We start from the raw sequence: 144,179 nt of genomic DNA, 5'->3' as shown, positions 1-144,179 counted from the left end.
TAAAATTATTGTAGAGTCACTGTGGTGAGATAGATTTTGTAACGACGTTTTAAGTGCCTTTTATGGGTCTTGTGAGTGTAAATGTACTGAATGCCAATGGAGGCCTATATGAAGCCTTTCTCAGCATCAGCTTTACACTAAAATATCTTCATTTGTGTCTGAAGATGAACGGAGGTCTGACGGGTGTCGAACGACATGAGGGTGAGGAATTAATGACAGAATTTTCATTTTTGGGTGAACTAACCCTTTCATGTAACCTCACCTATACCATTTTTGGTGTCTACAAATTTGTATTTTGATGATCTAAATGATCGTGTATATTATATGTTGATACCTATTGTAACCCCTCCTGTTCGAAACCGCCCTCTTCAAGCGGGACTCGAACTCGGGTTCGCCTGCATGAGAGGCGGACGCTCTACCAAGGAGGATAAAGGCTGTACCCCTAGTGTCAGTCACTAGACCACTAGCTAGCCTCCGTTACACTATGCAATATACACTCACCTAAAGGATTATTAGGAACACACACTAATTCTGTGTTTGACCCCCTTTCGCCTTCAGAACTGCCTTAATTCTACGTGGCATTGATTCAACAAGTTGCTGAAAGCATTCTTTAGAAATGTTGGCCGATATTGATAGGAGAGCATCTTGCAGTTGATGGAGATTTGTGGGATGCACATCCAGGGCACGAAGCTCCCGTTCCACCACATCCCAAAGATGCTCTATTGGGTTGAGATCTGGTGACTGTGGGGCCATTTTAGTTCAGTGAACTCATTGTCATGTTCAAGAAACCAATTTGAAATGATTGGAGCTTTGTGACGGTGCATTATCCTGCTGGAAGTAGCCATCAGAGGATGGGGACATGGGGCTCATAAAGGGATGGACATGGTCAGAAACAATGCTCAGGTAGGCCGTGGCATTTAAACGATGCCCAATTGGCACTAAGGGGCCTAAAGTGTGCCAAGAAAACATCCCCCACACCATTACACCACCACCACCAGCCTGCACAGTGGTAACAAGGCATGATGGATCCATGTTCTCATTCTGCTTACGCCATATGCAAAATACCATGCTTGAAGACAGAGGGTCGTAAACTTGCCCTCCGGACGCTTAAGTTCCCATTGGCTCTCTGACCCTTGGAGGAGTGACTCTCGCCTTCTCTCTTCTGTGTGTCTTCGGGTTGTTGTTCATGAAGATGTTTTAACTTTCCACCCTGGAGAGAGGACTCTCCCAACAGTAACGGAGTCAGACTAACATTGCAAGTCTGTCATTTCTTCATTCACCCCGAAAGAAGAATTGCAACTTCACCATCACTGAATGGTTAAATGACTCTTTTTATCGGTTCGTTCCACTGTTCCGTTTCCGGTTTCATTCACTTTCTGTGTGATTTGTGTGTATGTGTTTGTTTAGATTAGTTATGTGTTTGTGATTACAAGAACACAAGCATTAAAGGGATAGTTCACCCAAAAATGAAAATTAGCCCATGATTTACTCACCCTCAAGTCATCCGAGGTGTATATGACATTCTTCTTTCAGACGAATAAAATTAAGTTACAAAAGTCCAGGCTAATCCAAGCATTAGAATTGGATTCATAGTATTTTGAAGTCCATTAAAAGTGCATCTGTCCGTCATATAACTGCTCCACGCGGCTCTGGGGTGTTAATAAAGGCCTTCTGAAGCGAATTGACGCGTTTGTGTAAGAAAAATATCCATATTTAAAACTTTATCAAGTAAACTTTTGGCCGACCGCCTTCCCTGTTCAATTTATGGAAAGTTCCCCTGCCGATCGAAAGATTAACGCGACCAAGTCATGACGTCACAAACGCATCTTGAGTTTCACTTTCAACATTCAACACTTTTCCACAGAAGGCGGTCGGCCGAAAGTTTACTTGATAAAGTTTTAAATATGGATATTTTTCTTACACAAACGCATCGATTCGCTTCAGAAGGCCTTTATTAACACCCCAGAGCCGCGTGGAGCAGTTATATGATGGATAGATGCACTTTTATGGACTTCAAAAACAGAGCAACTATGAATCCAATTCTAATGCTTGGATTAGCCTGGACTTTTGTAATATAACTCATATTTTATTAGTCTGAAAGAAGAATGTCATATTATGGGCTAATTTTCATTTTTGGGTGAACTATCTCTTTAATTCTGTTGATTCATTGCATGCAGACAAAGTCACTTGAACAATGCGATCACGACTACATGCTAAGAAAGAGTTATTTTTCTGTGGCCAGGAAAAAAATGCTTTCTGAGAGTTGATAGACGAGGTTGATAAACCTCCCCGGTCTTCCTCACACTCACCGTCCTGATTTCTCGCGCTGCCTCTTCTCCTTTCTGTTTACTGCGGCAGGCCAGGATCACTCGGCCTCCTCTCACGGCCATCGCCACCGCCGTCGCCTTCCCAATGCCAGTGTTTCCACCTGTCACACACAACAGATGCGTTATCTGTGTTTCAGACGGGCACAGAATCAGAGCTTTGCACTTGCTGAATCTCCTTTAGATCAATGCTCCTTAAAGGGTTAGTTCACCCAAAAATGAAAATTCTGTCATTAATTCCTCACCCTCATGTGGTTGGACACCCATCAGACCTCCGTTCATCTTCAGACACAAATGAAGATATTTTAGTGTAAATCTGATGCTCTGAAAGGCCTCCATTGGCTCAACTTTACACTCTCAAGACCCTTAAAAGACACTAAAGACGTCGTTACTACCATCTCACTACAGTGGCTCTACAATAACTTTATGAATCGGCGAGAATAGTTTTTGTGCGCAAAAAAACCCTAAATAACGACTTATATAGTGATGACGATTTCAAAACACGGCATCATGAAGCTTGGAAGCGTTATGAATCAGTGAGTCGATTCAGCGGTTTGGAGCATTATGAATCAGTGAATCGATTCAGCGGATTGGAGCATTATGAATCAGTGAGTCGATTCAGCGGTTTGGAGCGTTATGAATCAGTGAGTCGATTCAGCGGTTTGGAGCGTTATGAATCAGTGAGTCGATTCAGCGGTTTGGATCGCCAAAGTCACGTGATTTCAGCAGTTTGACACGCGATCCGAATCATGAATCGACTCACTGATTCATAACGCTTCGAAGCTTCATGAGGCCGTGTTTTGAAATCGTCATCACTATATAAGTCGTTATTTAGGTTTTTTTTGCGCACAAAAACTATTCTCGTCACTCCATAAAGTTATTGTAGAACCACTGTAGTGAGATGGACTTTGTAACGACGTCTTTAGTGTCTTTTAAGGGTCTTGAGAGTGTAAAGTGCATTGAGCCAATGGAGGCCTTTCAGAGCATCAGATTTACACTAAAATATCTTCATTTGTGTCTGAAGATGAACGGAGGTCTGACGGGTGTCCAACCACATGAGGGTGAGGAATTAATGACAGAATTTTCATTTTTGGGTGAACTAACCCTTTAACATTTTGATTTAAATTGACCGTTCGCAAAGACCCGCCCCCTTTAGTTACTGTTGCTATGTCCGACAAGCCATGGCGCTCTCACACCACACACAAGTCTAAACTTTGAAATTGTAATTTTTTTAAAGAAATAAATAGCGTTTTGTGTCTCTTTAATGTGTGGTGATCGCTGGAGCGCCTCAGTTAAAGCTGCTCGTGAACCGATTATCTCTGAATCTAGTTCATTGATAAGCATGACATAAACATGAATGAACACTAAAAGAAATGTCATTTCAACCGCGGAAAGACGTCAGTACACACTGTTTTCCAAGTTCAAGTCCACCGACGTTAATCTACTAACTCTCCTGACCAGTGTTGGGGAAAGTTACTTTGAAAAGTAATGCATTACAATATTGCGTTACTCCCTTAAAAAGTAACTAATTGAGTTACTTAGTTACATTTTAGAATAGTAATGCGTTAAGTTACTTTTGCGTTACTTTTTCTCACCTTGGCTGGGCTTGTTTTTGTTCTAGTTTTTTTTATAACAAAAAAGTTATATTTTTGTGCAACGGTAAATACCTCTTCATACCAAAATTGGAATAATAAGCCCCAGGCTGAGGTAAAAATGCAGATTCCCTCATGAACACTAGAGGGCGCAGCTCTGGATAATGGAAGAATCGGACGCAGGAGAAAAAAGTTACCAATAAAAACAAAAAATCTAGTTATTTTCATCATCAAAGGTCAGCAGCAAGACATTGGTAAATTAAATATAAAGGTAGATTATGCATAAAAATAGTTGTTTTATTTAACATTTAATTATTGGAGGTTTGCATAGTTCTCTGATTTTGCATTTGACTGATTTTATTCATTTTGAGGAGTTCAGAATCTTTATTGTGCAAGTGAGATTAATAAATGCTCACATTTAGTCTAGAACTACAATAACCCTCATGTTCACACACACACACACACACACACACACACACACACACCTCTGCACTTATTATTCTCCACATGGGGGCAGGAGAGCTGTCAGTCAAATTAATGTGAAAAAGTAACTCCGATATTTTGTTGTAAATTTGAAAAGTAATGTGTTACTTTACTAGTTATTTGGAAAAAGTAATATTACGTAACTCGAGTTACTTGTTATGCGTTACCCCAACACTGCTCCTGACTGCTTTGTCGGACAAAATTTGGCGATGTGATTGGTCAGATCGCTTGTCAATCAAACTTGCGGCAAAGGGTGAATTGTCCACAGAAATATTTGAAGCAGAAAAATGTATATTCATTATTAAAATGCCCACACTCAAACATTTTTACTGTTGTTAGTTGCACTCAAATCATCCTTGTTACTTAAAAATCTCATTAAATTGACATAAATTTACTGAGTTGTTTCAACTAAAAATGAGTATTGTCAGCTTTACTTAATAAGTGTTTGTTCGGTAGACTTAACATTACCGAGTGAAACGCACAAACTGGGCAGTGGATCTGTAGTTCCCAGCATGCTTTGCAAGAGACTGCATTAGGAGAGTAAATTTAGAGAGTGTTATTTTATGTGTCAGTAAAGGGAAAGATGTTGTTAGTTTATGTTAGTGTTTAATGTTCAGCTCATATACACACATTTATTGGATGCAATTCCTGCCCTCAATTAAATTAAGTTTGTCCAATTAGTTATTTTTTGCATTTTGTTTCTAAACATAAGCTTGTTGTTATTTAATAGTGTTCCACTTGCACTCGTAGAGCAAATTGTTAATTAAATAAGGTAAATTAAATCGATAAATGTGTTCACCTAACATAATAAACATTTATAAATTTAACATGACATTATTAAGTAAACTGCACATATAAATATTGTTTTGTATTGTTTTTATAATATAAGCAGTGTTTTATTTTTAGTTTTTTTTTGGCGCACCAAAAATATTCTCGTCGCTTTATAATATTAATATTGAACCACTGTACTCACATGGACCGATTTAAATATGTTTTTAGCACATTAATAGATCTTGAGAGTGTAAATTGCTTTGCTTTGCCTCACTGAGCCTTCAGATTTCAACACAAATATCTTCAATTGTGTTCTGAAGATGAACAGAGGTCATGAGGGTGAGTAATACATTACATTATTTTCATCTTTAATGTTTAATGTTCAGTTATGTTTGACATTTGAAAGAGTTTCTTTATGTTGAAGTTTTGACCGTTACCATTGTGCAGAAGAGCAGATCTGGTTAGGTTGTGGATAACTGCGTGTATACTAATATTATAAAGCATGTTGCTTTGTTCAAAGAGCATTACCTATGCTAATGCCAGTGCAGTAACACAATTGTTTATTAGTCAGTATATTACAGTATATTAGTTGTACAACACAACTCATAGTCAAATATAAACAGGACATTCACTCTAATTTATACCATTTTGTAAGTCAACTTAAAATAAATAAGCACATCTCACTAAAAATATTAATTGTTTCATGGACTAAATAATTAGGGCGATTTTACATGATTTATTTAGGTTCAAGCCTTAAAAACTACTCACAAATATTGTGTAATATAAGTAAATAGCACATAACATTTTTAGTTACTCAAATAGTTGTAAAACGCGGGCTATAATGGTTGCTACACACTTGATTATAGATAAAATAAGCTCTCTCTTTATACATGTTGTTGTGTCCCTTATGAAAATTAACCATGGTTTTATTATAGCCTAGTAAAAGTGTAGTAACCATGTTTTTTTTTGGCTAGTTTTACCACAAAAACCATGGTAAAACTATGGTTAGAGTAGTAAAGCCATGGTTTATTTGTGGTTTAACTAATAACCAGTTTTTTGGTTTTATTTGTATACTCACAAATATCATGTGTAATGTAAGTAAATAGCACATAACATTTTTAGTTACTCAAATAGTTGTAAAACGCGGGCTATAATGGTTGCTACACACTTGATTATAGATAAAATAAGCTCTCTCTTTATACATGTTGTTGTGTCCCTTATGAAAATTAACCATGGTTTTATTATAGCCTAGTAAAAGTGTAGTAACCATGTTTTTTTTTGGCTAGTTTTACCACAAAAACCATGGTAAAACTATGGTTAGAGTAGTAAAGCCATGGTTTATTTGTGGTTTAACTAATAACCAGTTTTTTGGTTTTATTTGTATACTCACAAATATCATGTGTAATGTAAGTAAATAGCACATAACATTTTTAGTTACTCAAATAGTTGTAAAACGTGGGCTATAATGGTTGTACACACTTGATTATAGATAAAATAAGCTCTCTCTTTATACATGTTGGGTTGTGTCCCTTATGAAAATTAACCATGGTTTTATTATAGCCTAGTAAAAGTGTAGTAACCATGTTTTTTTGGCTAGTTTTACCACAAATACCATGGTAAAACTGGTTAGAGTAGTAAAGCCATGGTTTATTTGTGGTTTAACTAATAACCATAGTTTTATTTGTAGTAAAACCATGGTTTATTTTCGTAAGGGGTGTAACATCACTCATACGCAGCATTGATACTGTAGATTAATTTGAGGCAATTGATTAATATAACAATCTCTTTAATATCACAGTAGTTAAATTAAAAGATTGAATGGAGAACAAATGGAGATTTTCTCCTAGAAAAATAGACTCAGTGTCAAACGTCTGCAACTCCCATCAAACTCTTCTGATGCCACATGATCTATATATCTCTGCACTTTTCCTGAACATCCACAGCTGGTGTCTGCTTTCATTTCGTCCAAGAGATAAACATCTACGAACTTGAAGAAACTCTTGCAGTCTTAAAGCATTTCACCTACCCGTCACAATGACTGTTTTCCCATAGAGTTTGGCAGTGCCAGTGAAGGTCTTCCTCTGAACAAATATCCTATGACAAATAAAATATGCAACTAATAAAGCCACAATAAACAGAAAGAAAATCATTTTTTCCGTGGTGAGCAGCCGTCAGAAGCAGAATGAGCAGATCTGGAGTCACACCTCTTTTAAACGCAGGAATGTGGGTGTTGCGGATGATGAACAACGTTTACTCGGGTCCCTTACAGCACAATGAAGGTAAAGAATGAGTGCAAAGTCATTGTTTGGAGTGATCTGAATGATAAATGATCCCGTGCTTCAGGACAGACCGCACAGTTCCTCACCTTTCCTCCAGTCCGTATCTCACATGGCTTACAATGCATTTAATACAAGAACTTTCTGAACTGAATGAGGTAAGGCAAACCTACAAGTTATGTTTTTCAAAATGAACGCAAAACTGTATAGTACGTGACATATTATTGATAAAGCCTCAAATTTGTTAACATGAAAATGCACTATCCAAACTTAAAGGGCTGTAATTCAAGAATGCTTTGGAATATAGGTCTTGTTTTAAAGAAGACACTGAGCGTTTCAAAATATGAAGGTATGAAAAAGTTATGGAAGTTTAAATTTACTGTAATAAATATTTTTATTTTTAAAATGTTTTACTCTTACATTACTATAAAATCAAAGTCATATGTCTACCCAAGTTGTGTTCCAAATTTGAAGTTGATATCTCAAAAATTAAAGTCCCCATGAGATTGTGTTTAGGCGCTGTACCAAAAACAGCCACCGGGTGTCACACATTCCATTGATTGTTTTTTTGATGCATTTTCCTGTAAATTTCTGTCCAAATATCACAAAACAGTCACCAAATATGGAACCTTGAGACTCAGACCTTTCCGACGATATGCGTTTTGTCAAGATTAGAAACGATTTTGATTATAAAGTAGTTCAAATACATTTAGTAATACGAAACATGACGCAGCCCACTACACTCTAAAAAATGCTGGGTTAAAAATAACCCAAGTTGGGTTGAAAATGGACTAACCCAGCAATTGGGTTGTTTTAACCCAGCATTTGGGTTAAATGTTTGCTAAAAACCCAATCACTGGGTTAAAACAACCCAATTGCTGGGTTAGTCCATTTTCAACCCAATTTGGGTTGTTTTTAACCCAGCATTCTTTAGAGGAGAGGAGGAGCCCGCTAGAAGAATTTAGAGTACCGTTTCCATGGTAACACAACGTCTGATTTCAAAACAGTTTTCACAGGATGAATTTTGAGTTTGTAAGCTTTCGAATGATACCTAATTTTTGAAAAGAAAAAAAAGAGCGCCAGGCGTCAAACAGCATCATTTCTTACGTGACATTTGTCAGTGAACGCGTCAGCATGTGTAAATGTGTGTGCGTTTGTTTGAAATAAAGCTCTCCAACAAGATTTTCCCCCATTCTAATGATGACATTGCATGTTTCGGTGTCAGAGGTTTCCTCCAGTTGTGTTCATAATGATTAACCATTATCTCCATTAATCAGTGTCTCTAATGTTTGGCCACTCCTGTGGAACGACTGCACAGTACGACATTTGACCTTTTAATGTGCCATCACTGGGGTAGTACTAGCTCCAACCCTACTAAGCCACCCCAGTTTAAAACTCCTGGCTCCCAGCATGCATTGCAGCATTAAGTATGTCACCATTGTTGAGATTCATTTGCTGATTCTTGATATGTGTGTGTCTAAACTTTCCCCACCCCCAAAAAGTATTTAAAAATCAGAATTCGGAATGTCTGATCTGTGGCAAGAAAGTATTGTAAGTGAATATTATTTATTCATATTTTTAGTCAGTGATGACTTTAGTCAAACATTATTCTGTTTATGACTTCTTTTGATTTGAACAGATTATGTGTTTTGTTAACACTGTAACAAAAACCACAAACTCACATAAAAAGCCAAGAGTCAAACTGCCCGACTAAATGAAACACTGATCCCCATAATGGTAACCTCACATTTTCAACATCAACATCTAAACCTCTGTTAATTCCCAATAAGAGCTTCTATAGACGTCTTTCAGGGTTGGAGCCAAACTCTCTAGGGCTGAACGTCTGCTCTAAGTGTGGAAAACAATGGTATAATTGTACCCTATAAGGACCAATTGTGTACCTTTAACCCCTTAACTGTCACCGTCCCGCTCTTTTTTTGATCGCCTTTTTTCGTATCATATATTTTAGTAATTATCATATATTAGGTATCATTTGAAAGCTTACGAACTCAAAATTCATCCTGTGAAAACCGTTTTGAAATCAGACGTTGCGTTACCATGGAAGCGGTACTCTAAATTCTCCTCGGCTCCTCCCCCTAGTGGGCGGCGTCATGTTTCGTATTAGAAAATTTATTTGAACTACTATATAATTAAAATATTTTCTAATCTTGACAAAATGCATATCGTCGGAAAGGTCTGAGTCTCAAGGTTCCATATTTGGTGACTGTTTTGTGATGGAAGTGATATTTGGACAGAAATTTACAGGAAACTGCATCAAAAAAACTTTCAATGGAATGTGTGACACCCGGTGGCTGTTTTTGGTACAGCGCCTAAACACAATCTCATGGGGACTTTAATTTTTGTGATATCAACTTCAAATTTGGAACACAGCTCGGTTAGACACATGGCTTTGATTATATAGTAATTTTAGAGTAAAAATATTTTTGCAAAATATATATTTTACATAAAATAAAAATATTTATTACAGTATTTTTAAATTACAGTAAATATAAACTTCCATAACTTTTTCATACTTTCATATTTTGAAATGCTTTCAGCAATAACCTGCCGAGTGATTTCTATAAAACAAGACTAAACTTAGGTCTATATTCCAAAGCATTCTTGAATTACAGCCCTTTAAGTTTGGATAGTGCATTTTCATGACTATTCTCAAAAAGGGGGGTGACAGTTAAGTGGTTAAAGGTGCAGTTATATTTTTTCAAGTAGCAAAATTCTACCTCCACTGTACCTTTTTTTCAGAGAGTGTGGAGAGTCCAAACATATAAATAACCTAAATTTAGGTTGCAAAAGAACCCCAGAACACTACCTAGTTTAGGTTATTTTTAGGTTTTATTTTTATAACCATATGTTGCTATGCTGAAATGTGTCATTTTTCATAAACAAAGTATATTTTGCAGATACAGTTTATTAAAACCTGGATTAGATCAGTCATATTCAAGCGGCAACCTCCCCCAGTTTCTCTTGAAGCCGATACGGAAGGGACTTACACTGCAGTTCATGGACTGGCCACTAGAGGAGGAGCAGAATCTAATTGAGCTCATGTTAAAATGCCCAACTTTACAGCTGAAGAACACATGTTTACAGTCTGGGACAAACTGTGCTTTTGGTCTATACGGCTAATTTTGCCCTTCATGACGACTGTGAGGGGGGGGATTTGTTTATAACTCATTCGTTTACATTATATAAAGTTCTGCATTATTAAGGGCGTGGCCACTTTGAGTGACAGGTGGAAGCCATTTATCTGCTGTCTGTTAGTCATCACGTCACCTCAGCTCCGCCCACGTCCCGTTTCTAGCTCAACTGTCACAGAATGGAATGCATAGGATTGTGGGATATCAAAAGCAGTGAAGGATACAAATATGCTGCCTTCAAAAATCGATCAGATGAAGGTCTCTCAGGAGACAGGAAGTGAAGCAAACATTAGATTCGGACGTGCCTTGATGCCTTCCTACCCTTAAATGTGTCCTCCGAAGGCAACATTTTCCAGTTTTCCAGGATTCGGGCTGGATATGTCAATTTTCCAAGGCCGAACATCACTTTTTACCACTATTGTATATAAATACATACGCTAAAAATAGTTTACTGTTTTTAATGTAATGCCTCAAGTAGTCATCCTAAATGTGTAATGTTACTGCACAACAATCAATCAATGGCTCTGTATTGATCAAATTATCATTGTGTTGAGCTAGACAGTCAAACCACACCCTAATCCTACCTATGGTTAAACACAACTCCACCCATCAGGTCCAGAGAGGCGGAGCTGGACGTCATTTGCTCTGCAGTACTTGGTACTTTAAATTGCTACATAAAAATGATTTAAAATGTGTTTTTATCCCATTGCAACTTAATCAGTCAAATAATCCTGAATTATTTAGGGAAATAGAGTTCTTTGGTCAGCATAGACACAATACACGGGATCTGTTTCTTGCCATCAAAGCCTGGCAGATTGCTGGAGGATTCGAAGTCCAGCGCCACCTTGTGGTTGACACGCGTCATGACCTGCATGATCTCCAGTTGTTTGCCGAATCTTGACAGCATCTCACAGAGCGAGGAGATGAACCAGGAACCATTATCGACATTCCTCCAGGCGTAATACCCTGAGGACAGACAGAAAACAAACTGGTTAGGGCAAGTGCATTTTGTTATATATGTAAATACGACTCTTACTTGAACTAGCTTTAATACTTTATTGTGCTCGCCAACTCGTCTCACATCCTCGAACAGTGTTAGAAAAACATTCAACGTTTACGTCGCTTCCTGTTCCCCAACCCTTAAAGTAACCTGCATTCATTCTATCGTATTAATGTAACAAACACATTACTTTAACTAAACACCTGGGGCCTCATTTATAAAACTTTGCGTAGGATTTGCGTCAGAAGTGGCGTACGGATGAAACATAGGATGTGCGTACGCACAGAAATATTCGGATTTATAAAACCGTGCGCACGCACATCCTACGCAGTTTTCCCTTAATAAATCACAATCAATTCTAAATGTAGCGCAGCTTTTGCGGCTTCATGTCACGCCCATAGTTGCCCATAAATAGTCCGTGAAACGCCCACAAGTAAATATTCATCGATTGCGAAATCATGGCACATACAGAGAGGAAATCAAAAAAACGTATCTTCACTCAATGTGAAGTAGAAGTTATCGTTGGCGAGGTGGAAAAGAGGAGAAAAATATTTTTTGGAGGGCACAGTGTAGGCATTACTAATGCCAAAAAGGCACTTGAGTGGCAAACGGTTGCAGACGCCGTAAATAGCCTCAGTAGCCTCACAACCTCGGACCATAGCCGAAACCATAGCCGAAATAAAAAAGAAATGGTCGGACATCAAAGTCGAGGCAAAAAAGCGTCAAGCGCTCCATCTCCAGAGTGCCACGGGTGGGAAAGGGGCAGAGATGTATAAAGTACTAGAGACACATACTTGAGTAAAAGTACAAGTTCCTTATCAAAAAAGTGACTTGAGTAGAAGTTGAAGTGCTCTTTAAGCACCACACTTAAGTAGAAGTACTAAAGTATTCAACATATTTTGTACTTAAGTATTGCAAGTAGTTTATTTTAAAATGTACTACTCAAGTACTGAAAGTAAAAGTACAAGTATTGTGTTATGTAGTTATTAAAGAAAGTAGTCAAAAGTTTGAACATCATATTGTTTTTATTATTTCAAATGATTAAGCTGTTTGTAACACTTTACAATATGGTTTGATTTGTTAACATTACATTAGTTAATGTATTAGACTAATAACTAACATGAAGTAACCATGATCAATACATTTGTTACTGTATTTATTAATCTTTTTTTAATCTTAGTTAATAAAAATACAGCTGTTCATTGTTTGTATATGTTACTTCACAGTGCACATTAACTATGTAAATAAATAGAGAGCAATTTGAGCGCAAGACGCTCGTGTTGTTTTAAAGACAGTGAATGCGCGCTCGCGGGGCTCTCTCGCGCGCTCTCTCTCTCTCTCTCATGCGCGGGAATGTGGGTTTGGAATGGAATGATTCGTAACATTTTTATAATTGTAACGAGTAACGATGCAGCACATAAAAAAAATATCGGAGTAAAAGTATTAAACTCATCGAAAATATGTACTGAAGTAAAAGTGGAAAAAAATAATACTCTAGTAAAGTACAGATACTGCCTTTTAGTACTTAAGTACAGTAGTGAAGTAGTTCTACTTCGTTACTATACATCTCTGGAAAGGGGACACCGGAGCTGAGCCCTCTTGATGAGAGACTGCCGGCAATTATTGGGGGATCCCTATTAATCCCTATCCCTATTATCTACGTGGAAATGGGAAATAGTTCAGTGCAAATGTAATTTCTTGCAGCTTTCTGAATGGTTGAGACATACGTCATATGTTATTTTATCGAAAATAAAAAAAAACTAAAGGCATCTGCATTAATACCATGATTCCGTAGCTGATGAAGAAATTTTTACTATGAAAACAACTTTCCCCAATGGACAATTAATACATCTATCTATCTGTCTAATTGCATCTATATCTGCTCCGCCAGACGGACACATTGACGAGAATATCAGTTTTGTACATTATTTCGTTCTGTTTACCATATTATTTAGGAGGATGAATTGCATAACATGCCAATATTATTGGAGAACATATTTCACGTTTTTTTTTTTTTTTGCATTTCTGTTGTAATTTTCGTTTGATTTTGTTTGTTTTACACTGCAGATCGATCAAACGGGTGTTCGTGTAGGCTGTTAATTGTAATACTTGCTTTGTGAAGTCTTCATGTTATTTATGAGAGGCAGTATTGCCATTTCTTTTACACAACGGTCTACAGTTTCACACACTTTCACGTGTTTCTTCCATCTGCCGACGGTGTCGCCATTTCTCATTTCACCCGTTTTTGTGCGTACGCCTGGGTCAGAGCTTGCGTGAAGGACTGCACATTTTCCCGTCAAGTTTGCTTTTTATAAATACCAATTATTGCGTAGAGAGTGGCGTACGCCTTCTTTTGTACGTACGCAACGTTTATAAATGAGCCCCCAGGTTATTAGACTAATTAAGCATGCAACACATTTGGTCCTTTGAGGAAATGCCCATGAGCAAGACATTAGATACCTGGTGCAGCGGAGTATGCATACAGGAAATCTGCCTCCACAGGGATTCTGTTCGGTTCACCATCATCGGACTCAACACCAGAGTCCAAATTTGTGCCTCGGCAAGCCTGGAGAAACACACAGAGAACAGGTTTTCCTGTTTGAATGTTGATTATTTTCCTCATATTCTCCATTGTTGCAGCTCGTCTCTTCCCAGTCTGTCAGTAACGCTATTTCTAGTTTATAATTTCATAATATCTCACCAAGCGGAATTATTATAAAACATATTTTCATTGCTTGAAACAAAATAAACATTAACTGAAATAAAATATTTTGAAAAAAAAACATATTTTCAGCTACATTTCTCATTTTCGATTGGTTTAACTTGAAGAACTATAATAACTACTACAACAACAACTAATAAATAAAATACGGCTATGTTTTAAAAAAAACATATAAAAATAAAAATATAGCTGCGAGCAGCAAGGACATGCGTAGAATATATTATGTTTTATATAGCAAGCTTGTAACCCCTTAGACCAGGGGTCTCCAAACTCGGTCCTGGAGAGTTTAGCTCCAACCCCAATTAAACACCTGAACCAGCTAATCAGTGTCTTACTAGGGCCTGGTTCAGGTGTGTTTATTTGGGGTTGGAGCTAAACTCTGCAGGACAGCAGCCCTCCAGGACAGAGTTTGGAGACCCCTGACTTAGATCATAGATGGAAAAAAACATTTACAGCCAATAAAGGCATTTTACTAGCCTGGATGCCAGCCGAACTTAGTCCCGCCCACAACATTTTAACTCGGGCAGTTCGGTCTGGACTTGATCCGTAGAGGAGTAATTATGCCTGAACAGAAACTGTTCGGACCAATGAAATTGTCAGGGCGGGCTTTAGACGATGATGGAGAGGCGCTTGGGTTGAATTTGTTCTAATCCTAAACGGAGAACTTCTTCGTATATGCATTCACCTTTACTATTTCTCTCAGAAATGATGATGGTGTTGGTAAGTACTACGTGTATCCTAATTGCTAACGTTCCTCAAAACTAGCCAAAAACAAGCCCAATAGCTTTCCGGGGGGGGGGTTCTCCGGGAAAAAATGGCATTTGGGGAGTAAAATATGTGTTATTTTGGCAGGGCTGGCAGCTAAAATTCGCATTCCTGGGTCTGTATATCACATAATTGGGGTCGCTTCAACCCGAGGACTTGGCAACACAGTGCAGTTGAGTTCTGTTGACATTTGACAACTAACGTTATGCGTCGCTCCGTTGCTCTGATTGGTTGTAGGTCTATCCAATTGAGGTCTTTCCTGGTTGGGTTGAAACACGCCCCATAATCACAGCCCAACGGAGCAGAATCAGACTCATATTCTGACAAGAAGAGTATGACGACGTCAGGCTAGCATTTTACTAAAGAAAAAAAAAAATTTAATTATAAAAATATATTAATTAATTATAAAAATAAGGTTTTTTTGACAGTTATAGCACCACGTCTTGCCCAATCTCCAGCACTTTTTAGCTGTCCTAAGAGTGTGCCCATCCATATGTGTCAAATTAGGTGTAAATATCTCATTTTGTTTGGAAGTTATAGACATACACTCACCTAAAGGATTATTAGGAACACATACTAATACTGTGTTTGACCCCCTTTCACCTTCAGAACTGCCTTAATTCTACGTGGCATTGATTCAACAAGGTGCTGAAAGCATTCTTTAGAAATGTTGGCCCATATTGATAGGAGAGCATCTTGCAGTTGATGGAGATTTGTGGGATGCACATCCAGGGCACGAAGCTCCCGTTCCACCACATCCCAAAGATGCTCTATTGGGTTGAGATCTGGTGACTGTGGGGGCCATTTTAGTTCAGTGAACTCACTGTCATGTTCAAGAAACCAATTTGAAATGATTCGCTATTTTTCGACATTATCCTGCTGGAAGTAGCCATCAGAGGATGGGGACATGGTGGTCATAAAGGGATGGACATGGTCAGAAACAATGCTCAGGTAGGCCGTGGCATTTAAATGATGCCCAATTGGCACTAAGGGGCCTAAAGTGTGCCAAGAAAACATCCCCCACACCATTACACCACCACCACCAGCCTGCACAGTGGTAACAAGGCATGATGGATCCATGTTCTCATTCTGTTTACGCCAAATTCTGACTCTGAATGTCTCAACAGAAATCGAAGACCAGGCAACATTTTTCCAGTCTTCAACTGTCCAATTTTGGGGAGCTTGTGCAAATTGTCGCCTCTTTTTCCTATTTGTAGTGGAGATGAGTGGTACCCGGTGGGGTCTTCTGCTGTTGTAGCCCATCCGCCTCAAGGTTGTGTGTGTTGTGACTTCACAAATGCTTTGCTGCAGACCTCGGTTGTAACGAGTGGTTATTTCAGTCAAAGTTGCTCTTCTATCAGCTTGAATCATTCGGCCCATTCTCCTCTGACCTCTAGCATCAACAAGGCATTTTCGCCCACAGGACTGCCGCATACTGGATGTTTTTCCCTTTTCACACCATTCTTTGTAAACCCTAGAAATGGTTGTGCGTGAAAATCCCAGTAACTGAGCAGATTGTGAAATACTCAGACCGGCCCGTCTGGCACCAACAACCATGCCACGTTCAAAATTGCTTAAATCCCCTTTCTTTCCCATTCTGACATTCAGTGTGGAGTTCAGGAGATTGTCTTGACCAGGACCACACCCCTAAATGCATTGAAGCAACTGCCATGTGATTGGTTGATTAGATAATTGCATTAATGAGAAATTGAACAGGTGTTCCTAATAATCCTTTAGGTGAGTGTATAATTTATGAGAGCATAAAAATTACCCATGGGTGACATTGATTGGATTTTTTTGCCACTTCCTATCAACATTTTGACATTTGGGCATTATTGTTTAGCTATCGACAAATGTTTTTGAATTTCCTGTGGTGGTTTTGTCTCAATTGGATTAACGGTTTCGAAGATATTCACAAAAAAAATTTTAAACGCTAAATAACACCGTTGCACAAACCATGAGGCGAAACATGGCATGTTTGGTATCGTTGGACTCGGCAAGGATTCAGGAGTCTAAAGGTCCGTTCACACTTGACACGAATTTGACGCGCAAATAAATTTGCACAATGGTTTTATTTTTTGATCAGCTGTTTGTGTAATGAGTGCTTCCACACCGAACGTGAATGTGCTGCGGCGAAAAAACGCTGTTTATTTTTTTTGTTTCGATGTTGATTTTTTTAAACTCTTGCAGCGACAGAAAAGGCTTAAACCAATCACATACAAGGAAACAAAGGTCACGAAATATCAAGTTGATGTCATTAGCTATTCGATCAACATTAACCTTTGCCAGGTATGGCATTTCTCATGAGATTACAGCTGTAGTTGTGTTCACAGCTGTACAGATGCAGATGTGTTTGCCCACTTTAGGCTACAGACAACCATAACATCACCTTTTGAGTTAAATCTCGTTGATTTTTTTTCTAAACCTAATTGTGTCCGCGCCTATGGAAAGTGAATGTGTTTCCGTCAGTACGACTGTGGCACTGAAATGTTTACATCGTGACTCAACTGGAAACAGCTACTCTGGATCGATTGGTTTCTGAAGTGTGTGTTTGTCTCTGGAGGAACTCCTTAAATTGTCCCACGGACATTTGAAAGTAAGTGCGGAACCGGCCATGATAAAGTTTTAGCTCCTGTACAAGATGAGCATACTCCCCTTCAGACTCTCTGTTCTTAGACTGCGTCCACCCAAAACCTTCTTTTCGGTCTTTTAAAGAAAATGAGAAGCTCGTCTTCACTGGATGACGTCACAGATGTCGCAAACTCGCGTCGCGGCTGATGTGAATGGTTTTGACGCAAACTATTCGCACACAAAATATTCGTTTTTCCGCTTCGCTTTTTCGTTACGCATCCAATGTGAAAGGGCCTTAAGGCGGTGACTCCTGTGAAAAGTGCTGGCTCAAAACTTCCCAGGCTACTTCAGTGCATCGTGCCCATGACGCATACCGAGTTTAGCTCCGATCGGCCTCAAATTTCATTGGCCAATGGCCATGTTTTTTGAGATACGCCAATGTCCTCATAGACAGACACGGCTCCCTGGACAAATACACTTCATGCCAATTCTCAAGTCAATCGGACTAACAGTTGGGTGGTTATACTCATTTTCATTCTGTTATAGCGACACCAAGTGGCCAATCATCATGATTTCTTTCGACCTCAGATCATGTGATCATGTGGCTCATTCACATGAAATATCTCGGTCTGTTCACGGGTTATAGCCATTTTAGTAAATTTTTGTATTCTCACTCTCCAAAGAATATTTCTGCACTGGTTGTTCCAATCGGGCCAAAAACCGAGGACTAGTTCACACAAGTAGGCTTTTCAAAAAAATCAAAAATACCCGAAAATTTCATCAGAACGACGAGCAAATCCATGGCGTGCATTTAGTCCGTCTTGAACCAAGGATCCCAACGATACACTTGAGCCGACGCCATTTGGTACTTTTGAGCGCTGTAGCGCCCCCGTCAGGCCGATCGGGCCGAGCTTTGGTGTCGTTGTAGGCGGTGTGAGCACTACCAGCCCTCAAAGTTTCAAATCTCTACGACTTACGGTTTGGTCTGCCTGATCAGTTTTAGAGGAGAATGCTGCATCTTGGGAAATGTAACAATTACAATCAGCACTACGTGCTTGAACCCCAATGACAAAAACAACTAAATGACTAAAACTTTAAATAAAGTTAATGTGAAAAACAGAAAGTCTAGTTCGAAATATGAACAAAAACTGTAACAGTATATCAATTATACCAAAAACAACACTTCCTCCATTATCGTGGCTCTCACCTGAATGAAGAAAAGCTTGGGTTTTCCCACCAGTGAAGAGCAGCGATCTCCTCTGAAGAGCTCAAACAGCTTCTTCAGCTCCACACAGCCATCAGTGCCATAAATCACTCCATCGTCCCCATGACTCAACAACACACACACAAACATGGCCGACTGACGGTGATCCTCCCGAGACACTGAGGATGGAAGACTTCACGAGTTTATGACTGAGCCATTGCACTATTATAATCAATCACTGGTGCAGGACGTACCTTTAGTTAACACATCGGTCATCTGTGCCACAGTTTGGTCATTGCTAATCCTGACTTTGAAGCCCAGGTTTGAGAAAGTCTCCATCACATTTTTGCCATCCATGTCTGTCCCATTACGAACTCCCATTCCTGTTCAAAAGAGATTAACATGAGAACAAACATCTAAACTAAACCATTACACCTGCTTGTGTTCTTCCCAGCTTTACCTGTTTTTGGGTGGAAATTCTTATTGTTGATGACGACACATTGTCCCAGACTTCCATAGTTCATGTTGTACTGAAAACCATCTAGACGTGGATTGGCATCTACTTCATCGACTCCGGCATCAATCCGGCATGAAGTCCTGTGAGAACAAAGACTTTTATGATTCATTCTTAATTAAAGTGGAAATTATTGACAGACACTTCAGGAATTAAATTTTAAAGTCAGCATGAAACTCGTCTTCTGAAAACGAGAACCGCATGAAACGCTTCTCAAACAAGAACAAATGTAGGGCGGGGCTTGATTTTGTCTGTGGGGAATTGATTGGATGGTTGTGGTTTGCTATTGGCTGATCTCATGTGAGTGACAGGTGGCCCCGCCCTCGTCATCAGAGAAGAGATGAAGAGGGAGAGGAAGATATTCTGGTTCAAGATTACCAGGAACGTGAAAATTATTTGCACAGATAAATAATTTTTAATAATAGCTTAGTGGCGCAAGGGCTGCGCAACCTGTCACTCACATGAGATCCACCAGTAGCAAACCACAACCATCCAATCAAGCCCCGCCCTACATTTGTTCTTGTTTGAGAAGCGTTTCACGCTAATAAAAATTGGGTTCCCTTTCGTTCAGTCACTACGACGTACGTTAGTGGCTAACGAATGGGGGTTTCGCCTAGAAGCCAATCACCTTCGAGGTATTTAACAACGCCCAATGGCAGTGCCAATGCCATGGGCATGCGGAATTTGCATGCGTAACTCCGCCCCACCTCGTGGGTATATAAGGAAGTACGCTGGCAACATCGCATTATGTTTTTGCTTTGGAGCCAAGAGTATCTCTTCACTCCTTCAAGCCTGCTAACTGAGTCTTTGTCAGCCTTCGAGACGAACAGCTTTCCAGAGGCGTTGGTGTCTACGGCGCGTTCCAGTGATCGCATACTGCCTGCCTGCTGATCTGCGCAGTGGTCCGTCTGACAGCTGGTGTGTGGTCCCTGGGCGCTTCGGCGTCTCTGCGAAGCTTCCTCTCATAAAAGAGCTTACACGTGGCACATCCTTTTCAGGATGTCTCGCCCCTGTACTTCTGGGTGTGGCCGGTCGTTGAGTCCTTCCGATGGGCACAATCTCTGCTTGGTATGCTTGGGCGTTCAGCATGCTCAAGCAGCGTTTGTGGATGAGTCATGTTCCCACTGCGGGAACATGACCATCGCGGTGCTGCGATCAAGACTCAAGGATCTTCGTAATGAAGTGAGAGTCCCCTCTACCACACTCCGATCTACCATTCCCCCCGAGGGGCGGTACTTTGGCTGGTGGTCAGGGTGATCTGATGGTGACGGTGTGGAACAAAGCCCCGACGCTCATGCCTCGGGCCACACCCCCTCTAGTGCTCCGCAACCCGTGAGTGTTCAGGCGGAGATCGTGGGGCCTGCTCCGGCACCCTCTCACATCTCGTTTGGCGCTCCGGAGGATGATGCGATGTCGGTCACCGCATCACAAGGTGGGCTCGAGTCCTCTGAGGATGATGACTCGGCTGTGCTGCCCCCTTCGGGCGCGCCAGCATTGCCCGAGTCGGACCCAGAGCTGACAGCCGTGTTGTCTCGGGCAGCCGCGAGTCTAGGGATAGAGTGGAACCCTCTGCCCTGTCCCGAACGCTCGCGGCTCAATGATTGGTTTTTGGGGACCCGCGCTGACACACGTCAGTCCCCGCCCCCAATACCTTTCTTTCCCGAGCTGCATGAGGAGGTTGCGCAGTCCTGGAAGTCCCCGCTGTCTTCCCGTGACCGTTCGGCAACCACCTCCGCCTTCTCCACCCTTGATGGGGCCGCGGCCAATGGGTACACTGGGGTCTCCCCAGTTGAACGTTCTATTTGGATGCAACTGTGTCCGCAGAGCGCTTCGACATGGCGTGGCGACCCTAAGCACCCCTCCAAAGCCTGTCGATTCACATCAACCTTGGTGGCGAAATCGCACAGAGCTGCAGGGCAGGCTGCTGCCTCTTTGCATGCCATGGCGATCCTCCAGGTCTACCAGGCCAGGATACTCAAGGACATGCAGGGTGGAGTTGATCCGGGGCTCGTGGGCGAGCTGCGTGCCGCCACCGACCTCGACCTCCGGGCGACGATGGTGACCGCACGCTCCCTGGGTCAAGTGATGTCCACAAATGTGGTCCAGGAGCGTCATCTGTGGCTAAACCTGACCGATATGCGGGACAGCGAGCGGACACGTTTCCTCGATGCCCCCATATCCCAGGCTGGCCTCTTCGGCGGAGCGGTTAAAAACTTCGCCCAAGAGTTTTCAACCGCCCAGAAACAGACTGAGGCTATTAAACATATACTGCCCCGGGCAGTATATGTTTAATATACTCCCGCCCCTCTCCACCCAGCCGCCGGCACAGTCGCCTCAGCCTGCTCGCCGCCGAGGACGCCCTCCTAAGGCTCCCGCCCCTCCCGCCCGGTCCCAGCAGCTGCCTACACCCGGGCCGGGTTGCGGAGGAAGCCGTAGGAAGGCGTCCCAGTCCCCTCAGGTCGCCCAGCGCCCCGCTAAACGCCAGGCCAAGCGGCGCTCCTGAGACGAACAGCTCAGGGATGGGAAATTCTTTCCAGGAGATGGTAGCAGGACCACTCCTTCCCCTGGTGGAGGGCCGGGGGAGAATCCTTTGTTCAGCTGCTGGCCCCCGGGTCAGCAGCACCCTAATTTGGTCAAAGAAAGAATTAACTCTCCCATCCCTGAGCCAGCAGAGACCGGTGATGACGGTGCGCGCCACCCACGGGTCCCGCCACTCGCATCCCTCTCTGTCGCCAGCCCCCTGGCAGAGCAGACCCCAGTGTAACGTGCGTCCTTCCCTGGTCTCCTCTGTCAGGACGCAGCCGTTAACCGCACCCCCACACCGGGATGCCCAACAGCCTCCCTTGTCCGGGCCGGTAACACTGCATCGCTGCCCCACACCGGGTACGTCTGTAGTCCGAATGACCCCGCTGGTGCAGTTTCTGGGAGCCTGGCTTCAGATTCCGGGACTGTCCCGCTGGGTCGCGAATACAGTCAGGCGCGGCTACGCGATTCAGTTCACGCAGGTTCCTCCCTGCTTCCGGGGAGTCCGCTTTACTATGGTCGGGGCCAATGCCCCTGTCATGCGAGCGGAGGTTGCCACCCTACTGGCGAAGGGTGCAATCGAGCCTGTCCCTCCAGCCGAGATGAAGTCCGGCTTCTACAGCCCCTACTTCATTGTACCCAAAAAGACCGGTGGGTTAAGACCAATCCTGGACCTGTGCATCTTGAAATGTTACCTACACAGGCTTCCGTTCAAGATGTTGACAGCGAAACGCCTTTTCGAATGCGTTCGTCCGGACGATTGGTTTGCAGTGATCGACCGGAAGGACGCCTACTTCCATGTCTCCATCCTACCTCGACAAAGACCGTTCCTACGGTTTGCCTTCGAGGGGCGGGCTAATCAGTACGCGGTCCTCCCATTCAGGCTATCTCTGTCCCCTCGCGTCTTTACGAAGATTGTCGAGGCAGCCCTTGTGCCTCTCTGGCAGCACGGGGTTCGCATCCTGAACTACCTCGATGACTGGCTCATAATGAGTCACTCTCGAGAGCAGGTTTGCTGACACAGAGATTTAGTGCACCATCACTTAGCCTTCCGGGTCAACTGGGAGAAGAGCAAACTTTGCCCCTTGCAGAGGATCTCTTTTCTCGGTATGGAGATCGACTCGGTCGCCATGTGTGAGCAGCTTACGAGCGAGCGCGCGCAGTCTCTGCTGACTTGCCTCCGTCAAATCGAGAGCAAGAGTGCGGTTCCACTGAAACAGTTTCAGAGGCTCCTGGGGCATATGGCATCTGCAGCCGCGGTAACGCCGCTCGGATTGCTACATATGAGACCGCTTCAGCACTGGCTACGCGATCGAGTCCCGAGATGGGCATGGCGGTCTGGCACGCTCCGGGTACAAGTGACTCAGGCCTGCTTACAGACGCTAACCCTGTGGTCGAACCTCAGTTTTCTACGGTCCGGTGTGTCCTTAGAACGAGTTTCCAGGCATGTTGTTGTATCAACGGATGCCTCCTCCACGGGCTGGGGTGCCATGTGCAATGGACAAGCAGACGCGGGCTCCTGGACAGGACCCCAGCGCCTTCTGCATGTCAATTGCCTCGAGTTGCTGGCAGTACGGTTCGCCCTGCACCGCTTCCGAGCGTTGCTGAAGGGTCAACACGTGTAGTCCGGACAGACAACACGGCCACAGTAGCTTACATCAACCACCAGGGCGGTCTACGCTCCCCTCGCCTACGTTTCAACTCGCCCGCCATCTCGTTTTATGGAGTCAGAAGCACCTGAGGTCCCTTCGTGCTGTCCACATCCCGGGAGACCTGAACCGTGCAGCCGACGAGTTCTCACGGATTCAGCCACTTCCTGGAGAATGGAGACTCCATCCCCAGACGGTCCAGCTGATTTGGGAACAGTTCGGCGACGCACACAGGTAGATCTGAAGGTGATTGGCTTCTAGGCGAAACCCCCATTCGTTAGTCACTAACGTATGTCTCCGTTCCCTCCTCAGGAAACGAGGGTTACATACGTAACCGAGAAGTTATTTTCACTAACCAAATCCTAGGTTGAGCCTTTTGCGTTATTTTTCAGTGTTTGGGTAGTTTTTGTGTTACACAGATCCTGGGTCAGACTTAACAACCCAGTGTTTGGGTAGTTTTTGTGTTACACAAATCCTGGGTCAGACTTAACAACCCAGTGTTTGGGTAGTTTTTGTGTTACACAGATCCTGGGTCAGACTTAACAACCCAGTGTTTGGGTAGTTTTTGTGTTACACAGATCCTGAGTCAGACGTAACAACCCAGTGTTTGGGTAGTTTTTGTGTTACCCAGATCCTGGGTCAGACGTAACAACCCAGTGTTTGGGTAGTTTTTGTGTTACCCAGATCCTGGGTCAGACTTAACAACCCAGTGTTTGGGTAGTTTTTGTGTTACACAAATCCTGGGTCAGACTTAACAACCCAGTGTTTGGGTAGTTTTTGTGTTACACAAATCCTGGGTCAGACTTAACAACCCAGTGTTTGGGTAGTTTTTGTGTTACACAGATCCTGGGTCAGACTTAACAACCCAGTGTTTGGGTAGTTTTTGTGTTACACAGATCCTGAGTCAGACGTAACAACCCAGTGTTTGGGTAGTTTTTGTGTTACCCAGATCCTGGGTCAAGAGAGTATTTCAGCTCTGTTAAATTGATGTATTCGGTAAAATACAGGTTTGTGTACATTTTATTTGATCTATAAATTCGTTATTGTTCTATAAATTCGTTATTGTTCTATATATCATTTAATTGTATGCAACAAACACAGGCGTGATGTGAGACTGCTCGATTACACTTGAATTACTTCTAAATGTTTAATTTTTAACGTATAATATTTGTTAAATGAGCTTAAATGCAGGCAATATGTTTTAAAAACGGTATACAATATGCTTTACTGAAATATGATCAACAAATAAAGGAATTATCATGCAAACCAGTGGTTGTGTGGAGTATTTAACATTTTTAGAGGATTTAAGTTAATCTGTAAACATCAATTTATGTATAAGGTGTTAAAAAAAAACTAGTATTGTGGTAAAAACGAATCAACCCATTATGCTGGGTTAAATAAACAACCCAGTTTGCTGGGTAAAATTAACCCAGCATGTGTTCTGTCCTATATTTACCCTATATTTATTTTTCACATGACGTCGCGCTCCTATAGGAACGCCCACCTGGAGGACAAAACAAGGCTCTCCTCCATTGACCACCAGTCATTTTGACCAGGTTTGTATTAAGTATTAATGTAGCAAGACTTAAATAAGCACCTTATTAAAGGGTTAGTTCATCCAAAAATGAAAATTCTGTCATTAATTACTTACCCTCATGTCGTTGGACACCCGTCAGACCTCCGTTCATCTTCGGAACACAAATGAAGATATTTTTGTTGAAAGCTGATGCTGAGAAAGGCTTCAGATAGGCCTTTATTGGCATTCAGTACATTTACACTCACAAGACCCATAAAAGGCACTTGAAACGTCGTTACAAAGTCCATCTCACCACAGTGACTCTACAATAATTTTACGATGCGACGACAATAGTTTTTGTGCGCAAAAAAAAATCAAAGTAACACCTTTATCCAGCTTGTTCTGGTCTTCCGTGAGCCTCCACGACGCATGCGCGACAATATGACGCAGATCCGGCGTTCGGACACATGACCCAGAAGCGATTTGTTTACAAGCAGAGGAAGACGCGCGTATCTAAGCTGTTGAATTCTACATTGATCGTGCTTTAGGTCTCGGCGTAGTTCTCAAAATGGGGCTTAAGTGTGCATTTCATGGATTCCAGAACCCCGGCGCTACTTCATATTCTCGCGCATGTGTCGTAGAGGCTCACGGAAGACAAGAACAAGTTGGATAAAGGTGTTATTTTGATTTTTTTTTGCGCAAAAAAACTATTGTCGTCGCATCGTAAAATTATTGTAGAGTCACTGTGGTGAGATGGACTTTGTAACAACGTTTTTAGTGCCTTTTATGGGTCTTGGGAGTGTAAATGTACTGAATGCCAATGGAGGCCTATCTGAAGCCTTTCTCAGCATCAGATTTACACTAAAATATCTTCATTTGTGTTCTGAGGTCTGACGGGTGTCGAACGACATGAGGGTGAGTAATTAATGACAGAATTTTCATTTTTGGGTGAACTAACCCTTTAATGATGCATTCTGTAAAGAGGCAGATGAACCCAGAATATGAACCATAGAAAACACACAAAACCATTACATTTGAATACTCATTTTGTTCTTTTCCGTTTCCTTGTTGTTTATGCACTATTCAAATCCTAACATTAACATTTTGAATGATTGTCAGTGATTGCTTAGTCAAGTATAGTTCGTTCTACTTTTGACCTACATATCCTATGACAGTTTCTTTTTATGATATGTTTGTAATGAATGAACGTCACACATACTTTTGTGCAGGCACTTGTCTGGCGTCCACAGTGTCTTCTCCCCTGGGTTTTTGGTCCGACATGGTCACTAAAGGAACACAAACAAAATTGATCTACTGAGAAATGTCCAGCAATCTTTATAAATGTTATACGGGTATCATTCAGTACGTCTTGAAAAACTTGCCTAATACCAAAATGTCTGGTGGAGGAAAATTACTCGCTGAAAGGACAAAGGTCACTGTTTGAACTTATACAGTTAGTTAGCCCATCCCAGACGACGTCACACTGAGGGAATCATTTGAAAATGGCTTTAATCTTCATGCATTTCCTTTCACCTGAATCTTCCCCTAAACTCCTACTACCTCTCATGCTGAGAATTCATCCCAAATTTATTAGATATAATGTCAATTCTCACTATACAGTATTATAAGTGTTTGATATCGTTTGAAATGTCTCAGTGCGACTGCTACAAAGATCTCATCACCACAGAAGAAGACAAGAAGATAATAATATTTTACTTATGATGGTGGGTGTGACTTTTGGAGCCATTTGGTCTCGTAATTACAGGTCATATGGGACAGTGATTAAATGTAAATTACCATCACGAACCACCAAAGGTTCGGGGCTCAATACTGTAATCAGTTCAGCCCATAACGTAAAATGAATATTAGATGCTATGCGTTATGTAATATTCAGAAGTCAGGTATGGATCTTCCACTACTACTTCAGAGCATTTGAGGTTATGTATGGATTATCTTTGAATTGATTGTGTAATTGCCATGGCGTTATACATTTACCTGACTGGTAATAAATTGTAACATTTTGATCTATTCCGACGTACTCTTTCTGTAATTATTAACTATCTCTTGTAGATTATGAAACGGGTATAATTTCAACAAAGGGTTAAATAGAATGATTAAATGTGTGACTAACTATTAAATATAAATTACCAAACAACCAATTGGCATTTTAACCTAAATTCGAGATTATGATAAAATGGATTCAGATAAATTTCTGTTCTGTGACAAACAGAATGGACAATAAAGTTTAATTCATAAAAGATGAGTGAGTTTAGTGCTTGAAAACTGCACAGTAACCCAGAGGTCAGTGAGTTTCTCTTTATTGTCCATGACTGCACATCATGAAGGACGTTTAATGTTACTCTTCTACTTCTATATTATAATATAAAGTAAATGACACTTCCTCGATTCTCTTTAATGGTGTTAACATTCGTTCTGATCAGTAAAGAAAGTAAAGGTAAAGATGTGATGATGATCGGTAAAGGGAATAAAGAGCAGAACTTACAGCTGTGTTGTTGTTGTCCCTCTGAAAGAGAAAGTGAAGTACAGTTTTGATAAAGAGGAGGTCGTTTAAATAGTCATGATGCAAACTCAAAGCATTAAGGGAGCGAGCGCCGTTTCCAATCATTGACACGGAGTGTATTTAGGCCACGCCCACAGAGGGGGGGATCCAACGCTCTCCATTGACTTTGTATTGCGTGAAGCGCCTCCTTGTCATTTCTGACTTATAACAAAAAACAGAACAATGTCTAAAAGCTGATATGCGATAGGGTGTACCAGTGGTACACATTCTTTTCCCTGTCGGAAACCACGTCCATGAAACACGTGATCTACGACAGCCACCGCGGTCTCCTTGGCAGATGTAATTTAGGCAAGGGAATAAAATGAACCATTTTCGAGAACCGGTCCATGACCGTCAAAGCGACTGTTTTATGGGGCGTCGTTTGTAAAGCGACTCACGCTGAAAATAACAGCAACATTTTGACACATTTAGCTTCAAACAATGTTTAAAAAACTGGTATGAATTTTTGGGGGTCACTTTTTTAGCACATTTACAACAATATTTATCAACTTAGAGATATTTTAAATAGTTAAATCTAAATGTTAAATCTAAATCTAAATGTTAAATCTAAATCTAAATGCTAAATCTAAATCTAAATGTTAAATCTAAATCTAAATGTTAAATCTAAATCTAAATCTAAATGTTGAATCTAAATCTAAATGCTAAATCTAAATGTTAAATCTAAACGTTAAATCTAAATGTTACATCTAAATCTAAATGTAAAATCTAAATGTAAAATCTAAATGTTAAATCTAAATACAAAATCTAAATCTAAATCTAAATGTTAAATCTAAATGTTAAATATAAATATAAATGTTGAATCTAAATGTTTCGGGTGAAACTAAATATTTAACTAATATGCAAATTCAGAATGCAGATAACCGGTTTTAAAATTTAGATTTAACATTTAGATTTTACATTTAGATTTAGATGTAACATTTAGATTTAACGTTTAGATTTAACATTTAGATTTAGCATTTAGATTTAGATTCAACATTTAGATTTAGATTTAGATTTAACATTTAGATTTAGATTTAACATTTAGATTTAGATTTAGCATTTAGATTTAGATTTAACATTTAGATTTAGATTTAACATTTAGATATAACATTTAGATTTAGATTTAACATTTAGATTTAACAATTAACATTTAGATTTAACATTTAACATTTAGATTTAACTATTTAAAATATCTCTAAGTTGATAAGTATTGTTGTAAATGTGCTAAAAAAGTGACCGCCAAAAATTCATACCAACATTGTTTGAAGCTAAATGTGTCAAAATGTTGCTGTTATTTTCAGCGTGAGCCGCTTTACAAACGGCGCCCTGGGAGGGTGGAGATAAAATCTAGCGCGATGTCGGACCAGGGTCTCGAAGGAACCAGTTGGAGTAACCCATCGGGAGGGCGATTCGACGTCTTATGGCACAAACCAAACACGCCAAGACGAATTCCCGGATGTCGCGAGCCATACCAGGCCACCAGAACCGGTGCTTCACAAAAAACTTGGTACTATTAACTCCGGTTACACTTTAAACTTTAAACATTCTACTAACTATAAGTAACTTTGCAACTACATGTCAACTAACTGTCATTAGAATATTAGTTGACTGTCAGTAGACTGGTAGGTTATTGTTAGGTGTTAGAGTTTTTGGGTTAGTAGAATAAATTGAATTGTAGTTGCCAAGTTACTTAGAATGTCTGTTGGGGGACCAACAAAATAAAGTTTTAGTAAATATTAATCAGACAGTCTACAAATACTCTAATGACAGTTAGTTGACATGTAGTTGCAAAGTTACTTATAGTTAATAGAATGTCTAAAGTGGACTATCAAAATAAAGTGTTACCTTAACTCCTGGTTCACTCAAAAAAATAATTTGTTGAATTTACTTAAAAAAGCTGCGTCAAGTTAGCCTGACGTCGTCATACTCAATTCTAGTCAGAATATGAGTCTGATTCTGCTCCGTTGGGCTGTGATTATGGGGCGTGTTTCAACCCAACCAGGAAAGACCTCAATTGGATAGACCTACAACCAATCAGAGCAAAGGAGCGACGCATAACATTAGTTGTCAAATGACAACAGAACTCAACTGCACTGTGTTGCTAAGTCCGCGGGTTGAAGCGACGCCAGTTATGTGATATACAGACCCAGGAATGCGAATTTTAGCTGGCAGCCCTGCCAAAATAACACATATTTTACCCCCCAAATGCCTTTTTTTCCCGGAGAACCCCCCCCCAGAAAGCTATTGGGCTTGTTTTTGGCTAGTTTTGAGTAGCAGTTGGGCGGGTTTTGTTGTAAAAACTTGGCAACCCTGTCACTGCACGCACACTGGAATAAGTAACGTTAGAAGAAAAAGATGAGTGAAAACGATCTTTGCCGGTGTTGTAAAAAAAAATTAAGGATACACAGAGTACTGACCAACACCATCATCATTTCTGAGAGAAATAGTAAAGGTGAACAAACAAGTTCTCCATTTAGGATTAGAACAAATTCAGCAAGCGCCTTTGATGACGTGGATGATTACGTTACTGTTGATCATCTGTCCATCATCGTCTAAAGCCCGCCCTGATGATTTCATTGGTCCGAACAGTTTCTGTTCAGGCATAATTACTCCTCTACGGATCAAGTCCAGACCAAACTGCCCGAGTTAAAATGTTGAGGCTAAGTTCGGCTGGCATCCAGGCTAGCGTCAAGTGGTTCCACACAACTATATATAGTCATTTTTACAAATAACAGTTTAGTTATATGAACAAAAGAAAGTCAAGTAAAGCTGACAGTAAAGCTTTCTTTAGGTAAACACAAACCATTTGAATTTGTCACTGTTACATAATATGTATATGTGCAGTTTACTTAATAATGTTATGTTAAATTTATAAAAGTTTATTATGTTAGGTGAACACATTTATTGATTTAATTTAGCTTATTAATTTAACTACTTGCACTACAAGTGTAAGTGGACAACTATTAAATATAACAAAAGAGCAATTTTTTAGAAACAAAATTCAAAAATAACTTAATTGAGAACAGAAAGTCCATCCATTAAATGTGTGTATATGAGTGCCCACAGCCTAAACACATGCTGCGTCCCAATTCGCCTACTTATACTACGTCCTAAAAGTATGTACTCTTTTTGTGAAGAAAAAGTACATACTTTTGAGTGTGTAGCAGAAAAGTATGCAAGCTTTGGGACGTCCTACTTCGTCATCTTTAACCGACTCTGTTGCTTAGTTATGAGTTTAAACTGCCCTGTCAATCATCGTCACAGTTCAAATCCTCCACATTCAGTTTAATTTCCTACCGTATCGGAGAGAAATGTAGTCGCTCGTTGATCTGCCTTTCGTGGGTCTTTAATGTAGAGACTCCTCTCATGTGTTTGCAAAGTTAATGGCCAAACGTATCATTACAAAAGTTCTCAAAGCTGCTGAAGGAGAAATATAATGTGGCTAACATTGAATAAATATCTTTTCGTCAGGTTAAATACTGATAATTGCTCACTCAAGCCCCTTTATCTAATCCTCTCTACTTAGCCGTCAGACTCACGTAACCGTCATGTTTGTAGTTTTTTAACACTTTTTATCCGCGTTTGTAGTTTTCGCAATGGGTTGTGGGCAATATCAGCCGTTAGAGTGCGCATCGATCTGCACTTCGAATTCTGACCGGAAATAGTAAACCATCCGGGAATCTTTGGAATACTCTTTTCATCATACTACGATTTGGGACATACTAATTCTTTTTTGAATACTATTTAGTACGGATAGTATGCGAAATGGGACGCAGCCACAGGCATAATGGTAACTTCAAAATTACAGAAACTCCTCTAATTGTCCAACATAAATGCACATAACATCCACTAACATAAACTAACAACATCTTTCCCTTTACTGAAAAAGATAAAATAACACTTTAATCCCTAAATTTACTCTCCTAATGCAGTCTCTTGCAAAGCATGCTGGGAACTACAGATCCACTGCCCAGTTTGTTCGTTTCACTCAGCGATGTTAAGTTGACCGAACAAACACTTATTAAGTAAAGCTGACAATACTCATTTTTAGTTGAAACAACTCAGTAAATCTAAGTAAATTTTGTTACATGAGTTTCTTAAGTAATGTGAACAAGGATGATTTGAGTGCAACTAACAACAGTGAAAGTTCTTTTTTTTTGAGTGTTGACAAGCTACATTGGAACTATGACCCCATCGTATTACGTCGGACCGAACTCCCTTAGGCACAAATAATCGACTCGGTTTAATGTTTTTAGAACCCGGGCGATACGAAAGCGAAAAGTCAAAACGTCCGGAAAAAAAAGAGCCCACTGAGCCTGCCTAGAGTAAAGTCTTTTAGTCAAGTCAAGTCAACTTTATTTATATAGCGCTTTAAGCAGATTGTTTCAAAGCAGCTTCACAGTGTTAAACAGGAAAATAATGCAACATAATTTTATCCAGCCGTAATTTTATTCTGGAGAAAACGGTGATGTCATCAGTTCATTTCAATTATCATACAGTGACTTAGATCAGTAATTTAGTTTATATGGTTAATTTAGTTTAATAATTAGATTTATTTGGATATTTAGTTGACAAATGTAGTGTCCCCAACTGAGCAAGCCAAGCCAGAGGCAACAGTGGCAAGGAAACACAAACCCCATCAGGACCTAATGGAGAAAAATAAACCTTGGAGAAACCAGGCTCAGTCGGGGGGGCAGTTCTCCTCTGGCCAATTAACAAACAGCGTATGATTATTATTCTGGCAACTTTACAGGTCAGAGGTCATAATACATTGGAATATTCGAAAGATCGGAGTCATCACACCGGAGACGGGTTTATTGAGGATGCCGTATTGATGAGGCAATTATTAAAGTGCAATATTCAAGAGATCGGAGGCAACACACCGGAGACGGGTTCTATTGAGGATGACATATCGATTTAACAATTAATAAATAGGAATATTCGAACAATCAAAGTCATAACGCCGGAGACGGGTTTATTGAGGAGCCGTTGTAAGAGTGGACTCCTGTAGATGGTTCAATCTGCAGGGTTGCCAGAAGACTAAAGAAATGTTATCAGAAAGATGGAAGAAAACTGTACGTTTCTCATCTATTTCCACCCACTGCAACTCATACCAACGACGGAGATAAGCGCAGTTACAATAGCAAAATATGTGGGAGAGCGTTGCTATAATGTGACTATATTGTATTGCAATAGGGAGCACTTCAAAGTCAATACCAAATCAAAACTAGTTAGCACAGTATTCGTAATAGAAAGGATTTAATGAAAAATGCGCATTATCTGCTGAAAGAGCCACAGCCACCAGGGAATACCGTTTCCATGAAAGGCTGGACATGCTCTCAACAATGCTTAGGTAGGTGGGACGTGTCAAAGTAACATCCACATGGATGGCAGGACCATAGTGTCATAATCATAGAGTCATAATGTTATGCCTGGATCGGTGTATATTCACTCACCACATCATGACTGAAATATCACACACAACTCACCGTATTCTCCGTCATGCTTCTGTTGTCAAATGTCTCATTGGTTTAAATGCATGTTTCACTTGTTCAATGATTTGCAGTGAGGCCTGTATTTGACATTAAATGCCCATAGCTCCATGTCATTATATAGGCTACTATTTGTTTTAGTTTTTTTAAATGCTTTTTTTTTTTCTTCAACAAAAATCAAAGCCATATCTCACTGTGTAACAAACATATTTCACATGCCTCAACATAAGGAACAAGGAAACAAGAAAAAAGAAAGAAAAAATAGGAGAGAGGGTCATAAACATCAGTTTACATAAAAAATATATATTAAACATATATTTACATTTGTATTACAATGTTAAAACAGAAAATAACTGCTTTACTATTTTTAGATTTTTTCAAAGACTATAAAAACAGGTTTGTCTTTTTTAAACGTGCATTTATGAATGTGAAATTATTAATAATAACCCAAAATCGTATGTTTTATAAGATAAAGAAAATGTTTTTAAAAGATTATCAGCAATGAAAACCTTCACATTATTCCAAAAATGCTGGGTATTGGACCGAAACAAATGAGAAATTGTTTCAGTGTAGCCTTCACTAAAACAGCATTTTAAAGCAGCCGGTGTGGAAAGAATCGGGACAGGACTTGGGCAGAAATCATGTTGATGGATGTGATTATTAACATTACTGTAGTCTGAAGCAGAGCAGGAGTGAGTGTTGTGGAGCTGAGGAACCGCTGGAGCGATTGTTAATAAGATGAACGCAACACACGCCTCGCGAGCAGCGGGACTTTTATTATGGCACAGTCGCCAGCGGGACTTTTATTATGGCACAGTCGCCAGCGGGACTTTTATTATGGCACAGTCGCCGACGGGGCATTTTTTTTGGCACAGTCGCCTGCGGGACTTTTATTATGGCACAGTCGCCTGCGGGACATTTATTATGGCATAGTCGCCGGCGGGACTTTTATTATGCCACAGTTTATCATATTAGACACGTGAGTGTGTTGAAGATGTTATGACGTTACTCTGTGTGTTCTCTCAGCCGCTGCTATGACACTTGTTCACACTGCAGTGAGAGTAAAGCGTTTCTGCAAAATTAAACCGCAAACTGAGGGGAACAGATATGATGTCATCGACAGGCCACGCCCTCACACGTCCCGGTTACTCGGTTAAAACAGCATCTCACGATTTACAAATAGTTGGAAACATTTGGGATATTGTAAGTACTCAACTGAACAAAATATATAACACTGGCCTAGTGGTTTTTGGATATTTTACTGAAAATATTTTACATAGTGCACCTTTAAATGATCTAATCTTTATAATGTATTTATGTATATATATATATATATATTGTTGATGGCGTGTGGGTGGAGCGACAGACTGAACTCTTCACAGTGTTTTGCCCATCATGAATCGCAACGTACGCGGAATTTATTTAAAGCTACACTGTGTGATATTTTCCCCCATCTAGAGGTGAAAAGGTATATGACCATCCAGTGAATATTAGTTTCTGTTCCTCTCAATTCCGATACGTTTAAACTCCTAAGGTGGCCGATTTAGTCCAAGATTAACATGGCTTCCAGTTCCACCTCGTCCACATTCGACACGGTGCCATCGAGTGTTAAAACGCCAAAGGCGAAGCTTGAATTTACGGGTATGTCCCTCTTTGGCTAATGTACTTTCAAGATGGAGGGGCAACATGGCGACCGACATTCGAACCCCTCACCCGTATGTGTTTACAATGGCATATTATAAACTTACGAGAATACTTTATTACTTGAAAGAAGTAAATATACATTAATGAGGACATATATTTTTGAAAGAACTAAGTGTTTTTAGCTAAGAATAAACTAAAAATGTTACACAGTGTAGCTTTAAGTTTTTTACGTAAGGTTAATTCAATGCCATTTAGTTAAATCAGGTTAACATTCTTAATTTTGTCCAAAACTATTCAGTTTAATTATTTTAAAATGAATACTTGTGTTCCACTATGGTACAATGTTGCCTGAGAGCAACAGCTGAATTAAAAATGTTACTTTTTGTTAAATATGAAATTTGTAATACATTATAAACCGGATAAATGTGTTTGAAGAAATTGATGTTTTCAATAAATATATTTCTTTTTTTCTACATGAAAATGTCAAATGTTTCAATTTGTCGGTTGTGATGCAATGTTGCCTTGAGACAACAAACTTTAAATAAATAAATAAATAAAAATAGTGTCCTATTTTGAGCAGGAAAAACACCACAGATAATTGTTTCCTCATTGAAATCATATCCTCATGGGACCCAGAAAATAAAGTGTTTTATTTTTATTTATTTTTTACTTCTGTTGTTGTTGATGGCGTGTGGGTGGAGCGACAGACTGAACTCTTCACGGTGTTTTGCCCCATCATAAATCGCATCGTACGCGGAATTTATTTAATATTCATGAGTAGTCTTTCGTTATTAGAATGACTAAAATCAGTGCCTTATTAATATTCACGACCTAAAACTTGGAAACGGCGCTCCCTCCATTAATGCTTTGAGTTTGCAAACGACCTCCTCTTTATCAAAACTGTACTTCACTTTCTCTTTCAGAGGGACAACAACAACACAGCTGTAAGTTCTGCTCTTTATTCCCTTTACCGATCATCATCACATCTTTACCTTTACTTTCTTTACTGATCAGAACGAATGTTTTTAATGACAAATTGATTTAAATAACGAGATGTGACTGTGTGTGAACGCCATTAAAGAAGCAAGGAAGTGTCATTTACTTTATATTATAATATAGAAGTAGAAGAGTAACATTAAAAGTCCTTCATAATGTGCAGTCATGGACAATACAGAGAAACTCACTGACCTCTGGGTTACTGTGTTAACAAGCTGTTAAAAGTTTGTAAAAATCCAGATATTTGTGATTTATTATGACTCACAATCATCTAAAGCTAGAAAGAAGCAAACAAGTTGTCTATTGGCATTATAAGGGTTGTTTTAAAGGAAGTGTCTTTGTAATAGGGATGTGACAGTGAGGAAATTTCCCCACCGGTTGACTGATGTGTGACAACACCGGTAATACCGGTATCACCGAATGCTTTTAAATCACTAATTCTATCTAAACGAAAGTAACGTTCGCGCTCTGTGAGGCCATGGGCGCGTCTCAATCAGTTCCCTAGTTCAGTAGTCAGGGCACTGATCAGGCATTGATCAGTCTATGATTGAGATGCACGCCATGAATGAATAACAGTTCGTCCGTAAAGCCTTGTTTATACCAGAGGTGGACAAAGTACACAACTCCATTACACGAGTAAAAGTAAAAGTACCACTTGTCAAATATTACTCTGTTACAAGTGAAAGTTGTTAAAAACTATTTTTACTTAAGTAAAAGTACAGAAGTACTTGCTTTTAAAGGCACTTAAGTATCAAAAGTAAATTTCCTTTTTTATGTCAATGCATTATTTCATTATTGTTGCATTGTTGTATAAATGCACGCTATGCCATCATGGTCCAACATGCTAGCATACGACCACCTTGAACTAATTTAAATACTTAAAAGTTACAAAGCTTTTTACAAAGCTGCTGTCACTTTAAGGCTGAATGCACAAATCCTACACACTGATACACATCTGATATTCCCCCAACTGTTTACGTTCACTTGAGACATAATCAACTTTGTTTACGTGAATACTTTCCAAAATGAAAATTGTGACATTTTGTGTGAATTGGTCTGTTTAAGTGCGAAAAAAACAGCTCTATTCATTTCGCTACTCAAACTCTGGCATCTGAGAGGCACAACAAAACAGACTGAACTGAGCTCTTTCATCATGCTTTTTCAGATTTATCCATATGTCTATGCTTCTCTTTCTCCCAGACATTTACATTTTGCAAAAAAAAAAAAAAAAACACCTTTACAGAAGAAAAAAAAATCATCCACTGACTTGCAAAGCTGCCACAGAAACGACTTTTGACTTCGAGGATCTTGATAGAAATGTAGTGGAGTAAAAAGTACGATATTTGTCTTTCAAATGTAGTGAAGTTAAAGTAAAAGTTTCCCTAAAAAATAATACTTCAGTAAAGTACAGATACTCAAAAAGTGTACTTAAGTACAGTACTCAAGTAAATGTACTTCGTTACTGTCCACCTCTGGTTTATACTCGGTGCGCGCGGCAAAAATAAATGCGCGCAGTCAGCGTAGCGCGGAGGCTCGCACTGCGGAGCCAGGCGAAAGTAAACAATGCGCGCTCTGCGCGGCCGTGCACATTTTACTTTCGGTTTTGAATTAGCGCCAATTCGTTGGCGGGATGCTTGAATTGTGGGTTCATTAGCCTATTATTCTATATGAAAAACACAACAACAAAACAAATGACAAACTCCCTTAAATAGGCGCTTTTACGTTTCGCTTTGAAACCAAATCTTCCGCGATCATCTCAGTCAGCTCCTCACTCTCTGATGAATGACTCCTGCCGCTGCCGAGACTCACGGTCGGATCCTGCTTTATTAAGCAGATACGTTCAGTTTTTATTTGTATTGTCTGTTCTCTAACTGAACTAAATTATTTTATTACTATAAAAAAATCAAAAAGACGGTAGGCGGTGCCACGGTGGGCAAGTGATGTAACCGGTGTTGAGTCTGGACACTGGTAACACCGGCAACACCGACTATCGTAGCGTATTTTTATGAATAGTCATAGTAACTTCAGCGTGTAAAAATTATTATTATAAGACTAAAAATGTGCTTGTGATTATAATATGACAATTAGAGGAAAAGGAAATGAACTACTATGACACAACACTTACAGTAACTTACGCCACTTAAGTTACTCAGTGTTATATTTCTTGGAATCGCATGAGAATGTGACTGAATGCTAAATGAATGATACCTGTATAACATTTATAAAGATTGCTGGACATTTCTCAGTAGATCAATTTTGTTTGTGGACCTTTAGTGACCATGTCGGACCAAAAACCCAGGGGAGAAGACACTGTGGACGCCAGACAAGTGCCTGATCAAAAGTATGTGTGACGTTCATTCATTACAAACATATCATAAAAAGAAACTGTCATAGGATATGTAGGTCAAAAGTAGAACAAACTATAATTGACTAAGCAATCACTGACAATCATTCAAAATGTTAATGTTAGGATTTGAATAGTGCATAAGACACAAGGAAACGGAAAGGAACAAAATGAGTATTCAAATAAAAAAATGTGGTAACTCATTCCAGAGAAATACACACACACACACACACACACACACACACACACACACACACACACACACACACACACACACACACACACACACACACATGCTGTTCATAGTATTCAGTCACATGACTGGCATGGAGACTTCATAACACAACATGTTCCTTCATGTACTAAAACTGTATGTAGGTGCTCGCTAGGGCACAATGCTCTAATGGTTATGTGTGTTTTCTATGGTTCATATTCTGGGTTCATCTGCCTCTTTACAGTATGCATCATTAATAAGGTGCTTATTTAAGTCTTGCTACATTAGTACTTAATACAAACCTGGTCAAAATGACTGGCGGTCAATGGAGGAGAGCCTTGTTTTGTCCTCCAGGTGGGCGTTCCTATAGTAGCTTCTGTTTACGCTAAAGTCGGCATGACTTGAACTTTTCTTCCCTATTGTGACGTATATCCGAGTGAAACGCTTCTGGAACAAGAACAACACTGGGCTGGGTAAATATAGGACAGAACACACGCTGGGTTAATTTTACCCTGCAAACTGGGTTGTTTATTTAACCCAGCATTGGGTTGATTCGTTTTTACTACAATACTAGTTTTTGAAATACCTTATACATAAATTAATGTTTACAGATGAACTTAAATCCTCTAAAAAATTAAAAATACTCCACATAACCACTGGTTTGCATGATAATTCCTTTATTTGTTGATAAAGCATATTGTATATCGTTTCAAATAAAATGTACACAAACCTGTTTTTTAAAAACTACCCAAACACTGGGTTGTTACGTCTGACCCGGGATCTGTGTAACACAAAAACTACCCAAACACTGGGTTTTTACATCTGACCCAGGATCTGTGTAACACAAAAACTACCCAAACACTGGGTTGTTACATCTGACCCAGGATCTGAGTAACACAAAAACTACCCAAACACTGGGTTTTTACATCTGACCCAGGATCTGTGTAACACAAAAACTACCCAAACACTGGGTTGTTAAGTCTGACCCAGGATCTGTGTAACACAAAAACTACCCAAACACTGGGTTGTTAAGTCTGACCCAGGATCTGTGTAACACAAAAACTACCCAAACACTGGGTTGTTAAGTCTGACCCAGGATCTGTGTAACACAAAAACTACCCAAAAACTGGGTTGTTACGTGTGACCCAGGATCTGTGTAAAACAAAAACTACCCAAACACTGGGTTGTTACATCTGACCCAGGATCTGAGTAACACAAAAACTACCCAAACACTGGGTTTTTACATCTGACCCAGGATCTGTGTAACACAAAAACTACCCAAACAATGGGTTGTTAAGTCTGACCCAGGATCTGTGTAACACAAAAACTACCCAAAAACTGGGTTGTTACATCTGACCCAGGATCTGAGAAAAACAAAAACTACCCAAACGCTGGGTTGTTACGTCTGACCCAGGATCTGAGTAACACAAAAACTACCCAAACACTGGGTTGTTAAGTCTGAGCCAGGATCTGTGTAACACAAAAACTACCCAAAAACTGGGTTGTTACGTGTGACCCAGGATCTGTGTAAAACAAAAACTACCCAAACACTGGGTTGTTACGTCTGACCCAGGATCTGTGTAACACAAAAACTACCCAAACACTGGGTTGTTAAGTCTGAGCCAGGATCTGTGTAACACAAAAACTACCCAAAAACTGGGTTGTTACGTGTGACCCAGGATCTGTGTAAAACAAAAACTACCCAAACACTGGGTTGTTACGTCTGACCAAGGATCTGAGAAAAACAAAAACTACCCAAACACTGGGTTGTTACGTCTGACCCAGGATCTGTGTAACACAAAAACTACCCAAACACTGGGTTGTTACGTCTGACCCAGGATCTGTGTAACACAAAAACTACCCAAACACTGGGTTGTTAAGTCTGAGCCAGGATCTGTGTAACACAAAAACTACCCAAAAACTGGGTTGTTACGTGTGACCCAGGATCTGTGTAAAACAAAAACTACCCAAACACTGGGTTTTTAAGTCTGACCCAGGATCTGTGTAACACAAAAACTACCCAAACACTGGGTTGTTACGTCTGACCCAGGATCTGGGTAACACAAAAACTACCCAAACACTGGGTTGTTACGTCTGACCAAGGATCTGAGTAACACAAAAACTACCCAAACACTGGGTTGATACGTCTGACCCAGGATCTGTGTAACACAAAAACTACCCAAACACTGGGTTGATACGTCTGACCCAGGATCTGTGTAACACAAAAACTACCCAAACACTGGGTTGATACGTCTGACCCAGGATCTGTGTTACACAAAAACTACCCAAACACTGGGTTGTTACGTCTGACCCAGGATCTGTGTAACAAAAAAACTACTCAAATTCTGGGTTGTTATGTCTGACCCGGGATCTGTGTAACACAAAAACTACCCAAACACTGGGTTGTTACGTCTGACCCAGGATATGTATAACACAAACAATAGCCAAACACTGGGTTGTGAAGTCTGACCCAGGATCTGTGTAACACAAAAACTACCCAAACACTGGGTTGTGAAGTCTGACCCAGGATCTGTGTAACACAAACACTAGCCAAACACTGGGTTGTTACATCTGACCCGGGATCTGGGTAACACAAAAACTACCCAAACACTGGGTTTTTAAGTCTGACCCAGGATCTGAGTAACACAAAAACTACCCAAACACTGGGTTTTTAAGTCTGACCCAGGATCTGTGTAACACAAAAACTACCCAAACACTGAGTTGTGAAGTCTGACCCAGGATCTGTGTAACACAAAAACTACCCAAACACTGGGTTTTTAAGTCTGACCCAGGATCTGTGTAACACAAAAACTACCCAAACACTGGGTTTTTAAGTCTGACCCAGGATCTGTGTAACACAAAAACTACCCAAACACTGAGTTGTGAAGTCTGACCCAGGATCTGTGTAACACAAAAACTACCCAAAAACTGGGTTGTTACGTCTGACCCAGGATCTGAGTAACACAAAAACTACCCAAACACTGGGTTGTTACGTCTGACCAAGGATCTGAGTAACACAAAAACTACCCAAACACTGGGTTGTTACGTCTGACCAAGGATCTGAGTAACACAAAAACTACCCAAACACTGGGTTGTTACGTCTGATCCACCACAACCATCCAATCAATTCCCCGCAGACAAAATCAAGCCCCGCCCTACATTTGTTCTTGTTTGAGAAGCGTTTCATGCGGTTCTCGTTTTCAGAAGACGAGTTTCATGCTGACCTTAAAATTAAATTCCTGAAGTGTCTGTCAATAATTTCCACTTTAATTAAGAATGAATCATAAAAGTCTTTGTTCTCGCAGGACTGATGCCGGAGTCGATGAAGTAGATGCCAATCCACGTTCAGACGGTTTTAAGTACAGCATGAAATATGGAAGTCTGGGACAATGTGTCGTCATCAACAATAAGAATTTCCACCCAAAAACCGGTAAAGCTGGGAAGAACACAAGCAGGTGTAATGGTTTAGTTTAGATGTTTGTTCTCATGTTAATCTCTTTTGAACAGGAATGGGAGTTCGTAATGGGACAGACAGGGATGCAAAAAATGTGATGGAGACCTTCTCAAACCTGGGCTTCAAAGTCAGGATTAGCAATGACCAAACTGTGGCACAGATGACCGATGTGTTAACTAAAGGTACGTCCTGCACCAGTGATTGATTATAATAGTGCAATGGCTCAGTCATAATCTCGTGAAGTCTTCCATCCTCAGCGTCTCAGGAGGATCACCGTCAGTCGTCCATGTTTGTGTGTGTGTTGTTGAGTCATGGGGACGATGGAGTGATTTATGGCACTGATGGCTGTGTGGAGCTGAAGAAGCTGTTTGAGCTCTTCAGAGGAGATCGCTGCTCTTCACTGGTGGGAAAACCCAAGCTTTTCTTCATTCAGGTGAGAGCCACGATAATGGAGGAAGTGTTGTTTTTGGTATAATTGATATACTGTTACAGTTTTTGTTCATATTTTGAACTAGACTTTCTGTTTTTAACTTTAACTTTAGTTAAAGTTTTAGTCATTTTGTTGTTTTTGTTATTAGGGGTTCAAGTGCGTAGTGCTGAAACTCTATTGTAATTGTTAAATTACCCACGATGCAGCATTCTCCTCTAAAACTGATCAGGCAGACCAAATCGTAAGTCGTAGAGATTTGAAACTTTGAGGGCTGGTAGTGCTCACACCGCCTACAACGTCACCAAAGCTTGGCCCGATCGGCCTGACGGGGGCGCTACAGCGCTCAAAAGTACCAAATGGCGTCGGCTCAAGTGTCTTATATCGTTGGGATCCTTGGCTCAAGACGGACTAAATGCACGCCACGGATTCACTCGTCGTTCTGATGAAATTTTCGGGTGTTTTGGATTTTTTATAAAGCCTACTTGTGTGCTTAGTTCTCGGTTTTTGGCCGGATTGGAACAAAACCAGTGCAGAAATATTACTAAATTCTATACTAAAATTTACTATAATTTACTAAAATGGCTATAACTCGTGAACAGAACGAGATATTTCATGGGAATGAGCCACATGATCACATGATCTGAGGTCACATGAAAGAAATCATGATGACTGGCCACTTGGTGGCGCTATAATAGCATGAAAATGGGTATAACCACCCAACTGTTAATCAGATTGACTTGAAAATTGGCATGAAGAATATAATTAGAATATCATCAAAAAGTTTATTTATTTCACAAATTCCATTCAAAAAGTGAAACTTGTATATTATATTCATTCATTACACACAGACTGATATACTTCAAATGTTTATTTCTTTTAATTTTGATGATTATAACTGACAACTAAGGAAAATCCCAAATTCAGTATCTCAGAAAATTAGAATATTGTGAAAAGGTTCAATATTGAAGACAGCTGGTGCCACACTCCAATCAGCTAATCAACTCAAAACACCTGCAAAAACGGTCTCTCAGTCTAGTTCTGTAGGCTACACAATCATGGGGAAGACTGCTGACTTGACAGTTCCAAAAGACGACCATTGACACCTTGCACAAGGAGGGCAAGACACAAAAGGTCATTGCAAAAGAGGCTGGCTGTTCACAGAGCTGTGTCCAAGCACATTAATAGAGAGGCAAAGGGAAGGAAAAGATGTGGTAGAAAAAAGTGTACAAGCAATAGGGATAACCGCACCCTGGAGAGGATCGTGAAACAAAACCCATTCAAAAATGTGGGGGAGATTCACAAAGAGTGGACTGCAGCTGGAGTCAGTGCTTCAAGAACCACTACGCACAGACGTATGCAAGACATGGGTTTCAGCTGCTTGTGTCAAGCCACTCTTGAACAACAGACAGCATCAGAAGCGTCTCGTCTGGCTAAAGACAAAAAGGACTGGACTGCTGCTGAGTGGTCCAAAGTTATGTTCTCTGATGAAAGTAAATTTTGCATTTCCTTTGGAAATCAGGGTCCCAGAGTCTGGAGGAAGAGAGGAGAGGCACACAATCCACGTTGCTTGAGGTCCAGTGTAAAGTTTCCACAGTCAGTGATGGTTTGGGATGCCATGTCATCTGCTGGTGTTGGTCCACTGTGTTTTCTGAGGTCCAAGGTCAACGCAGCCGTATACCAGGAAGTATTAGAGCACTTCATGCTTCCTGCTGCTGACCAACTTTATGGAGATGCAGATTTCCTTTTGCAACAGGACCTGCACACAGTGCCAAAGCAACCAGTACCTGGTTTAAGGACCTTGGTATCCCTGTTCTCAATTGGCCAGCAAACTCGCCTGACCTTAACCCCATAGAAAATCTATGGGGTATTGTGAAGAGGAAGATGCGATATGCCAGACCCAACAATGCAGAAGAGCTGAATGTCATGACTGAATACATGAAGCAATAGCAAGTTAACTCGTTTATTTGCAAACAGTAAATAGGAATGTCACAGATCCAGATATGACGGGTGGCGCAGGGACTAAGATGGTCAGCACGGAACACATGAGAAGGTGAGTTGAAGTGAGCTGGTGAAAAGTGAAGTCGGAATCCAGACACAGAACGTAATCCACAGAGACACCGAACAGGAACAAGAGGCACGAGACTGGAACGCCGAACAGGACCGGGATAAGACTCACAGCACAGAAGACATCAAACAATGATCTGACAAAGCAGATGAGAAACTGGTGAGTATATAAAGATGAGAGTGGATAGCTGGTGCTGTGATAGAGATCAGCTGGACCGCTGATCAAACAATGAGGCTCGGTCACGCCCACTCACACACACACACACACCCACACACACATAACACAGACACAAGACAAGCAGGAAACAATGCATTCATAAACCGTGACAGTACCCGTCCTCCTAGGAACGCCTCCTGGCGTTCCCAGACTCCCTTACCTGTCGATTGTAATCATCGATAAGGGAGTGATCCAGGATGTCTCTAGCAGGTACCCAACTTCTCTCCTCCGGACCGTAACCTTCCCAGTCCACCAAGTACTGGAACCCGCGTCCCCTCCGCCTAGAGTCCAGAATGCGATTGACCGAGTAATTGGGTTCCCCATCTACAAGTCGTGGCGGGGGAGGAACCGGGACTGGCAGATTAATACGAGAATGAAACACGGGTTTTACTTTGGATACGTGAAAGACGGGATGAATCATCCTGTACGCTAGAGGGAGGTTGGGGCGGACTGCCACCGGACTAATGATCTTGGTGACAGTAAACGGACCAATAAATTTGGGAGCAAGTTTATTAGAAACAGAGCAGAGAGGAATGTTCTTGGTAGAAAGCCACACCTTTTGACCAGCAACGTATATGGGAGGCCTAGACCGGTGGCGTTCGGCCTTGGCCTTGGTGTGCTCCCTCACCTGGAGTAGAGTCTCACAGCCCGAAGTGCAGTGACACCTCTGGACAAAGGCGTGAGCGGAGGGAACCTCAACCTCGGATTCCAGACTAGGAAAAATAGGTGGCTGGTATCCTACACTACACTCAAACGGAGATAGGCCCGTGGATGACACTGGTAACGTATTGTGGGCATACTCCACCATAGACAGTTGCTGGCTCCACGAGGAAGGATTCTTAGAGACCAAACATCGCAACGCTCTCTCCAAATCTTGGTTGGCTCTCTCAGTTTGGCTATTGCTCTGGGGGTGAAACCCTGAGGACATACTGGCAGTCGCTTCCAGTAACTTACAAAAGTAACTTACAGTAACTTCTTGCCAAAATTTGGACAGAAATTGGGGTCCTCTGTCGGAAACCACGTCTGTCGGGAGGCCATGTAAGCGAAAGACGTGATTTACGACTATCAACGCTGTCTCCTTGGCTGAAGGTAATTTGGGCAAGGAAATGAAATGAGCCGCCTTCAAGAACTGGTCCACCACGGTTAAAACTACCATGTTACCTTGAGAGAGCGGAAGGGTGGTGATAAAATCTAGCGCTATATGGGACCAGGGTGTCGAAGGGACAGGCAGCGGTTGAAGTAACCCATCAGGGGGTCGATTGGAAGTCTTACCAGGGGCACAAACTGAACAAGCCAAAACAAAACTGTGAATGTCTCGAGCCATAAGTGGCCACCAGAATTGTTGCTTGACCAAAAACTTAGTGCGTTTAACTCCTGGATGACAAGCAACATTGGAACAATGCCCCCACTGAATGACGTCGGACCGTAATTCCTCCGGCACAAATAACCGATTTGGTGGGCAACCGGACGGAGGCGTTACCCCTTCTAAGGCCGTCTTGACCTTCGATTCGACCTCCCATGTGAGTGTGGAGACAACTAGGGTCTCAGGTGAAATGCACTCGGGAGTAGAAGGGAGTTCGGAACGGTCAAAAATGCAAGATAAAGAGTTGGGTTTGATGTTCTTGAACCAATGAGGTTCGTTCTTGTGTTACGCAGCACGTTTTAGCTTCAGCAAGAACCAATGAGGTTCGTTCTCGTGTTACGCAGCACGTTTGAGCTCCATCAAGAGCCAATGAGGTTCATTCTGGTGTTACGCAGCACGTTTGAGCTTCATCAAGAACCAATGAGGTTCATTCTGGTGTTACGCAGCACGTTTGAGCTTCATCAAGAACCAATGAGGTTCATTCTTGTGTTACGCAGCACGTTTGAGCTTCATCAAGAACCAATGAGGTCCGTTCTCTTGTTACGCCGCACGTTTAAGCTTCAGCCGAACCATTGAGGTTCATTCTCGTGTAAAATCAAAATGACCGAAAAAAGTGCCCACCGAGCCTGCCTGGAGTTCAATCTTTTAGCAGTTCTAATTTATTCCAGGTTCTTGTGATCATTCCAGATGATAAAAGGTACCCCTGAGCCTTCTAACCGCCATTCCTCCAATGCTAACTTGACTGCCAACAACTCTCTGTTACCAATGTCATAATTACGTTCGGCAGGGGATAAACGATGGGAAAAAAACGTGCAAGGGTGCATCTTGTCGTCTGTGGGAGAACGTTGGGATAACACTGCACCTACCCCCACCTCTGACGCATCGACCTCCACCACGAACTGACTTGACGGATCAGGGGCGATTAAGATGGGGGCTGAAACAAAGCAACCTTTCAGTTTGACAAACACAGCCTCGGCTGTGTCTGACCACCTGAACATAGTTCTGGGGGAGGTCAAGGCGATCAGAGGCACGGCTAGTTTGCTGAAGTTGCGAATAAAACGGCAGTAGAAATTGGCGAATCCCAGAAACCTCTGTAGGGCCTTACAAGAATCTTGACTTAGCCAATCTACCACAGCCTTGACCTTCTCAGGATCCATACGCATTCCCTCAGTCGAAACGATGTACCCCATGAAAGGAACAGACCGTGCATGAAAAGGGCATTTCTCCGCCTTGACAAAAAGCCCATTCACTAGCAACCTCTGAAGCACTCGTCGGATGTGCTGCATGTGTTCCTGGAGAGAAGAGGAAAAAATCAATATGTCATCCAGGTAGACATATATGAACGGATCGACCATATCTCGCAGCACGTCGTTGACGAGTGCCTGGAAGACCGCTGGGGAGTTGGACAACCTGAACGGCATGACCAAATATTCAAAGTGCCCCCTGGGGGTGTTAAAAGCGGTCTTCCATTCATCCCCCTCCCTAAAGCGGACCAAATGATAAGCATTACGTAAATCCAATTTTGTGAAGATCGACGCTCCCTGCAACCTCTCGAAAGCTGAAGACATCAACGGCAAAGGATAAGTATTCTTTACCGTGATGTTGTTCAGCCCCCGGTAGTCAATACAAGTTCACAGAGATCCGTCGTTCTTCCCCACAAAAAAGAACCCCACCCCCGGTGGAGAAGAGGAATGGTGGATGAACCCCATTGCCAGTGAATCAGAAATATATTTCTCCATAGCCTCCCTTTCTGGAGCAGAAAGTGAATATAACTTGCCTTTTAGGCGGAGACTTACCTGGCAGTAAATCTATGGCACAGTCATAGGGACGATGCAGAAGGAGAGAAGCAGCACAAGACTTACTGAACACCTCCTATAGGTCGCGGTACTCCGCGGGCACGTTAGACAAATCCACTGCTTCCTCCTGAAAAACAGAGACAGAAACAGACAGACAGCAGACACAAGACAAGACTCATGACATTTATTGCTCCAAGCCAAGATAGATCTCTGAAGCCAGAGGTTGTGATGGATGAACCACTCTAAGGTTGTGATGGATGAACCAGGGGTGACCAAGAATGATGGGTGCAAGGGGAGAGTCCAGAATATAAAAGGAGATAATCTCAGAGTGGTTTCCTGAAGTGATAAGGGTGATATCTCCAGTAGTGAACGAAGTTCTTTCCCGTTAAGGGCATGTACAGCGATCTTGTTTGTGAGGGGTTTGAGGGGAATCTGAAGCTTTTGCGCAAATGTGTGGTCCATGAAATTACCTTCAGCCCCGGAGTCCAGAAGTGCCTGACAGTCGTGGGTGTTGATTGACCATCTCAGTCTTACCGGAAGGAGCGTAGATGTGGATGAGGTCTTCTCGGCGAAGATCCCACCCGATAGTAGCCTCATACTTACTATCGGGCTTGGCCTTTTACCGGACAGTTGTAAGCGTAATGGCCAGCGCCCCCGCAGTAGAGCCCCTGAGATCTCCGCCTCTCCTTCTCCTCCCGGGAAAGCCGAGCTCGCCCCACCTGCATGGTTTCGTGATCGTAGACAGTGGGAGCTCGCAGAAGTTGGAATTGCTGGATGACCTCGGACACCTGCACCACCAGGGACTGCGGAACCCGTGTCATTAAGATTCTTTTCCTGGGAATCGATTTGACGAAGACTGCTGTTGACAAAGTCCTCCAGCGCTGCAGATGGATTACTCGCTGCTGCCATAGGTTGGTCAGATCGTTCTGTCATGACTGAATACAGGAAGCAATAGCAAGTTAACTTGTTTATTTGCAAACAGTAAATAAGAATGTCACAGATCCAGATATGACGGGTGGCGCAGGGACTAAGATGGTCAGCACGGAACAGATGAGAAGGTGAGTCGAAGTGTGCTGGTGAAGAGTGAAGTCGGAATCCAGACATAGAACATAATCCACAGAGAAACCGAACAGGAACAAGAGGCACGAGATTGGAACACCAAACACGACCTGTAAAATTTTCTCGGGGGAGCATATCCCCGAATCCCCCTAACTACCTCACATTTGGGATCTCAGTCATTATAAAAACCCTACCTAAATTCCTGGGTACCATTAAGGGATGTACAATATGGTCGGGCATTCATATTTGCCTGTATAAGAACTAATAAACAGCCAATATCCTAGTAGTATGCATGCTAACAGCCTACTAGTTAATAGTGAGAATTGGACCCTAAACTAAAGTGTTACCATTTGTTTCATACCCTCACTGAGGGCTGAGCCCCCCTAAAAGGAAAATCCTAGAATCGCCCCTGATGGGCACACTCTTAGGACACCTAAAAAAAGTGCTGGAGATCGGGCAAGATGTGGTGCTATAACGTGGTGCTATAAAAAACATTTTCCCTTAGTAAAATGCCTGTATTGGCTGTAAATGTTTTTTTCCCATCTATTATCTAAGTGGTTACAAGCCTGCTAAATAAAACATATATTTTACGCGTGTCCTTGCTGCTCGCAGCTATATTTTTATTGGGTTTTTTTTAAACATAGCCATATTTTATTTATTAGTTGGAGTTGTAGTTATTATAGTACTTCAAGTTAAACAAATCGAAAATGAGAAATGTAGCTGAAAATATGTTTGTTTTTCAAAATATTTTATTTCATTTCAGTTAATGTTTATTTTGTTTCAAGCAATGAAAATGTGTTTTATAATAATACCGCTTGGTGAGATATTATGAAATTATAAACTAGAAATAGCTTTACTGACAGACTGGGAAGAGACGAGCTGCAACAATGGAGAATATGAGCAAAATAATCAACATTCAAACAGGAAAACCTGCTCTAGTAGAGCACAAAAACACATCATCACCTGGATAAAAGGGCATAAAAGGGTAGCTTTAGCTGCTCTTCCACAGATGTGTTGTCCTGTGTGTGTTTCTCCAGGCTTGCCGAGGCGCAGATCTGGACTCTGGTGTTGAGTCCGATGATGGTGAACCGAACAGAATCCCTGTGGAGGCAGATTTCCTGTATGCATACTCCGCTGCACCAGGTATCTAATGTCTTGCTCATGGGCATTTCATTGCCCTAACTTGAACTTGCCCTAACCAGTTTGTTTTCTGTCTGTCCTCAGGGTATTACTCCTGGAGGAATGTCAATAATGGTTCCTGGTTCATCTCCTCGCTCTGTGAGATGCTGTCAAGATTCGGCAAACAACTGGAGATCATGCAGGTCATGACGCGTGTCAACCACAAGGTGGCGCTGGACTTCGAATCCTCCTGCAATCTGCCAGGCTTTGGTGGCAAGAAACAGATCCCGTGTATTGTGTCTATGCTGACCAAGGAACTCTATTTCCCTAAATAATTCAGGATTATTTGACAGATTAAGTTGCAATGGGATAAAAACACATTTTAAATCATTTTTATGTCGCAATTTAAAGTACTTGGTGATAGACTACAGTCTTAACGGGATGAAGGGACATAAGAGGGAATTTATATTTAAGGGAAACGCAGGATTTTAATGGACTATTATCTGATCAGGAGTATTTGAAATTAATATCTAATCTTTTTTGTGATGGTGTGTGAAATGTTTACCGTGCTGGTTTTGACAGACAGCTCTTTTGTCATCATTTGAGCCTCATCTGAGTCCAGTTATCATCATTAGCACAATTTTTCTTATAATTAATAAACATTTTTACTTTGGTATTTAATTTGTGTGCATTGTGTAATTAGCTTTGAGTGGAGCAAAAAGTGAAGAAGTATATATACACTGATCAGACATAACAAGTGAATAACACCGATGATCTCATCACCTGTTAGTGGGTGGGATATATTAGGCAGCAAGTGAACATTTTGTCCTCAGAGTTGAAGTGTTAGAAGCAGGAAAAATGGGCAAGCGTAAGGATTTGAGCGAGTTTGACAAGGGCCAGATTGTGATTGGGTCAGAGCATCTCCAAAACTGCAGCTCTTGTGGGGTGTTCCCGGTCTGCAGTGGTCAGTCTCTATCAAAAGTGAAGGACCAGTGGAGAACCAGCCACAGGGTCATGGAGGACCAGTGGAGAACCGGCCACAGGGTCATGGAGGACCAGTGGAGAACCGGCCACAGGGTCATGAAGGACCAGTGGAGAACCGGCCACAGGGTCATGAAGGACCAGTGGAGAACCGGCCACAGGGTCATGAAGGACCAGTGGAGAACCGGCCACAGGGTCATGAAGGAACAGTGGAGAACCGGCCACAGGGTCATGGGCGGCCGAGGCTCATTGATGCCCGTGTGGTCCGATCAAACAGACGAGCTACTGGAGCTCAAACTGCTCAAGAAGTTCATGCTGGTTCTGATAGAAAGGGCTCAGAATACACAGAGCATCTCAGTTTGTTGTGTATGGGGCGGCACAGCCGCTGACCAGTGCCCATGCTGACCCCTGACCCCTGTCCACCGTGATGGGTTACTTTGACACGTCCCACCCAGAGCCATAGAGAGAGAGAGTTGCGACAATTATTTTTAGTCTATGGAGTTGTCGCAACTCTCTCTCTCTATGGCTCTGGTCCCACCTACCTAAGCATTGTTGAGCCCATGTCCAGCCTTTCATGGAAACGGTTTTCCCTGTGGCTGTGGCTCTTTCAGCAGATAATGCGCCGCCACAAAGCACAAATGCTTCAGGAATGGTTTGAGGAGCACAACAACGAGTTTGAGTCCAAATTCCCCAGATCTCAGTCCAATCGAGCATCTGTGGGAGTCCGATCCACCTCACAACTTACAGGACTTAAAGGATCTGCTGCTATCATCTTGGTGCCAGATACCACAGCACACCTTCAGGGGTCTAGAGGAGTCCATGCCTCGACGGGTCAGGGCACAATATTAGTCATTATGTTATGTCGGATCGGTTTGTGTGTGTGTGTGTGTGTGTGTGTGTGTGTGTGTGTGTGTTTCTTGATCATCAAATCCTCATATGAGAATGATTAGTGAAGGGTCATGTGACACTGAAGACTGGAGTAATGATGATAAATTCAGCTTTACTATATATTCACATAGAGAACAGATGATTTACATTATAATACTATTTCACAATATTACTGTTTTGATCAAATGCAGTCTTGGTGAGCAGAAGAGACTTCTTTCAAAAATATAAAAAAATAATAAACAAAAACATCTATTTAATCGTAGTTAATACAGCCAAAATTGATCAACTAAACATGCGTGTTTTGGTTACACTTTAATAAGTAATATTAATTAAATACATGTACTTACTATAGGATTATGGTTTGGTTGAGGGTTAGTTGCATGTAATTATGCATAATTACTATATTAATAATGACACTGAAATAGTGTTTCCATGTTTCTTTCAAAAAATTACTTGTGAAAGTAGTGTATGAATATGTATAAAAATACATGTTCTGTTAATATGTTGATTATATTCCACCCTCTATGGTACAGTGTTGCCTCCAGGCAACATAGTCTATTTTATTTTATTTTTAATACAATGAAACACCAATTTACTGTTCAAACTTATCTCAGGGAAGAAGAACTCAAATACTAATCAACGAAAGTGCCAAAAAATTGGTCACATGACCCACAGGGGTCCATTTTGTTTCAGCACATGTGCACAGGTCACATGGCTCCAAATGTCTCCAGTGAAAAGTGCATTTTTCATTAATTTCCGTCCAGTCGCCTTCACTGGTAAGTAAAGAAGTATTTTCAAGAACTTTTCATTATATATCATCAAATGTTTTATAGTAAATAACAAAAAACTGTGTGTTGCCTCAAGGCAACTGAAGGAATCGCATAAGGCCATGCCAGACACACTGGGTTGGATACAAATATAGTATATTTGTAAGGAAAAGAGCTAGAATTCTCTAAATATATTTGCATTTTTGCATGATTTTGTAATGATAGTAATAGACATACACTCAAAAAAAGTATTTTATGATGCTGTTCACTTTGATTTAACACAATTATATCAGGTTTCTGGTTCAAATGTAGCCTATTTGCTTCATGTTAAACTGACTTAAAACCGTTACTCTTTGACATAACTTGATGTTTTCATTTTGAAATAACATGTTTCAATCGAGTAACCCAATCAAACAAGACTTTCACTTCCCATCATGCTTTGCAAAGGGGCTGAATTCGGAGAGTAAATGTTTAAATAAAGTGCAATTTGATGCATTTTTAACAAGATGAGAAAATGGAGAGACATTTTAATGCTTAATGTTTTGTTATGTTTGCATTAAAAGTTTATGTTAGTGTTTTTGTAGGTTATTGTGGTGAAGTAGAGCATGTGCTTGGGGTGAGGACCTGCTAATAACCATTAAAGCTGTTTTAATAATAATAAAAAACATCTACTTTAGGCACGCCATGGATGTGACACAACCATCTTCTGGATAGCCAATAAGATCTTGAAAAAGGTTTTGTAAATGTAGTAAAAATAGTATTTCACTAAATAAAAATAATCAATTAAACTGGATTACTTGTTTTGGTTTGTTATTTATATTCATTTTAGAATAATTAAACTGAATAGTTTTGGACAAAATTAAGAATGTTAACCTGATTTAACTAAATGGCATTGAATTAACCTTACGTAAAAAACTTAAGTTTACTGAAATAAACAATGTTAACCCCTTAACTGTCACCCCCCTTTTTGCACTATCCAAACTTAAAGGGCTGTAATTCAAGAATGCTTTGGGATATAGACCTAAGTTTGGTCTTGTTTTAAAGAAGACACTCAGCAGATTATTGCTGAAAGCGTTTCAAAATATGAAAGTATGAAAAAGTTATGGAAGTTTAAATTTACGGTAAATGAAAAATACTGTAATAAATATTTTTATTTTATATAAAATATATATTTTACACAAAAAAATATTCTAAAATTACTATAAAATCAAAGCCATATGTCTAACCAAGTTGTGTTCCAAATTTGAAGTTGATATCACAAAAATTAAAGTCCCCATGAGATTGTGTTTAGGCGCTGTACCAAAAACAGCCACCGGGTGTCACACATTCCATTGATTGTTTTTTTGATGCAGTTTCCTGTAAATTTCTGTCCAATATGGAAATATGGAACCTTGAGACTCAGACCTTTCCGACGATATGCGTTTTGTCAAGATTAGAAAAGATTTTGATTAGAAAGTAGATAAAATACATTTTCTAATACGAAACATGACGCCGCCCACTAGGGGGAGGAGCCCGCTAGAAGAATTTAGAGTACCGTTTCCATGGTAACGCAACGTCTGATTTCAAAACGGTTTTCACAGGATGAATTTTGAGTTTGTAAGCTTTCAAATGATACCTAATTTATGATAATTACTAAAATATATGATACAAAAAAGGCGATCAAAAAAAGAGTGCCAGCGGGACGGTGACAGTTAAGGGGTTAATTAAATTCAACATAACCCAATTATGTGGAACCTGTTGACATAATAAAATTAAGTAAATCCAACGTATCATTTTATGATCTGCACATTTTCTGTGGCACTTAAAAAAGGTATAAAACACAACTGATGAGGGTGAGGATGAGGTGTCATGATGAGGAAGATGAAGGACAATCCGGCAAGGAGAGATCGAAGATGGAGATGAGGATGAAGATGGAGATGAGGATGAAGATGAGGATGAGGATGAAGATGAGGATGAGGATGAGGATGAAGATGGAGATGAGGATGAAGATGAGGATGAAGATGGAGATGAGGATGAAGATAGATGAGGATGAAGATGGAGATGAGGATGAAGATGAGGATGAAGATGAGGATGAAGATGGAGATGAGGATGAAGATTGAGATGAGGATGAAGATGAAGATGAGGATGAAGATAGATGAGGATGAAGAGAGATGAGGATGAAGATGGAGATGAAGATGAAGATGAGGATGAAGATGGAGATGAAGATGAGGATGAAGATTGAGATGAGGATGAAGATTGAGATGAAGATGGAGATGAAGATGAGGATGTAGATGCGGATGAAGATGAAGATGGAGATGAGGATGTAGATGGAGATGAGGATGAAGATGAGGATGAAGATTGAGATGAGGATGAAGATTGAGATGAGGATGAAGATGGAGATGAGGATGAAGATGGAGATGAGGATGAAGATGAGGATGAAGATTGAGATGAGGATGCGGATGGAGATGAGGATGAAGATGAGGATGAAGATTGAGATGAGGATGAAGATGAGGATGAAGATTGAGATGAGGATGAAGATTGAGATGAAGATTGAGATGAGGATGAAGATGAGGATGAAGATTGAGATGAGGATGAAGATTGAGATGAGGATGAAGATGGAGATGAGGATGAAGATGGAGATGAGGATGAAGATGAGGATGAAGATTGAGATGAGGATGAAGATGAGGATGAAGATTGAGATGAGGATGAAGATTGAGATGAGGATGAAGAGGGAGATGAGGATGAAGATGGAGATGAGGATGAAGATGAAGATGAGGATGAAGATTGAGATGAGGATGCGGATGGAGATGAGGATGAAGATGAGGATGAAGATTGAGATGAGGATGAAGATGAGGATGAAGATTGAGATGAGGATGAAGATGGAGATGAGGATGAAGATGGAGATGAAGATGAGGATGAAGATTGAGATGAGGATGCGGATGGAGATGAGGATGAAGATGAGGATGAAGATTGAGATGAGGATGAAGATGAGGATGAAGATTGAGATGAGGATGCGGATGGAGATGAGGATGAAGATGAGGATGAAGATTGAGATGAGGATGAAGATGAGGATGAAGATTGAGATGAGGATGCGGATGGAGATGAGGATGAAGATGAGGATGAAGATTGAGATGAGGATGAAGATGAGGATGAAGATTGAGATGAGGATGAAGATGATACCTAATTTATGATAATTACTAAAATATATGATACGAAAAAGGCGATCAAAAAAAGAGTGCCAGCGGGACGGTGACAGTTAAGGGGTTAATTAAATTCAACATAACCCAATTATGTGGAACCTGTTGACATAATAAAATTAAGTAAATCCAACGTATCATTTTATGATCTGCACATTTTCTGTGGCACTTAAAAAAGGTATAAAACACAACTGATGAGGGTGAGGATGAGGTGTCATGTGATGAGGAAGATGAAGGACAATCCGGCAAGGAGAGATCGAAGATGGAGATGAGGATGAAGATGGAGATGAGGATGAAGATGAGGATGAGGATGAAGATGAGGATGAGGATGAAGATGGAGATGAGGATGAAGATGAGGATGAAGATGGAGATGAGGATGAAGATTGAGATGAGGATGAAGATGAGGATGAGGATGAAGATGAGGATGAGGATGAAGATGGAGATGAGGATGAAGATGAGGATGAGGATGAAGATGAGGATGAGGATGAAGATGGAGATGAGGGTGAAGATGAGGATGAAGATGGAGATGAGGATGAAGATAGATGAGGATGAAGATGGAGATGAGGATGAAGATGAGGATGAAGATGAGGATGAAGATGAGGATGAAGATGGAGATGAGGATGAAGATTGAGATGAGGATGAAGATGAAGATGAGGATGAAGATAGATGAGGATGAAGATAGATGAGGATGAAGATGGAGATGAAGATGAAGATGAAGATGAGGATGAGGATGAAGATGGAGATGAGGATGAAGATTGAGATGAGGATGAAGATGAAGATGAGGATGAAGATAGATGAGGATGAAGATGAAGATGGAGATGAAGATGAGGATGAAGATGGAGATGAAGATGAGGATGAAGATTGAGATGAGGATGAAGATTGAGATGAAGATGGAGATGGAGATGAAGATGAGGATGTAGATGCGGATGAAGATGGAGATGAGGATGTAGATGGAGATGAGGATGAAGATGAGGATGAAGATGGAGATGAGGATGAAGATTGAGATGAGGATGAAGATGGAGATGAGGATGAAGATTGAGATGAGGATGAGGATGAAGATGAGGATGTAGATGCGGATGAAGATGAAGATGGAGATGAGGATGTAGATGGAGATGAGGATGAAGATGAGGATGAAGATGGAGATGAGGATGAAGATGGAGATGAGGATGTAGATGGAGATGAGGATGAAGATTGAGATGAGGATGAGGATGAAGATGAGGATGTAGATGCGGATGAAGATGAAGATGGAGATGAGGATGTAGATGGAGATGAGGATGAAGATGAGGATGAAGATTGAGATGAGGATGAAGATTGAGATGAGGATGAAGATGGAGATGAGGATGAAGATGGAGATGAGGATGAAGATGAGGATGAAGATTGAGATGAGGATGCGGATGGAGATGAGGATGAAGATGAGGATGAAGATTGAGATGAGGATGAAGATGAGGATGAAGATTGAGATGAGGATGAAGATTGAGATGAGGATGAAGATGAGGATGAAGATTGAGATGAGGATGAAGATTGAGATGAGGATGAAGATGGAGATGAGGATGAAGATGGAGATGAGGATGAAGATGAGGATGAAGATTGAGATGAGGATGAAGATGAGGATGAAGATTGAGATGAGGATGAAGATTGAGATGAGGATGAAGATGGAGATGAGGATGAAGATGGAGATGAGGATGAAGATGAGGATGAAGATTGAGATGAGGATGCGGATGGAGATGAGGATGAAGATTGAGATGAGGATGAAGATGAGGATGAAGATTGAGATGAGGATGAAAATGGAGATGAGGATGAAGATGGAGATGAGGATGAAGATGAGGATGAAGATTGAGATGAGGATGCGGATGGAGATGAGGATGAAGATGAGGATGAAGATTGAGATGAGGATGAAGATGAGGATGAAGATTGAGATGAGGATGCGGATGGAGATGAGGATGAAGATGAGGATGAAGATTGAGATGAGGATGAAGATGAGGATGAAGATTGAGATGAGGATGCGGATGGAGATGAGGATGAAGATGAGGATGAAGATTGAGATGAGGATGAAGATGAGGATGAAGATTGAGATGAGGATGAAGATGAGGATGAAGATTGAGATGAGGATGAAGATGAGGATGAAGATTGAGATGAGGATGAAGATGAGGATGAAGATTGAGATGAGGATGAAGATGGAGATGAAGATGGAGATGCGGATGAAGATGGAGATGAGGATGAAGATGGAGATGAGGATGAAGATGAAGATGAAGATGGAGATGAGGATGTAGATGCGGATGAAGATGGAGATGAGGATGCGGATGGAGATGAGGATGAAGATGAGGATGAAGATGAGGATGAAGATTGAGATGAGGATGCGGATGGAGATGAGGATGAAGATGAGGATGAAGATTGAGATGAGGATGAAGATTGAGATGAGGATGCGGATGGAGATGAGGATGAAGATGAGGATGAAGATGGAGATGAGGATGAAGATTGAGATGAGGATGCGGATGGAGATGAGGATGAAGATGAGGATGAAGATTGAGATGAGGATGAAGATGGAGATGAAGATGGAGATGAGGATGTAGATGCGGATGAAGATGGAGATGAGGATGAAGATGGAGATGAGGATGAAGATGAAGATGAAGATGAAGATGGAGATGAGGATGTAGATGCGGATGAAGATGGAGATGAGGATGAAGATGGAGATGAGGATGAAGATGAAGATGGAGATGAGGATGGAGATGAGGATGAAGATGGAGATGAGGATGAAGATAGATGAGGATGAAGATAGATGAGGATGAAGATTGAGATGAGGATGAAGATGGAGATGAGGATGTAGATGCGGATGAAGATGGAGATGAGGATGAAGATGGAGATGAGGATGTAGATGCGGATGAAGATGGAGATGAGGATGAAGATGGAGATGAGGATGAAGATGGAGATGAGGATGAAGATGGAGATGAGGATGAAGATGGAGATGAGGATGAAGATGGAGATGAGGATGAAGATGAAGATGGAGATGAGGATGGAGATGAGGATGAAGATGGAGATGAGGATGAAGATAGATGAGGATGAAGATAGATGAGGATGAAGATTGAGATGAGGATGAAGATGGAGATGAAGATGGAGATGAGGATGTAGATGCGGATGAAGATGGAGATGAGGATGAAGATGGAGATGAGGATGAAGATGGAGATGAGGATGAAGATGGAGATGAGGATGTAGATGGAGATGAGGATGAAGATGGAGATGAGGATGAAGATGGAGATGAGGATGTAGATGGAGATGAGGATGAAGATGGAGATGAGGATGAAGATGGAGATGAGGATGAAGATGGAGATGAGGATGTAGATGCGGATGAAGATGGAGATGAGGATGAAGATTGAGATGAGGATGAAGATGGAGATGAGGATGAAGATGGAGATGAGGATGTAGATGGAGATGAGGATGAAGATGGAGATGAGGATGAAGATGGAGATGAGGATGTAGATGGAGATGAGGATGAAGATTGAGATGAGGATGAAGATGGAGATGAGGATCAGGATGAAGATGGAGATGAGGATGAGGATGAAGATGGAGATGAGGATGAAGATGGAGATGAGGATGAAGATGGAGATGAGGATGAAGATGGAGATGAGGATGTAGATGGAGATGGAGATGAGGATGAAGATGGAGATGAGGATGGAGATGGAGATGAGGATGGAGATGGAGATGAGGATGAAGATGGAGATGAGGATGAAGATGGAGATGAGGATGAAGATGAGGATGAAGATGGAGATGAGGATGTAGATGCGGATGAAGATGGAGATGAGGATGTAGATGCGGATGGAGATGAGGATGTAGATGGAGATGAGGATGAAGATTGAGATGAGGATGAAGATGGAGATGAGGATGAAGATGGAGATGAGGATGGAGATGGAGATGAGGATGAAGATGGAGATGAGGATGAAGATGGAGATGAGGATGAAGATGGAGATGAGGATGAAGATGGAGATGAGGATGAAGATGGAGATGAGGATGAAGATGGAGATGAGGATGTAGATGGAGATGAGGATGTAGATGAGGATGAAGATGGAGATGAGGATGAAGATGGAGATGAGGATGAAGATGGAGATGAGGATGAAGATGGAGATGAGGATGAAGATGGAGATGATAACTTGATAGTTTGGTAATACTTGTGTTCCACTATATGGTACAATGTTGCCTGAGAGTAACATCTGAATTTGAAATGTTACTTTTTATTAAATATGAAATTTGTAATACATTATGCAGCATTATTATCACCGCCTGATGAGGGGAGATATAATTATGAATAAAACACGGACACGGAGCTGCTGCTGCTTCTGTATAAACATTCAAAAGAGTTCAAGTATGTTTTTATGTCTCTGAATGACAGAGCATCAAGTCACAATGTACAAAAAATAATCACTTATACACGTTTACCTTGACTATTGTCCACAAATTAACATATAGAATATAATATACATATATAACATATTAATATATAACACATATCATAAACGTTTTCCCATGTTTTACACTTGAATGAGAATTGCATTTCCTTTTGAAGCACAGTAAACTGCGACTCATAACTGCTCGATTGATCTTTGACCGGACAAGTATCTTAAAAGTTAATAAAATAACCAGAAACATGAGAATGATTCTGATTGTATTACATTTCAATGTAAACAGCGATTGATAAAGGATAGTGTATTTCTGGTAACAAAGTCTGCCTGAGAGAGACATTCGTGGAGAAATCAAAACAAATGAACATTACAGCACTATAAACTTACTGGGGTAAAAAAGTAGTTTTATTTATAACTTATGATATTGTTAATAACACGAGTCGACTAAGGGAGAGGTTTTGCTGAATATTATCACGATTGCAAATGTTACATTGAATTTTGTGGTTCAATAAACAAGTAGCCTAGTTAATATTAAGTTACTTACATTTTAGACACAAACAACATTGACTTTTTTGTTATATTTCACTGACGAAAATGGCTCCAAAGGAAAGCAACACTCAGAGCTGTGTTTTGTTCCTGAATGATTCAGTGTTTGAATGAATCGTTTGAATGAACGACTCAATGACTCACTCATTTGCTGCCACCTACTGGCGGTTTAGTTTCATGTTTAAAATATCATTGCATTTTACTTATTTGTAAAATCCAACAGTTGTTCCTACTAAGACATTTTTAGTAAACTTTACTTAATGTCCAATAATCTGTTGAAATTTTCTTAAAACAATGAAGTAATCTGAACTATTTGCATGCTATGCCTTCGTTACTTAGAAAACTCAAGTAAACATTACTTGACTGGTTTGAGCACCATTTTGCCAAAGCAAAAAAACAAGCAGGCGGACGGGCAAAGTGTTTTTGAGATGGGGCAATTTTTTATAGACTTATCACTCATTTCCTCCACTTCCAGTCACCATGATGGAGATCAGTGTTCCCTTTGGTTGGACACTTGGAACTTCATTCATTTTATAGTAATTAACTTCATATTAATGCAGCAATGCAACAAGAAAACATTGTTGTATGATTTCAAAAGAAGGGAAGTAATATATATATATATAACATATTTGTCCATTAATGATATACAACATAACTATATTTAATGTCAACAAATGATCTTTTAACATTGTTTTTGCTAATATTTTTGAGTTGATATAATTCCTCTATATTTGTCACAATATCATTTGACCATGCTTGAGTGTGTCACACACACACTTCAACATTCAGCATGCAAAACACAACATTGGTAACAAGGATTTTTTTATTTTATTTTATTTTTTATTTTTATTATTAATACAACCTTTACTATTTTACTTGCTGTCATTATTCGGGTTATACTGACAAAAGACAAATAGTAAAATAAAGCTAAAAATAGTAAAACAAAGCAATTAATTTATTCATGCCACATTAAGTTCAGCTTACTTGAGAATTTTAAGGCAATTGGTTTCCTAATATTTTCCTAGTAATGTGAGCACTAATAACAAGTTAACATAACTAATAATTTTGAGTTAAGTATACTTCATTAACAAGTTTTCTGTTCAAATTTTGTTAAGTTTTGCCGACAAAAAAATTATACGCTGCTTTACTTGAAAATTTTAAGGCAATCGGTTTCCTCACTTTTTCTAAGTAAAGTCAACTTATTACGTTTTACAGTGGTTTGAAACATCAATCTCATAACATTATTTATTGTAGTTGTAATTTTGCAGTGTAAATTATTTCATTTGATTGGTAACAGCCTTATAGTGTCTTATTATTATAAATAAATGTATTGATCAAATGTGAGAATTTTACATGAAAGATGATTCATTTAATAAGGTAAAAAATTGTTTTTGTAAAGCAAATATGCAGATTTAAGTATGTAAAAGCTGATATAACACTGATAATTTTGCTTCAGAATAAATATGTTTACACTGTACAGTACATACAATTTGCTATGTACTGTACCTGATGTTAATCAATATCAAATCAAATTGTGAAATTTGTGTGAATGCCCAGCGCTATAGGTTAAATGTTTTTTTGTTTTTGTTTTGAAAGCAAATGTTGTCTTTTACCTTTATTTTATTGTCAGAGTGCACCATAATGCTTCATTTACATGTTAAAACCACAAAACATTTCTACTGGCCCCAAGTATTTAATTCGGAAACATGTTTTCACCACTTGTGAGTTTGCAGGTCTGGTTCATGTTCAGTGAAATAAAATAAAATGCAGCCGCCCACCAATAAAAGATTGTATATTGATTAGCTGCATCTTCACATGCGACAAACTGATTTTGGAATATTTTTAACCAAAAAAAGTTACGGACTGCATGCGGCTTTAAAGTCATATTGTTACATGAACCAGAAACATAAACAACATAAACCTTGAGGCAACAAACTTTAAAATAAATAAATTAAAAAGTTATGAAAATGTGTATTGCTGTTGTTATAGTGTCCTATTTTAAGCAGGAAAACACCACAAATAATTGTTTCCTCATTGAAATCATTTCCTCCTGGGACCCCCAAAAAAAGTGTTTTGAATTTAGTATTTTTTTCATGTCATTACATTGTCTTAGAGCATAAACAAATGGGGGGAAAAAAATCATTTTTGAAAAATTATATTTTATTCATATGTTATGATATGGACTCAGTTGTTTAAAAAATAAAATTACTATTATTATTATTATCATTACTATTACAACTTCTGTTATCATTACTATTAATGGCTGTATCAAATCAATATTACCATTATTATTATTATTACTACTACTATTATTTTTTAATTTTCCTGATCCTTTAACCTCCCCCTCATTCTGGATGAAATTAGTATATTTGTCCATATGTTTATCATTACTACTACTGCTAATACTATTATTACTATTTATAATTTCTTATTAATTTGATTTATCATTATTATTATTATTATTATTATTATTATTATTATTATTATTATTATTATTACTACTACTACTATTATTATTAATATTGCTATTACTTTTGCTGTTGTCACCTTCCTCATACCCCATACCCCATTTTCCTTTTTTTTTTTTTTTGGATACTATTACTATCTTCATCATTATTATTGTCATTTAAAATTATTATTTATTTATTTATTTTTTACTCTGGTTATGTCTGTTGTACTTCCCTACATGCTCCTTTATTCAAATATTTTTCCATTCCCACACCCAGTTACACTTACAGTTATATACACACACACACACACACACACACACACACACACACACACACACACACACACACACACACACACACACACACACACACACACACACACACACACACATATACCCGAATCGTACTGACCATAATGTATGTTTTGTTGGTCTATGTAATTTGCATCTAATTTCTCATTTGTAAATATTGTACTTGTCTGTTTGCATAATAAAAAAATAAACAAAAATACTTTTTTTTAAGTAAAATGACATGAAATTGCATGTATAGGCAAAAACAATGGGATTTATTTTCAATTCAACAATCAATTTTTAGGTTTCAGGATCTTTTTTAAACAAACTTTGTTTAAAGATGATTCTGAACTATGTTATGAAAGATATAACGAAATGCATTGATATACGCAAAATGGCCATACTTGGATTTTCCCATTCAATACAATGCATCTAATTTGCATATTCATGTTTTCTTGGTGCAACATGTAATGAAAAAAGAAGTGTAATAATGGGAGTAATAGTTGGCAACATTTTCATAACAATATCTAATATTTCATAGGAATATTGATGTGTAATTTCTTTCCCATTCACTTGTTGTGTCTTCAAAATGGTGGATAAACATGATTTAAATCCTGCATTTATGAAATCAATGCCCTGCTCTGTAACAGAAAGTCATATTTTGATTAGAAACCCCATAACATTTTTCTGAGATGTTGATTTATAACAAACAAATTGAAAATGTATCTGATTTAAAGTATAATTAAAAAATATTAAACATAAAAAATGTGCTAAACATTAATGTCAGCCGTATTTAAAGACCAAAAAGTTGTTGTTGTCCTGGTGAAACCTCCAAACATTTGGGATCTCAAAGCCCAGAATGTGCTCTTTACAGGACAACCATGTGACATTCAACAGGGGTTTTCAAACATTCAACAGAAAATGGACTAACCCAGCAATTGGGTTGTTTTAACCCAGCGAATGGGTCATTTTAACCCAGCAATTGGGTTGTTTTAACCCAGCGAATGGGTCGTTTTAACCCAGCAATTGGGTTGTTTTAACCCAGTGAATGGGTCACTTTAACCCAGCGGTTGGGTTAAATGTTTGCTTAAAACAAGTGGATTCCATGCCTTAACGGGTCAGGGCTGTTTTGACCAACACAATATTAGGTCATAATGTTATGCCTGATCTGTGTATAGGCCTATATGTAATAATTTTAGATTGCAAAACAAATCTTGATAAATATAATGGTCCATGTTAAACTATACTCAACTAAAGATGGGTTAACCCAAGGTGGTTTGAAAATGGACTAACCCAGCGATTGGGTCGTTTTAACCCAGCAGTTGGGTTAAACAGGGGCAAAGGAGTGACAGTCCGTGGAAAAGTCTAGAGAAAAACCATGAAAAAATGTACATAAAAAAATAAGATTAAAATGAATAAATAAGTGATTGCATGTTAAATTAACATATAAAACATGCACAAAAATAAATAGGTAAATACATACGTTTGCTTAATTTCTTATTTATAAATGTTATTCATTTCTTATTTATAAATTTGCTTAAAAGTGTAGAGAAAAGTAAGTATAAAATAAATTAGATTTCATGTGGAAAATAAATTTGATTAAAATATGTAAATAAGTGATTAAATGTTAAATTAACATATAATATGTAAAACAAATTATGATTAATATAAATGAATAAAAATTGGATTTAAATTAACAGTACATTCTTACAGTGAGTAGAGAAGATAATGATGTAACAATAGAAACTAATGCTAGATATATAATATATATATATATATATTAGTATATTAATTGGGTGTTTATAAAAGAGCGATGTCTTTCTAATTTCAGGATGGGGGTCCCTCACACGAGGATGTTCATATTTGGGGATCTGTGGCATCTAAGAGTTTGAAAAGCCCTGCACTAGAATATAATGTCCACTACAGTGGACAAAAGTCTATTCGTGGGTCCCAGGAGGATATATCATATACACTCTAAAAAATGCTGGGTTAAAAACAACCCAAGTTGGGTTGAAAATGGACTAACCCAGCAATTGGGTTGTTTTAACCCAGCGATTGGGTTGTTTTAACCCAGCGATTTGGTTGTTTTAACCCAGCAATTGGGTTGTTTTAACCCAGCTAATGGGTTGTTTTAACCCAGCAATTGGGTTGTTTTAACCCAGTGAATGGGTCACTTTAACCCAGCGGTTGGGTTAAATGTTTGCTTAAAACAAGTGGAGTCCATGCCTCAACGGGTCAGGGCTGTTTTGCCCAACACAATATTAGGTCATAATGTTATGCCTGATCTGTGTATAGGCCTATATGTAATAATTTTAGATTGCAAAACAAATCTTGATAAATATAATGGTCCATGTTAAACTATACTCAACTAAAGATGGATTAACCCAAGGTGGGTTGAAAATGGACTAACCCAGCGATTGGGTCGTTTTAACCCAGTAGTTGGGTTAAATGTTTGCTTAAAACAACCCAATCGCTGGGTTAAAACAACCCAATTTCTGGGTTAGTCCATTTTCAGTGTAGTTTAGGGAACACATATTCACTATTAACTATGACTTTTGTCTCAATAAACTCCTAATTACTGCTTATTAATAGTTAGTAAGGTACACGTTGAGTTTAGGTATTGGGTGATTAAGGAATGTAGAATATGATCATGCAGAATAAAGCATTAATACGCACTCTTAGAAAATGCTGGGTTAAAACAACCCAATTGCTTAGTTAAAACAACCCAATTGCTGGGTTAAAACAACCCAATCGCTTGGTTAAAACAACCCAATCGCTTGGTTAAAACGACCAAATTGCTTTGTTAAAACAACCCAATTGCTTGGTTAAAACAACCCAATCGCTTGGTTAAAACAACCCAATCGCTTGGTTAAAACGACCCAATTGCTTGGTTAAAACAACCCAATTGCTTGGTTAAAACAACCCAATCGCTTGGTTAAAACAACCCAATTGCTTTGTTAAAACAACCCAATTGCTTGGTTAAAACAACCCAATCGCTTGCTTAAAACAACCCAATTGCTTGGTTAAAACAACCCAATTGCTTTGTTAAATCAACCCAATTGCTGGGTTAAATCAACCCAATTGCTTGGTTAAAACAGCCCAATTGCTTGGTTAAAACAACCCAATTGCTTGGTTAAAACAACCCAATTGCTTGCTTAAAACAACCCAATTGCTTGGTTAAAACAACCCAATTGCTTGGTTAAAACAACCCAATTGCTTGCTTAAAACAACCCAATCGCTGGGTTAAACAACCCAATCGCTGGGTTAAACAACCCAATTGCTTGCTTAAAACAACCCAATCACTGGGTTAAAACAACCCAATTGCTTGGTTAAAACAACCCAATTGCTTGGTTAAAACAACCCAATTGCTTGGTTAAAACAACCCAATTGCTTGCTTAAAACAACCCAATCGCTGGGTTAAACAACCCAATTGCTTGCTTAAAACAACCCAATCGCTGGGTTAAAACAACCCAATTGCTTGGTTAAAACAACCCAATTGCTTGCTTAAAACAACCCAATCGCTGGGTTAAACAACCCAATTGCTTGCTTAAAACAACCCAATTGCTTGGTTAAAACAACCCAATTGCTTGGTTAAAACAACCCAATTGCTGGGTTAAAACAACCCAATTGCTTGGTTAAAACAACCCAATTGCTTGGTTAAAACAACCCAATTGCTGGGTTAAAACAACCCAATTGCTTGGTTAAAACAACCCAATTGCTGGGTTAAAACAACCCAATTGCTGGGTTAAAACAACCCAATTGCTTGGTTAAAACAACCCAATTGCTTGGTTAAAACAGCCCAATTGCTTGGTTAAAACAGCCCAATTGCTGGGTTAAAACAACCCAATTGCTGGGTTAAAACAACCCAATTGCTGGGTTAAAACAACCCAATTGCTTGGTTAAAACAACCCAATTGCTTGGTTAAAACAACCCAATTGCTTGGTTAAAACAGCCCAATTGCTGGGTTAAAACAACCCAATTGCTGGGTTAAAACAACCCAATTGCTTGGTTAAAACAACCCAATTGCTGGGTTAAAACAGCCCAATTGCTGGGTTAAAACAACCCAATTGCTTGGTTAAAACAACCCAATTGCTGGGTTAAAACAATCCAATTGCTTGCTTAAAACAACCCAATTGCTGGGTTAAAACAATCCAATCGCTGGGTTAAAACAACCCAATCGCTGGGTTAGTCCATTTTCAACCCAACGTGGGTTATTTTGAACTCAGCATTTTTTGAGTGTAGAGAGTTAAAGAGCAGAAAGCAGCAGTGTGTGTCCAGCAGGTGGCGCTGTGCTCTGAGATCAGTGTGTCTCCAGCAGGTGGCGCCGTGCTCTGAGATCAGTGTGTGTCCAGCAGGTGGCGCTGTGCTCTGAGATCAGTGTGTGTCCAGCAGGTGGCGCTGTGCTCTGAGATCAGTGTGTGTCCAGCAGGTGGCGCTGTGCTCTGAGATCAGTGTGTCTCCAGCAGGTGGCGCTGTGCTCTGAGATCAGTGTGTGTCCAGCAGGTGGCGCTGTGCTCTGAGATCAGTGTGTGTCCAGCAGGTGGCGCTGTGCTCTGAGATCAGTGTGTGTCCAGCAGGTGGCGCTGTGCTCTGAGATCAGTGTGTGTCCAGCAGGTGGCGCTGTGCTCTGAGATCAGTGTGTGTCCAGCAGGTGGCGCTGTGCTCTGAGATCAGTGTGTGTCATGCAGGTGGCGCTGTGCTCTGAGATCAGTGTGTGTCCAGCAGGTGGCGCTGTGCTCTGAGATCAGTGTGTGTCCAGCAGGTGGCGCTGTGCTCTGAGATCAGTGTGTGTCCAGCAGGTGGCGCTGTGCTCTGAGATCAGTGTGTGTCCAGCAGGTGGCGCTGTGCTCTGAGATCAGTGTGTCTCCAGCAGGTGGCGCTGTGCTCTGAGATCAGTGTGTCTCCAGCAGGTGGCGCTGTGCTCTGAGATCAGTGTGTGTCCAGCAGGTGGCGCTGTGCTCTGAGATCAGTGTGTGTCCAGCAGGTGGCGCTGTGCTCTGAGATCAGTGTGTGTCCAGCAGCAGGTGGCGCTGTGCTCTGAGATCAGTGTGTGTCCAGCAGGTGGCGCTGTGCTCTGAGATCAGTGTGTGTCCAGCAGGTGGCGCTGTGCTCTGAGATCAGTGTGTGTCCAGCAGGTGGCGCTGTGCTCTGAGATCAGTGTGTCTCCAGCAGGTGGCGCTGTGCTCTGAGATCAGTGTGTCTCCAGCAGGTGGCGCTGTGCTCTGAGATCAGTGTGTGTCCAGCAGGTGGCGCTGTGCTCTGAGATCAGTGTGTGTCCAGCAGGTGGCGCTGTGCTCTGAGATCAGTGTGTGTCCAGCAGGTGGCGCTGTGCTCTGAGATCAGTGTGTGTCCAGCAGGTGGCGCTGTGCTCTGAGATCAGTGTGTGTCCAGCAGGTGGCGCTGTGCTCTGAGATCAGTGTGTGTCCAGCAGGTGGCGCTGTGCTCTGAGATCAGTGTGTGTCCAGCAGGTGGCGCTGTGCTCTGAGATCAGTGTGTGTCCAGCAGGTGGCGCTGTGCTCTGAGATCAGTGTGTGTCCAGCAGGTGGCGCTGTGCTCTGAGATCAGTGTGTGTCCAGCAGGTGGCGCTGTGCTCTGAGATCAGTGTGTGTCCAGCAGGTGGCGCTGTGCTCTGAGATCAGTGTGTGTCCAGCAGGTGGCGCTGTGCTCTGAGATCAGTGTGTGTCCAGCAGGTGGCGCTGTGGTCTGAGATCAGTGTGTGTCCAGCAGGTGGCGCTGTGCTCTGAGATCAGTGTGTGTCCAGCAGGTGGCGCTGTGCTCTGAGATCAGTGTGTGTCCAGCAGGTGGCGCTGTGCTCTGAGATCAGTGTGTGTCCAGCAGGTGGCGCTGTGCTCTGAGATCAGTGTGTGTCTCCAGCAGGTGGCGCTGTGCTCTGAGATCAGTGTGTCTCCAGCAGGTGGCGCTGTGCTCTGAGATCAGTGTGTGTCTCCAGCAGGTGGCGCTGTGCTCTGAGATCAGTGTGTGTCTCCAGCAGGTGGCGCTGTGCTCTGAGATCAGTGTGTGTCCAGCAGGTGGCGCTGTGCTCTGAGATCAGTGTGTGTCCAGCAGGTGGCGCTGTGCTCTGAGATCAGTGTGTGTCCAGCAGGTGGCGCTGTGCTCTGAGATCAGTGTGTGTCCAGCAGGTGGCGCTGTGCTCTGAGATCAGTGTGTCTCCAGCAGGTGGCGATGTGCTCTGAGATCAGTGTGTGTCCAGCAGGTGGTGCTGTGCTCTGAGATCAGTGTGTGTCCAGCAGGTGGCGCTGTGCTCTGAGATCAGTGTGTCTCCAGCAGGTGGCGCTGTGCTCTGAGATCAGTGTGTGTCCAGCAGGTGGCGCTGTGCTCTGAGATCAGTGTGTGTCTCCAGCAGGTGGCGCTGTGCTCTGAGATCAGTGTGTGTCTCCAGCAGGTGGCGCTGTGCTCTGAGATCAGTGTGTGTCCAGCAGGTGGCGCTGTGCTCTGAGATCAGTGTGTGTCCAGCAGGTGGCGCTGTGCTCTGAGATCAGTGTGTCTCCAGCAGGTGGCGCTGTGCTCTGAGATCAGTGTGTGTCCAGCAGGTGGCGCTGTGCTCTGAGATCAGTGTGTCTCCAGCAGGTGGCGATGTGCTCTGAGATCAGTGTGTGTCCAGCAGGTGGTGCTGTGCTCTGAGATCAGTGTGTGTCCAGCAGGTGGCGCTGTGCTCTGAGATCAGTGTGTCTCCAGCAGGTGGCGCTGTGCTCTGAGATCAGTGTGTGTCCAGCAGGTGGCGCTGTGCTCTGAGATCAGTGTGTGTCCAGCAGGTGGCGCTGTGCTCTGAGATCAGTGTGTGTCCAGCAGGTGGCGCTGTGCTCTGAGATCAGTGTGTCTCCAGCAGGTGGCGCTGTGCTCTGAGATCAGTGTGTGTCCAGCAGGTGGCGCTGTGCTCTGAGATCAGTGTGTGTCCAGCAGGTGGCGCTGTGCTCTGAGATCAGTGTGTGTCCAGCAGGTGGCGCTGTGCTCTGAGATCAGTGTGTGTCCAGCAGGTGGCGCTGTGCTCTGAGATCAGTGTGTGTCCAGCAGGTGGCGCTGTGGTCTGAGATCAGTGTGTGTCCAGCAGGTGGCGCTGTGCTCTGAGATCAGTGTGTGTCCAGCAGGTGGCGCTGTGCTCTGAGATCAGTGTGTGTCCAGCAGGTGGCGCTGTGGTCTGAGATCAGTGTGTGTCCAGCAGGTGGCGCTGTGCTCTGAGATCAGTGTGTGTCCAGCAGGTGGCGCTGTGCTCTGAGATCAGTGTGTGTCCAGCAGGTGGCGCTGTGCTCTGAGATCAGTGTGTGTCCAGCAGGTGGCGCTGTGCTCTGAGATCAGTGTGTGTCCAGCAGGTGGCGCTGTGCTCTGAGATCAGTGTGTGTCCAGCAGGTGGCGCTGTGCTCTGAGATCAGTGTGTCTCCAGCAGGTGGCGCTGTGCTCTGAGATCAGTGTGTGTCCAGCAGGTGGCGCTGTGCTCTGAGATCAGTGTGTGTCCAGCAGGTGGCGCTGTGCTCTGAGATCAGTGTGTGTCCAGCAGGTGGCGCTGTGCTCTGAGATCAGTGTGTGTCCAGCAGGTGGCGCTGTGCTCTGAGATCAGTGTGTGTCCAGCAGGTGGCGCTGTGCTCTGAGATCAGTGTGTGTCCAGCAGGTGGCGCTGTGCTCTGAGATCAGTGTGTGTCCAGCAGGTGGCGCTGTGCTCTGAGATCAGTGTGTGTCCAGCAGGTGGCGCTGTGCTCTGAGATCAGTGTGTGTCCAGCAGGTGGCGCTGTGCTCTGAGATCAGTGTGTGTCCAGCAGGTGGCGCTGTGCTCTGAGATCAGTGTGTGTCCAGCAGGTGGCGCTGTGCTCTGAGATCAGTGTGTGTCTCCAGCAGGTGGCGATGTGCTCTGAGATCAGTGTGTGTCTCCAGCAGGTGGCGCTGTGCTCTGAGATCAGTGTGTGTCCAGCAGGTGGCGCTGTGCTCTGAGATCAGTGTGTGTCCAGCAGGTGGCGATGTGCTCTGAGATCAGTGTGTGTCCAGCAGGTGGCGCTGTGCTCTGAGATCAGTGTGTGTCTCCAGCAGGTGGCGCTGTGCTCTGAGATCAGTGTGTGTCCAGCAGGTGGTGCTGTGCTCTGAGATCAGTGTGTGTCCAGCAGGTGGCGCTGTGCTCTGAGATCAGTGTGTCTCCAGCAGGTGGCGCTGTGCTCTGAGATCAGTGTGTGTCCAGCAGGTGGCGCTGTGCTCTGAGATCAGTGTGTCTCCAGCAGGTGGCGCTGTGCTCTGAGATCAGTGTGTGTCCAGCAGGTGGCGCTGTGCTCTGAGATCAGTGTGTGTCCAGCAGGTGGCGCTGTGCTCTGAGATCAGTGTGTGTCTCCAGCAGGTGGCGCTGTGCCCTGAGATCAGTGTGTGTGTCCAGCAGGTGGCGCTGTGCTCTGAGATCAGTGTGTGTCCAGCAGGTGGCGCTGTGCTCTGAGATCAGTGTGTGTCCAGCAGGTGGCGCTGTGCTCTGAGATCAATGTGTGTCCAGCAGGTGGCGCTGTGCTCTGAGATCAGTGTGTGTCCAGCAGGTGGCGCTGTGCTCTGAGATCAGTGTGTGTCCAGCAGGTGGCGCTGTGCTCTGAGATCAGTGTGTGTCCAGCAGGTGGCGCTGTGCTCTGAGATCAGTGTGTGTCCAGCAGCTGGCGCTGTGCCCTGAGATCAGTGTGTGTCCAGCAGGTGGCGCTGTGCTCTGAGATCAGTGTGTGTCCAGCAGGTGGCGCTGTGCTCTGAGATCAGTGTGTGTCCAGCAGGTGGCGCTGTGCTCTGAGATCAGTGTGTGTCCAGCAGCAGGTGGCGCTGTGCTCTGAGATCAGTGTGTCTCCAGCAGGTGGCGCTGTGCTCTGAGATCAGTGTGTGTCCAGCAGCAGGTGGCGCTGTGCTCTGAGATCAGTGTGTCTCCAGCAGGTGGCGCTGTGCTCTGAGATCAGTGTGTGTCCAGCAGGTGGCGCTGTGCTCTGAGATCAGTGTGTGTCCAGCAGGTGGCGCTGTGCTCTGAGATCAGTGTGTGTCCAGCAGGTGGCGCTGTGCTCTGAGATCAGTGTGTGTCCAGCAGCAGGTGGCGCTGTGCTCTGAGATCAGTGTGTCTCCAGCAGGTGGCGCTGTGCTCTGAGATCAGTGTGTCTCCAGCAGGTGGCGCTGTGCTCTGAGATCAGTGTGTCTCCAGCAGGTGGCGCTGTGCTCTGAGATCAGTGTGTGTCCAGCAGGTGGCGCTGTGCTCTGAGATCAGTGTGTGTCCAGCAGGTGGCGCTGTGCTCTGAGATCAGTGTGTGTCCAGCAGCAGGTGGCGCTGTGCTCTGAGATCAGTGTGTGTCCAGCAGGTGGCGCTGTGCTCTGAGATCAGTGTGTGTCCAGCAGGTGGCGCTGTGCTCTGAGATCAGTGTGTGTCCAGCAGGTGGCGCTGTGCTCTGAGATCAGTGTGTGTCCAGCAGGTGGCGCTGTGCTCTGAGATCAGTGTGTGTCCAGCAGGTGGCGCTGTGCTCTGAGATCAGTGTGTGTCCAGCAGGTGGCGCTGTGCTCTGAGATCAGTGTGTGTGTCCAGCAGGTGGCGCTGTGCTCTGAGATCAGTGTGTGTCCAGCAGGTGGCGCTGTGCTCTGAGATCAGTGTGTGTCCAGCAGGTGGCGCTGTGCTCTGAGATCAGTGTGTGTCCAGCAGGTGGCGCTGTGCTCTGAGATCAGTGTGTGTCCAGCAGGTGGCGCTGTGCTCTGAGATCAGTGTGTGTCCAGCAGGTGGCGCTGTGCTCTGAGATCAGTGTGTGTCCAGCAGGTGGCGCTGTGCTCTGAGATCAGTGTGTGTCCAGCAGGTGGCGCTGTGCTCTGAGATCAGTGTGTCTCCAGCAGGTGGCGCTGTGCTCTGAGATCAGTGTGTGTCCAGCAGGTGGCGCTGTGCTCTGAGATCAGTGTGTGTCCAGCAGGTGGCGCTGTGCTCTGAGATCAGTGTGTGTCCAGCAGGTGGCGCTGTGCTCTGAGATCAGTGTGTGTCCAGCAGGTGGCGCTGTGCTCTGAGATCAGTGTGTCTCCAGCAGGTGGCGCTGTGCTCTGAGATCAGTGTGTCTCCAGCAGGTGGCGCTGTGCTCTGAGATCAGTGTGTGTGTCCAGCAGGTGGCGCTGTGCTCTGAGATCAGTGTGTGTCCAGCAGGTGGCGCTGTGCTCTGAGATCAGCTGAGGTGTGTTTCTGAGAAATGCAACAGAAAGCAGAACAACTCCCTGAAACCTTACCTTATTTCTGTTTCAGTCTTGTTTCTCAACTCTCCGTCAAGCTGTTTCCTTTTTGAGTGTGTGTGTTGTTTGATTCAGAAACGCATGCAGGGGAAAACCTGGGGGATTTAAGAAGGAGAATAAGCTTTAGAAATGCTTTATTGCAATTATAGTGCTGGACTATGAGTCCAATGTATTATTTAAATGGGGTTTGTGTTGCTGGAGTCTGTGTGTTGCATCATACACTGGGAGTTGCAGGGCTTGGCAGAATAGATAAGATATGAGACTGTGTGCGTGTGTGTGTGTGTGTGTGTGTGTGTGTGTGTGTGTGTGTGTGTGTACAGACACAATGAGGATAGGATTGCACAGCTATAATGTCTTTAACTAACAGCTTGCATTGCCTCTCTCGTCTCCAGAGCTCAAGATTTTCTGCAAATGTCATTCCAGCTACAGTGATGGAGCACTTCATAAACACACACACACACACACACACACACACACACACACACACACACACACACACACACACACACACACACACACACACACACACACACACACACACACACACACACACACACACACACACACACACACACACACACACAAGATGAATGCAATCTTGCATGCATGCATCAATACAAAACATCTGCATTTAAATACATGCACTGAGCTCTCAGAAACACGAAACTTTTGGCCATTTTTCCATTCACACACACAAAAAACTGTCTCATATCTGCAGGTCGCAGCTCGAGTTTCTGTTCTGCCTGCTTCGCCTTTAAGAGGCAATAACGAAACAACGAGGAAGTGAAAATGAAATCGACTTTCGCATTTCACCCTGCAGCCAATGAGCAGACCAGCTCAAAGCTACTATGGCGAAGGCTTGGCTCATGAATATTAAGTAGGTCCGGAGACGTCGCTGGGGTGAAACGTCCAGTAAATGATTTATAATTGTAGTATTGCGATTTAAACAATAAAATAAGGTGTCAGTGATTACATTTAAGTTTCTTTTAATTATACATTTAAGGAATATTTAATGTTTAGGGTTAGTTGTATGTAATTATGCATAAATTATAATTAAGTAACTTCATGTAATAAGGACGCTGAAATAAAGTGTGACTGTGTAAAAACACATTCGGTTAATATGTTAAACTATATATTTTTTGAAGTGTGTGACGGAATATATAATAAAATAAGGTGTCCGTGACATTAATAACATTTAAGTACTTTTAATTATACATTTCAGTAATTTAATTAACTTACTATAGGTTTAGGATTATGGGTTACACTTTATTTCACTGTGCCATTGTTTGCAGTGTAATTATATATTTAAGTACTGAGTAATATTAATTAACTATTGTACTTTCTATACAGTTATAGGATTAGGGTTTGGTTTAGAGTTAGTTGCATGTAATTATAATTATAATTTATAGTTATTATTATAGTAACTACATGTAACATGTAATAATGACACTGAAATAAAGTGTATAAAGGTAGTGTATAAATCCTATGTTAAAAAAAACATTAGGTTAATGCTGGGTTAAAAATAACCCAAGTTGGGTTGAAAATGGACTAACCCAGCAATTAGGTTGTTTTAACCCATCGATTGGGTTGTTTTAAGCAAACATTTAACCCAACCGCTGGGTTAAAACAACCCAAATGCTGGGTTAAAACAACCTAATTGCTGGGTCAGTCCATTTTCAACCCAACTTGGGTTATTTTTAACCCAGCATATGTTAAATTGTCAAGTGTCAGTGATGTTAATAATCATAATAATTAAAAAAAACTCAATATATGTAATATTCACGAGCAATCTAATATATATTTTCCTTGTGTGGTCATTTTTTCGGTTTATTTTGGAAAAGAAACCCGCTCACAAACAAGTCTGCTTTTCAGCCAATCAGTGCGCGAACGTCTCGCTACGTATTTAATATTCATGAGTCATGACAGCGTTCCCTCGCACTTAAACGCGCCCTCGATCTATGCCATCCAATCAGCTCGCGAATGGCTCGCTACGTCGTTAATATTAATGAGAACCCGCCTGAGCTATAGTAGGATTTGTAAACACGAAGTAAGCGCACAACACACACTCACACACACGCACACTGGGGATTTCCACCCAAGCGCTTGTTTCCTTCAGTTGTTTTGCTTTCGATCTGAAGAGCGAAATCAAACCCATTTGACTTTTCGTTTTGTTATCGAGAACTACAAATTGTCAAGACTCTTCGCAGACTATTTTGCTTTTATTCCTGGAGTGATTCCCACGCGTCGCAGGTAATAAATCGCGTTTCCGCATGTATTTATGGGGCTCATATGAATATAAGTGGATGTTTATGCCGTAGGCCACGTAGAGTTGCTGGGGTGAGTGTAAAATCGAAAGTCAAGGGGTGTTTGGATCCAATGGGAATCAAGGAATGTTTATTTTCACTTTTGAGTTCACTTGTCAACACTAACACACTTATTAGGGGAGGTTGAAGTCAACCGATTCAGTGTTACTGTAACTGTAAGCATGATTGGGCCACACTGGACGCCGCAATGTCATTTGACAGTAAGTACAGTGTGGACCTAACGAATAACATGTGTTTTATGATCAAATTATGCTCTTGAGAAGTTTGCATGGATATTGTTATTGCATGTTATTGACTTACATGGACAAGTGCACCAATATATAGTTTGATATTCTCATAACGTAACCATTTATTGATTGCACACACCAAAAATGTGTTTAAGAAACAGAGCTCATGCTACACTGCTAAAAATGCTTTTGTTACTTAGTATTTTTGTCTTGTTTTCAGCCCAAAAATCTTACATTAAGAAGCATTTACTAGACAAGCAAAAGTTTTTGTCTTGTTTTGGGGGATTTTTGCTTTAAAATAAGCAAAATAATCTGCCAGTGGGGTGAGCAAAATAACATTGTTTTCAGTTTGAATTAAGATTATTTTGCTCCATTGCAGATTATTTGGTTTATTTGAAGCAAAAACTCACTTAATTTTGTTATTTTCCCCCAAAACAAGACAAAAACGTTTGCTTGTCTAGTAAATGCTTCTTAATGTAAGATTTTTTTAGATATTTGGACTGAAAACGACAAAAATACTAAGTAAGAAAAGCATTTTTTGCAGTGTATCCGTCTGTAATAGATTAGATGAGCTAAAAATCATGAGACCTATCATCGTGCATCCCCTAGTTATTGGGTTTTGTGCTTCTCATGTTGTTGGTTCACTCTCATGTCAATGGACCATAAAAGCTCAAAGGTCTGAGCGACAAACGGATGATTTTAAAGCTCGAGTTTTCATTGTGATTAACTATAAACCTTTTTATGAGCTTGAATTGGTTAATCGGTAACTGGTGATTTTGCACATCAAGCAGTTGTGATGTCAGTCATCATACATGATCGAAATTACAGGTTTAGCCACATGCACTCGCTCTTAGATAAACTCTGCACACATTGCTGTCATTCAGGGCCTGACTCATGGACCAAACTCATGTTTGTTTGCTGTAACTTTCAGTAAATTGTGATTCAGAGGGTCTCCCCTGCTGGTTTGTTTTTTAGAAATAGGGTTAAAGTGTGTCATCTTGCCTCCTGGAGAGTCATGGAGGAATGCACAACCTGTTAAAGGAGGAAAAGCTGCTGTCAAACTTTGACACATTCCAGATCTCTCTCTCTCTCTCTCTCTCTCTTTCTCCAGGCCAGCATGCCGGTAGAGAGAATGCGTATGAGGCCGTGGTTGGAAGAGCAGATAAACTCGTGTAAAATACCAGGGCTCAAATGGGTCAACAAGGTACTGTGTCTTTTACTGTTAAAACTACAAGTTCTCTGTGAAGCGTTTAGTCTTTTTTTAAAGCGGCTGCGTGCACATACACAGGGTGTGTCTTGGCCTGTGACATGTTTTGCATGTTCTTTGCCTGCAGGAGAAGAGAATATTCCAGATTCCATGGATGCACGCTGCGCGACACGGCTGGGACGTGGAGAAAGATGCTCCTCTCTTCCGAAACTGGGCCATTCATACAGGTGCAGTCAGCACGACCGTCATATAGTGCATGTAAACACACACACATAGGCTACATTCATGTGAATATTCAGATTTTATATAACTAAATATTGTGCTTTACCCGTTTAAAACTCAATGGCACAGTGTGAGGATGCTGTTTTGCATTTGCCAAGACAATCTGAGTTTTTGTTTGCATTGTGGTTGCTTGGGAGTTCAGTGTTCTGAAGGGTGTTCTGGGAGGATGCTAGGGGTTTACTAGTTGGTTGATAGGGTGTTCTGGGAGGATGCTAGGGGTTTACTAGTTGGTTGATAGGGTGTTCTGGGAGGATGCTAGGGGTTTACTAGTTGGTTGATAGGGTGTTCTGCGAGGATGCTAGGGGTTTACTAGTTGGTTGATAAGGTGTTCTGGGAGGATGCTAGGGGTTTACTAGTTGGTTGATAGGGTGTTCTGGGAGGATGCTATGTGTTTACTAGTTGGTTGATAGGGTGTTCTGGGAGGATGCTAGGGGGTTACTAGTTGGTTGATAGGGTGTTCTGGGAGGATGCTAGGGGTTTACTAGTTGGTTGACAGGGTGTTGTGGGAGGATGCTAGGGGGTTACTAGTTGGTTTATAGGGTGTTCTGGGAGGATGCTAGGGGTTTACTAGTTGGTTGACAGGGTGTTCTGGGAGGATGCTAGGGGGTTACTAGTTGGTTGATAGGGTGCTCTGGGAGGATGCTAGGGGGTTACTAGTTGGTTTATAGGGTGTTCTGGGAGAATGCTAGGGGTTACTAGTTGGTTTATAGGGTGTTCTGGGAGAATGCTAGGGGTTACTAGTTGGTTGACAGGGTGTTCTGGGAGGATGCTAGGGGGTTACTAGTTGGTTGATAGGGTGTTCTGGGAGGATGCTAGGGGTTTACTAGTTGGTTGATAGGGTGTTCTGGGAGGATGCTAGGGGTTTACTAGTTGGTTGACAGGGTGTTCTGGGAGGATGCTAGGGGGTTACTAGTTGGTTGATAGGGTGTTCTGGGAGGATGCTAGGGGTTTACTAGTTGGTTGACAGGGTGTTCTGGGAGGATGCTAGGGGGTTACTAGTTGGTTGATAGGGTGTTCTGGGAGGATGCTAGGGGTTTACTAGTTGGTTGATAGGGTGTTCTGGGAGGATGCTAGGTGTTTACTAGTTGGTTGATAGGGTGTTCTGGGAGGATGCTAGGGGTTTACTAGTTGGTTGATAGGGTGTTCGGGGAGGATGCTAGGGGTTTACTAGTTGGTTGATAGGGTGTTCTGGGAGGATGCTAGGGGTTTACTAGTTGGTTGATTGGGTGTTCTGGGAGGATGCTAGGGGTTTACTAGTTGGTTGATAGGGTGTTCTGGGAGGATGCTAGGGGTTTACTAGTTGGTTGATTGGGTGTTCTGGGAGGATGCTAGGGGTTTACTAGTTGGTTGATAGGGTGTTCTGGGAGGATGCTATGTGTTTACTAGTTGGTTGATAGGGTGTTCTGGGAGGATGCTAGGGGTTACTAGTTGGTTGATAGGGTGTTCTGGGAGGATGCTATGTGTTTACTAGTTGGTTGATAGGGTGTTCTGGGAGGATGCTAGGGGTTTACTAGTTGGTTGATAGGGTGGTCTGGGAGGATGCTAGGGGTTTACTAGTTGGTTGATAGGGTGGTCTGGGAGGATGCTAGGGGTTTACTAGTTGGTTGATAGGGTGTTCTGGGAGGATGCTATGTGTTTACTAGTTGGTTGATAGGGTGGTCTGGGAGGATGCTAGGGGTTTACTAGTTGGTTGATAGGGTGGTCTGGGAGGATGCTAGGGGTTTACTAGTTGGTTGATAGGGTGGTCTGGGAGGATGCTAGGGGTTTACTAGTTGGTTGATAGGGTGGTCTGGGAGGATGCTAGGGGGTTACTAGTTGGTTGATAGGGTGGTCTGGGAGGATGCTATGGGTTTACTAGTTGGTTGATAGGGTGGTCTGGGAGGATGCTAGGGGTTTACTAGTTGGTTGATAGGGTGTTCTGGGAGGATGCTATGTGTTTACTAGTTGGTTGATAGGGTGGTCTGGGAGGATGCTAGGGGTTTACTAGTTGGTTGATAGGGTGGTCTGGGAGGATGCTAGGGGTTTACTAGTTGGTTGATAGGGTGTTCTGCGAGGATGCTATGTGTTTACTAGTTGGTTGATAGGGTGTTCTGGGAGGATGCTAGGGGTTACTAGTTGGTTGATAGGGTGTTCTGGGAGGATGCTAGGGGTTTACTAGTTGGTTGATAGGGTGTTCTGCGAGGATGCTATGTGTTTACTAGTTGGTTGATAGGGTGCTCTGGGAGGATGCTAGGGGTTTACTAGTTGGTTGATAGGGTGCTCTGGGAGGATGCTAGGGGTTTACTAGTTGGTTTATAGGGTGTTCTGGGAGGATGCTAGGGGTTACTAGTTGGTTGATAGGGTGTTTTGGGAGGATGCTAGGGGTTTAATAGTTGGTTTATAAGGTGTTCTGGGAGGATGCTAGGGGTTACTAGTTGGTTGATAGGGTTTTCTGGGAGGATGCTAGGGGTTACTAGTTGGTTGATAGGGTGTTCTGGGAGGATGCTAGGGGTTTACTAGTTGGTTGATAGGGTGTTCTGCGAGGATGCTATGTGTTTACTAGTTGGTTGATAGGGTGTTCTGGGAGGATGCTAGGGGTTTACTAGTTGGTTGATAGGGTGTTCTGGGAGGATGCTAGGGGTTTACTAGTTGGTTGATAGGGTGTTCTGCGAGGATGCTATGTGTTTACTAGTTGGTTGATAGGGTGTTCTGGGAGGATGCTAGGGGTTTACTAGTTGGTTGATAGGGTGTTCTGCGAGGATGCTTTGTGTTTACTAGTTGGTTTATAGGGTGTTCTGCGAGGATGCTATGTGTTTACTAGTTGGTTGATAGGGTGTTCTGGGAGGATGCTAGGGGTTTACTAGTTGGTTTATAGGGTGTTCTGCGAGGATGCTTTGTGTTTACTAGTTGGTTTATAGGGTGTTCTGCGAGGATGCTATGTGTTTACTAGTTGGTTGATAGGGTGTTCTGGGAGGATGCTAGGGGTTTACTAGTTGGTTGATAGGGTGTTCTGCGAGGATGCTATGTGTTTACTAGTTGGTTGATAGGGTGTTCTGCAAGGATGCTAGGGGTTTACTAGTTGGTTGATAGGGTGTTCTGGGAGGATGCTAGGGGTTTACTAGTTGGTTGATAGGGTGTTCTGCGAGGATGCTATGTGTTTACTAGTTGGTTGATAGGGTGTTCTGGGAGGATGCTATGTGTTTACTAGTTGGTTGATAGGGTGTTCTGGGAGGATGCTAGGGGTTTACTAGTTGGTTGATAGGGTGTTCTGCGAGGATGCTATGTGTTTACTAGTTGGTTGATAGGGTGTTCTGGGAGGATGCTAGGGGTTTACTAGTTGGTTGATAGGGTGTTCTGCGAGGATGCTAGGGGTTTACTAGTTGGTTGATAGGGTGTTCTGGGAGGATGCTAGGGGTTTACTAGTTGGTTGATTGGGTGTTCTGCGAGGATGCTAGGGGTTTACTAGTTGGTTGATAGGGTGTTCTGGGAGGATGCTAGGGGTTTACTAGTTGGTTGATAGTGTGTTCTGGGAGGATGCTAGGGGTTTACTAGTTGGTTGATAGGGTGTTCTGCGAGGATGCTAGGGGTTTACTAGTTGGTTGATAGGGTGTTCTGGGAGGATGCTAGGGGTTTACTAGTTGGTTGATTGGGTGTTCTGCGAGGATGCTAGGGGTTTACTAGTTGGTTGATAGGGTGTTCTGGGAGGATGCTAGGGGTTTACTAGTTGGTTGATAGGGTGTTCTGGGAGGATGCTAGGGGTTTACTAGTTGGTTGATAGGATGTTCTGCGAGGATGCTAGGGGTTTACTAGTTGGTTGATAGGGTGTTCTGCGAGGATGCTAGGGGTTTACTAGTTGGTTGATAAGGTGTTCTGGGAGGATGCTATGGGTTTACTAGTTGGTTGATAGGGTGTTCTGGGAGGATGCTAGGGGTTTACTAGTTGGTTGATAAGGTGTTCTGGGAGGATGCTAGGGGTGTACTAGTTGGTTAATAGGGTGTTCTGGGAGGATGCTATGGGTTTACTAGTTGGTTGATAGGGTGTTCTGGGAGGATGCTGGGGGTTTACTAGTTGGTTGATAGTGTGTTCTGGGTGGATGTTATGAGTTTACTAGTTGGTTGATAGGGTGTTCTGGGAGGATGCTAGCGGTTTACTAGTTGGTTGATAGGGTGTTCTGGGAGGATGCTATGGGTTTACTAGTTGGTTGATTGGGTGTTCTGGGAGGATGCTATGGGTTTACTAGTTGGTTGATAGGGTGCTCTGGGAGGATGCTAGGGGTTTACTAGTTGGTTTATAGGGTGTTCTGGGAGGATGCTATGTGTTTACTAGTTGGTTGATAGGGTGTTCTGGGAGGATGCTAGCGGTTTACTAGTTGGTTGATAGGGTGTTCTGGGAGGATGCTATGGGTTTACTAGTTGGTTGATAGGGTGTTCTGGGAGGATGCTATGGGTTTACTAGTTGGTTGATTGGGTGTTCTGGGAGGATGCTATGGGTTTACTAGTTGGTTGATAGGGTGTTCTGTGAGGATGCTATGGGTTTACTAGTTGGTTGATAGGGTGCTCTGGGAGGATGCTAGGGGTTTACTAGTTGGTTTATAGGGTGTTCTGGGAGGATGCTATGTGTTTACTAGTTGGTTGATAGGGTGCTCTGGGAGGATGCTAGGGGTTTACTAGTTGGTTTATAGGGTGTTCTGGGAGGATGCTAGCGGTTTACTAGTTGGTTGATAGGGTGTTCTGGGAGGATGCTATGGGTTTACTAGTTGGTTGATTGGGTGTTCTGGGAGGATGCTATGGGTTTACTAGTTGGTTGATAGGGTGCTCTGGGAGGATGCTAGGGGTTTACTAGTTGGTTTATAGGGTGTTCTGGGAGGATGCTATGTGTTTACTAGTTGGTCGATAGGGTTTTCTGGGAGGATGCTATGTGTTTACTAGTTGGTTGATAGGGTGTTCTGGGAGAATGCTAGGGGTTTACTAGTTGGTTGATAGGGTGCTCTGGGAGGATGCTAGGGGGTTACTAGTTGGTTGATAGGGTGTTCTGGGAGGATGCTATGGGGTTACTAGTTGGTTGATAGGGTGTTCTGGGAGGATGCTAGGGGTTTACTAGTTGGTTGATAGGGTGCTCTGGGAGGATGCTAGGGGGTTACTAGTTGGTTGATAGGGTGTTCTGGGAGGATGCTATGGGGTTACTAGTTGGTTGATAGGGTGTTCTGGGAGGATGCTAGGGGTTTACTAGTTGGTTGATAGGGTGTTCTGGGAGGATGCTAGGGGCTTCCTAGTTGGTTGATAGGGTGTTCTGGGAGGATGCTAGGGGTTTAATAGATGGTTTATAGGGTGTTCTGGGAGGATGCTAGGGGTTACTAGTTGGTTGATAGGGTGCTCTGGGAGGATGCTAGGGGGTTACTAGTTGGTTGATAGGGTGTTCTGGGAGGATGCTAGGGGCTTACTAGTTGGTTGATAGGGTGTTCTGGGAGGATGCTAGGGGTTTACTAGTTGGTTGATAGGGTGTTCTGGGAGGATGCTAGGGGTTACTAGTTGGTTGATAGGGTGTTCTGGGAGGATGCTAGGGGTTTACTAGTTGGTTGATAGGGTGTTCTGGGAGGATGCTATGTGTTTACTAGTTGGTTGATAGGGTGTTCTGGGAGGATGCTAGGGGCTTACTAGTTGGTTGATAGGGTGTTCTGGGAGGATGCTAGGGGTTTACTAGTTGGTTGATAGGGTGTTCTGGGAGGATGCTATGGGTTTACTAGTTGGTTGATTGGGTATTCTGGGAGGATGCTAGGGGTTTACTAGTTGGTTGATTGGGTATTCTGGGAGGATGCTAGGGGTTTACTAGTTGGTTGATAGGGTGTTCTGGGAGGATGCTATGGGTCTACTAGTTGGTTGATAGGGTGTTCTGGGAGGATGCTAGGGGTTTACTAGTTCGTTGATAGGGTGTTCTGGGAGGATGCTGGGGGTTTACTAGTTGGTTGATAGAGTGTTCTGGGTGGATGCTAGGGGTTTACTAGTTCGTTGATAGGGTGTTCTGGGAGGATGCTGGGGGTTTACTAGTTGGTTGATAGAGTGTTCTGGGTGGATGCTAGGGGTTTACTAGTTCGTTGATAGGGTGTTCTGGGAGGATGCTGGGGGTTTACTAGTTGGTTGATAGGGTGTTCTGGGAGGATGCTAGGGGTCTACTAGTTGGTTGATAGGGCGTTCTGGGAGGATGCTAGGGGTTTACTAGTTGGTTGATAGAGGCTTCTGGGAGGATGCTATGGGTTTACTAATTGGTTGATAGAGTGGTCTGGGAGGATGCTAGGGGTTTACTAGTTGGTTGATAGAGGGTTCTGGGAGGATGCCATGGGTTTACTAGTTGGTTGATAGGGTGGTCTGGGAGGATGCTAGGGGTTTACTAGTTGGTTGATAGAGGGTTCTGGGAGGATGCTATGGGTTTACTAGTTGGTTGATAGGGTGTTCTGGGAGGATGCTAGGGGTTTACTAGTTGGTTGATTGGGTGTTCTGGGAGGATGCTATGGGTTTACTAGTTGGTTGATAGGGTGTTCTGGGAGGATGCTAGGGGTTTACTAGTTGGTTGATTGGGTGTTCTGGGAGGATGCTATGGGTTTACTAGTTGGTTGATTGGGTATTCTGGGAGGATGCTAGGGGTTTACTAGTTGGTTGATAGGGTGTTCTGGGAGGATGCTATGGGTTTACTAGTTGGTTGATAGGGTGTTCTGGGAGGATGCTAGGGGTTTACTAGTTGGTTGATTGGGTGTTCTGGGAGGATGCTATGGGTTTACTAGTTGGTTGATAGGGTGTTCTGGGAGGATGCTAGGGGTTTACTAGTTGGTTGATAGGGTGTTCTGGGAGGATGCTATGGGTTTACTAGTTGGTTGATAGGGTGTTCTGGGAGGATGCTAGGGGTTTACTAGTTGGTTGATAGGGTGTTCTGGGAGGATGCTAGGGGTTTACTAGTTGGTTGATTGGGTGTTCTGGGAGGATGCTATGGGTTTACTAGTTGGTTGATTGGGTATTCTGGGAGGATGCTAGGGGTTTACTAGTTGGTTGATTGGGTATTCTGGGAGGATGCTAGGGGTTTACTAGTTGGTTGATAGGGTGTTCTGGGAGGATGCTAGTGGTTTACTAGTTGGTTGATAGGGTGTTCTGGGAGGATGCTATGGGTTTACTAGTTGGTTGATAGGGTGTTCTGGGAGGATGCTAGGGGTTTACTAGTTGGTTGATAGGGTGCTCTGGGAGGATGCTAGGGGTTTACTAGTTGGTTTATAGGGTGTTCTGGGAGGATGCTAGGGGTTACTAGTTGGTTGATAGGGTGTTCTGGGAGGATGCTAGGGGTTTACTAGTTGGTTTATAGGGTGTTCTGGGAGGATGCTAGGGGCTTACTAGTTGGTTGATTGGGTGTTCTGGGAGGATGCTATGGGTTTACTAATTGGTTGATAGAGTGGTCTGGGAGGATGCTAGGGGTTTACTAGTTGGTTGATAGAGGGTTCTGGGAGGATGCTAGGGGTTTACTAGTTGGTTGATAGGGTGGTCTGGGAGGATGCAAGGGGTTTACTAGTTGGTTGATAGAGGGTTCTGGGAGGATGCTATGGGTTTACTAGTTGGTTGATAGGGTGTTCTGGGAGGATGCTAGGGGTTTACTAGTTGGTTGATTGGGTGTTCTGGGAGGATGCTAGGGGTTTACTAGTTGGTTGATAGGGTGTTCTGGGAGGATGCTATGGGTTTACTAGTTGGTTGATAGGGTGTTCTGGGAGGATGCTATGGGTTTACTAGTTGGTTGATTGGGTATTCTGGGAGGATGCTAGGGGTTTACTAGTTGGTTGATAGGGTGTTCTGGGAGGATGCTATGGGTTTACTAGTTGGTTGATTGGGTATTCTGGGAGGATGCTAGGGGTTTACTAGTTGGTTGATTGGGTATTCTGGGAGGATGCTAGGGGTTTACTAGTTGGTTGATAGGGTGTTCTGGGAGGATGCTAGTGGTTTACTAGTTGGTTGATAGGGTGTTCTGGGAGGATGCTATGGGTTTACTAGTTGGTTGATAGGGTGTTCTGGGAGGATGCTAGGGGTTTACTAGTTGATTGATAGGGTGCTCTGGGAGGATGCTAGGGGTTTACTAGTTGGTTTATAGGGTGTTCTGGGAGGATGCTAGGGGTTACTAGTTGGTTGATAGGGTGTTCTGGGAGGATGCTAGGGGTTTACTAGTTGGTTTATAGGGTGTTCTGGGAGGATGCTAGGGGCTTACTAGTTGGTTGATTGGGTGTTCTGGGAGGATGCTATGGGTTTACTAATTGGTTGATAGAGTGGTCTGGGAGGATGCTAGGGGTTTACTAGTTGGTTGATAGAGGGTTCTGGGAGGATGCTAGGGGTTTACTAGTTGGTTGATAGGGTGGTCTGGGAGGATGCAAGGGGTTTACTAGTTGGTTGATAGAGGGTTCTGGGAGGATGCTATGGGTTTACTAGTTGGTTGATAGGGTGTTCTGGGAGGATGCTAGGGGTTTACTAGTTGGTTGATTGGGTGTTCTGGGAGGATGCTATGGGTTTACTAGTTGGTTGATTGGGTGTTCTGGGAGGATGCTAGGGGTTTACTAGTTGGTTGATTGGGTGTTCTGGGAGGATGCTAGGGGTTTACTAGTTGGTTGATTGGGTGTTCTGGGAGGATGCTATGGGTTTACTAGTTGGTTGACAGGGTGTTCTGGGAGGATGCTAGGGGTTTACTAGTTGGTTGATAGGGTGTTCTGGGAGGATGCTAGGGGTTTACTAGTTGGTTGCTAGGGTGTTCTGGGAGGATGCTAAGGGTTTACTAGTTGGTTGATAGGTATCTATTATGATATTCTTATTCTTGTGTATAGTTTACATTTTTTCTGCATCATTATTTTCATAACTAATAGTGGCAATACAAATATTAAAAGCTGAAGTGATCATGAAATGTCAGTCTGTATTATAAGTATGCCATTTTTTTAGGTAAATATCAACCAGGTGACAAACCGGACCCCAAAACATGGAAGGCGAACTTCCGCTGTGCCATGAACTCCCTTCCTGACATTGAAGAGGTGAAAGACAAAAGCATCAAAAAGGGAACAAACGCCTTCAGAGTGTACAAGATGCTGTCAGCGTCCGAGAGGCACTCAAAGAGAGGTCAGTCAATAACACATCCTGGCTCCAGCAACGTTTACATGGACACCTTTTGTTTCAGTTCCACTGATGAATCCAGACATAGTGTTTACATGAAGTGAGTGATCGGGTTGATGTTTTTTTTGACATGCGCAAACTGCACGAAAATACACTCACCTAAAGGATTATTAGGAACACCTGTTCCATTTCTCATTAATGCAATTATCTAATCAACCAATCACATGGCAGTTGCTTCAATGCATTTAGGGGTGTGGTCCTGGTCAAGACAATCTCCTGAACTCCAAACTGAATGTCAGAATGGGAAAGAAAGGTGATTTAAGCAGTTTTGAGCGTGGCATGGTTGTTGGTGCCAGACGGGCCGGTCTGAGTATTTCACAATCTGCTCAGTTACTGGGATTTTCACGCACAACCATTTCTAGGGTTTACAAAGAATGGTGTGAAAAGGGAAAAACATCCAGTATGCGGCAGTCCTGTGGGCGAAAATGCCTTGTTGATGCTAGAGGTCAGAGGAGAATGGGCCGACTGATTCAAGCTGATAGAAGAGCAACTTTGACTGAAATAACCACTCGTTACAACCGAGTTATGCAGCAAAGCATTTGTGAAGCCACAACACACACAACCTTGAGGCGGATGGGCTACAACAGCAGAAGACCCCACCGGGTACCACTCATCTCCACTACAAATAGGAAAAAGAGGCTACAATTTGCACAAGCTCACCAAAATTGGACAGTTGAAGACTGGAAAAATGTTGCCTGGTCTGATGAGTCTGGATTTCTGTTGAGACATTCAGATGGTAGAGTCAGAATTTGGCTTAAACAGAATGAGAACATGGATCCGTCATGCCTTGTTTCCACTGTGCAGGCTGGTGGTGGTGGTGTAATGGTGTGGGGGATGTTTTCTTGGCACACTTTAGGCCCCTTGGTGCCAATTGGGCATCGTTTAAATGCCACGGCCTACCTGAGCATTGTTTCTGACCATGTCCATCCCTTTATGACCACCATGTCCCCATCCTCTTCCAGCAGGATAATGCACCGTCACAAAGCTCCAATCATTTGAAATTGGTTTCTTGAACATGACAATGAGTTCACTGAACTAAAATGGCCCCCACAGTCACCAGATCTCAACCCAATAGAGCATCTTTGGGATGTGGTGGAACGGGAGCTTCGTGCCCTGGATGTGCATCCCACAAATCTCCATCAACTGCAAGATGCTCTCCTATCAATATGGGCCAACATTTCTAAAGAATGCTTTCAGCAGCTTGTTGAATCAATGCCACGTAGAATTAAGGCAGTTCTGAAGGCGAAAGGGGGTCAAACACAGTATTAGTATGGTGTTCCTAATAATCCTTAAGGTGAGTGTAGTTTCCCGCTTTTTTTCCTGATTAGGAGATGACGAGCACAAGAACTGTTGTGCATTGCTGCTTATATTAATCAAGACGTTAAAACGGCCATTCCCGCACACAAAACAAGGGCTGGTAATTTGACCAATTCATTCCAATTGACGTGGTGACTTTTATCATTCTGACTGTGCTACTAGTCTGATTACAATGGGATTATTAGGGTCCATGTAAACGCAGCCACTGACTGTAACACAGAGACGCGCCTTCATTTCATTCTGACATGCCTGAACATGATAATGGGGAGTTTAAAGACATTGCTGTGATCAAGGCATGACCTGCTTGTTTAATCTAAACCAAGAGTGGTGTATCACTGAGATACAATTGTATATAGGGTATGTATATAGGGTATGTATATAGGGTATTGTAGGGTATGCATTGACGTCACTATCCCACCAGAACACGCCCCCTCAGCCGGATCGAGTGGCAGAAGAGCTGTTGCATGACTGGAGTTAATCGTGGAAACTGCGAAAACGCTAGTGAAACAAACGATTATCAGTTTAAACTAAAGCCTGGACTCGATATAGTGTTCCTACTTCATTACCTTACTTAAAGGAACACTCCACTTTTCTTGAAAATAGGCAAATTTTTCGTCTCCCCTAGAGTTAAACAGTTGAGTTTTACCGTTTTCGAACCCATTTAGCCAATCTCTGGGTCTGGCGGTAGCACTTTTAGCATAGCTTAGCATAGATCATTGAATCTGATTAGGCCGTTTGCAACTAGATCAAAAAATGACCAAAGAGTTTTGATCAGGCAGTTTCAGCAGGCGCAATGATCTGAAAATAGTCCCCAGCCAATCCCTGTGTAAGAAGGTTGTCACGTTGGTTATGTTTACGGAAGTTAGCCTAAATTCAGGCGCTAAGTAATATCACTCCCGGATAATGGAAAATGGGGAAAGAGGCGGGACGTGGGCGGAGCTGAGGTGACGCGATGACTAACAGACAGCAGATAAATGGCTATCCACCTGTCACTCAAAGTGGCCACGCCCTTAATTATGCAGAACTTTAAGGCTTTATATAATATAAACGAATGAGTTATAAAATAATTCACCCCCCTCACAGTCGTCATGAAGGGCAAAATTACAACTCTGCTGCATGGATTGGAAAAAAAAAACTGTGTATTGGAATGAATGGCTTGCCAAAGGCATACACAGGATAAGTGATCTTTATTCAGAGGGAGTGTTTATGTCCTTTGTTGAAATAACCCCAAAATTTGCTCTGACTAGGAAAGCTAATTTTTGGAAATATTTACAAATAAGGGATTGTATTACCAAAGGAAGATGTACTCAAAGCACAAATGCAGTGGTGGAGTTTTTAGAATTGTCTGGTTCAGCACATAGAGCAGATGCTTTCTACAAATTATTTAACAATTTTAAAAAAGTGATATGTGAAAATTTTTGCGGACCAAATGGCAGTGAGATCTGAGTTGTGCCATTGGGAAAGAAGATTGGTGCAAAGTTCTGTCACACACCAATAAATATATAAGAGAGGCCCGGGGTAAATTTACCCAGTACAAATTGATACATAGATGGTACTTCACTCCTTCTAAACTTCACAGAATGGGAATTATACCCAATAATATATGCTGGAAATGCAGCTCAGTTCCAGGGACATTTCTGCATGCTATTTGGGAATGTGGGACAGTTTACCCCTTTAGGTGGATTGGCTTGACAATACCCATGTCACCAAGATTGTGCTTATTAGGGGATCAGTCTGTGTTACCAGGAGTTTTGAAATATGATTTTGTGGTTATAAAGGTGGGGGTGATTACATCTGCACGAGTGATCCTCAGTGTGTGGAAGGATCCATCTCCTCCAGAGTTTAACAGGTGGAAAGAAAATATGCTGAAAATTGTGTCGTATGAGAAACTCCAGGCCAGGATTAATGATGATATATGTAGGGTTTTGACAAATCTTCGGGACGGGTTTTTGACTAAGATTGATGGAATTTTTTTAGGGCTGTCAAAAGATTAATCGCGATTAATCGCATCCAAAATAAAAGTTTGTGTTTACATAACATAAGTGTGTGTACTCTGTTAATTATTATTTATATATAAATACACACACATTCATGTATATATTTAAGAAATATTTGCATGTATATACATTTATATAATCTATAATATTTATAAATATAAATGTTTTATATATAAAAATAATTTTTTTTCTTAAATATATACATGAATGTGTGTGTATTTATATATAAATAATAATTAACAGAGTACACACACATATATTATGTAAACACAAACTTTTATTTTGGATGCGATTAATCGCGATTAATCTTTTGACAGCCCTAAATTTTTTGCTTTTTAAGTGCGCTTCTCTTTTGTTAAGTCTGTTTTTTCCTTGGTGTTACATGTTTAGGCACTTTATAATTTGATTTTACTGTATCTTTTTTGTGTGCGTCTGTCTGTAGTGGTAATTGATACAACTTTTAATTTTCCTAGTACACGATGTAACTACAGAAGAGTGACGTTTTAAATAGGAAAAATATCGAAACTCTTTGGTCATTTTTGAGCGATATGCTAACGGTCTAATCAGATTCAATGATCTATGCTAAGCTATGCTAAAAGTGCTAGCGCCAGACCCGGAGATCGGCGGAATGGATTCGAAAACGGTCAAACTCAACTGTTTAACTCTAGGGGAGACGGAAAATGAGCCTATTTTCAAAAAAAGTGTTCCTTTAAGTTGAAATTTAGGGTACTTTACTGGAGTAATTATTCTTCAGCCGACTTTTTACTTCTACCCCTTAAATTTTCACGCAATGATCTGTACTTTCTTCTCCTTACATTTTAAAAATAGCCTCGTTGCTCCTATTTCATCTCGGCTTGTTTTCATTCCGGCTTGTCATCGTTCAAAAACATAAATTGACACTTATATTTTATGAACGCATTGGCGTATCATTACGAAACTCGGTATGTGTCTTCGGCACCAAGCCCTGACAGTATTCAAAAAGTTTCGGGGCATCGCCACCTTGTGGACAAAGGTTATAATGACTCTTCCAAAAATGCTAATAACTTTTGATTCAATTTGACTATTGTCATAAAACTGGTTTTAATTGATTCCTTGGGTCATGCCAAGAACATAGATCCAAATTTTACCATATTTGGCCAAACTTCCTCTTCAATATTTCGATTTCCTTTACAAACCTACTTTTTCTAACTCCTTCTAGACCGTTTGTCTGATTTTCACCAAATTTGAATCGTAGCATCTTCAGACCATGGCAGTACAATTATATTAATTTCGTTTCAACAGATGAAACCGTTTTCATATACCGCAGCTATGAAGTTGAGGCATGATGCCAAAATGACTCTCGAGGCTGTATCTCTGCAATACTTTGACATATTGACACCAAACTTTGCATGTGTCATTGTCACCTCTGACCACACCACATCAATTTCGTTACTGTGCCACCTATTGGTCAAACGTGATAAACCATTGAATCATATTATTAGTGGCTGTTTATAACATTTTTCAGCCTTTTTGCCTAAAATCAAACCTTTAATTGCTCATTGCTGCAGTTGATCTGACACTGCCAGCCATTTTGGCATGTCTTGTCTTCTTCTTTGCGCTTGGCCCCGATAATGGCTATATTTATTTTCATTTTAATTTTAGCTGAAGTTTTGGTATTTGTGTTGTTTGTTTTTGCCATCTGTAGTTTTTTTTAAATATGTCTATATACTATTTATTGATGATTATTTCAATTTTGTAATTTTAGTAGAACTTTTTAACATGAAAATAAGAAATGTTGCAACTTGCCGAAATTAAATAGTTTTTTTTTAAATTAATTTTCATTTATTTTATAAAAATGTAATCTGTTTCAAGTGACAGCTCTTTTATGGTTTTAGTTTGTTAACTATAATAATTCAGGTATGATCCCACTTGCCAAAAGCGGGTAGATTTCAGACACTCCCACTAGCCACTATTTACTATAAATTTGGCTAATTTGCATCTTTGTTCTTTTATATAGCCTAACTAAAATAACTAATGTCATATTCAATTTCTCATATTAGCTCATATTGCCCACCTGCCCATACCAGCCGATATACAATGTAGTCTGAATTTGGGTGGTCACTCTGCATTTTAAAGTTTAAAAGGGTTTTAAATCTTCTAAATCAAGTAAAATGACTCGAAATCAAATAATTTAAGCATGCCAAAGTCAACTTTAAGCATATCAAATTGTGATTTAATCAGCAAAATTGTGGCCAGTGAGAATGCTGAGTGGCTAGTAACTTTGGAAAACCACTAACCACAGTGGCTGGTGAGGAAAAGAGTTAATGTCAAACCCTGCTTACCACTAACTGTACCTGATCTGTGTTTAAAATAATGAATCTCTCGAAAGCTGACGAGAAAATATGATTGTCATATTTCACCCCCAAAATGTATTTTTGCATGTCTTTGATCCATCCATCCATCCATCCATCTTCTTCCGCTTATCCGGGGCCGGGTCGCGGGGGCAGCAGTCTAAGCAGAGATGCCCAGACTTCCCTCTCCCTAGACACTTCCTCTAGCTCTTCCGGGGGGACACCGAGGCGTTCCAAGGCCAGCCGGGAGACATAGTCCCTCCAGCGTGTCCTCGGTCTTCCCCGGGGCCTCCTCCCGGTTGGACATGCCCGAAACACCTTCCCGGGAAGGCGTTCAGGAGGCATCCGGAACAGATGCCCGAGCCACCTCAGCTGTCCCCTCTCGATGTGGAGGAGCAGCGGCTCTACTCCGAGTTCCTCCCGAGTGACTGAGCTTCTCACCCTATCTCTAAGGGAGCGCCCAGCCACCCTGCGGAGAAAGCTCATTTCGGCCGCCTGTATCCGGGATCTTGTCCTTTCGGTCATGACCCAAAGCTCATGACCATAGGTGAGAGTAGGAACGTAGATTGACCGGTAAATCGAGAGCTTCGCCTTACGGCTTAGCTCTTTCTTCACCACGACAGACCGGTACATCGACCGCATTACTGCAGAAGCTGCACCGATCCGTCTGTCAATCTCCCGTTCCATCCTCCCCTCACTCGTGAACAAGACCCCTAGATACTTGAACTCCTCCACTTGGGGCAGGAACTCTCCACCAACCTGAAGTGGGCAAGCCACCCTTTTCCGACTGAGGACCATGGCCTCGGATTTGGAGGTGCTGATCCCCATCCCAGCCGCTTCACACTCGGCTGCAAACCGTCCCAGTGCATGCTGAAGGTCCTGGTTAGAAGGGGCCAACACGACAACGTCATCCGCAAAGAGCAGAGACGAAACCGTGTGGTCCCCAAACCTGACACCCTCCGGCCCTTGGCTGCGCCTAGAAATTCTGTCCATAAAAATTATGAACAGAACCGGCGACAAAGGGCAGCCCTGCCGGAGTCCAACATGCACCGGGAACAAGTCTGACTTACTGCCGGCAATGCGGACCAAACTCCTGCTTCGGTCATACAGGGACCGGACAGCCCTCAGCAAAGGACCCCGGACCCCATATTCCCTCAGCACCCTCCACAGGACGCCGCGAGGGACACAGTCGAATGCCTTCTCCAAATCCACAAAACAAATGTGGACTGGTTGGGCAAACTCCCATGAACCCTCCAGCACCCTGTAGAGGGTATAGAGCTGGTCCAGTGTTCCACGACCAGGACGAAAACCACACTGTTCCTCCTGAATCCGAGGTTCCACCATCGGCCGAATTCTCCTCTCCAGTACCCTGGCATAGACTTTCCCGGGGAGGCTGAGAAGTGTGATCCCCCTGTAGTTGGAACACACCCTCCGGTCCCCCTTCTTAAAAAGAGGGACCACCACCCCGGTCTGCCATCCCAGAGGCACTGTCCCCGACCGCCACGCGATGCTGCAGAGGCGTGTCAGCCAAGACCGCCCCACAACATCCAGAGACTTTAGGTACTCAGGGCGGATCTCATCCACCCCCGGTGCCTTGCCACCGAGGAGTTTCTTGACCACCTCGGTGACTTCAGCTTGGGTGATGGACGAGTCCTCCTCTGAGCCCCCAGCCTCTGCTTCCCCAATGGAAGACGTGACGGCGGGATTGAGGAGATCCTCGAAGTATTCCTTCCACCGTCCGACAACATCCCCAGTTGAGGTCAACAGGCGCCCATCGCCACTGTAAACAGCGTTGGTAGGGCACTGCTTCCCCCTCCTGAGGCGCCGGACGGTTTGCCAGAATCTCTTCGAGGCCAGCCGATAGTCCTTTTCCATGGCCTCACCGAATTCCTCCCAGGCCCGAGTTTTTGCCTCCACAACCACCCGGGCTGCAGTCCGTTTAGCCTGCCGGTACCTGTCAGCTGCCTCAGGAGTCCCACAAGCCAGCCAGGCCCGATAGGACTCCTTCTTCAGCTTGACGGCATCCCTTACTTCCGGTGTCCACCACCGGGTTCGGGGATTGCCGCCTCGACAGGCACCGGAGACCTTGCGTCCACAGCTCCGAGCAGCCGCTTTGACAATGGAGGTGGAGAACATGGTCCACTCGGACTCAATATCTCCAGCCTCCCTCGGGATCTGGTCGAAGCTCTGCCGGAGGCAGGAGTTGAAGATCTCTCTGACAGGAGACTCGGCCAAACGTTCCCAGCAGACCCTCACAGTACGTTTGGGTCTACCGAGTCTATCCAGCTTCCTCCCCCGCCATCGGATCCAACTCACCACCAGGTGGTGATCAGTTGACAGCTCCGCCCCTCTCTTCACCCGAGTGTCCAAGACATACGGCCGCAGGTCAGATGAAACGACCACAAAGTCGATCATTGAACTACGACCTAGGGTGTCCTGGTGCCATGTGCACTGATGGACACCCTTATGCTTGAACATGGTGTTCGTTATGGACAAACTGTAACTAGCACAGAAGTCCAATAACTGAACACCACTCGGGTTCAGATCAGGGGGGCCGTTCCTCCCAATCACGCCCCTCCAGGTTTCACTGTCATTGCCCACGTGGGCGTTGAAGTCCCCCAGTAGAACGACGGAGTCCCCAGTCGGAGCACTCTCCAGCACCCCTCCCAGGGACACCAAGAAGGTCGGGTACTCTGCACTGCTGTTCGGCCCGTAGGCACACACAACAGTGAGAGACCTATCCCCGAGCCGAAGCCGCAGGGAAACGACCCTCTCGTTCACCGGGGTAAACTCCAACACATGGCGGCAGAGCTGGGGGGCTATAAGCAAACCCACACCAGCCCGCCGCCTCTCACCATGGGCAACTCCAGAGTGGTGAAGAGTCCATCCCCTCTCGAGTAGTGTGGTTCCAGAGCCCAAGCCGTGCGTGGAGGTGATTCCGACTATCTCTAGTCGGAACCTCTCAACCTCACGCACAATCTCAGGCTCTTTCCCCGCCAGCGAGGTGACATTCCATGTCCCAAGAGCCAGATTCTGTGTCCAGGGATCGGGTCGTCTAGGCCCCCGCCTTCGACTGCTGCCCGATTTGCTTTGCACCGGCCCCTTACGGTCCCTCCCGTGAGTGGTGGGCCCACGGGAAGGTGTCCCCACGTCGCTCCTTCGGGCTGAGCCCGGCCGGACCCCGTGGGGGAAGGCCCGGCCACCAGGCGCTCGCATACGAGCCCCAACCCCAGGCCTGGCTCCAGGGTGGGGCCCCGGCTGCGCCGTACCGGGCGACGTCACGGTCCTCGTTTTATTTGTCATCATAAGGGTTTTTGAACTGCTCTTAGTCTGACCCGTCACCTAGGACCTGTTTGCCTTGGGAGACCCTACCAGGGGCATATAGCCCCGGACAACATAGCTCCTAGAGTCATTCGGGTACTCAAACCCCTCCACCACGTTAAGGTGGCAGTTCATGGAGGAGTGTCTTTGATCTATTTATCTAAATTTTTCCATGACAATCAAGTGCATTTTTCTCCAACTTATCATTTAATGCAGAGAATGTAATGTGTGTGTGTGTGTGTGTGTGTGTGTGTGTGTGTGTGTGTGTGTGTGTGTGTGTGTGTGTGTGTGTGTGTGTGTGTGTGTGTGTGTGTGTGTGTTTATATTAATGATTAATTTATATTAGTGATTAATTACAGAAAACGGTGCATTTAGTCACGATTAATTACAGAAAACAATGCGATTAATCGCGATTAATTACAGAAAACAATGCGATTAGTCGCGATTAATTACAGAAACCAATGCGATTAGTCGCGCCTAATTACAGAAAATCAATGCGATTAATCGCGGTTATTTACAGGAAACAATGCGATTAATCGTGCTCAATTACAGAAAACAATGTGATTAATCGCGATTAATTACAGAAAAACAATGCGATTAATTACAGAAACCAATGCGATTAGTCGCGACTAATTACAGAAAAACAATGCGATTAATCACTCTTAATTACAGGAAGCAATGCGATTAATCACGATTATTTACAGGGAACAATGCGATTAATCGTGCTTAATTACAGAAAACAATGTGATTCATTCTTCTTCTTTTTTTTACTCTATTCCCAGCAATTAGTAATGAAATGAATCACACATTTTCTGTAATTAATTGCACATAACATTAATATTTTTATTTACATATTAATTCTCCAAATGAATGTAGAAACAACATAAAGACGGTATATTTTAAATATTTTCTCACTGGCTTCTTTTTACTAAGTACTATGATTGTTTTACTATGATTATAACCTTTTAACATTACAGTATAAGTGTAATGGATCTTTTTTAACATATTAATAGGCTTTAAAATGTTTTAAATGTAAGCAAACTTAATTGAATCCACACATGAAGCCATTATAATGAATGTCTCTATGAGCTGTGCCTTTAGTAAAATGGTGAAACGTTCATGATATTCACTCTTTTTCTGAAGTGTGTGTTTGTTTGCATGCATTGATGGAGATTTGTGTGTCTGTGTTTCTCAAAGGGAAAAAGAGAGCCGTTGAAAAAGAAGAGAAGCTAAAGGTATGGACTGTGGGTGTGTAGTGTTGTATGTGCTGTAATGATGAAGGTTATTCGCTGATGTGTGTGTGTGTGTGTGTGTGTGTGTTTGTTAACCACAGACAGTGCCTTCCAGCTGGGAAAACAGCAATGGCTCTTCGGCCTGTAAAACCCCAGTGACAGTCAAGCAGGAGGAGGATTACTATGGTAGGTGAAGAGAACACACACCTGTGCTCCGGTCATGTGACCTGATTCAGGTGGAACCTGTTCTCTACAGCACCTGAAACCAGAGTGGTTTTTATCTGTACACTCGGTTCTAATAGATCATCTGATATTCACTCTTTTCTCTAATAAATGGCACCATTCTGTAAAGAACAGCACTCGACCACACCAACCCAAACAAGTCCATCTTTTACTTTTAAACTCTTTATTTAAAGGGACAGTTCACCCAAAAATCAAAACTCGCCCCCTCAAGATCTTCAAAAGCTGTTTCTTCTGCTGGACTCAAAAGATGATATTATATTATGCAAGAATGTGAAAAAAATACTCTGGAAATCTTGAAAATATCTTCTTTTGAGTTCAGGAGAAGAAACAGGTTTGCAGGTTTGGGAGAACTTGAGGGGGCGTAAATAACGACAGAGTTTATTTTACTGTCCGTTTAACTGCTATTAAAAGTCATGCTTTAAAAAAGAAAAAAGACACTTAAAATACCCCTGAAACTCGTCTGAATTGCTTGATGCATATTTATTATTATTTTATTTTAGTAATAATATTTTTTGTATCTATTTTTTTAAATATTTTGTTGTTGATACAAAAATACAAGGAATTATTATTATTATTATTATTAATAAATAATAATAATAAAACCAAAATTTTGATACGAAAATTCAAAGAATTATTATTAATAGTAAAATAATAATCTCAAAATATTTGAAAACATATTTGATGCAAAAAGTAAAATAATTATTATTTTTAAATTATAACAATAATCTCAAAATGTTTTGAAAATATTTGAGACAAATATACAAAGAATTGTTATTATTAAAATCATCATTAAACATATTTCAGGTTATTGCCAAGCCAACAATATTCTAATCTTATTATCATTCTAATAATCTAATATTGATTTTATTTCAGCTTTATTTCAGTTAACAGAAATGTTTTTAATTGTTTAGTTAACAATAATAGCCCTTATCTAGACAATTATCATTATAATTATTACTTTATTAAAATCAACATGAAGTAATGTTCAATACAACAAATGACATATTTAAAAAATATATATTTAATAAATATATAAAAAGCATGACTTCTGCCCTGGTTGGACAGAATTTGAAAGGGTAATTATATTATATTATATTATATTATATTATATTATATTATTATATTATATTATATTATATTATATTATATTATATTATATTATATTATATTATATTATATTATATTAATTATATTATATTATATTATATTGTATTATATTATATATTATATTATATTATATTATATTATATTATATTGTATTATTAATTAAATTATATTATATTATATTAAATATATTATATTATATTATATTATATTATATTATATTAATTATATTATATTATATTATATTATATTATATTATATTAATTATATTATATTATATTATATTATATATTATATTATATTATATTATATTATATTATATTATATTATATTATATTAATTATATTATATTATATTATATTATATTATATTATATTAATTATATTATATTATATTATATTGTATTATTAATTATATTATATTATATTATATTAAATATATTATATATTATATTAATTATATTATATTATATTATATTATATTATATTATATTATATTATATTAATTATATGATATTATATTATATTGTATTATTAATTATATTATATTATATTATATTATATTATATTATATTATATTATATTAATTATATTATATTATATTATATTAATTATATGATATTATATTATATTGTATTATTAATTATATTATATTATATTATATTATATTAAATATATTATATTATATTATATTATATTATATTATATTATATTATATTATATTATATTAATTATATGATATTATATTATATTGTATTATTAATTATATTATATTATATTATATTATATTATATTATATATTATATTATATTATATTATATTATATTATATTATATTAATTATATTATATTATATTATATTATATTATATTATATTATATTAATTATATGATATTATATTATATTGTATTATTAATTATATTATATTATATTATATTATATTATATTAATTATATTATATTATATTATATTATATTATATTATATTATATTATATTATATTATATTATATTATATTTTATTATATTATATTATATTATATTATATTAATTATATGATATTATATTATATTGTATTATTAATTATATTATATTATATTATATTATTATATTATATTATATTATATTATATTATATTAATTATATGATATTATATTATATTGTATTATTAATTATATTATATTATATTATATTATATTATATTAAATATATTATATTATATTATATTATATTATATTAATTATATTATATTATATATTATATTATATTATATTATATTATATTAATTATATTATATTATATTATATTGTATTATTAATTATATTATATTATATTATATTATATTATATTATATCATATTATATTATATTAATTATATTATATTATATTATATTATATTATATTATATTATATTATATTATATTATATTAATTATATGATATTATATTATATTGTATTATATTATATTATATTATATTAATTATATTAATTATATTATATTATATTATATTATATTATATTATATTATATTATATTATTATATTATATTATATTATATTAATTATATGATATTATATTATATTGTATTATTAATTATATTATATTATATTATATTAAATATATTATATTATATTATATTATATTAATTATATTATATTATATTATATTATATTATATTAATTATATGATATTATATTATATTGTATTATTAATTATATTATATTATATTATATTAAATATATTATATTATATTATATTATATTATATTAATTATATTATATTATATTATATTATATTATATTATATTATATTATATTATATTATATTATATTATATTAATGATATGATATTATATTATATTATATGATATTAATTATATATTATATTTGATATGATATGATATGATATGATATGATATGATATGATATGATATGATATGATATGATATATTATATTTATTATATTATATTATATTATATTAATGATATGATATGATATGATATATTATATTTATTATATTATATTATATTAATGATATGATATGATATATTATATTTATTATATTATATTATATTAATGATATGATATCATATTATATTTTATATTATATTATATTATATTATATTAATGATATTATATATGATTTGATTAGGGCTGAAACGATTCATCGAGTTACTCGATTAACTCGATTACAAAAATTCCTCGAGGCAAAAATTCTGCCTCGAAGCCTCGTTAAATCCCTATGACGCGCACTATACGCAGGATCTGATTCACACGGACCACTGTTCAGTGTTCAGGAAGCACACCATAGCGCTGATACATTTTGAATTTAGTTTAGATTCTAGATGCCAAGAATCACTATAGTAACTGCATGTTTTACACAGTTTATGTAAGTTGATTACGTTCTTATAGCTGCCACACACACAGGCGCGCGCAAGCCCCGAAGCCAGATCGCTTTCACGTTCATCCTCATAAAGTTTGTCAAGTAAATGCTTTTAAAGCCTTGCCAGTTTGAACATTGAAGCGGTTGTGCACTATTCAAAAACAACAATACGGAAAACTTATCCGTTCAGTGCTCAGCTTTTTTCTGTGACACGGAGAGTTGAGCCGTGTCTTTTGACAACGAGCGCGCGCCCTGAAGGCAGATCTCTTTTCGCGTGAAGATCGCGCGCGGAGAGCTGCGCAGAACTGATAGTAGAAAATCAGTAACACACACACACACACACACACACACACACACACACACACGCATGCACCCTCCTCTCTCTCTCTCTCTCTCTCTCTCTCTCGCGCGCGCCAGTCTGACCAATCGTGGCAATGCATCACATATGCTTAAACTTTTATGTAGCCACGCAACAATAATTTCAGCGTTCACTGTATACACCGGGACGTGATGTTGTGACGCGATTTTTCGAACGGATGCTTCACCTAAAATGCACCGCAATGCAAGTAATGCAAGCCAAATGCAGCGTTCTATTGAAAATGAATGTATGTATTTCTGCTGTACCAAACTGCAATGAAGCCTCACGCACGCACACACACACACACACACACACACACACACACACACACACACACACACACACACACACACACGTTTGTTTTTGTGAAATGTGAGGACATTCCATAGGCGTAATGGTTTTTATACCGTACAAACCGTATTTTCTATCCCCTTACACTGCCCCTGCCCCTAAACCTAACCATCACACACACACACACACACACACACACACACACACACACACACACACACACACACACACACACACACACACACACACACACACACACACACACTGCCCCTGTCCCTAAACCTACCCCTCACAGGAGACTGTGCAGTTAACTTTCTGTGAAAAAACCTTGTTCTGTGTGATTTATAAGCATTTTGAAAAGTGAGGACATGGGGAACGTCCTCATATTTCACCCTCTTTTTGTAATACCCATGTCATTATACACATTTGTGTCCTGATATTTCACAAAAACATACCCCCACACACACACACACACACACACACACACACAGGTTGCTAGGTTACCATATAGCAAATAGGCTCACCACATGATATATTATTTGTTAGTAGCCTAATGGTAAATGCTGCAGTTGTAGAAATCTACATAAAAGATATTTACTTTGATGTCAGCGCTAGATTACAGCATGAAACCTGTTGTGCATATTAATAAATTAAATTGCTTTTCCTCTTCATTTTTGTTATGCATTATTTGTTTTGGTTGTTTAAAAACACGGGAAAAAATTTATCAGATTAATCGATCGATTAAGTGCCAGATTAATCGATTACAAAAATAATCGATAGCTGCAGCCCTAGATTTGATATTATATTATATTATATTATATTATTATACTATTATATTAATTATATTATATTAATTATTATACATGTTTTAAAAAAAAAAAACGTGAAACCGAAAAATTTTAGATGGCTTGATGTGTATTTTTTATTATATATGCACATATGCAAATTATTTTTATTTAAATTTTTTTGAGGTGAAATATGAGCTGAACATATTCTTGACATGTTGTTCAAGACTCGTCTTTTAACACTTGGGATGGGATATGATCACATGATCATCCTGTCATGAACCAGTTTATCCAGATCCTCTTGTTGCCGTGTGTGTTTATTCACGTCCACTGTTCGCCCTCAGACTCAGTCACACACACTATCGGGGTAAAAGGTGAGCTCAGTGTGTGTTTGTTTTGTAAGTCAGCATTGATATGAGGTTTGTGATACACATTGAATTGGCAAAGCAACGTAATTCATTTACAAAAAGCCTCTCAGCCGGTTAATTTGTTTTTAACCTGGTTTCCATTGCATCATCTCATCATGGGAGATGGCGTTGAGCTGCTTGGACCGGAGGGATCTCGTCCTGAGTGAAGAATGACACAGCACACGCTCACTTCCCACTTCACTGTTCTCCATAATCACTCTCTCTTCCCTCTTCTCCTTCCTCAGAGGCGGATGGGCGGAGCCCTGCGGACGACCACCTGATCATCAGCGATCTGCCCGACGTCTGTCAGACCATCGAGGTGGTGACGGAAAACGAGGAGCAGGCCGTGACCTCCAGCGACCTCTACCCCTTACAGATCTCCCCCGTCTCCTCGTATGGAGGTTGGTTTGGACATCCCTTTAGCATGTGGAGTATTAAAGGGATAGTTCACCCGAAAATGAAAATTAGCCCATGATTTACTCTCCCTCAAGCCATCCAATGTGTTACATCCTTACACAATCAGTGTAAGGTTACAGTATATTAATAAATGTCCGGACTCTTCCAAGCTTTAGAATGGGAGTGAAGTCCATAAAAGTGCATCCATCCATCATAAAAGTGCATCTATTCATCATAAAGTGCATCTATCCATCATAAAAGTGCATCTATTCATCATAAAAGTGCATCCATCCATCATAAAAGTGCATCTATTCATCATAAAAGTGCATCCATCCATCATAAAAGTGCATCTATCCATCATAAAGTGCATCTATCCATCATAATAGTGCATCTATTCATCATAAAAGTGCATTTATCCATCATAATAGTGCATCTATTCATCATAAAAGTGCATTTATCCATCATAAAAGTGCATCTATCCATCATATAACACGGCTCCGGGGGTAAATAGATGCATTTTTATGATGAATAGATGCACTTTTATGATGAATAGATGCACTTTGATGATGGATAGATGCACTTTTATGATGGATAGATGCACTTTGATGATGGATAGATGCGCTTTTATGATGGATAGATGCACTTTTATGATGAATAGATGCACTATTATGATGGATAGATGCACTTTTATGATGGATGGATGCACTATTATGATGAATAGATGCACTATTATGATGGATAGATGCACTTTTATGATGGATGGATGCACTTTTATGATGGATAGATTCACTATTATGATGGATAGATGCACTTTTATGATGGATAGATGCACTATTATGATGGATAGATGCACTTTTATGATGGATGGATGCACTTTTATGATGGATAGATGCGCTTTTATGATGGATAGATGCACTTTTATGATGAATAGATGCACTATTATGATGGATAGATGCACTTTTATGATGGATGGATGCACTATTATGATTAATAGATGCACTTTTATGATGGATAGATGCATTTTTATGATGAATAGATGCACTTTTATGATGAATAGATGCACTTTGATGATGGATAGATGCACTTTTATGATGGATAGATGCACTTTGATGATGGATAGATGCGCTTTTATGATGGATAGATGCACTTTTATGATGAATAGATGCACTATTATGATGGATAGATGCACTTTTATGATGGATGGATGCACTATTATGATGAATAGATGCACTATTATGATGGATAGATGCACTTTTATGATGGATGGATGCACTTTTATGATGGATAGATTCACTATTATGATGGATAGATGCACTTTTATGATGGATAGATGCACTATTATGATGGATAGATGCACTTTTATGATGGATGGATGCACTTTTATGATGGATAGATTCACTATTATGATGGATAGATGCACTTTTATGATGAATAGATGCACTTTTATGATGGATAGATGCACTTTGATGATGGATAGATGCACTTTTATGATGGATAGATGCACTTTTATGATGGATAGATGCACTTTTATGATGAATAGATGCACTTTTATGATGTATAGATGCACTTTTATGATGGATAGATGCACTTTGATGATGGATAGATGCACTTTTATGATGGATAGATGCGCTTTTATGATGGATAGATGCACTTTTATGATGGATGGATGCACTTTTATGATGGATAGATGCACTATTATGATGGATAGATGCACTTTTATGATGGATGGATGCACTTTTATGATGGATAGATTCACTATTATGATGGATAGATGCACTTTTATGATGGATAGATGCACTTTTATGATGGATAGATGCACTTTTATGATGGATAGATGCACTTTTATTATGGATGGATGCACTTTTATGATGGACAGATGCACTTTTATGATGGATAGATACACTATTATGATGGATAGATGCACTTTTATGATGGATAGATGCACTATTATGATGGATAGATGCACTTTTATGATGGATAGATGCACTTTTATTATGGATAGATGCACTTTTATTATGAATAGATGCACGTTTATGATGGATAGATTCACTATTATAATGGATAGATGCACTATTATAATGGATAGATGCACTATTATAATGGATAGATGCACTATTATAATGGATAGATGCACTTTTATAATGGATAGATGCACTATTATAATGGATAGATGCACTATTATAATGGATAGATGCACTATTATAATGGATAGATGCACTTTTATTATGAATAGATGCACGTTTATGATGGATAGATTCACTATTATAATGGATAGATGCACTATTATAATGGATAGATGCACTATTATAATGGATAGATGCACTATTATAATGGATAGATGCACTTTTATTATGAATAGATGCACGTTTATGATGGATAGATTCACTATTATAATGGATAGATGCACTATTATAATGGATAGATGCACTATTATAATGGATAGATAGATGCACTTTTATAATGGATAGATGCACTATTATAATGGATAGATGCACTATTATAATGGATAGATGCACTTTTATAATGGATAGATGCACTTTTATGATGGATAGATGCACTTTTATTATGGATGGATGCACTTTTATGATGGATAGATGCAGTTTTATGATGGATAGATACACTATTATGATGGATAGATGCACTTTTATGATGGATAGATGCACTATTATGATGGATAGATGCACTTTTATGATGGATAGATGCACTTTTATTATGAATAGATGCACGTTTATGATGGATAGATTCACTATTATAATGGATAGATGCACTATTATAATGGATAGATGCACTATTATAATGGATAGATGCACTATTATAATGGATAGATGCACTTTTATAATGGATAGATGCACTTTTATGATGGACAGATGCACTTTTATGATGGATCGATGCACTTTTATAATGGATAGATGCACTATTATAATGGATAGATGCACTATTATAATGGATAGATGCACTATTATAATGGATAGATGCACTTTTATGATGGATAGATGCACTTTTATTATGGATGGATGCACTTTTATGATGGATAGATGCAGTTTTATGATGGATAGATACACTATTATGATGGATAGATGCACTTTTATGATGGATAGATGCACTATTATGATGGATAGATGCACTTTTATGATGGATAGATGCACTTTTATTATGAATAGATGCACGTTTATGATGGATAGATTCACTATTATAATGGATAGATGCACTATTATAATGGATAGATGCACTATTATAATGGATAGATGCACTTTTATAATGGATAGATGCACTTTTATGATGGACAGATGCACTTTTATGATGGATCGATGCACTTTTATAATGGATAGATGCACTATTATAATGGATAGATGCACTATTATAATGGATAGATGCACTATTATAATGGATAGATGCACTATTATAATGGATAGATGCACTTTTATAATGGATAGATGCACTTTTATGATGGATAGATGCACTTTTATTATGGATGGATGCACTTTTATGATGGATAGATGCAGTTTTATGATGGATAGATACACTATTATGATGGATAGATGCACTTTTATGATGGATAGATGCACTATTATGATGGATAGATGCACTTTTATGATGGATAGATGCACTTTTATGATGGATAGATGCACTTTTATTATGAATAGATGCACGTTTATGATGGATAGATTCACTATTATAATGGATAGATGCACTATTATAATGGATAGATGCACTTTTATGATGGATAGATGCACTTTTATTATGAATAGATGCACGTTTATGATGGATAGATTCACTATTATAATGGATAGATGCACTATTATAATGGATAGATGCACTTTTATAATGGATGGATGCACTTTTATGATGGACAGATGCACTTTTATGATGGATCGATGCACTTTTATAATGGATAGATGCACTATTATAATGGATAGATGCACTATTATAATGGATAGATGCACTATTATAATGGATAGATGCACTATTATAATGGATAGATGCACTTTTATAATGGATAGATGCACTATTATAATGGATAGATGCACTTTTATAATGGATAGATGCACTATTATAATGGATAGATGCACTATTATAATGGATAGATGCACTTTTATAATGGATAGATGCACTTTTATGATGGATAGATGCACTATTATGATGAATAGATGCACTATTATGATAAATAGATGCTCTTTTATGATGGATAGATGCACTTTTATGATGGATAGATGCACTTTTATGATGGATAGATGCACTTTTATGATGGATAGATGCCCTTTTATGATGATAGATAAACTATTATGATGGATAGATGCACTATTATGATGGATAGATGCACTATTATGATGGATAGATGCCCTTTTATGATGATAGATGCCCTTTTATGATGGATAGATGCACTATTATGATGGATAGATAAACTTTTATGATGGATAGATGCGCTTTTATGATGATAGATGCACTTTTATTATGGATAGATGCCCTTTTATGATGGATAGATGCACTATTGTGATGGATAGATGCACTATTATGATGGATAGATGCACTTTTATGATGGATAGATGCACTTTTATGATGGATAGATGCACTATTATGATGGATAGATGCACTATTATGATGGATAGATGCACTTTTATGATGGATAGATGCACTTTTATGATGGATGGATGCACTTTTATGATGGATGGATGCACTTTTATGATGGATAGATGCACTTTTATGATGGATGGATGCACTTTTATGATGGATAGATGCATGCACTTTTATGATGGATAGATGCACTTTTATGATGGATAGATGCACTTTTATGATGGATAGATGTGCTTTTATGATGGATAGAATCACTTTTATGATGGATGTATGCACTTTTATGATGATAGATGCACTTTTATGATGGATAGATGCGCTTTTATGATGGATAGATTCACTTTTATGATGGATAGATGCACTATTATGATGGATAGATGCTCTTTTATGATGGATAGATGCACTTTTATGATGGATAGATGCACTTTTATGATGGATAGATGTGCTTTTATGATGGATAGATGCACTTTTATGATGGATGGATGCACTTTTATGATGATAGATGCACTTTTTATGATGGATAGATGCACTATTATGATGGATAGATGCTCTTTTATGATGGATAGATGCTCTTTTATGATGGATAGATGCACTTTTATGATGGATAGATGCACTTTTATGATGGATAGATGCACTTTTATGATGGATGGATGCACTTTTATGATGGATAGATGCACTATTATGATGGATAGATGCACTTTTATGATGGATAGATGCGCTTTGATGATGGATAGATGCACTTTTATGATGGATAGATGCACTTTGATGATGGATGGATGCACTTTTATGATGGATAGATGCACTTTTATGATGGATAGATGCACTTTTATGATGGATAGATGCACTTTTATTATGGATAGATGCACTTATATGATGGATAGATGCACTTTTATTATGGATAGATGCACTTTTATGATGGATGGATGCACTTTTATGATGGATAGATGCAGTTTTATGATGGATAGATTCACTATTATGATGGATAGATGCACTATTATGATGGATAGATGCTCTTTTATGATGGATAGATGCACTTTTATGATGGATAGATGCACTTTTATGATGGATAGATGTGCTTTTATGATGGATAGATGCACTTTTATGATGGATGGATGCACTTTTATGATGATAGATGCACTTTTTATGATGGATAGATGCACTATTATGATGGATAGATGCTCTTTTATGATGGATAGATGCTCTTTTATGATGGATAGATGCACTTTTATGATGGATAGATGCACTTTTATGATGGATGGATGCACTTTTATGATGGATAGATGCACTATTATGATGGATAGATGCATGCACTTTTATGATGGATAGATGCACTTTTATGATGGATAGATGCACTTTTATGATGGATAGATGCACTTTGATGATGGATGGATGCACTTTTATGATGGATAGATGCACTTTTATGATGGATAGATGCACTTTTATGATGGATAGATGCACTTTTATGATGGATAGATGCACTTTTATGATGGATAGATGCACTTTTATTATGGATAGATGCACTTATATGATGGATAGATGCACTTTTATTATGGATAGATGCACTTTTATGATGGATGGATGCACTTTTATGATGGATAGATGCAGTTTTATGATGGATAGATTCACTATTATGATGGATAGATGCACTTTTATGATGGATAGATGCACTTTTATGATGGATAGATGCACTTTTATTATGGATAGATGCACTTTTATGATGGATAGATGCACTTTTATGATGGATGGATGCACTTTTATGATGGATGGATGCACTTTTATGATGGATAGATTCACTTTTATGATGGATGGATGCACTTTTATGATGGATAGATGCACTTTTATGATGGATGGATGCACTTTTATGATGGATAGATGCACTTTTATGATGGATAGATGCACTTTTATGATGGATGGATGCACTTTTATGATGGATAGATTCACTTTTATGATGGATGGATGCACTTTTATGATGGATGGATGCACTTTTATGATGGATATATGCTCTTTTATGATGGATAGATGCACTTTCTTGCCATAATTGAGCAGAACAAGAATTAGAATTTTTTTTAGATCAAGATACGTTTACTTGAGAAGAAATATAACTTGATATATTAAGTCTGAAAATAGTTTCGGGTCAGAATGACATTTGTTTTTGGCATAAACTAATTTTATTGTAATCCTGTAATCCTTAAATCAGGATACATTTATCTGAGAAGCAAAATCACATAATATTTGTATTCTTGTTTTCTGAAAAATCTATCAGAAATAAGTGAGTATGGATAAAATCTCTGCCAATGGGGTCAGAAAAATACTGTTGTTTTCCCTTTGAATTTTCATGTTTATTTTTCTGACCCTTGTTTTAAACATCACTTGATTTTTAATTTGTTTCTGAAGTAAAATGTGTCTTGATTTGAACAATGTTTAGATGTTTGAGCAGATTTTTGCAGTGTAACTGCTGTCCTTGTTAATTTAAATCAGATTGCGAGATGGCTCTCCTCGTGAAGCGTGGTTTGAGGCGTTGAGATGTGTGTGTGTGTATGCCGTGTTGCTCAATGTCCATGCCAGATCAGCCCCTGGTCTCAAGGACAGCCGTTCCTCTGAGTTAATATGTAACGCTGAGGTGAGAACATGTGCTCGTCACTCATTGTGTTATAGAAGTCTGACCCACTTCATGCTGTAATGGACGAGGTTTGCAAGTTAATTCACTTAGATTGCTAATGTTACATCTTGTGAGTGGGATGTGCTCGGCTTGCCAAGCTGTTCTTTGTGTTCCTGTATTTAGTGTTTGGTTAAAAGTCACCATGAAATCAAAACTGACCATTCTTCTTTTTTTTTTTATGTAATATTGTAGTGTGTGTTATAAATGATTTATCTGTAGGGCTGGGTATTGTTCAAAATCTTTCGATCCAGTGCCAATTTCGATAACTCAGTTTCGATACCATATGTTTTAAAATCCATATTCTGGTAACACTTCTCACTCAGCGTAACATTATTAATAAAACTGGTTGTGCTTTTTGGAGAGAGGTGCACCAGCAGACACTCAGGAATGGCATCAATCCGAACTTGGCCAAAATTAACAAAACCTTTTTGCCACAACATGAACATATTATAAATAATAAATAAATAAATGACATTGTCTCAAAATGAGGTGGAGGTGGCCATTTTACCAATTAATTGTAAGTTTTAGGGCTTTGTCATAAATTTTTTTTGTGTGCGTCGATCATTAAATAATTATGAATTTAATCCCTTTTAAGTTATCACTTTGCAGTGTAAGATTACAGCTAACACCTTTAAATATTTAAATAAATATTCAATTCAGTAAATAACTGAAACAAGCACAACAAACTGGCAAAATAAAAGGGTTATAAATCTATCATTCATATATTTCTACATCACTATAGAATATCTGTACGTCTGTGTTTGTGGAACTAATAGTCACTCTTTTATTTGTTAAACACAATCCAGAATCCACTAAGTACACACTCATTATAGAAAAAACAATAAATTGATAAAAATATATAATCATAAGCTATGACAAAAATATATATTAAATTAGGTGAGTGGATTGTTAAAAAAAATGCAATTACAAAAATGTATTCTTGAAAAAATCTTTCGACTAATTTTATAAAATCTAAACATAATGAAAAGGTACAAATTACTTTGTGTTCTTATTAAATACATTTATGAAAAACAATTTATGTTTAATTTTTAATTTGATTTATTTTTATATATTTATATATATATATATATATATATATATATATATATATATATATATATATATATATATATATATATATATATATATATATATATATATATATATATATATATATATATATATATATATATATATATATATGCACTACAAGCATTGCAACTGTTTTATTTGTCGTACTCTGAGCAGCGACCCGGGTTTTTTATTTATTATATATGTATTTTTTAATTTATGTCAAAACTGTTTGGCTATTTCTGTTATTGCATCACGTCTCAAAAGCACAAGACTTGTTAAAAGCCGTTTCTGAGCATGTTTTTAGACGCAAAGACGCGTTTTTTGTATTGTTGTTTGGATTGTTGCTCGGGTATTTTGGTAGGTTTCTATAATATCATTTATTGTAACTATGGGATTTTTACATCCATTTTATTGGCGAAAATGTCTAATTGATTATATTAAAAACCTTAATGTTGATGCGATCAATAAGTGATTTTTTTTATTGATCGACAGCACTAATAATTGCACAAATCATGTTGGTAGCACAAACCAATTAAATGTTACACTTTAAAGTCTTGAAACTGAAGTTGCGCTCGTCTTTTCTTCTCTATTATGCCGTATACCTGAGTGAAACGCTTCTCAAACAAGAACAAATGTAGGGCGGGGCTTGATTTTGTGTGTGGGGAATTGATTGGATGGTTGTGGTTTGCTATTGGCTGATCTCATGTGAGTGACAGGTGGCCCCGCCCTCGTCATCAGAGAAGAGAAGTTGCTGTTATTCTGATTCAAGATTACCAATATAAAACAATAATGATGTGTATGGATACAAAAATTGGTTTCATGGGGACTTTAATACTCTGGGTTAGAAGTTTATTCAAATCCCTAAATGTAAATATGAGTAATACATTTATCTTATGAAACTGTTTCCGAGTATGGCACAGACCGCTCTGAAACTGAAGTGGTCTAAGACCACACCACTGCCAGATTACAGTTACAGCATTTCCTGCTATAAGTGCTGCTGTTTTACCCTTTTCCCTATGGGAGCCAGTTAAGAGTAAAGAATGCAAATGACTTCGCAGAGCAGTTGAAAATCCTTTATCTGCGTGTTGAACATGAGCTGAACTCTGAGCATTGCTGGAATTGTGGGGCTTGGCTTATGAAAACTTGTTTTAGTTGCGTGAAATTTACCGTACATTACCTCTTGTCAGTGTGTTTGCACACAGCCGGGAATGTTGACTCATGTCCTGTTGTGTTTTCCAATCAACAATCCTTTTTGTGCCTGGGGCTGAAAGCGTGTGGTTTTACAGCATGAAATGTCTTGCTCAAGTCATACATGGTAAACACAAACACAATGCCAGACTTTTGGTTTTATGATTTATATTGTCCAGTATCTCCACAACTCTTGGTGCAATTTAAAGAGACCATGTTATGCCCTTTTCCAGAGTCTTGATGTGTGTTTGGGCTGTACTAGAGCAGGTTTAATGTTGATTATTTTCCTCATATTCTCCATTGTTGCGGCTCCTCTCTTCCCAGTCTGTCAGTAACGCTCTGTTTAGTTCCTGTCTCTATGAAGCCCCTCCTTCTGGAAAGCACACTGTGCTCTGATTGGCTGGAGCAGTGTGTTGTGATTGGTCAAGTGTTTTGCGAAATAATCACCAGTTTCAACACACTACTAACTAACTCAACCAGGCCCCATTATTCTGCGTATGAATTATTAAATGAGGAATATTGTGACGTTGAGGGAGTTTTTTCATGCTCAAACGGCAACATTACACACTAAAGAGAGATGAACATGTGAAAAAACACACAATGGCTCCTTTTTAAACTATATTTCCTCATCTAAAATATTATAAATAATGACTGGCCCTGAGGATACTGTATCTCTCAGTCAAAACAGTCAAACCTGGAAGGGTTAAGTAGCCAAAATGAGCCGTTGAGTATTTTTTGATCCGATGATCCCGTGCATTGTTTTATCCACCCATACACGATAACCTGTCTGTCAGGAAATCCCTGCTGAGTCAGTCTGACCGCTTTTCTTTCTCTCCGTCTTCCAGCAGAGAGCGATACAGACAGCGCCAGTGAGGAAGACTCCAAAGAGGTATGTGCTAAACACATCCAAACTATTTCCCTGTGTGGAGCTCGGTAACAGAACACCATTGTTTTCACGTATGTGATAGTGGCCAAAAGAAATAACCAAAAGAAGAGTGCTTCCCAGAATCCTTTTGTGTACATGTTTGTTTATTGCAACAGCTTCAGGGCCCTTTACACAAGATGTAATATAAGTCCCAGGTGTCTTCAGAGTGTGTCTGTGAAGTTTCAGCTCAAAATACACCATGGCTTGTTAATTATAGGATGTTTTGAAAGCTCCGATTTGGGTGGCCGCAAAAACAAGCTGTTTTGTGTGTGTCTCTTTAAATGCAAATGAGCTGCGGCTCCCTGCCCCCTTTTCAGAATAGGGCGGAGCCTTTAGAGCTTGCACTAGTTTGGTTAAACGACAACAACAATTGAAGTGTGTAGAACCTCACACAGCGAGTAGATTTTGCAACTGTTTGACTTCAGAACCTGTAAATACCGCACGTTATATTTTGTGAATGTGCTGGTTAGGACGTTACACGTTGTCTCTAATGATACAGCTCTGATCTCTGTGAATTCAGTTTTATGTTTAAGAAGAATAAAAGTGCGCTTCTGAATTGTACAGGTGAGCATGTTCGGGTTAAAAATAACAAGCTCTAGTCTCTGTGAATCCTCTGTGAAATCTCTGTGTTGTCCTTAAAAAGAGATTTCTGTAAAATAAAATATCTCCCTTTGCTTTGAACTCTTGAGTGTCGTAACTTTGCAGTTGTTGTTTATGCTCCAACAACAACATTACACACTAACTAAAGTTAAAAACGTCAAATCATAATGAAGGTATATCCGTGTGAAACGCTTCTCAAACAAGAACAAATGTAGGGCGGGGCTTGATTTAGTCTGTGGGGAATTGATTGGATGGTTGTGGTTTGCTATTGGCTGATCTCATGTGAGTGACAGGTGGTCCCGCCCTCATCATCAGAGAAGAGGGGAAGATATTCAGATTCAAGATTACATGAATTGAAAACAAATAGGCACAAATATCATAAAATACATGTGGCATTCTCAGCATTGCCACAAGAGGCACTATCCCGTAAACGTCATGTTTCTATCTATGAGTCTTTCAGCTCAGCTGTAAATGCAGCAGTTTGAGGAGGATCTTGCTGAGCATGTTCGTGTTTACATGTTTATATCTGATCGGTTTGATGGCACAGGCATTTATAGGAAGCTCTCTCGCCCTCTGGTACTGAAGTATGCTTGTTAACACACAGCATCACATGCCAAAAATGTGCATTTGCATATGAGCAAGAGTACGTTTGTGTTTGTCTTGGGTCTGTGAAAGGCTTTCTACAAGTTTTCACTGGCTGTTTGTTACATTTAAAACGCCGCCAGTGCTTGTTCAGCTGTTTGCTCAGGCCACTTCGACCACTGGATTAGTCTAAATGATCAGTCCTCTCTGAGCGATGTCACAGCGGTTTCTGAGTAAACTACTCATTTCCTGAGTGTATTGTTTTGTAATTAGTCTTGTACAAGCGTGCCAGATCCGTATAAATCAACTGTACCTCAATATGTAAATCTATTTTGGTGCTTACCAGGGCTTAAAAACTGAAAAAAATATCAATCGGTTCACTCCGAGCAGAATCGATATTATAGCGTTTCCGTTTTTGCGTTCCTCATTAGACATTACTGTTCCGAAAACGGTTTGATTTGAAAAAATACCGGTTAATAACGTTATTTTAATTTAGCCTATACTTTAAACAAATATGTATAAATAGACTTATTTTCACTCAATAATGATATAACGCATGGTAATTAAACTTGAATATTTATTTCATAACATTTTTAAAACCAGAAATACATGCATTAATTACAAAGCATAAACAGCAGACCTGTTTTAATGGAGCGTTAGACAATCGAAAGTGGCTCTTATGCCTAATTCTTTTCAGATAACATTCTTTGTACATAACTTTTTTTCAACACGACTTGTTTTAAGAATTGCATGAATAAAGAATAAATAAACTGGATAACCATTAATGCACCGTCAACTGGTAATTTCAAAGCAAACACTGCGCAACACGTCCTTGCATCCCATAATCAAATTCAGTCAGCTAATAAAGCTTGATCATTTAATGCAATATAACATACCATTTAATACGAAGCATCAACCGTATAGAAAACATTGAGCTGTATTGGCAATCTGAAAGACTATAGGAAAAATGTTTGATAGATGCTATAGCCTACTTGAATAGGCTTAAACAGAATCCACAAACTAGCCTAAATCAGTCTATTTGAGCTTAAAGTCCGTTCTGCTTATTTAAACGTTCGAAAATAATGTCCTCCAATACCTGCGCTTTCATTGTAGACCTCAGTGTGGAAAGAAATGTACTTGAGGCATGAAAATGCGCGCTCATACTGACGGTAGATTCATAGATGATGGGGCATTTCACTCACGCTTGATCCGTCACATCACATGCTGGACTACTCATTTCATGATTGGTCACTGCCAAATAAAAATATTAAAGAGAACGATAAAATAACGTTATTAACCGGTTAATGGTCATTTCAAATTAACGTTTCTGTTCAGAACGATTCAAATTGATTTTGATTTCATTTTTGTTCCTCTTAAAATTTCGTTCGTTTCCAGTTTTCGTTTTCGTTCCTTGAACCGGTTCAGAGCCCTGGTGCTTACAAAGCATTTGAATCATAACCGCTTTTAGGTTACGGATAGAAAGATGTGCAGTTGTTTTTACACACACACACACACACACACACACACACACACACACACACACACACACACACACACTAATTAATCCCAAAGGTGTTCAATCGGGTCGAGGTCAGGACTCAAGTTCCTCCACACCAAACTCGCTCATCATGTCTTTATGGAGACGCTTTGTGCACTGGTCAGTCATACTGGGACAGGAAGGGGCCGTCCCCAAACTGGTCCCAAAAAGTTGGGAGTGTAACCCCTCCTGTTCGAACCGCCCCGCTCCAAGCGGGATTCGAACCCGGGTCCGGCGGCATGAGAGTCGGACGCTCTAACAAGGAGGCTAAAGACTGCAACCCCTAGTGTCAGTCACTAGAGCGTCTCATGACATCAGAGGAGTGAGCTTTACTAGGGCCCTATAAAATCAGTTTTAATTTTTCCCAAATTCCGTTTGAATTTTTGGGAATTCTTTTTTTTTTACCCTTAACTGTTATTTTAGTCGTAAAAAGAGTGTGCGTTTAATGTTAATATAATAGAACATAAAACATAATATAGGAATGACCTTAAATTACTAAAATTAGTATTTTTCAGGACAAACACTGCACTGGAAAAAACAGGAAAACACATGTTGTCCAATTTACTTAATCGTATTATTTGTGATCTACGCAACAAGTTTGTGTTTCTCTTCTGAACATGATTTAATTGCTTTCGATGAATGTAATTCTCTAAAATGTGCAATCTACTAGATTAAATTATTTGGGGTGAATGTGAACCAATTAAGTACTCGAAAATAATTTTTGCTGAAACTGTAGTTCCCAGAATGCTTTGCTTGGGACTTGACGACTAGCGTAAAATTGTTGAAATTAAGTGTCATTTTATGTGTTTTGGGGCAAAATGAGAAAAGGGGGAGACTATATATTGTTTTTTAGTGTTTAATGTTTAATTATGTTGGAATTATTAGAACCATTTAAATTACACTGGTTACCATAGTGGAGAAGAGCGGAGCGATTGCATAGGCTGTGGACTGACTCAGCACATGTTATTAAAGAGCATTTCACACTTAACACATATATGATGTGCTATTGCTGGCAAATATAATGAAAGCTACTGAGTACAGCGTCATAGATCAGTCAAGTGACAACAAAAATATACAGAAATAAACATGTGTTTTGATTAAAGAGGCAGGGTCTCAAGCCCCCGTGTGCTCCACTGTTGTTGGGGAGCCATATTAAAATCATTGTGAGGCTACTCAATTCGGTTACTTAAAAATTACTTCATTCCATTATGTTGAAATTATGTGAACAAATTGTTTGTTTAGCTTAATTGATTCATGTGGAACCAATGTACATGATTAAATCATGTCAATCCAACACAGTGTAAGTACTTCAAGTCACAACAAAATATTAGTGCTGTGAATTGATAAAAAAATTTTTTTTATCACATTGTTTTCTGTAATTAATCATGATTACTTCCAATTAAAAAACATTAGAGTTTTTAATATTTTGATATTGTAATAATTTCAGTTACTCTCCAAATTAATGTAGAAACAATTTAAAGACAGCATATTTTAAATATGTGTTGTATTGTCATGTTTTTATGAATGAAGGCCAGTATCACTGATGTCTCTATGAAACATTAATGACGTTACATTACAGTATAATTGAAAGCTCCCAATTTCAACATTTATTAGGCTTTAAAAAACAACTTTTAATTTAACTTAAAACAATCTTTACATAAACCCATTATAATAAATGTCATATTTACCCATGGCTGTTAGACATAGCCTACACAGAAAGTTATCAACACCTTTCTTAACTGCATAAATAATAAGTGAAATATAGATTGATCATCATTAAAGCTATAATTTTCTCTATCCCCGTTGTTCTTTGATGAACATTAATGACAGAAATCATCAGTGCTGCTGTCACTTTAAGATCTACCGCTTCCAAACATGAGTCAGATCAGACGCTGACCCGCGCATCTCATTTCCTCTCAAGTTAATTTAAGACACTATTTTCCATACAGTACATTAAAGTGTATTAAAAACAAGGCATTTTCCGCGATTCCCTCTTTGGGCTTTTTCACTAAAGCCACAGATGCTTTTTCTTATCACTTTGTCTTTCACTCTAGTTTCATAAAAGCAGAGTTTGACTCAAACATAATATCACAATCAGACTGTGACTGACCATAATCATACTGATGATGATAATAAAACGGCCTTAAACCTCCAAAACCTGACAATTATTGTTATTTCTTCATTAAAAGTTGATATAAAGTGTGACATTTGCTGACCTTTCCTATAGTAGAGTGTTAGCATAGATTTGATTCACTGTCATTGTTTAGTATGTGTAACCCCTCCTGTTCGCATGACCCGCTCCAAGCGGGACTCGAACCCGGGTCCGCCGGCATGAGAGTCGGACGCTCTTACAGGGAGAATAAAGGCTGCAACCCCTAGTGTCAGTCACTAGAGCATCTCTTGAGATCAGAGGAGTGAGGTTTACTCGCACAGCGACTACTAGCTGACCTCCGTTACAGGAGCATGAAATTGTCCAAAATGTCTTGGTGAAGCATTTAATGGTGCGTTCACACCGGACGCGAATGACGCGATTCGCGCGAGTGATTTACATGTTAAGTCAATGCAAAGACGCGAATAGACATTCTGCGGCGCGAATTGAGCGAACTGAGCATTTGACACTTGATTTGTGCGTTGAAAAATCTGAACTTTGGCGGATATTCGCGCCGCGATAACCAATCAGGAGCTTGCTCTAGTAGTGACAACAATGAGGAGAAAATCTGTATATTAATATCTGGTTCAGACAATATGATTATCACTGTGATAACATTAAAGGACATGAAACACAACCCAGTCTCTTTTTGTTAAATGCAAGTTTATGTTTGATCAATAATACAAAAGTATAAGTAAAAGGTATAATAAGCTAAACATGAAATAAAGCAAACAATTCAGTCAAACATTCAGAGTCAGTGCTAGTCGGCTACAACGGTAACGTAAAGTTAAATAGCCTAAAAATAAACAAGTAATGAAACTTCACTTTGCCCTCAGCCTAAACGATTTGCCAGGGAACAAATTATAGATCCATGAGAGCAAAGATCGGCCGTTAGATCTACACAAGACGAATTATAGCTGGAGACGCCACAGAGACATCAGAGCCAGCGGCAGACGGCAGATCACATGTTCAAATAGGCGCTCTCTTTATAAATAAACCACAGATTTGAGCTTTAAACCACTACATTATCGCCTGAAAAAGTCTTAAAACTACGTTTTGTCACATTAACAGTAGATTTTTAACCAAAATGACGTCCATGTCCGCCATTTCTCAACGAGACGAGCCGCTGGCAGAAGCCCCGCCCATGAGGAGAACTCACGTCTGTTGTGAAGTGAATGTCACGCGTGAATGAAGCGAGTAAACTCAAAATGTTCAAGCGTCCAACTTCACGCGAATAGCGTGATTTATTCGCGTCCGGTTTGAACGCACCATAAGAGTTCCTTTCACTGGAACTAACCCCTGAAAAACAACCCCACCCCATAATCCCCCCTCCACCAAACTTTACACTTGGCACAATCCAGTCAGGCAAGTCCTGTTCTCTCCCTGGTCTTGTGGTTTAACATTTCATGCCTGAAAGACTGTGGCTTTTCCTAGTTCCCGTTTGCAAGCGCGCAGTGTCTGTCCACACATGAGTTCCAGTGTGCATCTGGGTAAATCTGACACGCTCAACCCCCTGTTTTCAGTTCCTGTGCCTCAGATCTCTGATGCAAAACGAGACGAGGGGAAAAAAAGAGAAAGAGCAAGCAATTCCGGCAAATGTGCTGCGGCTTGCTAGAGAACTTCTGTCGAAATGAAGACAGAAACTCTGATTCACCCGTAGCATCACTCGAGGACCGCCAGCGTCCGGCTCATCTGGGCTCTGAGGGAGGGGATTCGCTTCACCTGCAAAAGCACAAACGTCAAAACAAACTCATATTTATACTACGGCTGTGTGTGTGTGTGTGTGTGTGTTGTGATGGTTGTTCTTGAGTCTGTTGTTTGTCCTGAGCAGTTAAACTCATCGTTCTCCAGTTCTCCAGCATCTTCTGCTCATCCTCACCCTCTCCAGCAGGAGATCTGAGCACTCAAACACTATTATAGTCACACATTGACTCATTGATCAGATTGAGGAGATTGAGGAGATGGGTTTGTCCTGATAGCGGAGCTTGAGCACCTGTAGCTTTGACTGTCCCATGAATGTGGCATGACTGAAGTCCTTACATTAGTTTAACAAACACCAGCTGCTGATATCAACACCTCGAGTCATGTCCACAAGTCTAGCGTAATGTTTGACTTCACATGGAGGATTTCTGAGCTCTACTTGAAGATCTTTAGTCCTCATGTTGAGTTTTTGTGATAGGTTTGGCCTCAGGAAGCGGCAGGTCCTGATGATAGCCGGCCTGTGGTCGTAACTCTGTCTGCAGAAACAACAGAAGCTGTAAATAATGGCGGAAAGACCTGAACATGAGGCCAGCGTCTCCTGAGAACAATCAGAGGCATGAAGCTGTGTGTCAGAGAGGAAATGCTGAGCAGAGCGTGTGTGTGTGTGTGTGTGTGTGTGTGTGTGTGTGTGTGCGCGGCGGGGATTATCGTCATCTGAACAGAAGGAAGTGTGTGTATTATGACATGGCCTCAAGGTTGTAATTCATGAAAATATACTGATATTTCCTGGTTATGATATTGACAGATTGTAAACCATCAGCTTTGTGCTCTTGGTCCTGACACTGACCCTCAGTTACTGTACAACTCACACACACACACACACACACACACTTCACTGAGATTATTTAACTACACATCTGCATGTTTAAAGTTCTCAGATGTCAGGTCACGTGACAATATTTCATCTTTTTTTAGTAAGTGTTTTATTTAATGAATTATTTATAGATTTTATTTTTACTTATTTGTTACTTTTATTAATAACCAGCTTTTTAGAAACCCCAGTTTGGGAAACCAGGACTCCCGGGGGCCGAAGGGTTGTAAAAACAAATAAAATAAGTAAATAAATAACTAAAAACATTTGATTATAGTAAATTAATAAATAGATATTTTAATATATATATATATATATATATATATATATATATATATATATATATATATATATATATATATATATATATATATATATATATATATATATATATATATATATATATATATATATATATATATATATATATATATATATTTATTTTTAATATATATATTTAAATAAATAAATAAATATAATTGATTAAACTAAATTTTGATTAAAATAATAAATGCAAATTGATTTGTAAACCGTGTAAAAAAGTTAATAATAAAATAAATAGATATTATAATAAAAACAAATTCAAATGTTTATTTATTCATTTAAATAAAAAATATTAAAATAAATGAATAAAAATGCCTACAATAAAAAAATACTTATAATAGATTAAACTAAATGTTGTTTAAAATATGAATACAAATAGATTTTAAAACCGTGTAAAAAAAAAAATAATAATAAAAATAAAATACAAAAAAATCAGAACTAAAAATATTTGATTATAGTAAATAAATAAATAGATATTTTAATAAAAAACATTTAAATATTTTTTATTTATATAAAAAGTATTAAAATAAATAAATAAAAATGCCTACAATAAATAAATAAACAACATTTTGATTAAAATAATAAATGCAAATAGATTTTTAAACCGTGTAAAAAAAGTAAAAAATTTAATAATAAAAATAAAATGAAAGTAAATACATAACTAAAAACATTTGGTTATAGTCAATAAATAAATAGATATTTTAATAAAATCATATTTAAATAAAAAAGTATTCAAATAAACAAATAAAATTTCAAATAATAAAATAATCATAATAGATTAAACTAAATTGTGTTTAAATAATAAATACAAATGGATTTTAAAACTGTTAAAAAATAAATAAATAAAATGAAAGTAAATTCATAACTAAAAAAGTTTGATATTTTAAACTATATCTATTTAAATAAAAAGTATTAAAATAAATAAATAATTATAATAGATTAAACAAATTTTTGTTTAAAATAATAAATACAAAAATTTGATTTGAAAAACATGTAAAACAGTAAATAATAAAATAACATTATTAAATAATAAAATTAATAAAAAAATATTTAAATACATAATTATAATAGATTGAACTAAACTTTGTTTAAAATAATAAATACAAATTGATTTTAAAACCAAATAAAACTTTATACAAATAAAATGAAAGTAAATTCATAACTAAAAATATTTGATTATAGTCAATAAATCGATATTTTTATAAACAAAAATAAAATATTTATTTATTTAAATAAAAAAGTATTAAAATAAATAAATAAAAATGCCTAAAATAAACAAAAATGTAGGCTACAATAGATTTTGATTAAAATAATGAATTCAAATGGTTTTAAATAATAGATAATTATATTTATAAATAATAAAATGAATAATGTTAAGTAATAGAAACTAAATAATATTTTATACATACATTTTTCATAGTATTAACATAGGGGGAAATATATATATTGGGGAGAGCGGGGCACAACCTAACGCTTTTTGACTTTCTCAGTTTGTGTAAATCCACTTGGGGTTCAGAGGATTTATTTTTCCCCACATTAATTGCACACATGTCTAGCACAATTATGTGGTTTTGTTTCATTAATTCAGTGTTTACTTTTTTCTTGATTTACCCCGAAAGAATGGAAGTGAAATGTGACAACATGCCCCATAGGTGGGGTACATTATAACATGTGGTGGGGCTCAATGTAACATGACCAAATAACAGCTTAAAATGTTACCTGATATAATAAAAAATATACAAGACAAACTAAAATATTTTGTCAACAAAATACAATTATTAACTTTTTAAAATAAAATAATGGCATTTTTTAATCATTAAAAATATAAGCATTTTTGAGTTTGACTACAAACACATCGCTAAATACAGCTATATAGCAGAGTTCAAAACATCATAATAATTAATCATTTCTGAACATTAACTCTCAGTTATTATTCACCCTTTTCTCATGGTTTCTCAAAAGAATTCATAAAAGTATAGAATATAATGGCATATTTCTAATAGGGGCTCATTGTAACGCAGTGTTAACACACACACCATCTGCACAACTGGGATTTAAACCACGGCTCGTGTCTTCTGCTGTTAGATCAGCATTAAAGAACCATCTCAACTGTTAAATAACAGATATAAGATTACAATAATATCAGATTTGTCTTATTTTAAATAAACACAAAAAACTGAGATAAGTAAGTAAGAAGTTTACTTTTGCTATAGTAATATCTTCCAGAGATTTTTTTAATTTTGCCGCTATTTTTTCTCTAAATAATGTTGATATGGCAACTAGTAAATACACTAAGTTTAGTCATTCTGGCATGTGTTAAAACATGTGTTAAAACATGCGTGTTACAACTAACCCCGCACTCCCCTATATATTCATCGTCATTATATATATATGTATATATGGGGGTTCCTATTTGGGGGTCTGTGGTATCTAAACTACTTAAAGGGTTAGTTCACCCAAAAATGAAAATTCTGTCATTAATGACTTCCCCTCATGTGGTTGGACACCCGTCAGACCTCCGTTCATCTTCAGACACAAATGAAGATATTTTAGTGTAAATCTGATGCTCTGAAAGGCCTCCATTGGCTCAACTTTACACTCTCAAGACCCTTAAAAGACACTAAAGACGTCGTTACAAAGTCCATCTCACTACAGTGGCTCTACAATAACTTTATGAAGAGACGAGAATAGTTTTTGTGCGCAAAAAACCCCCTAAATAACGACTTATATAGTGATGACGATTTCAAAATAATGCATCATGAAGCTTCGAAGCGTTATGAATCAGTGAGTCGATTCATGATTCGGATCGCGTGTCAAACCACTGAATCGACTCACTGATTCATAACGCTTCGAAGCTTCATGATGCCGTGTTTTGTAATCGTCATCACTATATAAGTCGTTATTTAGGGTTTTTTTGCGCACAAAAATTATTCTCGTCACTCGATAAAGTTATTGTAGAGCCACTGTAGTGAGATGGACTTTGTAACTTTAGTCTTTAGTGTCTTTTAAGAGTCTTGAGAGTGTAAAGTGCATTGAGCCAATGGAGGCCTTTCAGAGCATCAGATTTACACTAAAATATCTTCATTTGTGTCTGAAGATGAACGGAGGTCTGACGACATGAGGGTTAGTAATTAATGACAGAATTTTCATTTTTGGGTGAACTAACCCTTTAACAAATTAGTATTTGATATTTAATATCAGTGTTTGTTCTAGTGTGATAATCACGGCTTTGTGTTTGCAGCGCATCCAGGCCGCACTATTCGGACTTGAAGACAAGACGCGGATGCCCCTGCCCGGCATGTCCTCCTTCATTTCCCCCGACAAACCCAACTTCAAGATAACCACGGTCCGAGACTCCGCCCCCTTCTCCGACGGGACGTCCTGGAACCTCCTGACCGCCCCATTCCCCTCGTCCCCCCTCACCCCCGGACCCTCGGGCCCGCCGGCGGCCCACGAGAACCGGGCCAGCGTCATCATGAAAACCTCAGACGTGTCCAAATCCTCCGTCAAGAGCTGCTGATGCTGAGCCCAAACCTCGTCCAGCTGAGGTGGAGAACACTATCATTGGACCTACCCGCTCACAGGACCATCCCACGGTGTGTGTGTGTGTGTGTGTGACCTGTGAGCTTCAATTCAGGGAGTGATCCGCAAGCCATTCTGAATGTGTACATAGGAGGGGTCGTTGCCTAATTGCCTTTAGCCGCCCGAGCACCTTATGGAGAAGCACTGGATTCCCGGCGTAATCAGTGACTTTTGTCGAGGATAGACGTTTTGTGCACATAAACAGCATCGTTTTAACTTATCGGCGCGAGCCGATATATTTTTATACCTTTATGCAATGGCATTTTACATTATAGGCCCTGTAATGATGCGAGAAAAAATCCTGTGTGAATTTGTGGTTTTTATGACAAAGCACTTGTTTTTATGATTTAGTTTTTTTTAAAAGGAATAATGTAACCTTTATTAATGTGTCTGTTTCTACTGTACGTATATGTGTCCTGCTTGTCTCCTGTCCACGGCTGTGTATTCAAGTCCCAGATCATGTGTGTGTGTGTGTGTGTGTGTGTGTGATCTTTATATTAGGGCTGTCAAAAGATTAATCGCGATTAATCGCATCCAAAATAAAAGTTTGTGTTTACGTAATATATGTGTGTGTACTCTGTTAATTATTATTTATATATAAATACACACACACAAGCATGTATATATTTAAGAAGAAAATATTATTTTTATATATAAAACATTTATATTTATATATATTATAGATTATATAAATGTATGCAAATATTTCTTAAATATATACATGAATGTGTGTGTATTTATATATAAATAATAATTAACAGAGTACACACATATATATTATGTAAACACAAACTTTTATTTTGGATGCGATTAATCGCGATTAATCTTTTGACAGCCCTACTTTATACATATGCAAGGGCTTCTGTAATGTTTTCCTCAAGATTCTGGTGTATGAAAATCATGTGATCGTAAGAATAAATGACAGACCGCACTGTCTGGGTCAGAGTTGGGTCGTTTGCTCTGTCGTCTGTTCTGTCAAATTGGAAGAATCGCTTGGTCTGTTTGTGTTTTTATATTTTGTGGCTCAAAATCAGATCCAAAAGTCATCACGAAACTAGTCTTTTATCTCGTATTGTGCCCTATATGCGAGTGAAACGCTTCACAAACAAGAACAAATGTAGGGCGGGGCTTGATTTTGTCTGTGGGGAATTGATTGGATGATTGTGGTTTGCTATTGGCTGATCTCATGTGAGTGACAGGTGGCCCCGCCCTCGTCATCAGAGAAGAGATGAAGTTATTCTGGTTCAAGATTACCAGGAACACAATGATGTGTACGGATTAATCATTTATAATTTAAAGGTGCACTATGTTCTTTTCCGTCCGCTAGAGGTCGCCTATTCAAAACAAAGGCGTAGAATCAGGAATAGGATCAGGAGGAAAGAATCGGGATAGGACTCGGGCAGAAATCATGTCTAGATGTGGTTATTAACGTTACTGTAGTGAAGCAGAGCAGGAGCGAGTGTTGTGGAGCTGAGGAACCGCTGGAGCGATTGTTAATAAGATGAACGCAACACACGCCTCGCGAGCAGCGGGACTTTTATTATGGCACAGTCGCCGGCGCGACTTTTATTAGGCCACAGTCGCCAGCGGGACTTTTATTATGACACAGTCGCGGCGGGACTTTTATTAGGACACAGTCGCCTGCAGGACTTTTATTATGCCACAGTCGCCGGCGCGACTTTTATTAGGACACAGTCGCGGCGGGACTTTTATTAGGCCACAGTCGCCAGCGGGACTTTTATTAGGACACAGTCGCCAGCGGGACTTTCATTAGGCCACAGTCGCCAGCGGGACTTTTATTATGACACAGTCGCGGCGGGACTTTTATTAGGACACAGTCGTCTGTAGGACTTTTATTAGGACACAGTCGCGGCGGGACTTTTATTAGGACACAGTCGCCTGTAGGACTTTTATTAGGACACAGTCGCCTGCAGGACTTTTATTAGGACACAGTCGCCTGCAGGACTTTTATTATGACACAGTCGCCGGCGGGACTTTTATTAGGACACAGTCGCCTGCAGGACTTTTATTAGGCCACAGTCGCCAGCGGGACTTTTATTATGACACAGTCGCCGGCGGGACTTTTATTAGGACACAGTCGCCTGCAGGACTTTTATTAGGACACAGTCGCCTGCAGGACTTTTATTAGGACACAGTCGCCTGCAGGACTTTTATTATGACACAGTCGCCTGCAGGACTTTTATTATGACACAGTCGCCGGCGGGACTTTTATTAGGACACAGTCGCCTGCAGGACTTTTATTAGGACACAGTCGCCTGCAGGACTTTTATTAGGACACAGTCGCCTGCAGGACTTTTATTAGGACACAGTCGCCTGCAGGACTTTTATTATGACACAGTCGCCGGAGGGACTTTTATTAGGACACAGTCGCCTGCAGGACTTTTATTAGGACACAGTCGCCTGCAGGACTTTTATTAGGACACAGTCGCCTGCAGGACTTTTATTAGGACACAGTCGCCTGCAGGACTTTTATTATGACACAGTCGCCGGAGGGACTTTTATTAGGACACAGTCGCCTGCAGGACTTTTATTATGACACAGTCGCCGGAGGGACTTTTATTAGGACACAGTCGCCAGCGGGACTTTTATTAAGACACAGTCGCCGGCGGGACTTTTATTAGGATACAGTCGCCTGCAGGACTTTTATTAGGACACAGTCGCCTGCAGGACTTTTATTAGGACACAGTCGCCTGCAGGACTTTTATTAGGACACAGTCGCCTGCAGGACTTTTATTATGACACAGTCGCCGGAGGGACTTTTATTATGACACAGTCGCGGCGGGACTTTTATTAGGACACAGTCGCCTGCAGGACTTTTATTAGGACACAGTCGCCAGCGCGACTTTTATTAGGACACAGTCGCCAGCGGGACTTTTATTAGGCCACAGTCGCCAGCGCGACTTTTATTAGGACACAGTCGCCAGCGGGACTTTTATTAGGACACAGTCGCCAGCGGGACTTTTATTATGACACAGTCGCGGCGGGACTTTTATTAGGACACAGTCGCCTGCAGGACTTTTATTATGACACAGTCGCCGGCGGGACTTTTATTAGGACACAGTCGCCTGCAGGACTTTTTATTAGGACACAGTCGCCTGCAGGACTTTTATTAGGACACAGTCGCCTGCAGGACTTTTATTATGACACAGTCGCCTGCGGGACTTTTATTATGACACAGTCGCCTGCAGGACTTTTATTATGACACAGTCGCCGGCGGGACTTTTATTAGGACACAGTCGCGGAGGGACTTTTATTAGGACACAGTCGCCGGAGGGACTTTTATTATGACACAGTCGCGGCGGAACTTTTATTAGGACACAGTCGCCGGAGGGACTTTTATTATGACACAGTCGCCGGCGGAACTTTTATTAGGACACAGTTGCGGCGGGACTTTTATTAGGACACAGTCGCCGGAGGGACTTTTATTATGACACAGTCGCGGCGGAACTTTTATTATGACACAGTCGCCGGCGGGACTTTTATTAGGACACAGTCGCCTGCAGGACTTTTATTATGACACAGTCGCCGGCGGGACTTTTATTAGGACACAGTCGCGGCGGAACTTTTATTAGGACACAGTCGCCGGAGGGACTTTTATTATGACACAGTCGCGGCGGAACTTTTATTAGGACACAGTCGCCGGAGGGACTTTTATTATGACACAGTCGCCGGCGGAACTTTTATTAGGACACAGTTGCGGCGGGACTTTTATTAGGACACAGTCGCCTGCAGGACTTTTATTAGGACACAGTCGCGGCGGAACTTTTATTAGGACACAGTCGCCTGCAGGACTTTTATTATGACACAGTCGCCGGCGGGACTTTTATTAGGACACAGTCGCGGCGGAACTTTTATTAGGACACAGTCGCCGGAGGGACTTTTATTATGACACAGTCGCGGCGGAACTTTTATTAGGACACAGTCGCCGGAGGGACTTTTATTATGACACAGTCGCGGCGGGACTTTTATTAGGACACAGTCGCCGGAGGGACCTTTATTAGAACACAGTCGCCGGAGGGACTTTTATTAGGACACAGTCGCCTGCAGGACTTTTATTAGGACACAGTCGCCGGCGGGACTTTTATTAGGACACAGTCGCGGCGGGACTTTTATTAGGACACAGTCGCGGCGGAACTTTTATTAGGACACAGTCGCCGGAGGGACTTTTATTATGACACAGTCGCGGCGGAACTTTTATTAGGACACAGTCGCCGGAGGGACTTTTATTATGACACAGTCGCGGCGGGACTTTTATTAGGACACAGTCGCCGGAGGGACCTTTATTAGAACACAGTCGCCGGAGGGACTTTTATTAGGACACAGTCGCCTGCAGGACTTTTACTATGACACAGTCGCCGGCGGGACTTTTATTAGGACACAGTCGCGGCGGGACTTTTATTAGGACACAGTCGCGGCGGGACTTTTATTATGACACAGTCGCCGGCGGGACTTTTATTAGGACACAGTCGCCAGCGGGACTTTTATTATGACACAGTCGCGGCGGGACTTTTATTATGCCACAGTCGTCGCCGATGGGACTTTTATTATGCCACAGTCGCCAGCACCACTTCCGCTCCTCTGCTCATGAGTTGTTGATCATATTAGAGCCATTGAAAAAGAGAGTTGTGACACTTTTTGATCTTGTGGTCATGGAGCTCTCAATATTTCCAAACAACTTGAATATGAATGATGAACAGACAGCAGTTTCACTATATTTGCTGCAATTTCTGGTAAATATGAACACAATATGTGCATCGACTTTGACTGGGCTTTACAGTAGCGTTTTATTCTGGAGAGAGATAATGTTGATTCATGTTTTTTTAATTCATGTGAGTGCATGATTTTACAGCGTTGAGTGTTGTAGCCAATCACAGGCATTTCTGTTGAAAATAACGACCAGTCATATGTTTAATTTACCCGGAATGAGAATCCATATCGATCAAAACAAGTTTTATACAGTCTCTAAACACTGAATGAGTTTTAGTGCAAGTTTAATCTCCCCATTATCTACAAATCCTCTCATCATAACAAACAAAGCACTAGAGGCGATTTAAATAAAGATTTATTGTCAAGTTTAGTCAGAAGTTTTTCATGAGATCTTGTGATTTTCCCTACAAATAGCCTATTTAACACTTCAGTACAAATACAAAAATAGACATTTTAATGTTATAATACTGATTTGATAATCTATAAAAGAGAAAACTTGGCCCATAAGTGTTCCTCTTCCGCCATCTGCTGGTTATAGTGGTCATTTCTTTTATAAAATGTTGTTAACGTCCGAGTGTTATTTTCTGATACTCGATACACAACAGGTGAATATAAATGACTGACTCTAGCATATACAGAATTTAACCCAAGAGAGACGTTTTAAATAGTGTTTTAAAAAAAACAGGGCAACCAGTTTAATTCAACTCTTTTTATCAAGGCGTTATTCATGTTCATTATTCATACACTCATTAAAAATAACTCAAGTTGGGTTGAAAATGGACTAACCCAGCGATTGGGTTGTTTATAAGATTATTTTTAATAATTAATTATAAGATAAAATGTTGAAAATATGATTTTAAAAGTAAAAAATATGACATGCTAAGTCATAATTATAAGATAAAATGTTAAAAATGTGATATTAAAAGTCAGAAATATGACATGCTAAGTCATAATTATAAGATAAAATGTTGAAAATATGATTTTAAAAGTCAAAAATATTACATGCTAAGTCATAATTATAAGATAAAATGTTAAAAATGTGATATTAAAAGTCAGAAATATGACATGCTAAGTCATAATTATAAGATAAAATGTTGAAAATATGATTTTAAAATTCAGAAATATGACATGCAAAGTCATAACTTTATAAAAAATATGACATGCTTAGTCATAATTATAAGATAAAATGTTGAAAATATTATTTTAAAAGTCAAAAATATGACATGCTAAATCATAATTATAAGATAAAATGTTAAAAATGTGATTTTAAAAGTCAGAAATATGACATGCTAAGTCATTGTGAGATGAACAGTTGAAATTAGGACTTTAAAAAAATCAAAATTTTGGATTTAAAGTAAAAATTATGACTTAAAAATCTAAATTATGATTAAAGTCCTAATTATGAGATAAAAAGCTGAAATTTGATTTTAAAAAGTCTAAATTATGACCATAAACACACACTAACACATTTAAGAGATGAAATCATGCATGTTATTTTTCACACTTATAATAATAATAATAATAATAATAATAATAATAATAATAATTACATAAATGTTTTCATTTAGTTGTTTATTTTTTTATTTTTTTACATGGGTTTAAAAAACAAATTTAAATCAGTTTTTACAACAGAAATGAATCAATCAAAAACTTTCATCTAAAACTAAACTGTGTGTGTGTGTGTGTGTGTGTGTGTGTGTGTGTGTGTGTGTGTGTGTGTGTGTGTGTGTGTGTGTGTGTGTGTGTGTGTGTGTGTGTGTGTGTGTGTGTGTGTGTGTGTGTGTGTGTGTGTGTGTGTGTGTGTGTGTGTGTGTGTGTGTGTGTGTGTGTGTGTGTGTTTGTGTGTGTGTGTGTGTGTGTGTGTGTGGACTGGTAATCATCACGTTATGGGGACAAAATGTCCCCACAAAGATAGCAATATCCGAAATCCTCATCCTTGTGGGGACATTTTTAGGTCCCCATGAGGAAAACATCTTATAAATCAGACTAAGTGATGTTTTTTGAAAATGTAAAATTGCAGAATGTCTCCTGTGAGGGTTAGGTTTAGGGGCAGGGGCAGTGTAGGGGGATAGAATATACGGTATGTACGGTATAAAAACCATTACGCCTATGGAAAGTCCCCATAAAAGATGAAAACCAAACATGTGTGTGTGTGTGTGTGTGTGTGTGTGTGTGTGTGTGAAGAGCCATGATGAAGCACATGTGTTGGTTTCCTCAGGTGTCATTTGCCCTCCAGCAGTAACTGAAGACTGATCCAGGAACACACACACCGTTCACTGAGGACACAGAGTTAAGGTCAGGGCACCACCTAGTGGAGGAGTAAACACACACTACTCTTTCAGTGGAGGAGTAAACACACACTACTCTTTCAGTGGAGGAGTAAACACACACTACTCTTTCAGTGGAGGAGTAAACACACACTACTCTTTCAGTGGAGGAGTAAACACACACTACTCTTTCAGTGGAGGAGTAAACACACACACTACTCTTTCAGTGGAGGAGTAAACACACACTACTCTTTCAGTGGCGGAGTAAACACACACTACTCTTTCAGTGGAGGAGTAAACACACACTACTCTTTCAGTGGAGGAGTAAACACACACTACTCTTTCAGTGGAGGAGTAAACACACACTACTCTTTCAGTGGAGGAGTAAACACACACACTACTCTTTCAGTGGAGGAGTAAACACACACACTACTCTTTCAGTGGAGGAGTAAATACACACTACTCTTTCTGTGGAGGAGTAAACACACACTACTCTTTCAGTGGAGGAGTAAACACACACTACTCTTTCAGTGGAGGAGTAAACACACACTACTCTTTCAGTGGAGGAGTAAACACACACTACTCTTTCTGTGGAGGAGTAAACACACACTACTCTTTCAGTGGAGGAGTAAACACACACTACTCTTTCAGTGGAGGAGTAAACACACACTACTCTTTCTGTGGAGGAGTAAACACACACTACTCTTTCAGTGGAGGAGTAAACACACACTACTCTTTCAGTGCAGGAGTAAACACACGCTACTCTTTCTGTGGAGGAGTAAACACACACTACTCTTTCAGTGGAGCAGTAAACACACACTACTCTTTCAGTGGAGGAGTAAACACACACTACTCTTTCAGTGGAGGAGTAAACACACACACTACTCTTTCAGTGGAGGAGTAAACACACACACTACTCTTTCAGTGGAGGAGTAAATACACACTACTCTTTCTGTGGAGGAGTAAACACACACTACTCTTTCAGTGGAGGAGTAAACACACACTACTCTTTCAGTGGAGGAGTAAACACACACTACTCTTTCAGTGGAGGAGTAAACACACACTACTCTTTCTGTGGAGGAGTAAACACACACTACTCTTTCAGTGGAGGAGTAAACACACACTACTCTTTCAGTGGAGGAGTAAACACACACTACTCTTTCTGTGGAGGAGTAAACACACACTACTCTTTCAGTGGAGGAGTAAACACACACTACTCTTTCAGTGCAGGAGTAAACACACGCTACTCTTTCTGTGGAGGAGTAAACACACACTACTCTTTCAGTGGAGGAGTAAACACACACTACTCTTTCTGTGGAGGAGTAAACACACACTACTCTTTCTGTGGAGGAGTAAACACACGCTACTCTTTCAGTGGAGGAGTAAACACACTACTCTTTCTGTGGAGGAGTAAACACACACTACTCTTTCAGTGGAGGAGTAAACACACACTACTCTTTCAGTGGAGGAGTAAACACACACTACTCTTTCAGTGGAGGAGTAAACACACACTACTCTTTCAGTGGAGGAGTAAACACACACTACTCTTTCAGTGGAGGAGTAAACACACACTACTCTTTCAGTGGAGGAGTAAACACACACTACTCTTTCAGTGGAGGAGTAAACACACACTACTCTTTCAGTAGAGGAGTAAACACACACTACTCTTTCAGTGGAGGAGTAAACACACACTACTCTTTCTGTGGAGGAGTAAACACACACTACTCTTTCTGTGGAGGAGTAAACACACGCTACTCTTTCAGTGGAGGAGTAAACACACGCTACTCTTTCTGTGGAGGAGTAAACACACACTACTCTTTCTGTGGAGGAGTAAACACACACTACTCTTTCAGTGGAGGAGTAAACACACACTACTCTTTCAGTGGAGGAGTAAACACACACTACTCTTTCAGTGGAGGAGTAAACACACGCTACTCTTTCAGTGGAGGAGTAAACACACGCTACTCTTTCAGTGGAGGAGTAAACACACACTACTCTTTCAGTGGAGGAGTAAACACACACTACTCTTTCAGTGGAGGAGTAAACACACACTACTCTTTCAGTGGAGGAGTAAACACACACTACTCTTTCAGTGGAGGAGTAAACACACACTACTCTTTCAGTGGAGGAGTAAACACACACACTACTCTTTCAGTGGAGGAGTAAACACACACACTACTCTTTCAGTGGAGGAGTAAATACACACTACTCTTTCTGTGGAGGAGTAAACACACACTACTCTTTCAGTGGAGGAGTAAACACACACTACTCTTTCTGTGGAGGAGTAAACACACACTACTCTTTCAGTGGAGGAGTAAACACACACTACTCTTTCAGTGGAGGAGTAAACACACACTACTCTTTCAGTGGAGGAGTAAACACACACTACTCTTTCAGTGGAGGAGTAAACACACACTACTCTTTCAGTGGAGGAGTAAACACACACACTACTCTTTCAGTGGAGGAGTAAACACACACACTACTCTTTCAGTGGAGGAGTAAATACACACTACTCTTTCTGTGGAGGAGTAAACACACACTACTCTTTCAGTGGAGGAGTAAACACACACTACTCTTTCAGTGGAGGAGTAAACACACACTACTCTTTCTGTGGAGGAGTAAACACACACTACTCTTTCTGTGGAGGAGTAAACACACACTACTCTTTCAGTGGAGGAGTAAACACACACTACTCTTTCAGTGGAGGAGTAAACACACGCTACTCTTTCAGTGGAGGAGTAAACACACACTACTCTTTCAGTGGAGGAGTAAACACACACTACTCTTTCAGTGGAGGAGTAAACACACACTACTCTTTCAGTGGAGGAGTAAACACACACTACTCTTTCAGTGGAGGAGTAAACACACACTACTCTTTCAGTGGAGGAGTAAACACACACTACTCTTTCAGTGGAGGAGTAAACACACACACTACTCTTTCAGTGGAGGAGTAAACACACACACTACTCTTTCAGTGGAGGAGTAAACACACACACTACTCTTTCAGTGGAGGAGTAAACACACACTACTCTTTCAGTGGAGGAGTAAACACACACACTACTCTTTCAGTGGAGGAGTAAACACACACTACTCTTTCAGTGGAGGAGTAAATACACACTACTCTTTCTGTGGAGGAGTAAACACACACTACTCTTTCAGTGGAGGAGTAAACACACACTACTCTTTCTGTGGAGGAGTAAACACACACTACTCTTTCTGTGGAGGAGTAAACACACACTACTCTTTCAGTGGAGGAGTAAACACACACTACTCTTTCAGTGGAGGAGTAAACACACACTACTCTTTCAGTGGAGGAGTAAACACACACTACTCTTTCAGTGGAGGAGTAAACACACACTACTCTTTCAGTGGAGGAGTAAACACACACTACTCTTTCAGTGGAGGAGTAAACACACACTACTCTTTCTGTGGAGGAGTAAACACACACTACTCTTTCAGTGGAGGAGTAAACACACACTACTCTTTCAGTGGAGGAGTAAACACACACTACTCTTTCAGTGGAGCAGTAAACACACACTACTCTTTCAGTGGAGGAGTAAACACACACTACTCTTTCAGTGGAGGAGTAAACACACACTACTCTTTCAGTGGAGCAGTAAACACACACTACTCTTTCTGTGGAGGAGTAAACACACGCTACTCTTTCAGTGGAGGAGTAAACACACACTACTCTTTCAGTGGAGGAGTAAACACACACTACTCTTTCAGTGGAGGAGGAAACACACACTACTCTTTCAGTGGAGGAGTAAACACACACTACTCTTTCAGTGGAGGAGTAAACACACACTACTCTTTCAGTGGAGGAGGAAACACACACTACTCTTTCAGTGGAGGAGTAAACACACGCTACTCTTTCAGTGGAGGAGTAAACACACACACTACTCTTTCAGTGGAGGAGTAAACACACACACTACTCTTTCAGTGGAGGAGTAAACACACACTACTCTTTCAGTGGAGGAGTAAACACACACACTACTCTTTCAGTGGAGGAGTAAATACACACTACTCTTTCAGTGGAGGAGTAAACACACACTACTCTTTCAGTGGAGGAGTAAATACACACTACTCTTTCAGTGGAGGAGTAAACACACACTACTCTTTCAGTGGAGGAGTAAACACACACTACTCTTTCAGTGGAGGAGTAAACACACACACTACTCTTTCAGTGGAGGAGTAAATACACACTACTCTTTCAGTGGAGGAGTAAACACACGCTACTCTTTCAGTGGAGGAGTAAACACACACACTACTCTTTCAGTGGAGGAGTAAACACACACACTACTCTTTCAGTGGAGGAGTAAACACACACTACTCTTTCAGTGGAGGAGTAAACACACGCTACTCTTTCAGTGGAGGAGTAAACACACACTACTCTTTCAGTGGAGGAGTAAACACACACTACTCTTTCAGTGGAGGAGTAAACACACACTACTCTTTCAGTGGAGGAGTAAACACACACTACTCTTTCAGTGGAGGAGTAAACACACGCTACTCTTTCAGTGGAGGAGTAAACACACACTACTCTTTCAGTGGAGGAGTAAATACACACTACTCTTTCAGTGGAGGAGTAAACACACACTACTCTTTCAGTGGAGGAGTAAACACACACTACTCTTTCAGTGGAGGAGTAAACACACACTACTCTTTCAGTGGAGGAGTAAACACACACTACTCTTTCAGTGGAGGAGGAAACACACACTACTCTTTCAGTGGAGGAGTAAACACACACTACTCTTTCAGTGGAGGAGTAAACACACACTACTCTTTCAGTGGAGGAGTAAACACACACACTACTCTTTCAGTGGAGGAGTAAACACACACTACTCTTTCAGTGGAGGAGTAAACACACACTACTCTTTCAGTGGAGGAGTAAACACACACTACTCTTTCAGTGGAGGAGTAAACACACACTACTCTTTCAGTGGAGGAGGAAACACACACTACTCTTTCAGTGGAGGAGGAAACACACACTACTCTTTCAGTGGAGGAGGAAACACACACTACTCTTTCAGTGGAGGAGGAAACACACACTACTCTTTCAGTGGAGGAGTAAACACACACTACTCTTTCAGTGGAGGAGTAAACACACACTACTCTTTCAGTGGAGGAGTAAACACACACTACTCTTTCAGTGGAGGAGGAAACACACACTACTCTTTCAGTGGAGGAGGAAACACACACTACTCTTTCAGTGGAGGAGGAAACACACACTACTCTTTCAGTGGAGGAGTAAACACACACTACTCTTTCAGTGGAGGAGTAAACACACACTACTCTTTCAGTGGAGGAGTAAACACACACTACTCTTTCAGTGGAGGAGTAAACACACACTACTCTTTCTGTGGAGGAGTAAACACACTACTCTTTCAGTGGAGGAGTAAACACACACTACTCTTTCAGTGGAGGAGTAAACACACACTACTCTTTCAGTGGAGGAGTAAACACACACTACTCTTTCAGTGGAGGAGTAAACACACTACTCTTTCAGTGGAGGAGTAAACACACACTACTCTTTCTGTGGAGCAGTAAACACACACTACTCTTTCAGTGGAGGAGTAAACACACACTACTCTTTCAGTGGAGGAGTAAACACACACTACTCTTTCAGTGGAGGAGTAAACACACACTACTCTTTCAGTGGAGGAGTAAACACACACTACTCTTTCAGTGGAGGAGTAAACACACACTACTCTTTCTGTGGAGCAGTAAACACACACTACTCTTTCTGCTTTACTAGTTTCCAGACACCAGAGGTCAGTGCAGATCATATATTGAAGGTGTTCCAGGCCTAGAGCTCGACGAGCAGCTCTCGCCAGTGTTTGTGTGTTTGGTTGTAAACATGTTCATGACCATGAACGGGAACTAAAAAAACATCTGGGATAAAACTGAGGCCTGTAGTGACGACAGGGAGCTCGAGTTATTATCTTTACATAACTTCCCTCACGGAAATCAGCCGTGGTTTTACTACAAATAACGCCAAAAGCAGGATTATTAAACCACGGTAACCTCAGATGAGCCGCGGCTTTGCTACTCTAGCCGTAGTTTATCCAGGGAGTTTGTGGGAAAACTGTGCTTATATAAGTGCTAACTTACATGGTTACTACACTTTTACCATAATAAAACCATAGTTCATTTTCATAAGGGTTTCAACTGGTCTCACGCTTTGAAAAAAGTCAAAAAAATGATATGCTAAGTCATAATTATATAAAAATATGTCATGCTAAGTCATTATTATATAAAAATATGACATGCTAAGTCATAATTATATAAAAATATGACATGCTTAGTCATAATTATAAGATAAAATGTTGAAAATATGATTTTAAAAGTCAGAAATATAACATGCTAAGTCATAATTATAAGATAAAATGTTGAAAATATGATTTTAGAAGTCCTCATTATTAGATAAAAAGTCAAAATATGACACGCTAAGTCATAATTATATAAAAAATATGACATGCTAAGTCATAATTCTATAAAAATATGACATGTTAAGTCATAATTATAACATAAAATGTTGAAAATATGATTTTAAAAGTCCTGATTATTAGATAAAAAGTCAAAAATATGACATGCCAAATCATAATTAAGAGATAAAATGTTGAAAATATAATTTTAAAAGTCCTCATTATTAGATAAAAAGTCAGAAATGTAACATGCTAAGTCATAATTATAATATAAAATGTTGAAAATATGATTTTAAAAGTCCTCATTATTAGATAAAAAGTCAGAAATGTGACATGCTAAGTCATAATTATATAAAAATATGACATGCTAAGTCATAATTAAGAGATAAAATGTTGAAAATATGATTTTAAAAGTCCTCATTATTAGATAAAAAGTCCGAAATGTAACATGCTAAGTCATAATTATAATATAAAATGTTGAAAATATGATTTTAAAAGTCCTGATTATTAGATAAAAAGTCAAAAATATGACATGCCAAATCATAATTAAGAGATAAAATGTTGAAAATATGATTTTAAAAGTCCTCATTATTAGATAAAAAGTCAGAAATGTGATATGCCAAGTCATAATTAAGAGATAAAATGTTGAAAATATGATTTTAAAAGTTTCCCATTATTAGATAAAAAGTCAAAAATGACATGCTAAGTCATAATTATAAGATAAAATGTTGAAAATATGATTTTAAAAGTCCTCATTATTAGATAAAAAGTCAGAAATGTGACATGCTAAGTCATAATTATAATATAAAATGATGAAAATATTATATTATAATATAATTATAATGTTTATATATTATAATATAAAATATGATTTTAAATAAATTCTGAGTTAAAAATTAAAATTATGATTAAAGTCCTAATTATGAGATAAAAAGCTGAAATTAGATTTTAAAAAGTCTAAATTATGACCAAAAACACACACTAACACATTTAAGAGATGAAATCATGAGCTCATGAACAGCACTTGCCAGTGTTTGTTGTAAAAAAATAAAACGTGTGTGTTTTTCTAAACAGTAGAAATGACGTGACGGGTTGTAAATATGTTCATGATCATGATTTTCATAAGGGTTTCAGCTGCTCTAACGCTTTGAAAAAGGCTTTTCGGTTCTGTCAAGGTTATTTGAGTTCAAATCCACGGCAGCTCCCATTGAAACTTTCAGGATATTTGCATGTTAATGAATCCTGGAATGAATGGAAGTGAAGGAAAACAGATTGGGCTCGTTCTCCTGTGCTTAATGAATCCTCTGAACTCTAATGGTGGAGTATAGTTCTAGCTCATTATGTTAAGACTGAGAGTATCTAGCGATTAGTCGAGGGACGATCCGTCTTTCTTTTGGTTTTAAATCAGACCAATCTATGTTTTTATGTGACTAAAACAGTTCTGGACAGTCTTAACGAAAGAACTGCGATGACTGACCCCGCGCGAAATTCGCTGGTATCGAAACTGTAGAATATGAGCATCGTATCGTTTCAGATATTTTAGTATCCATACATTTCAAAATATCTATATTTTTGACAACACTAATGCAGTTATTAATACAGTTATTAATGCTGTTTAGGGCTGGGTATTGTTCAAAATCTTTCGATCCGGTGCCAATTTCGATACCTCAGTTTCGATACCAGTTCCTAACGATACTTTTTTCGATACAATATGTTTTAACCCCTTAACTGTCACCCCCCTTTTTGCACTATCCAAACTTAAAGGGCTGTAATTCAAGAATGCTTTGGGATATAGACCTAAGTTTGGTCTTGTTTTAAAGAAGACACTCAGCAGATTATTGCTGAAAGCGTTTCAAAATATGAAAGTATGAAAAAGTTATGGAAGTTTAAATTTGTGGTAAATGAAAAATACTGTAATAAATATTTTTATTTTATATAAAATATATATTTTACAAAAAAAATAAATCTAAAATTACTATGAAATCAAAGCCATATGTCTAACCAAGTTGTGTTCCAAATTTGAAGTTGATATCACAAAAATTAAAGTCCCCATGAGATTGTGTTTAGGCGCTGTACCAAAAACAGCCACCGGGTGTCACACATTCCATTGATTCCATTGTTTTTTTGATGCAGTTTCCTGTAAATTTCTGTCCAATATGGAAATATGGAACCTTGAGACTCAGACCTTTCCGATGCGTTTTGTCAAGATTAGAAAAGATTTTGATTATAAAGTAGATAAAATAAATGTTCTAATACGAAACATGACGCCGCCCACTAGGGGGAGGAGCCCGCTAGAAGAATTTAGAGTACCATTTCCATGGTAACGCAACGTCTGATTTCGAAACGGTTTTCGCAGGATGAATTTTGAGTTCGTAAGCTTTCAAATGATACTAATTTATGATAATTACTAAAATATATGATACGAAAAAAGGCGATCAAAAAAAGAGCAGGACGGTGACAGTTAAGGGGTTAAAATCCATTTCAACATCAACAAAAATACATTAAATCCAAACTTTTGTTTTTCACCTTAATTAAAACTAATTCTGGTAACACTTCTCACTTAGGGTAACATTATTAATAAAACTGGTTTTTGTTCGATACCGGCCTTCTTTTTATCATGTAGAATTATTTATAGGAAATTTTACAGACATTCATTCAGGGCCTGAATTTTATTTCTGACAATGGGGGAATCCCCCCCTTAGGTGACTCTTGTCATATAAATGTATATAATTATCTCACCTATTTAATCATGCAGTGCATTTTTGTTTTTAAAGCTACACTGTGTAACTTTTTTAGTTTATTCTTAGCTAAAAACACTTAGTTCTTTCAAAAAATATATGTGCTCATTAATGTATATTTACTTCTTTCAAGTAATAAAGTATTCTCGTAAGTTTATAATATGCCATTGTAAACACATACGGGTGAGGGTTCGAATGCGGGTCGCCATGTTGCCCCTCCATCTTGAAAGTACATTAGCCAAAGAGGGACATACCCGTAAATTCAAGCTTTGCCTTTGGCGTTTTAACACTCGATGGCACCGTGTCGAATGTGGACGAGGTCGAACTGGAAGCCATGTTAATCTTGGACTAAATCGGCCACCGTAGGAGTTAAAACGAAATCGGAATTGAGAGGAACAGAAACTAATATTCACTGGATGGTCATATACAAGTTCACCACTAGATGCATGTATATATTTATAAAAAAAAATATTATTTTTATATATAAAACATTTATATTTATATATATTATAGATTATATAAATGTATATACATGCAAATATTTCTTAAATATATATATGAATGTGTGTGTATTTATATATAAATAATAATTAACAGAGTACACACACATATATTATGTAAACACAAACTTTTATTTTGGATGCGATTAATCTTTTGACAGCCCTAATATATAAATCCTAATTAAATTTATAATCAAAGCCTTTATCAAAATCTATATTAAGATTATTTAAATTATTTCTTCTAGTTTGTTCTCTTGAATGTTTGGTTTCATTCCTTTTGACTGAATTATATGCTTTTATTTATATTTATTAGGGCCCGAGCACTGACGGTGTGAGGATCCTATTGTATTTGAATACAGCCTATTATTACTATTCTCCCAAATGAATTTTTGAGGGCCTAAACATGCTGAAAAACTCATGAAACTTTGCACACGCGTCAGAAGTGGCAAACATTTAAGTCTGATATGGGTTTCAGAATTAGGCGTGGCAAAATGGCTCGATAGCACCACCTATAAAAATTCAATTAAGTACCACGTACAGGTATGAAACTCGGTACACGCGTGTAACAGCCCAATACCTGCCCTTTACACTGTAATTCACTCCCAGAAACACATTAAAATATGCCATCAAGTCCCAAACATGCTGGAAACACATTCAATTAATCAACATTTGGCTAAGTACTAATGCGATTTACGCCATTAAACAGGAAGTTGTTGTAACTCAGGCATACAATGTCCGATCTGCCCCAAACCTCACGTTTGATAATAGTCCTGGCCTGAAGACTCTACATCCCAATATTACAATTATATATCAAAGCGCCACCTGCTGGCAGAAGGAAGTGTGGCACATTCAAGTGCCATATTTCTCCTATATTTTCCTTCTTAAATGCATGTCTATTACTATTCACTCTTTTCCTGAGGGCCCTTTCATCGCTGCTTGCAGCTTTACAGAGGTGGACGAAGTACACAACTTCATTACTCGAGTGAAAGTAAAAGTACTACTGGTCAAATATTACTCTGTTACAAGTGAAAGTTGTTAAAAACTATTTTTACTTAAGTAAAAGTACAGAAGTACTTGCTTTTAAAAGTACTTAAGTATCAAAGTAAATTTCCCTTTTGTATGTCAATGCATTATTTTATTATTGTTGTATAAATGCACGCTATGCCATGGTGGTTTAAGCCAGTCTGTGATGCTCCATCCGACATGCTAGCATACGACCACCTTGAACTAATTTAAATACAAAAGTTACAAAGCTTTTTACAAAGCTGCTGTCACTTTAAGGCTGAATGCACAAATCCTACACACTGATACACATCCGATATTCCCCCAACTGTTTACGTTCACTTAAGACATAATCAACTTTGTTTACGTGAATACTTTCCAAAATGAAAATTGACATTTTGTGTGTATTGGTCTGTTTAAGTGCGAAAAACCCCCAAAAGAAAGCTCTATTCATTTCGCTACTCGAACTCTGGCATCTGAGAGGCACAAAAACCAGACTGAACTGAGCTCTTTCATCATGCTTTTTCAGATTTATCCATATGTCTATGCCTCTCTTTCTCCCAGACATTTACATTTTGCAAAAAAAAAAAAAAAAAAAAACCACTTTTAAAGAAGAAGAAAAATCATCCACTGACTTGCAAAGCTGCCACAGAAACGACTTTTGACTTCGAGGATCTTGATAGAAATGTAGTGGAGTAAAAAGTACGATATTTGTCTTTCAAATGTAGTGAAGTTAAAGTAAAAGTTTCCCTAAAAAATAATACTTCAGTAAAGTACAGATACTCAAAAAGTGTACTTAAGTACAGTACTCAAGTAAATGTACTTAGTTACTGTCCACCTCTGCAGCTTTAATTACATTTTATATTATTTCCTTTTACTGAAACACTAAAGATTGCCTACTTCTCTCTGAGGAGAAGAACATGTTATCTGTATGTACCAACTCCAACCTTGGAGAAACTGTGTATCTGTGTATCGGGCGTCCTAGGAGATGAGTGGACATGTTTTCTGGATAAGCTGGCGCCTGCTCCAGATCTGGAAGGTCACTACGTGCCTAATTCCAGGGTGAAAGCATCAACAAGTGATTTACGGACACGTGCATCTGATTAACTGACAATGTGTGGAAATTTACTAGGACTGTCTATTTTCTCTTAGCCAATCAGAATCATTTAACCTGCAGTAATGACGTGGCTAGACCTTGAAAAGAGTATAACTGTTGGCACAATTGTATGTACGATAACTGGCAGAGAGGGAGCACGGCCTACGAACTCCTCGTGAGACTTGAAGCTGGCTTCTGCTGATGAAACTGCAAACTATTCTTCAGTAATTTCTTCTTGAATTAGTTGCACTCCTGACTCTCGATCTTCATTCTTCACAACTGATCCTGGGTCCTAAACTGTTGTCCCCTAACACATGTCTGACCCACTCCATGTCTCCCGGCGTATCGCGCATCTTATGATGTGTCATCTCATGTTGTTCACTTTTCATAATCAACATAGATGACATAAAAAAATAACATTATAATATTTAAACATAAATATGAAAATAAATACCTTTTCTTAATGGCTAAGTATAGTAGCCTACAGTACAGAGAAATGTCATGTCGGAGCAGGATTTGAGCAAACGTTGTTTTGCCGTTAATGCAAAAATAAGCCATAATTTTGTTTTATTTGTAACTCTTTGGTAGATTATACCTTTATAATTAGTTAGGGGCCAAGCACCGAAGGCTCCTATTGAAACCGTTAGGTGTCTTATTAGTATTCCGCCATTGAAGTCTATGGCAGCCCATAGAACCGTTTGCGGGAAAGTTGTGAAATTTGGCACACAGGACTGACTCAACATTAACCACACCAATTTTGGTGTCTCTAACTCAATCTCTCTAGCG

The 144,179-nt window shown here is 40.0% G+C and overlaps 4 protein-coding genes across 5 annotated transcripts in view; 2 read left to right on the top strand and 2 right to left on the bottom strand.

Moving 5' to 3' along the window:
- dhrs13l1 (dehydrogenase/reductase (SDR family) member 13 like 1) overlaps positions 1 to 7,385 on the bottom strand; it is a 17,481-nt gene extending 10,096 nt beyond the window's left edge. The window contains exons 1-2 of the mRNA XM_079838810.1: positions 7,197 to 7,385; positions 2,310 to 2,428 (exon numbers count right to left, since the gene is read on the bottom strand). Of these exons, the coding sequence (XP_079694936.1) occupies positions 2,310 to 2,428; positions 7,197 to 7,320 (243 nt within the window). The 5' untranslated portion in view covers positions 7,321 to 7,385. The remainder of the gene's footprint in view (positions 1 to 2,309; positions 2,429 to 7,196) is intronic.
- Positions 7,386 to 10,304: 2,919 nt separating this feature from the next.
- On the bottom strand, positions 10,305 to 27,702 carry LOC307139898 (caspase-3-like). Its single transcript, XM_079839049.1, has 7 exons — positions 27,566 to 27,702; positions 26,282 to 26,348; positions 19,321 to 19,457; positions 19,115 to 19,243; positions 18,864 to 19,039; positions 14,059 to 14,164; positions 10,305 to 11,564 (listed from the first exon to the last, which is right to left on the bottom strand). Exons 2-7 carry the CDS (start codon positions 26,341 to 26,343, stop codon positions 11,335 to 11,337), a joined length of 840 nt encoding a protein of 279 aa, XP_079695175.1. The 5' UTR covers positions 26,344 to 26,348; positions 27,566 to 27,702; the 3' UTR covers positions 10,305 to 11,334.
- A 7,646-nt stretch (positions 27,703 to 35,348) lies between these two features.
- Positions 35,349 to 50,494, top strand: LOC307139897 (caspase-3-like). Its single transcript, XM_079839048.1, has 7 exons — positions 35,349 to 35,702; positions 38,029 to 38,095; positions 41,618 to 41,742; positions 41,820 to 41,948; positions 42,024 to 42,199; positions 49,733 to 49,838; positions 49,920 to 50,494. Exons 2-7 carry the CDS (start codon positions 38,034 to 38,036, stop codon positions 50,147 to 50,149), a joined length of 828 nt encoding a protein of 275 aa, XP_079695174.1. The 5' UTR covers positions 35,349 to 35,702; positions 38,029 to 38,033; the 3' UTR covers positions 50,150 to 50,494.
- Positions 50,495 to 75,589: 25,095 nt separating this feature from the next.
- irf2b (interferon regulatory factor 2b) lies at positions 75,590 to 125,193 on the top strand. Of its 2 annotated transcripts, none has more exons than XM_079839046.1 (9): positions 75,590 to 75,765; positions 77,178 to 77,270; positions 77,401 to 77,500; positions 86,486 to 86,659; positions 96,876 to 96,913; positions 97,012 to 97,096; positions 102,723 to 102,878; positions 113,209 to 113,252; positions 124,294 to 125,193. In XM_079839046.1, exons 2-9 carry the CDS (start codon positions 77,184 to 77,186, stop codon positions 124,570 to 124,572), a joined length of 963 nt encoding a protein of 320 aa, XP_079695172.1. In that variant the 5' UTR covers positions 75,590 to 75,765; positions 77,178 to 77,183; the 3' UTR covers positions 124,573 to 125,193. The 2 variants fall into 2 exon arrangements, with proteins under 2 accessions (XP_079695172.1, XP_079695173.1); XM_079839047.1 differs by having other exon boundaries at positions 75,627 to 75,765; positions 113,212 to 113,252; positions 124,294 to 124,927.
- Positions 125,194 to 144,179: the final 18,986 nt, after the last annotated feature.

Source organism: Gobio gobio (genome assembly GCF_949357685.1).
Source record: "Gobio gobio genome assembly, chromosome: 16".
NCBI lineage: Eukaryota > Metazoa > Chordata > Actinopteri > Cypriniformes > Gobionidae > Gobio > Gobio gobio.
The sequence above is the reverse complement of the archived record's forward strand: the minus strand, read 5'-3'. Positions and strand labels throughout refer to the sequence as shown.

Excerpts from the sequence above, each read along its gene's own strand:
- LOC307139897 (XM_079839048.1), top strand. The coding sequence starts at position 38,034 with ATGTCGGACCAAAAACCCAGGGGAGAAGACACTGTGGACGCCAGACAA. Across the intron at positions 42,200-49,732 it reads CCAAGCTTTTCTTCATTCAG|GCTTGCCGAGGCGCAGATCT; the intron begins GTGAGAGCCACG and ends GTGTTTCTCCAG. Across the intron at positions 49,839-49,919 it reads TGCATACTCCGCTGCACCAG|GGTATTACTCCTGGAGGAAT; the intron begins GTATCTAATGTC and ends GTCTGTCCTCAG.
- irf2b (XM_079839046.1), top strand. The coding sequence starts at position 77,184 with ATGCCGGTAGAGAGAATGCGTATGAGGCCGTGGTTGGAAGAGCAGATA. Across the intron at positions 77,271-77,400 it reads GGCTCAAATGGGTCAACAAG|GAGAAGAGAATATTCCAGAT; the intron begins GTACTGTGTCTT and ends CTTTGCCTGCAG. Across the intron at positions 113,253-124,293 it reads GTGAGGAAGACTCCAAAGAG|CGCATCCAGGCCGCACTATT; the intron begins GTATGTGCTAAA and ends TTGTGTTTGCAG.
- LOC307139898 (XM_079839049.1), bottom strand. The coding sequence starts at position 26,343 with ATGTCGGACCAAAAACCCAGGGGAGAAGACACTGTGGACGCCAGACAA. Across the intron at positions 19,244-19,320 it reads GAATTTCCACCCAAAAACAG|GAATGGGAGTTCGTAATGGG; the intron begins GTAAAGCTGGGA and ends TCTTTTGAACAG. Across the intron at positions 14,165-18,863 it reads CCAAGCTTTTCTTCATTCAG|GCTTGCCGAGGCACAAATTT; the intron begins GTGAGAGCCACG and ends GTGTTTCTCCAG.